The following is a 104059-nucleotide window of genomic DNA, read 5'->3' on the forward strand; positions in this document are numbered from 1 at the left end:
TATTTATTTGTCGTTTAGGACATGGGTAGGCAAACTAAGGCCTGGTGGCCGGATCCAGCCCAATCACCTTCTAAATCCGGCCCGTGGACGGTCTGGAAATCAGTGTGTTTTTGTTAAATTCCTGCTCCATGATTGCAGTCATGGGATTGTTGTCTTTCACATGACGGTATATGTTTTGATTCCACAAAGTGGGAAGTGATGGAGACAGGATGTTTGTGTTACTGTGTTCCCTGAAGTGGGACTATTGTCCTTTGTTCTTTTTCTCTTTGCTGTCTGATGCTAGAGAGAGAGGGAACCATGTTGCAGTGCTCCATGTGTGTTTATATGTAAATAAAGTAGATTAGCCAAAATGCTGAGTTGCTGAGGTCAGTCATGCAAGTTGTGAAGACTCTGCGGATCCCTAAGTGTGCCGGTGCCTGTTGGCATCGGTTGCTGTGATGTTCAGGCTGAAGAAAGCTTTTGAAGCTCCCAAAGGATCAACCAGGGGGGAGAGAACATGCCAGTCACACATGTGTCTGTGCCAGGGTCCTACTCAAGTGTAGGCTGAGCTCCTAACAGTTTTCACATGAGTAGAATGTGTCCTTTTATTTAAAATGCATCTCTGGGTTATTTGTGGGGCACAAGAATTCATTCTTTTTTCTCTTTCAAAATATAGTCCTGCCCCTCACAAGGTCTGAGGGACAGTGGACTGACCCCCTGCTGAAAAAGTTTGCTGACCCCTGGTTTAGGAGAATGCACCACCAGCTCCACACACACACACATACACCCATAGCCAAAAATACCCTCTCAGTTTACAAACCTAAATGCAATGCACCACACAATCATGAGAAAGGGAGGGCAAGCGAGCACGAAAGCAAGACTAAGACACACAAAGCGAAGCTGTTCACCTCTACTCCATACATTCTGAGCAAGAGTAACAGCAAAAAGTGGGGAAACCTGCTTATTCCCCCCTCTTTCTGGAACGTGTCACTTCCTTTAACCCCTAAGGAGAACCAAGACTGCAACCACACATTTACAACTAGGTTTCTTTGGATGTAAATCCCTGTCCCCCAGTGAGAAGGTCTTACTTCTACATCAGTGTGTGCAGCCAAACCTGGAAGGAAAACTCACTTTCTAAATAAATTCATACAGCACGATTAGCCCTCAGGAACTGCTTAGCCCCACTTCTCTAGCCCATTTGCAAAGAGCGCTGCTTTGTTTTCCTGGCAGCGGCAGAGGTGGTGTATGTGTGTGATGGGGCAGAGAACTGGAGAAGAAACATAAAGGGCAGCCCAAGTGGAATCTCTGCAGCACTCCTCCAAGGTACTGTGGAAAATTAAGAATGTTGCCTCATAGCTGCCTACTCCTGCCATTAGGGAAGAGAGGCAGAACCAAGGGCACTTTGTCAAGGGCTCTCTCAGACCTGGAGCCAGCCCTGACTAGGCCTCAAAAACATCCTCTAGTGCAGCATGAGTAGCTACTTTCCAAGGAACAAAGGTGAGAAAGCCAGTGTGTGCACGCATTCACTTGTGTGAGCCTAAATGGGGTCTTTGGACTGGAGCCACAGAGTGCCAGTCAGGAATGCTTTTAACGTAACGTTGTAAGCATATGAAAAGTTTTGGAATTCTAACCTAAGCAGTCAGTGAAGTCTCTGAACAGAAGATAATAGGAAGCTTTTAAAAGGCAAACAGGATTCGAGGACTGACTAAACAGAGATAAATTGATCTGATCTTAACAAATAATTTAAGCTTTTCATCCTTCTTCTTTTTGCTATTATATTTTGCTTCCTAGAAAACAACTTCTATGGCACCAAGAGATCCTCTAAAGTACTTATTTCTGAAGAATCAAAACAAAGCTAGAACATAGAAAATGGAGTTTTAAAAAGTACACTTGAGGTTGGGATATACAAACCAATGCGCAAATGTTTCTTACTAGTGAACATTGGGATAGGGTTGTTCATACATAAGTAACATATATTTGCGATCAGTGTTATGTCCTATATTTCACATGAGCAGCACACAGCATAATTAGGAAAGACCTGTCAAATTTTTGATTTATTGATCTTGCTGTCAGCTGCATGACAACCATTCCTTACTCCTGATCACATATTAAATTGGTGAATAAACGAAACACTAAGGCTGCAATCTTTTGCTCACTTACATGGAAGTAAGTTGTGTTTAATTTAGGGGGATGTACTTCTGTGTAAACATGCTTAGGATTGTGCTGTAAGCTTTACTCAGTTTGCTGCTTCCAGAATGTACCTTCTTTTCCCCAAATTTTGAAATAAAATATGTTTAGATTTGCTTTTTAATGTTTTACAGTCTTTTTGATGGGTTTAACAACTATAACCAACCATCTTTCAGTCAGGGATGGGAGTGAGAATATAGAATTACACTTGCTCTATTGGGGGGGGGGGAATCCAAAAATCTCTTTCAAAGTGACACCTCATTATAAAGAAAAGTATAACTATTCAGCCTAATCCTCAGCATCATTACTCAGAAGGAAATCCCAATGAGTTAAATGACATTTGCTCTGCAGTAAGTGTGCTTATGATTGCAGCCTTACCTAAAAATGACTCCAAAAAATCCACTAGTTCAGGAGCCTCTTTAATTTGCCAAAATGAATAAATCAGGGTGTGTGTTTGTTTTTGACAGAATCCGATCTCTGCCAATCACCATAAAAACACAAACTGGAGGATTTCTAAAAAAAAATTCAGTAATGAACAATTCTTCAACCTTTATATACACTGCCTTGTCAAAGCCAAATTACTATGTTAAGTAAGCAAATATATACCCATGTAATATTTTATAGTTTATTAATATCCCATGGTCTCTAGTGCACCTTTGGTCGTATCTGGAGGAAGATGGGTTTGAAATGAAAGGAAATAAAAAATATCCAAATGGAAATACTGTTGCTCCTCAGAACGAACATTTAAATAACAATTTATGCCATGTGCAGGAGTTGTAAACCGTCTCTCATTTCTCCCCACCTCTCCCCATAAACAAGAAGCTGGAAAATCTCTTCTCCCAATTCCCTTCTCTAAGTCCTAAGCTACTCAAATTGGGCATTTGTGACTACCTTCTAAGAAGATTATCAAGCCAGATGACCTCAAACAGCAGTGGCACCAATTAGCCACCATTCAATATTAATAAACAGTATGATGATAACAAATAAAAAGATTGATTCTTCAGATGCAGGAATCATTTTAATTAATTTAATCCTTGCTGAAAGATCAGCTGTGCACAGTGCTGCTTGCCAGCGGGCGCCATTTGTCCCTACCTCTCCCCATCACCTAAAGCCAGCGAATATGATCAGTAGCCAGCACTTAGGGAACAATAAGAAACAGATTGTACTGTCAGGCTTCATTAAAGATCATCATTAGTATTCCAATTTGGAAACAGTCAATCTATCCCAACCTTTTAGCCATTCTTTGGGGTTGCTTTTGTGGAGTTTGGTTCAGCTGCTGAACGTAAAAGGTGGCGGGGGCGGGGAATACCACCAGCCCGAGATTTAGAGAGAAGGATGGATCTCCTTGATGCCTGTCAGTCAAAAGCTTAAAGGTAAAACTCTGGGGATAGAAATATTATGCAAGTGTTTTTTAAACGATATCATGTGCAGCTGCTTGTCACTGTGAGAGATTGTACGGGCAATGAAATTTTTCTTAAACAAATCCTTTAATGATTACGTGTGGGAATGGAATTGACATGGGCGATGCTTTCTTTTATTCCACTGCTGAGTTCTTTCAGGGCTGGAGAGCCTGAGGTAGGCTGTGTGTATTTCATTTTGGTCTCCCAGCAATTGGCATTTTGAGCAAACTGTGAGAGGGAAAGAGAGAGAGCACAACTTGTGGTCAGAGGCAGTGCATGAAAAATGGGATGGCAAATCCTGATCCAATCAAAAATCTGTGGAGGAAGCTGAAGGTTCGAGTAGCTACATATCAGCCTCGAAATCTTACTGACTTGGAGAGGATCTGCAAAGAGGAGTGGGACAAAATACCTCCTGAGATGTGTGCAAACCTGGTGGCCACCTACAAGAAACGTCTGACCTCTGTAATTGCCAACAGGGGTTTTGCCACCAAGCACTAAGTCATCTTTTGCAAAGGGATCAAATACTTCTTTCACTCATTATAATGCACATCAATCGTTGACTTTTCTCTTCTGGGTTTCTGGGGGTTTTCCTGTTGTTATTCTGTCTCTCACAGCTACAATAAACCTACCATTAAAATTATGGACTGGTCATTTCTTCATCAGAGGGCAAACGGGCAAATTTAGCAGGGGATCAAATACTTTCCCCCCTCACTGTAACTATTTTCAAGGACAACAATAAATATTAGATGAAAGGTAAATACTGGAAGCAAAGATGGTATTTTACTGCAATCCTGAGCTGTGTGCACCCCAAATATCTAAATTAAGGTAGCAATGCTAAACATACTTACTTTGAACACAGACTTCTGAGTAAACATCTCTAAGATTGTGCTGTAAGGGTAACACTCTGGGAAGCGAATGAAGGTTTGTTTCCTCCATGATTCACAAATTAGACCAGGGCAAGGTGAAGAAAATGTGTTGGATACAAATGGGACAAGTTAGTTATACTTAGATCCCATTGATTTCACTGAAAATTTAGTGCAGCTATCTTAACCTTGATCCAACCCAATAATAGGCATAAACCCACTTTTTATTCTTAAAAAAGAGAAATGTATATGTATTGGTGAGACTCAGAGAAATACCAGTGGAATAAATTCTGGTGGAAGCACTATTCTGTGAACTGTTATAGAAGATCTATTGAAAGACTTAGTGCAAGTGTGCATCACAATATGTTTTGTGAGAGATTGTGCAAGGCCTTGTACTACGGTAACAGAAGACCATCACTGGATTTTCATTTTCTTCCCTCAAACAAGGAACCTGCAGTAATTCAGCAAGAGTCTTTCTGCTCATGGAATATATGTTCCGCTTACAGGACAGATCCGGAGTCAACCCATATGTAAACACCTGTAAACACACACACAAGTATGCAAAAGATACTTGTCATTACCACTTTACATTTTGATTTTAATATTTTCACTGTTGTGCTAACATTATTGTAAGTCGTCTTGGAATTGTTAACATAATGCATTTTAAATAATAATAATAATCATCATCATCATCATCATCATATCGATATTACAAAGTATATAAGCAGTTTAAGCAGCTTTCTTAATTTTTTTAATTTTTTGCCATTTGCATTGATAACTGACTTTGAATATAAGGAGATCATTATTTAGTTTAAAGGCACTTGTGATGAAAATTAACCTGAGTTGGAAAAGTTGTTCTGTATTTGAATTCTGAAAGGAGCTCCAGCTGATGATAGCCAGCTGTAAGACCAAGGCTGGATAAGGCCCCACTGAAATCTACAATGATGTCATCTGCAGTAGAAGTAATCTCTCTCTCTGGCTCAATTAAGGAGGTGCATGTCAACACAAATCTGGATTTTGCCTGGCTGCATACCCTTTAGACCATTACTGTTGGGGAGACACAAGGGTAGGACCTTCTACTTGCTCAACAATGCCAAGCTCTTCTTGATACAGTGGTACCTTAGTTTATGAACTTAATCTATTCCAGAAGTCCATTCTTAAACCAAAGCGTTCTTAAACCAAGGCGTGCTTTACCATAGCAGCGGGGGACTCAATTTGCACTCAACAGGAAGCGGAACATGTTCTGCTTCCAAGGCAAAGTTCACAAACCAAAACACCTACTTCTGGGTTTGCAGCATTCTTAATCCAAGTTGTTCATAAACTAAGCTGTTCTTAAACCAAGGTACCACTGTATTTTAATTTTTCTTCGATTTTCTGACGTGGATGGGAATATGTCTGGGTGGTAAGCTCACTGGCTTAACAGTGTCAACAATGTGAAGTTTTAATTGCTTTTTTTAAAAAAGCTTTTCAATTCCTTGACACATTTTCCTTCATGAGTTTAGAGGGTTTGAGTCATCTGTCAACAGTCTGCTTAGGCCAGAGCATTCTGGAATCCTGGTCTGGATAAAGGAATGGATCTGCCATACACATTAGAACAGGGCTGCTCAGCTACAAAAGAGGACTGATTTTCTTCCATTGGCTTCTGTGAAAAACACACTTGTTTGCAAATAAACACAACTGGGATCAGACTATGCGGCTAATAAACACAATTAGCCACATTGCCTTGAATCTAGGTATGTTTATTGCAATTCTTTCTTCTTTCTTTGGCTATCACTCCTAGCCGAGTAAGATTGTCTTCCATAAACATGGTTTTAACAATGAGTCCATGACTGTGGAGGCCAATTCTGGACCCACACGTCCTTCCACAGTGGGGACATTGGTTCCTGGGTAGGAGTTGATCATGGTGTGGATTTACCAAGCGTGCCTTCCTCTTAGCACGTTTCTCCCTTGCATTCTGAGTTTGAGTGTCTTCAAAGTCCATGACACCTTTGGTAAAGGCTGTTCTCCAACTGGAGCGCTCAGCCAGTGGTTCCCAGTTGTCGTTTATACTACTTTTTTTTTTTAGATTTGCCTTGAGACAGTCTTTAAACCTCTTTTGTTGACCACCAGCATTACACTTTCCATTTTTAAGTTCGGAATAGAGTAGTTGCTTTGGAAGACAATAATCAGGCATCCACACAACATGGCCAGTCCAACGAAGTTGATATTGAAGAATCATTGCTTCAACACTGATGATCTTTGCTTCTTCCAGTACACTATTAGTTTGCCTGTCTGCCCAAGTGATGTGTAAGATTTTTTTCGGAGACACTGTTGATGGAATCTTTTGAGAAGTTATTGCAATTAGCCCCACTGGCTTCAATGGTACTTAAGCTGCAGTCCTATGCACACTTACCTGGGATGCACATAAGCTCCACTGAAGACTCTCTTCCAAGTAAACATGCATAGAATTGCACTGTTACTTCTTAATATGTTCACATAACTTTGAAGTCAAACTCAGACTACTTCTTCCTTACTTGCTGTATGAAAAGGGTTCCATTAGGAGGCAGGAATTCTGCACAGCTACTCAGAAAGTTCATTTAAGTAAAAAAAAAGGGGGGGCAAAAATATAAATTTTCCTGTGTGTGAAATTGTGCTTTTCTGCTAAGAGACGTTTTAAATTTTTGTTTTTGTAAAAAGCAGCAGGGATGCATTGGGAAGATCAGACAAAAGATCAGCAGAACATTACTGAGCTGAAAAGACAATGTAAAGTTTCAAGTCAGTAATTTCAAGACACCTTATACGCAATACTTTTTTCTCTTTAGAAAATCTTTGTCAGTTTCACTCATTGTAACTAAGACTGATGCACTAATCCTAAATATGTTTACTCAGAAGTAAGTACCATTGGTTCGATGGGACTTACTTTTGAGTTGGAGCAACGAAGGCTGTATTCTGAGACTTTTCTGAGAAAGAGTCCTTCCAGTCATAGTGGGAAATATATTTTCTCAGGTTAGAACCGCACTGCCCTCTTGTGCTTCTAATTGGAAATTACAGGCAAACAATACTAAAGTGGGGTGCTACCGTTTAAGAAGCGCAGGACTGCATCTGACTAAATTCTACTCAGAGCTCAGCAGACCCATTAAAATTCAGTAAGTTATGTCCAATAATTTTAGTTGGACTACTGTGAGTATGCCTAACGTTGGACACAACCCATGGCTTTGGAGCAGAGGGTGGTTCAAGACTGAAGTTCATTGTTGAATCTGTGCTGCTCAGGCAAGCATGTTTCTCATGGCATGCACATGATGACATCATCATCAAAACGTCAGCTTGTATTTTTTTTTTAACATCTAAATATGCAATAAGTAAAAATAATCAATGGCACTTCCACAATCACTGCTGGTGAGGAAGCTGGTTTTTGGCCATTTTTTGGCCATGGATGCTTTAGTTGAGATTCCTGCATTGCAGGGAGTTGGGCTAGATGACCCTCAGGGTCCCTTCCAACTCTAGAATTCTATGATTCTATGGTGGGCAGTTTGTCATGTATTTAGTAATGTTTTGGTGGGTGGTCTCTATTACTAAACCCCTACCTGCATTTGCTCCTCACCTGAGCAGAAGATGGCCGTTTCCCCCTCCTGGCAGCTCAAGAAATATGAGCATATCTATTTCCACCAATTCCTGCATGCTGAAGGCATATCAGAATCTCAGCAACCCAGTTTGGAAGAACTGCGCTCTCAAGATTTCCCCACAGTACATGCAAGAGATTACCTTGAAGGTGGTAATTACAGTACGTAGATCAATATTTTTTTTTAAAAAAAATTAATAATTAGGAAACTTGTGCAAGACCTTTTTATTACTCTTGTGCAAGTCTTATACAAGTAAATATTCCTATTGCACAAGAATTCAGTTTTCAAAAAATAAAAATAGATTTGGATATGTGCATGCATGCCCAGAATGGAAATAGAGAGAGGGAAGGAAGAATGGCCGAGGAAAAGGACAAAAGAACATAATACAGATACTTTTCATCAAGTTCTGCCCACTGGTGTTTACAGCAAGCAGTAGAAGATCAACAACTATCTATGACTGAACAAAAAAAAGGGGGATGGGGAGAAGCTAATGTGCCAAATGTGCACACAGAAAAATCAGAGCAGAATGACCCATTTGTGTTTTTAGGCCCCCATCTGGAAGCACCCACACAATGCTAAGTTTCTAAGTAGAGAGGTGCTGCGGCTGAAGCCATGCCAGGAATCCTAAATATGATGAAACAGGCTGTGGCACAGGCTTAGATTCTATTCCAGCTACTCATCTCTAGAGTTGAAACAATTCTGGATTTAAGTCCCAGGTTCCTGAACACTGGAACAAATTAAGTCTTTGGGATATCCATCCTTGTAACAGGATCACAATCTTTGGAAAGCAATCTATTTCTATTTGGTCGGGTTTTTGTGGTTGCTGGATGAATCATTCCTAAGTTTCAGAGAACTAAAAAGGACCTTCCTCTTAAATCATGAGCAAGACTCTACAAGAAAAGTATTAGGATCCAAGTAATTCAAGAGCTTTATAGGTTATTTGCAACACCTTGAATTCAGACTGGAAGCACATTGGAAGCCAGTACAGTGGTACTTCGGTTTACGAACTTAATCTGTTCCGGAACTCCGTTCTTAAACCAAAACAGTTCTTAGACCAAGGCACGCTTTCCCTAATTGAGGCCTCCCGCCTCTGGTGCCCTTCCACTGTTCAGCTTCTGTTCTTAGGTCAAGGTAAAGTTTGCTAACTGGAACATTACTTCTGGTTTTGTGGAGTTCTTAAACCGACTATTTCGTAAACAGGGCTGTTCTTAAACCGAGGTACCACTGTACAGTTCTTTCAGAGCAGGTTTAGTATGGTACCAACCAGTGACTCCTCTCAAGGACAGAGTAAGGATGGGGAAGAAGTTCGATACACAGGCATTGTCCTGGCCATCCCACTCAGAATGTCTGCCTCTGAAGGATCCCAGCAGCCCTTATTGGAAAAGGTGACACAAGGGGGGAGGAGGTAGAGAAGCTGCTGCTAGTGCTGACACTGCTAATGCGATAGTGAGGCACATGGCCAATGGAGCTCATTTCGTTGAGAGAGCTGAGGTGGTTTCAATCCAGCGCCTCATGGGCCTGGACCTGATGCAGCTTGTTCCTTTCTCCGCTTTTCAACATCACAATGTATCACTATATTGTGGTGTTTGGCTGGTGATACATTGCGATGTTGAAAAACTGGTATTTCCCAGCCCTAGTAAAGGTAAAGGTGACCCCTGACCATTAGGTCCAGTCATGACCGACTCTGGGGTTGCGGCGCTCATCTCGCTTTATTGGCCGAGGGAGCCGGCGTACAGCTTCCAGGTCATGTGGCCAGCATGACTAAGACGCTTCTGGCGAACCAAAGCAGTGCACAGAAACGCTGTTTACTTTCCCGCCAGAGCGGTACCTATTTATCTACTTGCACTTTGACGTGCTTTCAAGCTGCTAGGTTGGCAGGAGCAGGGACCGAGCAACGGGAGCTCACCCCGTCACAGGGATTCGAACCACCGACCTTCTGATCAGCAAGTCCTAGGTTCTGTGGTTTAACCCACAGCGCCACCCGTGTCCCCTTTTCCCAGCCCTAGTCCTTTTCGAAATATTATATGACTGTGATCCTATGGACACTAATTTGGATCTTAAGCTGCTTCTGTGTGGTGACTAGAATTGGGGGCAACTTCCACTACGTATCTTATGTCAAATTCCCAACAAAATGGAGCTGGGTGTCATCTGCATAACAGTGGCACTATGTTACAAAAACAAGTTCAGGTATCTTAGTTTCTTATTTTCCCCAACACAAACACAACTTTTCTGTTAGAGCAATTTTTTAAATGTGAAATCAACATATTAACTTTATTTGACCTAATTATACCTATTGCTGTCCATGGAATGCAGGTCAGTTCTGTGTCCAGGGCAGCTGTTTACCAGCTCCACTTGCTACGCTGGCTGAGACCCTACCTGCCCACAGATTGTCTCGCCAGAGTGGTGCATGCTCTGGTTATCTCCTGCTTGGACAACTGCAGTGTGCTCTATGTGGGGCTACCTTAGAAGGTGACCCGGAAACTGCAACTAATCCAGAATGAGGCAGCTAGAATGGTGACTGGGAGTGGCCGCCTGGACCATATAACACTGGTCCTAAAGGATATTCATTGGTTCCTAGTGTGTTTTCAAGCACAATTCAAAGTGCTGGTGCTGACCATTAAAGCCCTAAATGACCTCAGTTCAGTATACCTGAAGGAACATCTCCACCACCATCACTCAGCCCAGACACTGAGCTCCTCCAAGGGTCTTCTGTTGGTTCCCTCACTGCAATAAGCGAAGTAACAGGAAACCAAGCAGAGGGCCTTCTCGGTAGTGGCACCCTCCCTGTGGAATACCCTCCCTTCAGATGTCAAGGAGATAAAGAATTACACAACTTTTAGAAGACATCGGAAGGCAGCCCTGTATTGGGAAGTTTTTAATGTTTGATGCTTTATTATGTTTTATATATTCTGTAAGCCACCCAAAGTGGCTTAGGACACCCAGCCAGATGGGTGGGCTAGAAATAATAAAATTGTTGTTGTTGTTGTTGTTGCTGCTGCTGCTGCTGGTGGTGGTGGTTGGCTTGAAAACCAGTTGTGCCTTGTGCAGCTCTAACTGCTTTGCATTTAACATGTGCCTCAGAGCACAAGGAAGCAGGTGGAAAGAATGGAAAGAGCTGTGCTGTGCAGGGACTGGCCACAAATTGCAGGGAAGTGTGCCTAAAAGAAGCTGCCAGTGGATAAGCTGCATCTCTACTAGGAGTACTCATAGCACTGGGTAGATACCCATGTTCCCATAAGACCACAGACTTGAAAAAAGATTATTTAGGCTGCAATTCAAACCTCCCGCTACCCACTGCTAGTGGGGCTTTGTGGAATAGAGGGGTCACCACCACATCTGCAGTCCTGCTGTGAACAGTGGCCAGGGAAGAAAGTTGAGTGCAGTAAGACTGTAGCACCAACCAGGCCTAATGCTGTCACACAACAGCAGTGACACCCGCTTGAGATCCAAAGGACCATGGGCTCACCCAGCCCTGCCTCCAGAATGCCCCGTGTTTGGGATTTCCACTGTCTACCAAGAAGCTCAGTGGGTGGAAACAGGAGTGCCACACTGATGAGAAGCCAGCCTAGCAGAGAGAGCTGTGTGGAAGGGCATCTCCACCCAGTTCAACCCCCCTCCAGTCCAGGACAAGGGGGTTTGGATTTTTCTACCTGGCTGCAATCCAAGACTCACTTGTTTCAGAGAAAGCCCCAATGAAGTCAATGGGAGTTACTTCTGAGCAGACATGTACAGGATTGCACCACTGGCACAAGTATCTGGCCTAATCTAGTTTTGGATTATATCCTGTTTGGTTATACAGCTTCCTGTTACAATGTACATGAGCTCAGGTTTTATGCACTGCTCAACTTTGCCTTAGTGTTTCTCCTTCTAACATTGAAAAAGAACTACGGTAGTAGCCAGGTAATTTGCTGCCCCTGAAAACTGTCCTGAAGTAAGCAACATATGAAATTGCCTCATACTACCCAGCTCATCATGTTTCTGAAAGGTTTTGGACCCTTCCAACCCACTCCAAACCCTACCTGGAGACCTTTTGTTATCAGAGCATGTGCTCCACCACTGAGCTATGGACCACCCCTGGCCATTGATGATGCCGTCATTCTAAATCTCTTTTTTTAACATAATTTACCCTGTGACATTGAAGAGTTCTGGAGTAATCTCTCATGTTCACCTTGTTCCGTTTATTGGTTTGTGCATTGGTTAAGTATAGCCAATATTTGAATATAGTTGATGTTTGAGTTCACTGTTTCTAACTATGTATTTTTTACACCTGCACATATAAAACTTGTTTTCAAAATGAATCTATAGTATAACAGACTTGCCATTTGCATTAATGGTAAGGATCATTTTGATGCTTCAGACCCCTTTAAGATAAATATGGAACTTTTCTCCTATTAGAAAGCCTTGCAGATAGAATCCTACTGTGCTGGCACTTGAAAAGACGGCGAGTTTGTATCTTTAACAGCAACAATAACAAAAGCCCTCCTTGCATTTGTTAAATCTTTGCTCCCATATCATGATATTCTATCTTCAAAGAAGTTACTTTTTCTGGTGCTCATCGGCAAAATGCAGCAATAAAGGGCAGTCTACCTTTCGTATTTGAAGCTTTCCTTTCCAGCTACAATGATCTGGGCATCGCATGGTGAGGAAAGAGAACAGAGGAAATAAACCAGCAGAAATTTAGCATCTTAAAAGAACAAATGTTTATAATCAGTTTGAGTGCTCAGTGGATTTGTGAAATTGTTTGGGATTAACAGGCTATTGATAGCTCATAAAACAATATTTAGCTTTGTCTGGGGAACAGCAGTGGAGAAAGGTGTGGGCACCTTGTCAAACGGGACCCATTGAGGAAGGATGATGGGTTAAGTGTGGGGGTCGACGTGGCAGCGTGGGTGCCCATTCTTCAAGGAGAGCTTGTCAGTTGTTAGTAAGACTAATGAAAAGAAGGACGCCAGCATCTGATGGCTGGGGTAGTATTGATGCAAGTTAGCTGACTAATCAGATTGAAAAAGTCCCATGGTATTTATGTCACTTTAATTTGCCTCAAACAATTGAAGACGACAGCACTCTATTAAGGAAAGCTTGATCCAGAACTAAAGCTAAATAAATTAGGGTCTCAGTTTAATCAAATTATCCTTTTACTGGCCTTGGATTAACCCAGAAAGACAGCGTCGGTCTAGGGACTTTTGATTGGCTGGCTAATTTTTAAGAAGCCAATATGAAGAATGAGAGATTTTACACACAACTGCTACATATAATACTTCAAACAGTCCCCTCCTTTTTCTTTTAAAAACTGGAAATAATGCATGTGTAAAGAGAATTAGTATTTTTGTAAGGAAGAGAGAGGCTTCAGCTTTTTCTAAAGTATAATTTGCTTGAATTAATTCAATTTAGTTGAATTAAATAAGCTTAAGCTATAGCTTTCCCCACTTTTTGTAAGGAGCTGTTGCTTTCCCATTAAGGCAACAGGAATTCATCAAAGCAATATAAAATGTATCTAGACTGCCACAATCCCAAGACTGTAACAAAAGTCTGGTGAAACTTTCTCTTCTCTTTACAGAAGGCTCTTTTACATTTAAAATGTAGTATGATTAAGAAAACAAAAAGTAACCACAAGAGATCGAAACTAAATGTTGTCAGTGTTTTCATAGTTCCTTTTACTGTAAGTTTTGCTTTAAGATGATCAATTCATTCTGGGTTTTAAGAGCCATGCTTGCTAGATACTACAGTGACAGTGCAATCCTATACATCTCTAGTCAGAACTACGCTCCACTGAGATCCATGGGTCTTACACTCATTTAAATTTATATAGGGTTGCAGTTCAATCCATCATTTATATACAGTTCTCTATCTGAGATATTCTTTCTATGCCCATATGCCTATATAACACACTACAATATTCAGGAGATTGGGAAGAAAAGTCTCAAAGTAGCAATTAAATGTTAGATGTAAATTGCTCCACAGTCAACCCCAGGGCAATGGATAGCACCTATAATTAGACATTAAAACTAACTCAAAATGCTAAAACAAGTTAATAATTGCACACCTCCAAACATATATTACACCATGAATATGAATTTGGAATAATATAGCAAACAACAAAACATTTGGCACAACTAATCAACTGCAAAAGAAAACCCAATCAATCTACACAAATCAACAGGCAGATAATTAACACTTGTCTTCCCAGCACTACAGGACCAGTATCCACTAGGAACTTGATTATCACTGTTGTAACTACTGCTGCACTCCCACCCCAGCAAGTAATGGAAGAAAAATTATTGGCTAGCAGGGGTGAGTGACATTTCAGAATAGGATCCAGGCACCTTCTCCATTCTTCCTTCAACCTCTCCCTTCCCAAAGAGATGGGAGTGCAACGTACTCAAATGCACAGAACTATCATGATTCTCCCATTTCCTCTCTGTGATTAATATGAACTCTGTGCTGGTTTGAAATGTAGGTAAATTCCTAGAATGTAATTGTGTATGGGGTGTTAGGGGAGGGGTAGTACGTCTAGCAGGGGACATGTCATGCTCCTTCTGAGGTAGTTTGTCCACCTTTGGTCCCCACCCTGCACTCAGCTCTCACCTGTGACTCCTAGAATCTGTCAGCATGCAACAGCGGCCACCCTGAGAACAGCTTTGACTGGTCAGTTAAACCAGGTGAAAGTAGGCAATGGGTCTCAAACCCTTGGTGTGTTAGGGACTTCCCCTGCATGTGAAGACAGGCTCCAGAGGATTGAGAGGATGAGACCAATAGTGGACCCAACAGTCAAGAAGGCGGTTTCTGCACATGCTGTAGAGAGGGAAGTGAGGGGCAGATGGGACTCGTCAACCTGGGAAGGTAGCCCATCTAAGAGAAGGAAAACTCTGATCCTATACCTCTGTTGCTTTCTGGGATATCTTTGAGAGAAGAAAAGGCTACAGAGTAAACCCTACAAAAATCTGGAGTGGACTCCCTAAGATGGTTGGATGGCGTATTGAACACCTCCTTTCTACAACTCCTGAAGCCTAGCTGGTGCCAAACATATTGCTCTGCTTTCCTTTGGACCATACCAGCAAGGTTGAGAGTGGGATCTTAGCAGCCCAGAACCTCCACACCCACTGCCCAGGCTTGCACCCAGGGAGGTGACTTCAGTACTGCTAACACAGTGGTTTGGCTTCACCCCTGGAGATGTACTCCATTGTCTCTTAAGAAATAAGGATACCATCAACGACAAACCCTGTGATGACAATGGCACAATAATCACATTCTTGCATACTTGCAACACAATCCTCAACTGGACAGGCCACCACTGTGGCAGGAAAGTTTATTTTCTAACACAGACATCCGAACCACTAACACCACTATTAAAAACCTAGTTACAGGAACCATCTGTAAGTACTATCCCTGTTTCCTTTGTCTCTCCACAGACAAGCAGATAGGCATTCAATAAACACAGGAGAAAAGATTCTTTCTGCCCACCACCAACGGAGCCTACATAAATACCAAATCAACACATTAACAATAGTGTTATAGAAATCTACAGCTGTTACTTCACTGTATGTCATGCAGCTTTCCCAATCACACCCAGAACAAGAAAGTTGCCTACTCCATTCCTTTGTGTTTTCAAAATTCATTCCACTACTGCAGCATCTTTATAAATGTTGATAATTTCACCTGTCTTTTTGTTCTAATTAAGATTTAACACAAATGACCCCTGCTTCTCACCTGTAACTCACCTCAGAAGTCTTTACAATGGGCACTCCAAAGGGATGGACCTCACCGCAGCACATTAAACTAGGGTTAAGAATCTGCATCTTTTCCACAGTTGTACCTCTGGAGCTCTAACAAATAAAAAGGAAAGATACAGGAGTGTGTTCTAAGCCACATTCTCATTTCATGTGGGGGTAACAATGTGGTCCAGCACTAATTCAGGCTCTACATCCTGGAACTTGACACAACATTTTCTAGAGTTTCATACATCCTATATTTTAAAGCACTTTTGAAGCACATTGTTTCCTCAAAGAATTATGGGCACTGCAGTTAGTTATGGGTTCCTGGGAACTGTAACTCCGTAATCACAGTACCTGGAATTCTTTGAAGGGGGGATATGCTTTAAAGGAATCTTTGGCAGACAACACATGTGCAAAACAATTTTGAAACCCTGACCAACAGAATTTCCAAACTTCAGTCAGTAAATCTGAGAGGCCAAACAGGTAAGTGGACCAAGCCTCAGAAAGGTCAAATGCATGCCGTCTTACAGACTGCAAGAAAAAGATACAGTACCTATTCTCATACATACAAACACAAATGACCCTGGGTTTGGGGTTCATTTCTACTTGGTTCCGAGTTATCCAAACTGTGCTTGCTACACTGTGTTGTCTCATCTACTTTATATTCTTTCTGTACTATGGTATTTGTTACCAGAATCTATATGTCATAGATTCATATCCATCATCTTTGTCTTTCTCAGTAGCTTTTTGCTTCGCATGTTGGCTAGATTTTTAACACTTTCTAGTCTTATCAGTAGTGTTTGTCACTTCCATCATATTTGCTTCTTTCCAGGTCCTGCACGCCTTCATTTTTTTGTTTCTATTTTCTTTTGCAAAGGCCCTGAAATAAAAAAAACAAAATGTGTTTTAATAGTGTACACTTGTGAAAAAGCTAATGGAAAGGCTTGATCCAAATTTAATTTAGAATTAATTCAGCGTGTTTGCTGTTTTCTCAGATTGGAAACGACCCCAACACTTCTTTTGAAAGTGATGCCAAGTTATAACAGAATTGTCTTGAGTTTAAAACTGAGAAGTTAAGATTTATCCCAAAGAATTGGGTGTGGACTATAGGTTAAGGGGACCAGTGTATTAAAAGGCTAGTAGCATCTGCATTGCTGTCACATACATGAAAAATGTCACATACATGAAAAGTCTTTTCTGTTCCTTTGGAATGTCAGTACCTACAATTCCTAATAAAAGGCTTCTGGGTTTGTTTGTTTTTACAAAAGTTATTTTAAACATTTTCTTTCAATTCATTATGTTTCTAGTTTTGCTGTGCGCCACAAACCAATCATAAAGCACCAAACAAGACACAGAACCAGCACTGCCGACTAACACTGATTTATTAACCATAGCTGTCAACGTTTCTCTTTTTTAAAGGGAAATTCCCTTATTCCCAATAGGATTCCTCGCAAGAAAAGGGAAAAGTTGATAGCTATGTTATTAACAGCAACAGAAAACCCTAAGATATTTGTTTCTGCCAACCAGTTTTAAAATGAAGTCGTAGTCTTTTTCTATAGAGTATATAAGGGATTTTTTTTTTGTCATGTTTACCAAAAGAAAAGCCGACGTCGTTCATTGGACGAGCTCTTTCAAGCCGCTGTTTGCGGTTCAGTGTTATTTAGCCGCAAGCTAGTTAAAGGCTTGGAGCGGGGAAATCGTTTATTAAACCGCTAGATTTTAGCAATTTATGCGTAAGATTGGGCGCCTCAGGCTTTCCTTTCAACGGTCATCTCTTTCGTCGTGGATTTAAACCATGGAAACAGCCCCCTCCGCTGCCCGTCTGACTTCATAATCCCCAAGAGTTAGGGATGTAGGGCAGTTTATCCGGGCCTCCCTTCAAATCCCACCGCGGGTACAAAAACAAAGCAAACACTCGCGCACTTATCAAGTTTGGCTCACTAGGCCCGCCGTAGACTCCTCCTTTCCTCCCCCCCTTCGCACACGCCCCGCCTTCTAGCTGCCGGAAGCGCCAACCCGGAAGTTTGGATGCTCTCTGTAGCCGCACGTGCTCCAGTCCGCCTCGCGGGGAAGGGGGGCGGAGTTCCAAGGACCCTCCCGGCCGGCCATGAGCTCCCGGGCAGCAGTGGTGATTGGTAGGTTCCTTCTTTCCTCCGTCCGAAGGTTCCGGCGGGGCTGAACCTCCAAGCCCCGCGGCTCATCCCTCCTCTCGTTTCCTCGCAGGCGAGATGCAGGCAGGGGATGGTCCGGACAGGGAGCCTTGCTCGTCTGACGACGGCGGCAGCGACGGCGCCTGGGAGGAAGACGACGAGTCGAAGGCGCCCGCGGTGGCCTCGTGCCTCTTCTGCGACAGGTTCGGTTCCGTTTGCCTTGTGCCTCCGGGTCGGAGGGGAGTCTCCACCCGGACAAGCCTCTCAGCTCTTGTTTTGATCTCAGCAGCGGCTCCAGCAGCTCCAGTCGCCTAGTATATCTGCATCTTTTTCTCATTCCCTTCCTCTGCATTAGTGGAGTCACCCCGCCCGCCCGCAGCAACTTCCAACAACAGTAATTATATAGGATACGGAGCAAACTGCCCTTACACCGACTCGGACCATTGGCCCATCCAGCTTTGTCCGCACTGGCAGCAGCTCTCCAGGGTTTCGTGCAGGAGTCGTTCCCCCAGCGCTGCCTGGAGATCCATTGGGTGGAATCCGGGATGTTGTGCATGCAAAGCAGGTGCTCTGCCACGGAGCGACATCCCTTGCAAATCCGAATGAATACCTGTAGTTGTTAAACTTGCAAGGAGGAAGTCTTATCAAAGCAAGACGTCGTCTTACAAAACGCCTTCAGCTCCCGGAGATATAATAGATGTCAAAGCATCCTGTTGTATTTTTTAAGCCCCCCCCCCCTTTTAGTAGAGAGGTGCTGGTGCTGTCTAAGTTCAGTGACTGAACTGGAGGCCCCTCGACTGACTTCAGGTCCAGTGTTGGACCATTTCGATCGGATACTCCCTACTGATGTGGATAGATTCCTCCAAGTTGGTAGACCCACCACCTGCCTCCTTGATCCGTGCCCGTCTTGGCTGATTAGGGAGTGTCCAGATGTTGCGCGGACCGCCCTGGTTGAAATTATCAATTCGTCCCTTGACACGGGGACATTCCCAGGGGAACTGAAGGAAGCAGTGGTGTGTCCACTCTTAAAGAAAACTTCATTAGTTCCCTTAGACCTATCCAATTACCGCCCAGTTTCAAATCTTCCATACCTGGGTAAGGTAATTGAGAGAGCGGTTGCTGAACAGCTTGGTAGGTTTCTGGAGGAAACATCGGCATTAGATCCATTTCAGTCCGGTTTCCGTCCTGGTTTTGGGACAGAGACGGCTCTGGTTGCCCAAACAGATGATCTCCGTAGACAACTGGATCGAGGCGGGTCAGGACTGCTGATCCTTTTAGATTTGTCAGCAGCCTTTGACATGGTCGATCATTATCTTCTGGACCACCGCCTCGCAGACGTGGGGATACAGGGCATAGCCCGTAACTGGCTGTGCTCTTTTATCTCTGGTCGGGGACAGAGGGTGGCACTAGGGAGGGAAATGTCGTCGCACCACTCCTTGGTGTGTGGAGTGCCGCAGGGCGCAATTCTCTCCCTGATGGTTTTTAAGATCTTTATGCGCCCCCTTGCCCAGATTATCCGGAGCTTTGGGCTGGGCTGTCACCAATATGCTGATGACAGTCAGCTCTATCTGCTGATGGATGGCCACACTGACTCGGCCCCGAACACACTGACCAGATGCTTGGAAGCTGTGGCTGGATGGTTTCGTGGGAGCCGATTGAAACTAAATCCTTCGAAGACAGAGGCCCTATGGCTGGGTCGGGATGGCATGGGGATGAGGGACCAACTCCCTTCTCTTGCGGTGGCCCAATTAGTGCCATTGCCTTCTGTTAAGAGTTTGGGTGTAATCCTTGATGCCTCCCTTTCCATGGAGGCGCAAGTTACAGCAACAGCCAAGGCGACATTTTTCCGCCTTCGCTGCATCAAGCAGATGGTCCCTTACCTTTCCCACCCCAACCTGGCCACAGTGATCCATGCAACGGTCATCTCCAGGCTTGACTACTATAATTCGCTCTACGCGGGGATGCCCTTAAAGCTGACCCAGAAACTCCAGAGGGTGCAGAATGCTGCAGCGAGGCTCCTCACGGGGGGGGGGGGGTCTCTGCCATGGGAGCATATTCACCCAGTGCTTTTTAAGCTGCACTGGCTCCCGGTGGAGTACAGGGTCAGTTTTAAGGTGCTGCTTTTGACCTTTAAAGCCCTTCACGGCCTAGGACCCTCGTACCTACGGGACCGCCTCTCCTGGTATGCCCCACGGAGGGCCTCAAGGTCCATAAATAACAACACCCTAGTGGTCCCAGGCCCTAAGGAAGTTAGATTGGCCTCAACCAGAGCCAGGGCCTTTTCAACTCTGGCTCCGGCCTGGTGGAATGCTCTGCCTCATGAGACCAGGGCCCTGCAGGATCTGATTTCTTTCCGCAGGGCCTGTAAGACAGAGTTGTTCCGCCTGGCCTTTGGCTTGGAGCCAATTTGATTCCCTCCCTCCCTCTCTTTCTTTTTTCTTTTCCTTCCATTATTTTAATGTTGTATTTTATTTTTGTTTTTAAGTTGTAATCATTCATCTTGTTTTTATTATTGCTTGTAAGCCGCTCTGAGCCCGGCCTTGGATGGGGAGGGCGGGGTATAAATAAAAAAATATTATTATTATTAAGTCAATACAAAAGAATCCAAGGAGTGCAAAGATCTAAGTTTTATACTTGTTGCTATAATGTAGATGGGGGGCTGAAGTTGTTGGGGATGATGGGAGTTACACTGCAGTAACATCTGAAGGGGCACAGGTACCTCCATCCCTGATGTAAAGGCAAACTGGTCAGCTTCTCTGTTCACCTTCGTGGTAACTGCCAACATTATAACTCTAATGACTTCCACAAAGTTGGATGGGTTTGTGCAGGGGAATAGCTGTTTAACAGTAAAAATGGGAATAATGATTACTCTGGGAAGGGTTTGTCAAGCAAGAAAGGAGCACAGGCAGCAGCCACCTGCTGAACTGTTTCGTTCTTAAATGCCACTAGTTTCCATCCATCTCTCCTTGCTTTTATCTTGTTAATTTTTGAAGTTTTTACTGCAATACAATAATATGTTTCCAGTTTCTATTCAGCATTTATTATTCACTTTTATACTCCTGGGCTCAATCTACTGATAATTGTCCAAACCACTACGCAGCTAGATTTTCCCCCACTTTTCGGGAGCTTGTAGTTTGTTTTCTATTGCTGTCAAAATTGTATTTAAAAAGCTTAACATAACATTTGGACAATTTCTACAACATTTGAACTGTGTTTTCCAAGATTTTTCAGTTCAGCTGAAGATACTTTTTGCCATTGTACATCAGATCATGGGTTCAATATTGGAAATCTGGCTCATAAACACAGTAAGTTTATTTTGTGTTTTGCTGCAAGTTTACATTTTACAAATTGATGAATGGGTCTTAACCTGTGAAATAAAACCCAGATTTCAGAGCACTGGGAAACGATTTTACGTATACAGTGGTACCTCAGGTTAAGTACTTAATTCATTCCTGAGGTCCGTACTTAACCTGAAACTGTTCTTAACCTGATGCACCACTTTAGCTAATGAGGCTTCCTGCTGTTGCCGCGCTGCCGGAGCACGATTTCTGTTCTCATCCTGAAGCAAAATTCTTAACCTGAAGCACTATTTCTGGGTTAGCGGAGTCTGTAACCTGAAGCGTATGTAACCCGAGGTACCACTGTACTTTAAGTGTCCTTAGTTAAACTGTTTTAAGTGCTTGAATGAATATCTTACTGTTTTCTGTTTCAGTATGATTGAAATAATTCTATCCAGTGAAGCAGAAAGAGAGAATAAGGGAAGCTGAATAGCATTATTTGAAGCATCTTAATCTAAATAAAAGATTGGTTCATTAGCACTACAGTATAAGTTGCCAAACACAGAAACATGCAAAATCTACCATGTTGGGTGTGACAAGCAAGATTGTTGGTGTTAGACATTCAACAGATCTTGGAGGCTAAAGATGAGCAGTCTCCAGTTCCATGTACACAAATGGGTTTGTCATCAAGTCTATGTGGATTAGCTCTGCATACATATTGGAACTTTTGAGCCTGAGAGAGATGTCTGGATCTGGACTACAAGAAAATTGCTTAATATTATTGTAAATGGTATCTGTGAGCTATGAAATACCTTTTGTGTGGTGGCAAACTGCCTGCTATTACAACGGAAAACACTCAAATGTATTGTAAGTGTGAGCCAGTAAGAGAGACTTGGCAGTCTTCTATAGGGTGATATTTAAAAAAGTCTAGAGGTCATAATATGGAATAAAATAGTTCAGCAGAAAGAAACAACTATGTTTGAATTCCAGTGGTAAATAGATTAAAATGTTGACCGACTTTTCAGCTTGACCAAACACCCTACTTCTGTTTTCCTCTCTCTTTTCTAGGACTCGATTTCTATGGTTACATCAAGCTAGTGAACTTTATTAGGCTGGAAGTAAGTTACCGAGTATTATCTGACTAAAGTTAAGTTATACTATGCTATGTCTCTTCAAGGGGACGCGGGTGGCACTGTGGGTTAAACCACAGAGCCTAGGACTTGCCGATCAGAAGGTCGGTGGTTCGAATCCCCGCGACTGGGTGAGCTCCCGTTGCTTGGTCCCTGCTCCTGCCAACCTAGCAGCTTGAAAGCACGTCAAAGTGCAAATAGATAAAAAAGTACCGCTCCGGCGGGAAGGTAAATGGTGTTTCCTTGCACTGCTCTGGTTCGCCAGAAGCGGCTTAGTCATGCTGGCCACGTGACCCGGAAGCTGTACGCCGGCTCCCTCGGCCAATAAAGCGAGATGAGCGCCGCAACCCCATGACTAGACCTAATGGTCGGGGGTCCCTTTACCTTTATGTCTCTTCAAAGCCATGCTAGTCAGCATTGGTTTAAAGTTTAGTAATAGGTTTATGAGGAAACGGTGCACTTTTTTCTAAACATGCAATTACTATCCATTGTTTCCTTTTTTACAATTTGTCTAGATAAATTTGTATATGTAAAATATATTAAGGCTCCAGATTTGGGTATGGTAAGATGTGCTGTGGGAAGAGAGAAAGGGTCTGTTAAGCTGTGAGAATGTACGGCAAATGTGTATCATATATACTGTTTTTTGTCATTTTATGCTACTGGTAGGGCTTGAATACAGTTTTAAGAACCCTCAGGGACAGCAGATTCTGATATCAATTTCCACAAATCCCCTTATTCCTGCTGTAGTTCTTCCCTCACCAAAATGGGGGGCACCATTTTGGGATCCACCTCAGGTGGGTGCCAAAATGGATTGGGCTGGTCTAGCGTACAAATAGCAAGAAAGATTCAGCATTTTGGAACACTACAGTTACTTGCCCAAGCTTTCAGTTAATACTTGTTAGAGTTAAGGTTTGATACCAGACTTTTTCATTATTTTCCTTCTGCGGTGACTATAAGGATATTTTTACAACATTAAGTATAGTTTAAACATGTTAAGAACGTTATACAGAATATTCATTTTTTATTTCAGAAACCAACTGTAGAGTATTTTAGTTCTATCAATACCCCATTTCCTTGGGAGGAAGAAAAATATCTGAAGCCTGTCCTGGAAGATGACCTCTTGCTCCAGTTTGGTAGGATTCTTTTTAATTTTAAATGTGTATACTTATAGATGATGAAAATGTGCAACTTTATATACTGATGGTTTAAAGAGCGGATATATTCTAGGCCAAGAAAAACCTCTCATATCTTCAGATGAACACAGATGGCATTCTATGTTTAGATTGAGCACCTTAGAGGAAAGATGGAATATAAATAGACTTACAAAATGTAGTAATAAATATAGCCTTATTGGCGTACAGAACAAGCCATGCAGTTATTTGGATCCCAAACACTCAGTAACTCTTAATATTTGCCCACTGTGTGATAAATTCTCTTGGTTCATTTCCAGATATAGAAGATCTCCTTGACTCCACTGACATCTTTTGTTCTAATGGACTAACTGAGACTTCGTCTCCCATTGAGCGTTTGAAACATGCAGAGCACAAAGCAGAGCTGGCAGAAGCAGCATTGGCCAGAGCCCAAGAAGATCTTCAAAAAATGAGGTATTGGCCAGAGAGCCTTTTACTCTAGTATCTATTAGACTGAAGCATCTTTTAGCGCTTAGGCCACTAGAAGCTCAGCAGGATGATGCTTCATCTGAATGGATTAGAAAGAGGTTAGTACGTTCCTTATGAAATTCGGATATATGTGTTGACAGAGAGACCGAGTCTCCGGCTAAGTTGTTGGGAAGCAGGATTCTGCAAACAAATAATACAGCTGCCATTCCTATTCCACAGTGTAGGGATGTCACAGACATGGCAGTTCCTGCAGTACTCTTTCTATTTTGAAAGTTAAAAATTCTTATAAATGGGGGATTTGAAAGTAACGTTTGGCGCTTGCTGTTAGAGAAGAAGAAGAAGGCGAGTGAAAGCGCTTGCGTGAAATTAAAAATAAAATATAAATAAATAAATGAGGGATTTACACATCATGTTTCCTGAGGTGTTATGTGGAGGGGAAAGATGCATTTTACTTTATTTTTAGTTTTTAAAAGATCTACCTCTCTTGTTTATCCAAGGAGAGCCAAGGCAGCTAAGATAAAGTAGAAGAAATGGAGCAACAGGTATAATCGCTAAAAGCCGATTCAGCAAAATTAGCACAAGTAGGGAAATACCTTTTTTGTAGAAAAAGACCAGGCCTTCACCTGCTGCCTGAAGCAGTATAGTGATGGGGCCTGATAGATTTTCTTGGCAAGGTGTTCCATAGGGTAGGAGCCACAACAGTCCCTACCTTTAGCTGGCCTACCAGCCTTGTCTTCCAAGTTTGAGGGATTTGCAGCAGGACCCCAGATGACAATTGGAACATGCGGGAAAGAACATACAGAAGAAGGCAGTTCCCAAGTTGTTACGGGGTTTAAATATTTAGACCAGTGCTTTTAACTAAGCCTATAGAAATGGCATGATAGAATCAAAACACCTAACTCATGCCAGCATTTTGACTTTTGTGATTTTGCAGTAATTGAGGTGTCCAAACGCTTTTTCAAGAGTAGCCCCGCCGCATAGACTGTCAGAGTTACATGTGTCTAAGCTGCTGGTCACTAGAGCATGAATGAAGGCAAAGCCTGTTTTGTCTGGAAGCACTGTACCTGGCACAGCAGCCAAAGCTTGAAAAAGGACACCCTTAGTAACCAACACCACATATAACAAATGTGAGATCTGGATTGACGAATACCTCCCTATCTTCCAACTATGCATACCTGGTCATTCAGAGAAAAAACTTCATGCAGAATTGGCTGTGAACTCAGTCCTGAGTCACACAGTCAACCTACAAATAGTTCTGTTTTGTCTGCATTAAGTTTCAGCTTTTTTGCAGCCTATCCAGTCCTTCAGAGTTACAGCACAATTCAGCCTTTCAGCTCCTTCCCTAGGATCAGATGAAAATGAGAGGGCGAGTTGCGTGTATGCTGAGGACTTTGCAACTCAAATCTCTGGATTTGTAACACCAGGCCCGCCAGACAGATTCCTTACTCTACTGGCAAACTGGAGTCCAAGTCAAAATGGATCTGAACAATTTTATCTGCAAAGTTCTTCACAAACAGATCACAGTGGGCTTCCATGGCTTCTTGTAACTTTCTGAGGACCTTGATGTGAAAGGCTCTGCTAGATGGCACTGAGGAAGATCATCCAGGCACCATAAACATAGCTCGTCAGTAAGCCAAAGGAACTTTTGGGAATCATTCGTAGGGGGGAAAGGTCTTAGGAGCGCCTGCGTCAATCTGTGGAGCACAGAAGTGATCAGGCCATCAGCAGAATGGCCAGCTATGTGAGTTAGAAAATCCCTCAGAGGCATCAGAAATCCCTTTCAATCCATCAGTCTCTAGGGGTTGACCATTTTAATTGGCCTCCCACCTCTGTGGTTAACCACATTCTAAACCAGCATGTCTGCTTTACACCACAGGAGGAAGCTGTTTTAAAATGTTCTACTTGAAACTCCAAAATTAAGTGTTTTGATGAGGTATTTCCTAGTTAAAGGTGTAGTTGCTGTTCCTACAGTCCATGGTTTCAATTCATAATGCACTGATCACAGCTGCTCTAGTCTCTTCTTCAACTTATTGCCCCCTTCTCTTTCAAAAAACCTGGAACTTAATGGAGAAATTAATTCTACAAAGTAATTATATTCACCAACACAGAGGAATTGTTGGAGATTTTGAGCTCCACTGGCAGACTTTATACACATATATAGGGAATATCTGATCATTTAGAAGACATCCCAGAATCTAATCGGGAAAAGTAGTAGATATTTATTATTTCCAGAACCTAAAAAAGTGCTGTTTAAAACCTTTCATTTTAGGCATTGATTTGGAAGTGGTAGCAGATCTTCTCACTGCTTTCAGATTTGTTCAGCAAATAAATTAGGGGGCAAGGGGAGTATCGCTTCATCAGGGTCAGAATGGCTTTCCAGAATCTGGACTGCTGTAGTAATGTCTAAATTAACATATTATAGAAAAATGAGCAATGAAAAACCAAATAAGCATTTGGAGTGATGCACTGTCCATCCCTAAAGTGTGGACCTTCTCTCTCTCTACAGAGAGGGAGGTCCATGGATGGTGAATGAGATTCACTTTTACATGCCTTCACGTGATGGGCATGGAAATGGCTACCATACTGTCATTAGAGCTCCAGTGGTTGTGACATCAAAAAGGTGTTTTGGAGTAGATCAGGGGGGCATTGGGGACGCCAAGCCCTCCTGTGTTCTTTGGATCCATTCTCTTGGGGTGGGGGGTATGCCAGTCCAGCCCCCTTGCCAACATCTGCCGTAGCTGCATAAAACCAGCAGGGCTTTGAATTTGGCACTTTTTCTGCCGCAGATCCTTTGTCCCCTGCTGCTGTAGGATTACGCTGTTAAAGTGAGTGAGCTGTTCTTCCAGCTGCATACTACAGTCGCTTTGAAAACATGGTACTTTTTATGGCTGCCTTTTCTTTTCCCATAGCCGATTGCTTGTCCTTGAAAGATCATTTTCTGTTTTATTGCTAATTATTTTCAATTATACGTAATAAGGACATCTTGTACTATACCATTTGGGTAATTGGGGGATCTGTATCCCTGGCTTCTCCACTTGTTTGCCTGCCTTTTAAGAACACCTTCAAAAGTGTGTCCTCCTTGGTATAGTTGTGGCTTTTAAGGTTAACAATAGCATCTACTTTAAATGGCTTGATGTGGAAGGCTTTTTATCTTGAAGGTATCTTGTGAAAATAGCAAGTCAGGATTCCAAATCATGAGTTCTAGGGAATCTGAAATGTGGAAAAATACTGAGGCTAGCATGCAAAGAGAATACAAATTTTGTACGTTGCAGCGTCCTGCACAGCAGCCAGCAGGGGGAGCTTCAGCATGCTTCAGATCCACGATAGCCCCGTGAAACTTGCATGCTTTCTCTCTTCACACACCCTCCCCGCATTCCTTTTTATGGTCTCCTTAACGTGTCTCAAGGGTCTGTTCCAAATTGATTACAGACAATTTGCCCAGGATTTCGTGATGAACACAGAAGTCAGAAGTGGCGCCATTGCGGACCTAAAAGAGGATGAGGAAGATGGTTACTTCAGCTCATATGGCCACTACGGGATCCATGAAGAGATGATAAAGGTCAGCAAACCAATAGAAGCATGTCTTTCTCGCCATAAAGATGGAAGCCATGGGGGTTTGTCCATAAGTACACTGCAGCACAGCTAGCTGCATTTTTAACCCTGACTGTACTTCCTGGTTGTTGCTCTTTTCAAAGCAAAGGTAAAAAATAAAATAAAAAACCCACAATAAAAGCACGAAGGGGGAAACACTACAGAAGAATAAGCACCCAGGCTCAATATGCAAAGGGGCAGGCACAGTCTAGTCTTCCTTTACACTGTCCAGAAAGCCAGTCGTAAAGGTTTGTGGATTCCCTGCAGAGGGATGCAGCACAGCCCCAAAACAATTTGGCCAGGAATGAAAACGGTCAACTCTGTTTATCTCCATAATGGAAGATACTTTGGATATAATTACTTTCGGCTCATTTGGATATGGTAGATCCTGGTGGCTATAAAAGTAGATTGGTGAAACGGAAAGATGAAAGTACTGATGGCCTGAAATGTACTTTGTTCATGAGAACAATCCATAACTTTATCAGAAATGTTTTTGTTCAAGAGATAAAAAAAACAACCTGTGTGTGTGTTATGCTATCCCGTTATCAGAATTTTATTTCGTGAGGGTTTTACAGTAAGATACAACAACATATCTATTCTATATAATTGTAATATAGAAAAATCCATGTAGGATTAGGCAGCAGGTGAAACTTGTGGGACGTAATCCCCTGAGACCAGTCAAGTACAACATTCCTTGTTTTCCTAGAATGGACATGCAAGGGAATTTTTGGTCCAGCCAGTCAAAATTTCCTGTTCCTCCTGGCCTGGAACATCCTTCTTTGCATGTGACTAGTGGGTAGCCGTGACCTTTCCAGACCGGGTAAAAGGCCAAGGCATGCTGCCAGTCTCTCGCCTCTTTTCCATCTTCCTTTTGTCCTGCAAACTTCCTGGACTGCTAACTGCAGTCATTAGGTCAACCTACATATGGGGTAAACCTCTTTGTATATGCTTGTAACTTTAAGCCTTAAGCCTGCCTTTAGGGATCACACTGTGCTCTGCCTGATCGTGAGTAAACTTTCTTTTTATTGCTTATGAACAGGACTGTGGTGTCTTTATTCTTTTAGGAGGGATTCAAGGGGTCTTACCAGGAAATTAGAACACAATTCAATCGGGACAAGCCAGATTGAATTGCGTATTGTCTTAAGAAACTTACGCGAGTTTGCAACTAGTTTTCTGCTCTTTAAAGGGTACACTCTGCTGAGTAAAGGAACTTGCTAGTGCAAGTTAGGAAGGATATTAATAAACAATATATCCTCTCCTGCAACCCTGAAGATTCCCACAAAACTGAAAGCCCTTAACATGCTAGGTTCTGTTAAGTCACTGGAACTCTACATTCTGATCTATGTTATTCTTTGCTCTTATACTACTCAGTTGTTATAATGGAAAATATTCCACCTCTTCCTTCTGGGTCTTGTAGATCCCTGCTTACACAATTCATTTATGTGCAGGGCCTATTGTAGGTTTAGATCTTCAATATATACGAAAAAGATTGGGGGAGTGGAACCTGTCACTCACTAAGTGCTGTTGAACTCAATCTTCCATCACTCCCAGTCAACATTGCCCGTGGTCAGGGGTGATGAGGAGTGCAGAGCAGCAACATCTGGAGGACCCAGGTTCCCGGCTTATTATTATTGTAGATCAGGGAATGCTTGAAGGCAAGTTAGCATAGGAGCAACATTCCAGAAGTCTGAGCTGAGGTTGTCATCTGTATGTGGATGACATGCAGCTCTATTGCATTTGTCAGTTCCAAGACAGTGGAAGAAGCCCTGATCAGATGTTTTGGGCACCTTGGAGATAGATGGTGATAAACAAATGTACAAGACAAAGACATCGTGGGTCAAGAAATCTGCTGATCTGGGTGGTAGAACAGAAGTGATCCTGGACAGGCGTGCGGTCCTCCTAAAGGGCTAACTTACATAACCTGGAAGGCTATTGGATAGACCACCTACACTCACATACCTGCCCAAGCCTTAAGGCTGGCATCAGAGGCCCCAATATCAGATCCATCGGCGAGAGCTGCTAGGCTGGCCCTGCAACTCTGGAATATCCTTCCTGAGAAACATGTTCAGTACCCTTACTTGAAAGTCTTTGGAAGAGCTCTGAAGTCCTACAGTGGTACCTCTGGTTAAGAACTTAATTCATTCCGGAGATCCGTTCTTAACCTTAAACTGTTCTTAACCTGAGGTACCACTTTAGCTAATGGGGCCTCCTGCCGCGCTGCCGCAGTGCGATTTCTGTTCTCATCCTGAAGCAAAGTTCTTAACCTGAGGTACTAATTCTGGGTTAGCAGAGTCTGTAACCTGAAGTGTCTGTAACCTGAGATACCACTGTATTTATAACAGTCAGCATATAGATAACTTTATGTTACCATCTTTTAAAAACTGTTCTGTTTGGTGTTGAAGTATTAATCTGTTGGTTTATCTGATGGTTATTTTTGCTACTTCTGTTTTGTTTATTATGTTTTAGTGTTTTGTAATCTTACTGGATTTTTTAAAAAATTGACTATATATAATACCTCAAGAACCGCCTCTCCCCATATAAACCTGCCTAGGCTCTGTGTTCATCCTCTGAGGCCGTTCTTCATGTGCCTCCTCCACGTGAGGTCCAATAACACGGGAACTGGCCTTTTCTACAGTGCTCCCCATTTTTGGAATGCTGTTCCCAGGGAGGTTCACCTGGTGCTTTCATTATATGTCGTTATGTGCCAGGCGAAAACGTTCCTCCTCAACCAGGCCTTTGGCTGATTAATATTCTACAGTCTTTTTACATGTGTGTGGGAAGGGGAAGTTATTGTTTTTGTTTTAATTACTTGTGTTTTTGTCTTGTGAACAACCCTGAAATCTTTTGATAAAATGCAGTATATAAATCTAATAAATAATATGTAAACTGCCTTACGAAGATGACTTAGCCTGAAAGGCGATTCAAAATATCCATTCTATATAGCCCTTTATATAGCTTCTGAGGACTGAACATAAGACCTTTTTCATGCAAAGCATGTGGTCTGCCATTGAGCTACAGCCTTTCATGTGCAATTAAGGGGTGATTAAGCTCCACATGGTCTCAGATGTGTTAATTTAGATGTGTTAACTCAGTGTTAATTTTTTATATATATCTTGGAGGGGAAAGCAGGATTAAATGTTTATACATGCCTTTTCCATTGTTGGGGAGGGCGGACTTGTTAACACTGGATTTGTCAGACTATCGTTTATATGGTTGAAATGGAAAATATTGCGTATGTTTTAAGCACTTCCCTATTTGTTCTGCACAAGGACCCAGGTTTGCCAGTTTTTTTGCTGCTGCAGCATTGCAAATAGTCTGTTTTTCTACTTGAATTTGGGCTTTAACATATATAATGGATTCCCTATCTTTCCCCGTCCTCCTTTTTACCATGTAGGAATAATATTCCTACACAGAAGCAGAGGGGGCAGTGGTTGATGGAGGGGGGAAAGAGGAGGTAACAGTGCCCCAAAATAAATGACTAGAGGTTTTCTGAGCAGCCGTGCATGTAGTGAAGACAGCAGTTGGAAATCTATTGATTAAGTTCAGGTAGCAAAAAGTAGTGAGGGTGGAAGTCTGAGAGATTCACAGTTGACTGCTCTTGTGACAGACAAAGAGAATTTTAATCTTAGGCAGTCTCACGTAATAGAGTGTCAAAGTAGTGGACGCAAATAAATAAATAGCTCCTAATCCTCAAAAATGAGCATTAAAAGAGACCCAAATGAATCACTTCATTTCAGATGTTTGCAGTAAGCAATACTGAAATGCTCTATTTTATTTTATTTTGTTTGATTTTATTTATAACTTGCACCTTCCACCCAAGTTGAATCTTCAAGATGTCTTGCAATCAGCGATGCGAAACAATAATTAAACAACAATCTGAAATTGGCAAGGACCATAACTAAGTGGTATAGCTTAATTATGGGACTGTTTGCACATAGTACCTGGCTTCTGCAGGTCGGACTGGGGAAATGTCTTACCCAGTCCTTGGGGAGCTGCTACCCAGGCAGCATAGACTCTTGAACTAGATTGCCTTATACCAGGTCAGGCAACTGGTCAGTTTTCCAGCAATAGTATAAAGTAAATAGCATCAAGAACACCACAAAGTGCTATAAAATGCACATTCAGCCAAGGTTCTTTTTACTTGCTATCTGCATATGCCCAGTGGGATAGATATCATAAACCTCGCACTGCTGATGGGAAGGACCAGTCCCACGTTTCCATTCTCTGCATCTCACATGGCACAGAGATGCATAGCATGGCCTTTCCTGATGGCTGCAGCTCTTGACAACCCCTGGGTTCATGCAAGAGGTGGTCCTTTTAGATATCTAAAGCCCTGTATAGGGTTTTGGGAACCTGTGGCTCTCCAGATGTTGCGGAACTACAACTTCCATGAGCTCTAGCAACCCTGGCCAATAGTCAGTGATGATGGGAGTTGTAGTTCAGCAACTTTTGGAAGGACAAGAGTTCTCCACACCTGCCATAGAAGATTTGGAACCTAAAGGTTGCTTGTTTTTTCAATATGTTAAAATCTTTATAAACAACCATTTCATGTTGCATTCTCAAATTCTTATTTATAAATTTACAGAAGCTTACAGATATGGTAGTCTAGCTCTAGTTGTTATTTTGCTTTTACAAATTCAAGCTCTGGAATATTGGTTGCTGCAGAGAATTGTACTTTCAGCGTTTTAGCATTGCATCCAGTGCTGCAGTGTCCAATTTGTATGCAAGCAAAGGTTCTTGCCTTTTTTTAGCTGTTCGCTGCGCACTTCATACTCCCTTCTCTTCTTTTTTTGACCGCTGTCATAAGGAGCTAAAAATAAAAACCTTTGCTTGGCTGATTGGTTCTCTAGCCATTTGCAGGGATAGTAAAGCATATGGCTTGCTGGCAGTCTTTCTCCCTGCCTACGCATATTAAAAGGAGTGATGTTAGTTGGTTGCAGAGACAAGCTACATAGCCAGATCACGTACTGATGTACTACATCAATTCAGGTGCGCGAACTGGAAAAACACCAGTATATCTCTAGTCACGCTGAGTGGGCACTGGAGGCTTTTTCTGAGCTTGGCATTTTGTAGAGTGACTTGCACAGCTTCTGGGATTCACTTGGCTATATACCTTTCTTGGTTTATATGCATTTGCTGAAAATAAGATTTCTCCTAGAACAGCATGCTTTGCTACCTAGAGCTGACCAGTGGCCTTATTTACAAATAGAAGCAGTATATTACTTTTCTCGTTTAATATGACTTCAATCATTCATACCCCAGGTACTAATATTCAATAAGATTTGTGTTGGACTGCACTCAAGAAGCAATGTGCTTGATTCCTGGTACGGTGCTTTAAAAACAGGGGGAAGATATATATGAACCATACATTAAATATTTCCTTATGAGTAAAAGGGACGGGTTATATCTTGGAACAACAAAACTTCAGTATTTCATTTATACCCACTAACTTTGCCAATGTTGCCATAACAGGCTAGACATGAATTTGCTACTTCCTGATTATTATTTTTTTTAAAAGGACCGTTAAACATGTCTCTGCTTAGAAAATTCCAAAACTTGGTTTGTTTGTTTTTAAAAAATGGAATACGGTAGGGAACATTGGAAAGGTGACAAAAGCATTTTATTCCACTGTAGTAAACTGTAAGTGTGCTCTGAACACATCTTTTTTATTTTAAACAGGATAAAGTACGCACAGAAAGCTATCGTGACTTCATATATCAAAACGCCCACATCTTTAGAGATAAGGTAAGTGGGCCAGCTTTAAAGCTCTTAATGTTCTTGCGGTATGGGACTCTCTGCGGTAATAAAAGCCTCTTGGATTGTATTCTTTCTAGAATTGGGAGACTGATGCTTTGACAGGGCTTTGATTCAATGTACTTGGGTTCTATTACACAGAGAGTATTATTATACTGCTGGAGGGTGCAGAGCACTGATAAGAGAAATTGCTGATCAGCATTGTCATTGTTCAGTGTGCTGTCTTTGAGTGTTCATTAATTATGATGGCATCGTTTTGTTAAACCTTTCCTCGTCTACTGTTCTTTAAGTGGCATCTGAAATAGGCCACATATACACTTATTTACAGTAATTCAAGGTAATTTCTAACCTGTATCTTGCATGATAAAGGCGTCATGGCCATCCCTAAGGAATTGGGTTCTGGAAATAGTTCAGATTCCATTGTTTTCTTGTGACTGATACCCACATAAATTAGGCTTTCCTGGGCAGTGTATAAAAATCCATTGTTGCTGTTATCTGTCTTTGCTGGGGACTGTATTCTGCTGCTTTATGGTGCTACCAAGGAACAAGGATAAGTGCATGAAAGAGAAGAATGCTCTAAATACGTGGCACAATCTGTTCCCCCTAAACACATACAGCAGGGACCCACTGCTGGGCCTTTTCCATTGTCTCCTTCATTGGCCCTTGGCAGAGCATATATAATGTCAGTGCATTGTGACGTGCCCTCAATGAAAGGCCTGTCCATATATTCCATACAGATACATGTTCGCACTACACTTCTATGCCCTGGTTAAAATACGTTAAAGAACAGATTCCTGATTCCCCCCCCCCCATAATGCAAGTTAATTCACAGTTTTTGCCTGGCCTTGTTAAGCAACCAGAGTCCTTGAATGGGGAGCAGTGTGTTGTCCCCAGTCTTGTGCTTTGCCTCTTTGAGAAGTCCACTCCTGTCCTCTGCCTTGGAGCTGGAGAGGGAGCAAGGTTCATGCCCATAGTTGTGTGAATTTCTAGGGACTATCTGTGTTTCCTTCTCCAACTACAAGCATTTTACTTTTGCCAATGTTGGAAAATTGGCAGAAGGAAGCAAGCAGACCAGTTCCAGCAGCCACCCATTCTACTTTATCTGCCACTTCCATAGTTAAAAAAATATACTGAGTAAGTTTGAATACATCAGGTGAATTAAGAAACATAGAAGTAGCAGTGCCAGCTATCTTGGGGCTGACCAAAGGTGTGAAGAACAGCTTGCCTACCCATTGGTTTAAGGACTGTCCTTTTTTTTTTTTTTGGGTTGAGAGAGGTTTTTTTGATACCTATCAGAACAAAAACCTGGAACACCAGTTTCTCTGTCAAGACCCTGTTGATGTTTTGTCACTGACCCTACGTAAATAATGATTAACATTACCATATTTGAGGGTAGCCTTGCATTCAGAAATGTGAGGCTAAATATTCAGGGATTTCATGCATTTAATAGGATGAAATTGAATGTAATTTTGAACCTTTCAACAACAGTCTCCCTTTATTCTCCACAAAGCCAGTCTTTATATACTTGACTGACAGATGACAAGGTGAAATGGGTTGCTTTACCTTTTACATGGTGATGCATCCAGCTGCAGTATCATTCTCAGGATTCTTGATGCAGTGTATCATCAGCTACCATTAGCTGTTGTAAAAAAACAAACATAAAGGATTGAATGAGATACCGTGCTATGCAGTGGTACCTCAGGGTAAGAACTTAATTCGTTCCGGAGGTCCATTCTTAACCTGAAACTGTTCTTAAACTGAAGCACCACTTTAGCTAATGGGACCTCCCGCTGCCGCCAGAGCACGTTTTCTGTTCTCATCCTGAAGCAAAGTTCTTAACCCGAGGTACTATTTCTGGGTTAGTGGAGTCTGTAACCTGAAGCGTATGTAACCTGAGGTACCACTGTATTTATATTTATAATGGAGTGTGTAAAGAACAAAGCAGTATATAAGCAGGAAGATAAACTAGCCAGACAGTTAAGAGTGCTGCGGTCATAATGCCTAACCTAAATATCTAGGTACTTCTTCAGATCTTTAATCTACACTTGGAAGTTCACTTCTGTAAGCAAACTGCTGCTTTATTCCTAAGCCATATGATCTTCCTCTCTGATTTTTTGTGATTATTTAAAAAAACAAAAACAAAACACCTCATCATAGTGTTTGCTATTCAGCTTGGAAATCTCTCTGGTGAAAAATCACTGAAGGGTCTATAATGAAAAAGAGCTGACAGGCCTTTAATTACAGACCTGTAAATGGCACCACTGGAATACAGTCAGAGCCCTCCATCAGATGTTGGCAGTCTGAATAATTATCTGGTGGCTGAACACTTGTGTGTCCAGTTATCTGGGCATCTGTCTTGTATCCCCCCCCCCATGCTCACCAGCTCAGCTTATTTTCAAATGAATATAGGTGGGTGTTCTGTGGGAGGAATTCAGTGATGCACTCTTCTAATCGTTTCATCAGCGCAAGCATTTCTCTTTTGCCAGGCAGAACAATCCTCCCTCTCCTACATGTTATTCTGGGGGTTCTTCTGGCTCTCCAGAGCATATTTGGGGGAGGCACATGGGAGGGAGTAAACCCCATTGCACTAGCAGGAGCCCTTACATTGGTTTCTCCTAATGTGCCAGGTTAGTTGAATTTAGGCCTGTGTGTGCACATGCACATATGTATGATACACAGACATGTTAACTCAGTATTGGACTACATATTCTACATAGATGGCTTGAATTTATCATAGGAATGATATGCTTTATTGTACTGTCCCAGTATGTTGGACAAGTAACATTCTTACCTAGCTGCACTGTGGTGCTGGTATTGCTGATTTTGAATGTTTTGGAATTGCAACGAGATTTCAGAGGCACCATAAGTATATTATTTGCCTGGGGGTTGTGTGGGTTCAACCTGTGAGACATTGAGATGTGTTTTTTGAGTATTGTTTTATGCCAAGTTGTTCAGATTTCTCAGTATAGCTTGCGACACTCTGCAAAAATTGTTTCAATAGCTGCATGCGACCTGTGTGGCAGGAAGTGAAGAACCTGTAGATGTCTGAATGTTGCTACACTAAAATTCCCATTATCCCTGACTGCTGCCCATGCTGGTTGGGGCTGATGGGAGCTGGGAGTCCACTTGGAGGAGGACAGCTTCTCTAGCTCTGCTATGAGGTGCACAGTGGATGCTCGGGTTGCGAATGTAATCCGGGCGGGAGGCACATTCGCAACCTGGAGCGCATGTCTACGTATGCACGGGTCGCAATTTGACGTTTCTGCACATGCTCAAAGGGCAATTTAGCGCTTCTGCGTGAGCGCCAAAACCCAGAAGTAACCCATTCTGGTACTTCCAGGTTCAGCGCGGTGCGCAACCCAAAAACACACAACCTAGAGCATCTGTAATCCAAGGTATGACTGTATACTTTGCTCTCCTGAGAATTTAATCCATTGTGTTTCTTACTTACTTTTTACTGGAAACTTGCAAACTTTCACAAATAGGTTTTGCGGCTACATTATAATGGCTTTGTAGCATTGCCACACTAATTCTTTCTTTCTTTTTTCTGTTAGATTGTCCTGGATGTTGGTTGTGGAACTGGAATCCTTTCCATGTTTGCTGCCAAAGCGGGTGCAAAGAAGGTGATAGGAGTAGACCAGTCTGAAATTATCTATCAAGCTATGGACATCATTAGGTAAGAGAATTTTAGAAACTTGAATTCCCTGCGTTAATATTCTTCACTATGTACGCACCCATTTTTGGGTGCCCATCTGCATTTAAGAGTGTGGCACTTTATATTTTTAAGTAACAGTAGTTGTCCCCTGTACATTGCCTGGCTTACTGGCAAGGGATGCTGTTGCATAGTTCACTTTCTGTACTGTCAGCAAAGCCTTTATTTAAATTCACCACAAAGTCATGGGCAGCAAATTATGGGATCCAGGGACATGGCCCAATGTTTAGGAGCCTCTAGCGCTCACTGTTAATGAGGACAGGAAAACAATATTTGCACCTAAAGTGGCAAAACAGCTGCCTTTCACAACATTGCAATTAGATTTCAACCCTGTTTTTTATATTGCTTGTATTCTATACCCACTTTGGGATATTGTAAAGACCTTGGTAAATAAACTCATATATGGACATCTGATTTGGTGTATTTCTAGCTCTTAAGGTGCAAGATGTAGAAAGTACTACCATTGCAGTTAAGGTAATTAATTTTTTCAGATCCTGCTCAAATTGGCGGGTTTGAGCACGTTACATGATGTGTGCAATACCTCTATCATGGAACTGCAGTTTCTACAAAGCGCAGTTATCTAGGCTTATCCTTTTTCTGAAGTGCTGCAGGCAGCTGTTGCATTAAGAAACTGCCATTTGGACTAATTTTTTATTCCTTCATTACGGAGTACAGGAAGACCTTGCTACACTTTGTATCTGAGATAATTATGAAAATACCTGTCAGCGCGACAGTTTTGGAGTTGTTTGATTTGCATGCCATGGTAGGGGCAAAAGTGGGTTTAAAAGAACTAATCTTATGACAGTGATGAATGATTTCTAGGAGTACCCAGTGAACAGTTGCTCTGAGGTTACATCTGCTGATCGTAAAATTGTTTCATTTGTCTCTAATTCACATTAAAACAATTTGTAAGAGTCTTGTTACAGACTTTCAGAGTAGCTGTCACAACCACCCATTTTGAATACATAGTATGCATTCAGACGATCTTATCTTGGCTTAAGTTGAGATATATGAGTGCACCTTCCATGCCCCCATTGAATCACCACACTTTCCCTATTGTGTTCGTGAGTGAACAAGCCCACATAGTTTCCCAATCTTTAGTAGGAAACTATGATTAATGGCTTCAGAGCAAGCCACAATATGAAGCCATTGTTAAATTATTTTCATATCCTGGCTTGTTCCAGGGCTGTTGGCCATGATTTTCTTGTTCAAACTGAGGATTTCCTGGAATGTCTGCCTATGCTGAGAAGTGATTGGCAGTGAAGGTTGGTCAATCCCCATTGATCAGTAATCGTCACCAGAGGCCAAAGTGTCTTGAGTGCCGCCATGAATGTACTTTAATTTACATGGCGGGCAGAGACTGGGTTCATAGTTCTGCATGTACAGTCCCCCTAGGTGCTGTATCATTGTTCACTTCTGCGATGCCCTATGTCATTGGCTATGTGTAAAATAAATCATTTTGATATCTCACGTAGTAAAAAGTCCATTGCTAAATTCCTGAGCATCATCACTGCCATTTTCCCCCCTCATCATTCTTTTGTGGGTCTGTTAGGGTAATGCTATTGTTGGAGCACTTGTGAATCTTGACTAGAAGGCGTGTAACATTCTTGACATTGTGCTTGCAGACTCAATGGACTGGGAGATACTATTTCTTTGATCAAAGGAAGAATTGAAGAAGTTGATTTGCCCGTTGACAAAGTGGATGTTGTCATATCCGAGTGGATGGTGAGTACACAAATATGTTCTCTTAGATTTTATCAGCAATACTTGATCTGATTTTAGTGAACTTTGTCACTGTGTGTTTAAATTATATATATTGTCAGATGTTTTGGCATTATGTGTGGGTATGCCAAGGGGAAGGCATTACTGTGGAAGCAGTAATGCTTCTGAATGCCAGGAGGCAAGAGTACTCTTCTGCTCTTTTCCTGCCTGGTCACTGTGAAAATAGGATGCTGGACCAGATAAGCCACTGGCTTCATGCAGCAAAATAGTCTCATGTTCTTAATGAACAGCCAATATTTTAATTGTCTGTTCATATGTGTTCAGCTTCTACTTATACAAATTAGCCTGAGAAACTGATGCAAATTATGCGTGATTTTTGTGTGTGTAAACAATCCAGGAAGTGTGGCTAGAGCTTTCTATTAACATGACATGATAGTGTATCTTTCAAAATGCCGCATTTCCATAACACAACGGGTAATGCGGTATAAAAGGAATACTAGAAACCAGGACAGAAGCGCTGTGATTGGGGTGGGTTGGATACCAAATTGCATCATAGTTGTTCCATATAACTTTCTTGTTTGAACAGCCAGGTAATTATAATTGTGATGGCATATACATCTGGAAAAACTTCTCAGAAATAGAAATAGTTGGTGAGTGTTAGAAAAGAAGTCCTGCTATTTTTATACATATATTTGGGCATCAGATCAGCTTCTCTAATGGTATTGCAGCATGGACATTTGAGACTTGCATAAAGCCAAATATCCTTGGGAAAATAGAGAAGACTTGTGGTAGCAGGCAATGTTCTGATCCATTTATTTGAGGAAGATGTTCCTTCAAAACAGTGGAATGAAGTGGTGCATCATAATGAAAAGGTCAGAAGTATTTTTTTGTGGGGGTGTGTGGAGAAGATCTACTTGCTGCCTTCTTCAAACTTAAAAGTGAATGAATGAATAGTCACTGCCAGCAAATGTATTTATGTTTCTTGGATGGCTAGCAGCCCCGTGATGATAAATATTGTAGGCTGATTCCATTTTTCATACCATACATAATTTATGGAAGTCTAATAAAAACGTACGTGACCTACTTTAAAACCTAACATCTTTTGAAGAAACTGTTGATATACTCCAGTAGAGCTTTCCTGCAGAAATTTAGGGAATAAGGCTGCTTTATGAACATAAGATTCTGTGTTGTAACAACATTAGACTGGAATAGACACCTGCTTATGTATTTGATTATTAACTGTTTGACTTCTGTGCTATTCTAGCTCTTCTGTTTTACTTAAATACTCCCGTTGCACACTTGTACTTGAATATACATCCTTTGTTTGCTGGCAAGATCTCAGTGATTGTGTTCAGATGTACTGCTAAATGTTGGTTTAGCGCTATCCTCCTCTCTAGTTCATGCACTCTCTCTACCCTCAGGGCCGAGAGGAGAAGTTTGGAAGCTTTTGCTATTTTAGCTAACTACAGCCTGTTACCTCCAAACCAGAAAATGTTTAACACTGTGATTGGTCTCATAACCCATGGTTTGAAGCAGGCTTCTTCAGAAATTGACCACAGTTGGTTTTGAACTTTGTTTTCTGGTTTGAAGGAAGCAACAAGCCATAGCTAAGCAAAATCTGAACTTTTCCGAACCGAACTGGCAAGAGTTCAGGAACCTTGAAAGGAGGAAAGACTTACATAGCACTAAACTATGGTATAGATTTTTTTTTTCTATCTTGGTGCTAACAGAGGTACTTTAAATATCTTAAGTTACTTGTACTGTATGTGAGAATCTATACAACATGAACCTTGTTGGATGAAATCCTTTCCACAATTATTTGAGAATTAAAGGTAAAGAGACCCCTGACCATTGGGTCCAGTCGTGGCCAACTCTGGGGTGGCGGCACTCATCTTGCTTTATTGGCCAAGGGAGCCGGTGTACCACTTCCTGGTCATGTGGCCAGCATGACTAAGCTGCTTCTGGTGAACCAGAGCAGCACACGGAAACACCGTTTACCTTCCCGCAGGAGCGGTACCTATTTATCTACTTGCACTTTGACGTGCTTTCGAACTGCTAGGTTGGCAGGAGCAGGGACCGAGCAACGGGAGTTCACCCCGTCGCGGGGATTCAAACCGCCGACCTTCTGATCAGCAAGCCCTAGGCTCTGTGGTTTAACCCACAGCGCCACCGGCGTAATCCTATTTGGGAATTAGTCCTGTTGGAAATAGGACTTTTTACATGCAAAGGATTGTACTGTTAAGCAGCCATGTTAGCAAATGAAGAATAATGTTAAAAATCTGCTGCTTTTAGAACACACTGCAACAATACTGTTAGGAAGACAGATATGAAATAATTGGGGCTAATATTGTAGCAGTAGTTTCAAAGGCTTTACTCGTGCACTAGAATGGCATTTAGAAGCGCTTAGAAGCATGTGTCAGTGTTTACACACAATGCGTATATTTTTGTGCTAGTTGGAAGCTAAGAAATGTGTCTTGGGTATCGTTCATATTGCAGGAGCAGTGGACTATATATCTTAGGTGAGCAGGCTTTGTGAACAAGGCTGCTTTGTATGCAGTCAGAATTGTGCTTCTGTTCCCTCGAGGTACAGAATTTTAAGAGGTAATGCTGTTTTACAGTAATTAGGGTAATTCTACATTCAGTAGTTAACTGAAATGAGAACGGCTGTGCAATATGCTGGTGCTAGTTTTTCTGAACATTCATTTTATCAGTTGAGGGGGATGATTCCATGTGTATGTACACCTAGGAGGAAGCTTTTCAGCACAGGCTTCACATTTCACCCCATGTTTAGTTTCCTTAAATGTTCCTACTGGAAATAATGAGTGCAGATAGCAGAACAAGCAGAATGCCTTAGGGTTATGGGCTGATTCCCCCCCCCCCAAATTATCATGCTAGTCTGGAAAGGGGAGACTTTACCTTTGGAAGCATGTTGTAGAATCTAGGACAGTTTGCACCTATGTTTGATGCATCTCTCAGGAGGGCATAGAGCTGGCAGTGTCCAGGACTATTGTCATATTTGTGGTAGACCTCCTCAAGCAAGTTTTCCAGTGGCAAAGGGGTAGGCAGTGCCAGGCAGCAACAGCGATGGGCAGTGGCACTTCTCCATCCTCTTGGTACACCTTCAGTCCACCCTGACAACGAGAACTACTGTACAAGACATTAGAACAAAACCAAAGACCTGCTGGATCAGATGAAACGATAGCTACCCAGCATCCTATTTCCCACAATGTCCAAACAGATGCCAGTGGGAAGCCCACAAGGAGAAGGGCAAATAGGGCTCTACCACTGTTACTCCCAGCAACCAAGCATTCAAAAACTTGATACCTCTGGTCCTGGAGGTCCAAATAGCCATCAACTGCATCTTTGTTTCCTCAGGGTATATGTGGCCTTTGAGGCAGTTGCTGTCTTTTAAGATGGAGATGACTAACGTAGCCCTTCAGCGAATAGCCAGGGAAGATGGGAATTAGTTCAACATCATCTGGATGGGCGCAGGATGACCACCCTTGCTTTAAGAGTGGCATATGTTTCCCTCGTGGCTTTTGTTATCACTGCAGCATTGTTTGAACTAGGATGGAGGTGGGGAACCTAAAGTTGTTGGACTCCAACTCCCATCAGCCCCAACCCAGTATATCAGTGGTCAGGAATTGAGGGAGTTGGTTTCCAGCAACTATCTAGAGGGCCATGGGTCCCCCATCCCTAAACTCGGAACAGATAAGTAGGAGAAGTAGGTTAAAACTAATTGAAACTGATTTGAACTAAACAGTCCTTGGAATGTGGATTTCTTATATAGACAGTGTTAAAATGATGACCTTCAATATATTTCAGCTTCTGAAAATGTAGGGTGTAACCAGCTTCTTTTGAGAGATGCAATTTCTCGCTCTGCAACTTCTAACCTGGAATTGTAATGGACTAAATATCCCCAGAAAAAGGAAAAATATATTTCATGCCTTAAGGAAAGACCAATTGGACTTGATTTGTTTACAAGAGACGCACGTGACAAGAGCACATAGAAAATTATTGATAAACAAAAGATTGGGACAAGAATTTATATCTTCAGATAGAGTAAAAAAGAGAGGAGTGGTGATCTATGCAAAGGAAAGATTGCAACCGAAACAAATTTTTAAAGATGATCAAGGAAGATATTTGGCAATTGAAATTCAATTTCAAGGAGAAAAGTTTTTGATAGTGGGAATCTATGCACCAAATGAGGGGAAAGCTGAGTTTTTTAAGAAGTTGCATGAGACTTTGATGGACTACATGGATTACAACTTAATTATGATGGGAGACATGAATGGAGTAGTTTCAACAAATATGGACAAATCACAAAGACAGGTAGTTACAAAAGACGGAAGACTACCAAAAACTTTCTTTGAAATGACTGACAATATGGACTTGATTGACATTTGGAGAACAAAACACCCATTAGAAAGAGAGGGAACCTTCTTTTCTGAAGCCAAAATGACATGGACAAGGATTGACCAAATTTGGGTGACTAGCGGTATGGCATCGAGTATAAAGAAAGTGGAAATCTGCCCAAAAACCTTCTCCGACCATAACGCAGTAAAGATGGTGATGAAGCAAACAACAACTGGTTCCTTCAGATGGAGAATGAATGACACCTTACTTGGAGATGAAGAGATCTGTAAGAGGGCCCAAAAAACTTTGAAAGATTACTTTGAAATCAATTTGAGGACTAAAGTAGAAAAAAGAATAATATGGGACGCAAGTAAAGCCGTGATGAGAGGATTTTTGATACAACAAAATACACTAAAGAAAAGAAGTCAAAATGAGAGGAAAGAGAAAATCTTGGAAAAGATAAAAGAAGGGGAAAGGAAACTAAGATCGAAACCAAAATCGCAAGAGATTTTAAGAGAAATTAAATTATACCAAACACAATTTATGGAATTGATGAATCAAGAAATAGAATGGAAAATTAAACAAATGAGACAAAAGACTTTTGAATCTGCAGATAAATGTGGCAAGTTACTGGCTTGGCAAATAAAGAAGAGACAAAAACTCAACACGGTAACAAACTTAGAAGTGAATGGAAAGAACATATTCAACCCAGCTGAGATTAGGAACTGTTTTCAGAGCTACTTTAGACAATTGTATACACAAGGGCCGCAGAAAGAAATGGATATACAACATTTTCTCGACAAAAATGGGCTGAAAAAGATCTCTCAGGAAAGTAAGACAATTTTGAATCAGGAAATATCAGCACAAGAAATAGAAGGTGCCATCCAAAGTATGACGCTGGGCAAATCTCCCGGACCGGACGGATTGACTTCCAAATATTACAAAGTTTTGAAGGAAGGGTTATTACAACCCCTGAAGGAAGTCTGTAATGAGATTATGGAGGGGAGAAGGGCACCCGACACGTGGAGGGAGGCCTACATCACACTTATACCAAAGACAGAGACTGAAAAGACCCAACTTAAGAACTACCGACCCATCTCGCTACTAAATGTGGATTATAAAATCTTTGCTGATATTTTAGCAAAGAGACTGAAAAGAGTTTTGATGGAGGAGATTCACGGAGACCAAGCGGGCTTTCTCCCGAAAAGGCACTTGTCGGACAACGTAAGGAATATAATTGACATTTTGGAAAAGTTGGAAGTGAATATAAATACTAAGGCAGTTTTGATATTTGTGGACGCCGAGAAAGCCTTTGACAATATATCTTGGAGTTTTATGCTGAAGAACCTCCGGGGGATGGGGGTAGGCCAAGGGTTTGAAAATGGTATAGGTGCAATATATTCTGATCAGAAAGCAAAATTAATTGTAAATAATGTGGTTACAGAAGAGTTCAAGATTGAAAAAGGGACACGTCAGGGGTGCCCTATCTCCCCACTACTCTTTATATCGGTCCTGGAGGTTTTGCTAAATATGATTAGGAAGGACCAGTTGGTTAAAGGGGTTCAGGTCGGAGCTAAACAATATAAATTGAGAGCATTTGCAGATGACCTGGTACTTACATTACAAGAGCCAGAAGCTAGCACGAAAAGAGTTTTGGAAATAATTCAAGAGTTTGGTCAAGTGGCAGGATTTAAATTGAATAAGTCAAAGACTAAGGTATTGGAGAAAAATCTAACACAGTTTGAAAAAGAAAGGTTTCAGAATGTGACAGGGTTGACTGTGGTTAAAAAAGTGAAATATTTGGGGATAAATATGACAGCTAAGAATGTGAATTTATTTAAAGATAACTATGAAAAAACTTGGATAGAAGTGAAAAAAGATTTGGAGATTTGGTCAAATTTGAAGCTTTCCTTGTTAGGTCGAATTGCAGTTATAAAAATGAATGTATTGCCAAGAATGTTGTTTTTGTTCCAAGCATTGCAAATAATGGATAAGACGGATTGTTTCAAGAAGTGGCAAAAAGATATATCTAAATTTGTCTGGCAGGGCAAGAAGCCCAGAATAAAATTTAAGATATTAACGGATGCAAAGGAAAGAGGGGGATTCGCCCTGCCAGACTTTAAACTGTACTGTGAAGCGGCAGCTTTCTGCTGGTTAAGAGATTGGCTACTTCTTGAAAATACAGATATTTTGGATTTAGAAGGTTTTAATAACATCTTTGGGTGGCATGCATATTTGTGGTATGACAAGGTTAAAGCACACAAAGGCTTTAAAAACCATATTGTCAGAAAAGCACTACTAAATGTCTGGACTAGATATAAAGATTTGTTGGAAAACAAAACCCCAAGGTGGCTGTCGCCAATGGAAGCTAAGGCAATTAAAAAGTTAAATATGGAGTCTAAATGGCCAAGATATTGGGAAATTCTGGAAAAGGAAGGGGGCAGATTGAGATTGCAGAGTTTTGAGAAACTAAAAGGGAAAGTGAGAGATTGGTTGCATTATCATCAAATAAATGAAGTGTTTAAAATGGACAGTAAAATAGGCTTCCAGGTGGAAAAATCAAAATTGGAGACTGAATTGTTAGAATCCAGCACTAGAAATTTGTCAAAAATGTATAATTTGCTGCTGAAATGGAATACACAGGATGAAACGGTTAAATCAAGTATGATTAAATGGGCTCAGGACATTGGTCATAACATTATGTTTGCTGACTGGGAGAAGTTGTGGACCACCGGGATGAAATTTACGGCATGTAATGCCTTAAGAGAAAATATTATGAAGATGATCTATAGGTGGTACATAACCCCAGTCAAGCTCGCAAAGATTTACCATTTGCCTGACAATAAATGTTGGAAATGTAAGGAAAAGGAAGGCACATTCTTTCACCTCTGGTGGACGTGCCCGAAGATTAAGGCATTCTGGGAAATGATCTATAATGAACTGAAAAAGGTATTTAAATATACCTTCCCTAAGAAACCAGAGGCCTTTCTCTTGGGTATTGTCGGCCAAGGGGTGTTAAAGACGGATATAACTTTTTTTTATGTATGCTATAACAGCAGCAAGAATACTCATTGCGAAGTACTGGAAGACACAAGAGCTACCCACTCTGGAAGAATGGCAGATGAAGGTGATTGACTACATGGGCCTGGCAGAAATGACGAGCAGAATCCGAAACCAGGGAAGAGAAGCAGCGGAAGAAGAATGGAAAAAATTTAAGGACTATTTAAAGAAATATTACAAAATTAATGAAAGTTAGAATGATGTTGGACTAGAAAATAAATGGTTACTATTAGTAATGGATAAGATAAGGAGAATAAGGAAGATTAAACTAAATTAAAATAAGGGAAGATTTGCTGAATAATTGATTAGAAATTGGAATACAGAAAAGGGAGGCATGAGGAAGTCGGAGAAGAAAGGTATAAGAAAATAAGATCTGAAATTGTACTTGTTTTTGTTTTTGTTTGTTTGTTTGTTGTGTTTATTGTATTGTATTGTTATGTTTTTGTGGTTATAAAAAATTCTTTAATAAAAATTATATTGAAAAAAGAGAGATGCAATTTCTTGTAAATTGTTATAGCCTACTTCAATTTTGCCTATTGTGTCTTTTATGACACAAGCTTTCATTTGAAGCAAGAGACTTTCCTTCCTTGACAAAAAGCCCCCCCCCCCCCAATTCTATTTAAAAGTCAAATTGGGCACAGTAACCTTTTTTTCCACCAGCCAGGACAGTCTAATTTGATTTAAATTTTCCTGCTTCTTGACGTAGAACAATGTATAACTACAGGAATACGCCTCAAACAATCCTTTTTATTGCTTACAATAGTGTGCTTCTATAAAGAGAAAATGATTTCCTCCTTTTAGTTCATCTGATTGGATGATATTCTGCTAAGTCATACTTCATAACTTACATCCATAGATTTCATTGGCTCTATTGGAATAGGAATGAGTTGAATATCACCCAGAGTGAACATGTCAATTGCATGCCATGGTTTTGCTGCTCACCTAAGTCATTAATATTCTGCTCACATATCTGTGCAGTACAGAACCCTTTGCTGTAATTAATTTTGAAGGTGCTAATGCGAGGTTTTTATTTTTTAAAAAATCCTGAACCTTGTCAGTGTAGAAGCAGGAGACTCCCTGAGTATCATAGGAGAAAATGTCAGGTATAATTCTCTTTCCAGATGGCACCCCTACAGGTGAGGCAGCAGCCTGTGAAATTACATTCTAAATTATACCAGAGATGAGCACCACACATACAGCAATGCATTCAGAGATTAGTAATAAATGACTTGATTCAATATGAGGGATAGTTTGTTAGTGAGATGCAAGGATGTGATATTTCATGAGAAGTAAAACTTGCAGGACCAAATGCCAGTGAGAGAACACAATGTTTATTGAAAACCAGCATAGCAGTAGTTTGACTCACCTTTTCATACAGCACATGACAGCATAAAAACATTGGGTTGCAGCCAGTAGTGGTTTTAGGCTAGTGGGTAAAGAAGATCAGTAGGTGATCTGAGAGGCCAAAAATATATGTGGTGGGAGAGATGGCGGTTCATTACTCCTGCCATAGATTATAACAATAAAAGTCAGAATCAATTAAAAAAACAAAAAAACAAAACAAATGAGCAACAAAAGATCTCTCAATGCAATAGCCATAAAACCTCAGTCATTTAACCAATTAAAGATCATTTGCGCTTGTGTACATTCTTGCTGGGTTGGATAAAGTGATGCACATTTGGTCAAAAATCCTAATTTTGCATATATGCTCACATAGTGTGAACTGATGGTGACTGACCAGGAATGAGACCTTGGAAATGAAGAGGATGTAGATCTGGATCATTAGGAAATTCAATCATTAGGGATTGAAAATAAAATAGCCAAGACCAATGCCATTACACAAACCTATGGTGTAAATAAGTTCTGATCACCGCACCTGAAAATCATAGAATAATAGAGTTGGCAGGGATCCAGGGGGTCATCTAGTCCAACTCCCTGCAATGCTGGAATCTCAACATGCCGTCTCCCATCCAATATAATACCATACCAACCCCTGCTTAGCTTTGCCAATGTGCAAGCAGTTTTATTGCTGCACCGAGTGAGTACTGTAGAGCTGAAAAGGGCAACGAAAATGATCAAGAAGAGGTTTGAATAACTCCCCTACAACATTCGGGGCTCTTTCGTTTAAAGAAAAATTGTTTTTTGTGGGGGAACACAGGAAACATGATCAGAGGGATTTAAGATGATGCCTGGCATGTAGATAGGGATAACTTTTTCTTTCACTCCCATGATCCTGGAACTCTGGGACATTCAATGATGCTGATTATCTGAATATTCAGTGTGCAGTTAAACTATGGAATTTGCTTCCACGAGAGGCAGTGGTTGCCCAATGGCTTTAAAAGAGGATTAGATAAATTCATTCCTACTGATGGCTGTGTTCTATCTCCACTTTTAGAGCCGCTATGCCTCTGAATGCTAGCTCAGTTGTCGGGAAGAGCACCGTTGCACACAGGTCCTGCTTCCAGGCTTCCCACAGGCGATCTGGTTGGCCACTGTAAGAACAGAATGCTGGACTAGATGAGCCTTTGGTCTCATCCAGCAGGGCTGTTCTTACACTAGCTGAGGGCTAGTGTTGGCTCTATGCAGCAAGTAATTCTTTCTGACAGCATAAACATCGTGCACACTCACAGTCCTCTGACCTGCCACTTTGAAGGGAACAAGAGGGAACATATACTGAGCCTCTGTTCTGCAAAGGCAGGGATCTCTTCAGAGACCTACAATTTTACTGCAATTTGGATTGTGGATGGGGAAACCTACACTAATGGCAATAGTAGTGGGAATTTATTTCACAACACTGCGTATTTCACAGCACTAACTGTTAAAGTGCTTGTGGAAGTAATTGTTAAATTACAGCAGGCATCTGCAGTAGAGAGAGAACAGAATAACTTTCAAAGGATCCTCCAGTACTTGTGCTTTGAAAAACAAATTTTAAACTGAAAAATGTATTCAAACATGGAACCTGATTAAATTGATATGTAGCACTGTCTCCTTTTCATTGTGGTGCTTTTTTCTCTCCTTCCTCTCATTTTCCCAGGGTTATTTCCTTCTCTTTGAGTCAATGCTGGATTCTGTCATTTATGCAAGGGACAAGTACCTGGCAAAAGGAGGCTCAGGTTAGTTCTAGAATTCTAATAAATAATCAAGCTCTGGGGAAACCTAAAAGATTTAGATTCTGCTATGCATGACTAAGAAAGTTCTTACCTGCGATGAAAAATGTTTCCATTAGCGGAAGCTCCAAGGCATTCATTTCATAGTATGGGTAATACAAAAGCATTAATGGGGTACTTGGGCCTTAAACGAAATAGCATTTTCAAGAGCACTTTGACTTCTTCAAGATATTGAAGTATAAACCTTGAAAGTTTATTTTTAAAAATCAGTAAATAGCACGGCAATAAGGTAATCAGAAACTGAGCATTGAAATAGCTGCATTTATCTAACTCAGCTGGGTAGCTAACCTGGCTAATTTCTAAAGGTTCATTAATATACTGGCTATTCTGAGCATGTAATGTTAAACCCTGGTTTAGCACTCCTCCCATACATTTGGGAGGAGGAGTTTGGCAGTGTTTGTTTCACTTTTACTGAAGCTTGGCTTGTGATTGTCTGAACCAGTATACCTCTGAATACCAGTTGTGGGTAGGGAGAGCTCTGTTGCACAAAGTGCTGGACTAGAAGAAACTTTGGCCTGATCCAGCCTGGTTTTATTTCTAAAACCAACTCTAGTAATTTCAAACCATGGTTTATGAAGCTGCCATGTTAAATTTGCCAGAGTTCATTCTAAACTAGGATCCCTGGTTCAAGCATAACAAGTGAAACTAAACTCATACAAAGCCTAATCTTCTGAACACGTGAGAGAGAGTGTCAGGAGTATAATGTATGCAATCTCTATACTTAGGTTTTGCTCATAGCAGCTCATCCACAGGACACTAAACTGTGCTTTTGGCATTGCATGTAGATGCAGCTACTGTATGACTACAGAAGCCCACTTTGCCTTTGAAAGGATGACACCATTTACCATGTTGACTAGTTGCCTGGGTTAAGAAAGAATTAGAGGAGTACTAGAGATCTCATGCTTGGTAATCTGCTTTGGTTATCTTTTCCATTCATAAAACAGTCTTGTGTGCCTTAAAAGTGCCACATAATACTCTTGTTGCTCTTGCTGTGAGAGGCTAACACTGTGACCCCTCTGGAAGTTCACTTGTTTGAATAAAGACCCGATTTTCCTTCTGTGGTGTATTCAAGGAAGTGGGAACCAGAGATGATTGTATGGTGTGGTGTTGCTGTTTTATGTATCTCTTTAATTCTGGGTTTGTGTTTACCTTTTTATGCCACCCTGGAAATGGAAAGATGAATTAATACATACATATGCAGGGTTTTTGTTCTAAATTGCACATTGCTACAGAATCACCTGCCATAGTCATATAATAAATTTGATAAATTATAGAAACCTAGGCATGCCATTCTGTAGCAATGGTAATCTATGGGTGTTCTAATATATTTCTTCCCTTCTAGTTTTTAGAGTCCCATGCATTCATCACATTTTATTTTACACTAGTCTTTTTTTCATTGCCTAATATGCAGGCTTTTATGAAATTGAAATCTGAGTATATTTTAGATTTTGTTCTTTTTTCCTGTACACTTCTCCAGAACTCCAAAAAACTGTTTCTTAGAAAACCAGTCTCTGTAGCAATGATAAAAAGTGATCAACATTGGCAGTGCTTGTTTCATGCTGCAAAACCACTGGCTAGCTTTCTCTTCCTAGTTTATCTATAGAAACTGTTCTAAACAAGCTGAAATTCTGACCTGTGAGTTTCTCCTTTGAAATACCTACATTCTTTACTGCTGTTTCAACTGTTCTTCTCCATGACTAGGTCAAGGACTCAGGCAGAATTTTATGTCCTTTCAAGTTGGAGCAAACACCTGTTTGAGTTGTTTCTTGGTGGGAAATTGGTTTCGTATTAGAGACCTGATAAGCACTTAGATGAGACGCGGGTGGCGCTGTGGGTTAAACCACAGAGCCTAGGACTTGCTAATCAGAAAGTCGGCGGTTCGAATCCCCGCGACGGGGTGAGCTGCCGTTGCTGTACCTGCTCCTGCCAACCTAGCAGTTCGAAAGCACGTCAAAGTGCAAGTAGATAAATAGGTACCGCTCCGGCGGGAAGGTAAACGGCGTTTCCGTGCGCTGCTCTGGTTCGCCAGAAGCGGCTTAGTCCTGCTGGCCACATGACCCGGAAGCTCCCTCAGCCAGTAAAGCGAGATGAGCGCCACAACCCCAGAGTCGGCCATGACTGGACCTAATGGTCAGGGGTCCCTTTACCTTTTTAAGCACTTGGATATAGTTTGGCCCAAACCAAAACCCGCTCCATATGTATTTTCATTCCTTCTTCCTGCTTATAGAGTTAGATTGTGGAACATCTAATTCTGACTTTCTGCAATAGGAATTGTTGAGTCATCTGTGCTCACTGATCCACCTACTAGCAATGTGCACAGCTGGATGGCTTAATTAAAAATAGTGCTTAGCCGGGGGAAATATTTTCAAGGCAGACTGCAGCATTTAAAGCATCCTGGGAATTTGGACCTTTGCCCATCTTGTAGTATTACAAAGCTGCCAAATATTGCTGCTTCATGTTTTATATTTGGCATGTCTCTGTCCAAAATAATAAGAGAGTTGCTCTTTTACTCTACTGTCAAACCATGGGAAATATTAGTGGGGAAAGCACTGTGTCTGTAACTAAGCGCAGAGGGGAAATAGTAATTTGAGTTGCTTGAGAGAAACATGGATGGTACAACAGGTTGAGGTTCAATAAAATTGAATTATTTTCTACAGCCTGCTTGCTTTTCCTCTTGGGTGAATATATAGTTTGAATATATAGTTTCGCAGAACCTGAAGAAAACAATCCTTACTCGAGTTGCAAATGGTACAGCTGTGCATTTTTAAGTTTTTCCACCTCCAGTTCTTAGCACTAAGCACTAAGCCAGTGCAGCCAGCAAATTATCATATTGTCTAAGACAGGATTAGGCAACTGGCAGCTTAAGAAGCAAATCTGGCATTTTGTAGTGGTGGTGTCATTTCACAGCCCCAATGGGTTGTTCCTGTTTGTCTGTCAGTGGAGCTGTAGGAGGAGGAGGTGGTAGACATCAAGTTGCATTCACAGAGGACTTAGATTGAGTGTGTGCTGCTGTTCTGTGTCCTCTCTCTCTTCTTCTACTTTTCAAGCAGGCAAGTGATGAGCATAGCTGTAGGGAGGGGAATGTTGCTGGCCCAGCATAATGAAGGTTATCTCTGTCCCCTTCTTCGTAGTTAGCTGCCAATGCAGTGTAGAATGATGTAAATTGGTTGGTAAGAACTATGTTCCCTCTTCTAGTGAGCTGAAAAACTGTTCGTTTTTCTGTTCAGTAGAAATCTAAGAATAGTGGAATGGATGAGAATTCACTACCATGGATTCACTTGACACAGGAGCTGTCTCTTTTGAGTATAGTCTGGGTATTACTGATTGTCTGGCAGGATATTTGTGAGCTGTTATTGATATAGGTTAATTAGAAATGATATTGCCAATGTCTCTGTATTTGATGCAACAAATTTTATGACTGCATTTTTGGATTATACAAATGCTTGTGATGCATAGTGCGATATGAGTCAACAGAATTTCTATACAGGGAATTAATAGATTTAATAGAATTTGTTAGAGATGTCAAAAAACAGGAAAGAAGGCCTGTTGGTTTATAGTAAAGCAGGACTTCCAAGAAATCCATTATCCTAAGTTACTAAGAAAGCGGTTGACTGGTTTTAGGAAGTCACTTGAGTTGAAGTAGTTTCCTGTAGCGAAGAGGGAAATGATAGCAAATCTTTGGGAAAGGATAAGTAAATACACTATGGATTGATAATGTAATAGATGCGTAATATCCCATTACTTTTGAACCAGTGGCTTGTACTGAATACTAACGTTGACATAAAAAAAATCAAATGACGTTCAGGTATGGCTAGAAAACAGTTCTTCGCTGCCAGACCTTCAATTTTATTATGAGGCGGTTTGTTTGTGTTGGCTAAGGGAATGGATTGTATTGAAAAATGGTCACATTTTAGATTTGGAAGGCCATGATATTAAATTCAGCTGGCATGCATGTCTTTGGCATGGGAAAGCTAAAATCTATAAGAGTTATGTGAACCATATTATTAGGAGGAATTTGTACAGAGTGGGGAAAATATTAAAACCTTTTAGAAGGAAAAACACTCCTATGGTTATTGCCAACTGCAGCAATTACAATCAAGAGCATCAACATGGATAGACAGTGGGCATCCTATAGATACTTGCTAGATTTCACAGGGAATGAACCCAGATTGAAACCTATGGAAGATCTAAGGAGCCATGTTACTGATTGGTTACAGTATTATCAACTTTATATGTTTAAATTAGATAAGAAAAAAAATTTTAGACCAAAGCTCACAATATGAAAGAGTTATTGCAGAATAAGGAAAAACTATTGTCTAAAATGTACAAACTTTTATTGGAATGGGAAACAAAAGACGAGCTGGTTAAAGCCTCAATGACCCACTGGGCAATTGATATAGGGTATAATATAGAACTAAACCTCTGGGAGAATCTTTGGCAGAAAGAGTTGAAATTCACAGCATGCTACATGTTGGAAGAGAACTACAAGAAAATGATTCATAGATGGTATCCAACCACAAGTAGACTAGCTAATATGTATAAATTGGAATCGGATGTGTGTTGGAAATGTAAAGAAATAGAAGGAACTTTTTTCATATGTGGTGGGCATGCAAAATAGTTAAAGAATATTGGGAAATGATATATAATGAGATCGGGGAAAATGTTTAAAACAAGGTTCCCCCCAAAACCAGAGGCATTCTTGTTAGGAATGGTGCAGACAGAGGTGCCCAGGTCTCAGAAAAACTTAGTTATGTATGCAACAATGGCGGCTCAGATCTTGTTAGAACCAAAATGGAAGGTGAGGGAGGTGCCTAGTAAGAAAGATTGGCAACTTAAGATGTTAGAATATGTAGAGTTATCAAGTCTAACAAGTGAAATAAGAGAGCAAGAAGAACAGATATTTAAAGAGTGGAAATTTTTTCTGAGTATGTAGAAAATACGTACACAGTTGAAAACGTTCACAGTATTATGGTAAATTCAACAGTATAATATATTGCAGTGGGAGATAAGATTGGAGAACTTAATTAGATGGATATACAATATATGCAGGAAAGGTGGTAAATTAAAAGAACCTTGGAAGGGGAGAGAGGGAAGTCATTGAATGTATGGTTATGATGAAAGATTTTCATTTTGAAATGCATAATCTGAAAATGTAATAAAAATTATTTTAGAAAGAAAACAGTTCTTCACTTTGGGGACAGAAAAGATTGATGAGTGAAAATAGATGTTAAGGGCTTAATATTTATACTCCTTTCTCACTCCCAATGCAATACATTAGCCTGATAGTCCAGTTCATTTAGCAGTATTTTAAACAGAGCTCTTACACCTTCAGGCACTTGTATCTGATGCTCTAATGCCAACTAGTTTAGAAGGTTAATGGAGGCTTTATAGATGGTTTCATTTGTTCCTCTATAAATCAGCCAGCAGGTGGGGTTGAAACTGCAGAACGTCCTCAGTAGATGCAATTTACTTTTGCATCATGTGTAGCAACAGACCGATAATTCTGTCAGACACCATTGAGATAAAAATATGCTACATTAATTTTAGGGTGGAACTTTTTCAAGAGTTAGACTAGAGGTCCAGTAACCTCCTTGCCTGATGGAAGGAAAGATGGAGATTTATAAGGAATATGCTTTGATATAGTCTAGTGCAGGTTATTATAATCCATGGGATTTGACACGACAACAGTGTATGTGTGTGTGTAACCTGATTAATGGGAGTGGTACTGGCATGGCTTCTTTTTATTTTTGTTATTGTTAGTCATTAATGGCCTTCCATATATCTGGGGCATGTACAAAATATAATAAAAACTAAAAGCAAGTAAAACACAAAAAGGTGTATCACTTTAAAAAAATAAAAAGCTTTTCTTCATTGCCCTTTAATTTCTGTATCTCATTTCTGTTCTCCAAGACATAAGCATAGGCTGCCTTCAAACTGAAAAGAAAGGAAGAAATGCCTAGAAACTTCTCAAATGGTCAATGTGGCCAAAATGGTGAAAGTTCTACCAAAACAGAATATGTTGGGGCTGGGGAACATGATACTCAAAATTACCTAGCTGTCAGATATACATGCATTTATCAACTTTCCTTGTTCAATACAATGCCACTAGCTTAACTCATTTAGCTCATTTAAATAGGACACTTCCTCCTTTGGGCAGTTGTAGCTCGTGAGCTATTTTGCCAACTAGTTTAAAACAGTTGTTCACAGTACCTTTCATCATAGCGTTTCATATATTCCAGAGAAGTTAAAAGTTTACATTGCACCTTTGGGGTAAAATAGATACTGCAACCTTTAGTGTACAAGCTGTGCTGGCTGAAGAATATTTAGGTTTCATTTATGCTTGGAAGGTACAGCAGATGTGTGCAACTTTATTAAGACTCCAGAACAAAGAAAAGTATCAGTACTTCCCACCTGTGTTTCTGTGATCATCTTTTCGTTACCGCTTTAACTTAGCCAAGTGCTAATCATTTATTCCAGCCATAGTTTCATTTGACTTAACTTTGTTGTCACAGTGTGGGCTAATGGTTGGTTGCTGTGTCATCTTCTACCTCAAGCTTTCCAAAAGTCTGATCCCTAAAATAGGGGGTTTTCAGGCTGGAGCTAAAAGTATTATATGAGAAAGGTGATTTGTTATATTTGCTTTTCCACCTTCAAATGATAATCATTTACAGATATGCCTCTAGCCCTGCAGTTACTACGATTGTACCCTTTTAATGTCCTTACATTTGTGAGGCATTGCTGAGGGATAAAAGATTTCCCATCTTGCTTTGCTCCCCGTGTGAGCTGTTACTAATGACAAATGATTTGGGGGCAGTGAGTCGAGAAGGACACAGATGACAAACCTATGAATTTCTAAAGTGCGCTTCTCTAAGAGATGTCTGATCAGCAGTTTAATATTATGTGTGGTGAGAAATAATTCAATCAGATTAAAAACTAAGTAATGGAATATGTATGAAATAAAAGGTTCTTGCATGGAAGTGGTTTTACTTTCGTAAGTAGCATGGGGTTTAAAGAAACCAAAAGGACCCATCACGGAAGTGGATTATTCAAAATATGTTGGCTCCCTTTCCTATTGTGATTTTAGATGGGTAAGATAAATAATAATTTTAATACTTCTTGGGTTGGATCTTTTCTTCCAAAGACAATTTTTTAAAAAGCAAGGTTTTCATGGAAGCATTGTAAAATCGTACTGATCATCTAAATAATGGCCCGAATGCCATAAGCCACAAGCAGAGAAAGCTGAATGCCTACTGCTGAACTGAATTCTGAAAGTTGGCTGTCAAGCAAGATGTGAGTTGATGAATGGGTGGACCTAGTGGTAGTGTTAAAGCAGGATCACCAACCTCTTAGGAAATGGGGCATACTGGGCTGCACTTAAAAGGGTGGAATGGGGAAAAGGTGAAATATCGCCCATGTTTTGCTAATAGAACTGCCTCAGCTCACATAAATAAATGGGAAAATCTACAGTTTCTATTGGATGATAATTACATAGTGTTATGTTTTTCTTCACTTTATGCTTGCAAAGTACTTACTTTAAAAGAGTATTCTTGGATTTAATTTAATAAGCTTCACAATTCAAAACAAGAAGTGCTGATGTAAGTTTTCTGTGGCTAATGTGTTTCTTGGTCAGGAGCGTTAAGGGCACAGGCCAGATCACAGCTTCTGAGCATGCTTATTGTGGTCTGATTCGTACCCTTAACGCTCTGTTTGGTTTTGTGACCCAGGGACGCGTTGGCCGCAGTGGGCATGTATTGGGGCAGAGTTTGGTTGCTTTACTTTTGAACAACTGCTATTTAAGTAGCCTTGCATCTGAATAAAATTGTTTAGTGTAGCTGCTGAACAAGAAACACAAAGAAATTCTGGCGCATATGTTTAATTGGTGCTTGCATACCTTTTGGTCCACTCCACTTGCCTGTTGCATTTTAATTTTTGTAACTAGCCTTCAGTTTCATGTCTCTTTTAAAAGCTGGATATACAAAGAACAACAGAATTAAACTCATCCTAGTTCAGGTTTTTACACATACAAAGCAGCACATCATCTGATAGGCCTCATTTGTTTGGTCATTATGTTATCTAAAATATGAATGTTATAAAAGGGTGGTATATTTGTTAGACATTGCCCTGCTTTTTGGAATTTTTCATTGCTAGGAGGCTTACAATATAAATCAGATAAAATGCATCACTCCATTACCTTCCTCTGCTAATGTGGTGAGACATTTCTGGTGCTACTTAGCGAGTTTTCCTGCGTTCCCCTGCTTACCAAATACAGCACTGTCATTTTGGAAAGAGATTGTTGACTTAACAGTGCTTTGTCTACTGTAGCACAGAGATACTGCTGGTAGTCCAGGAACAAGCCTAATATATAGCAAGGGAAGACCTAAAAAAAACCACAACCAGCAATATTGACTGAAACAGCAGTCCGTATACTCCGTATGCCCATTTGTGTGTCAGCTGTCATGTATGCAGAGCCATTGATCTGTCTCAGGTTCTGCTTATCACCACTTCTCCCAGTTGTTGCCATGCCGTTGTTTCTACCAAGACAACGAATCCTATGAAATGGATTTTTTAAAAATAGGTTTTTCCTCAAAACAGTAGATTTGTCTGTTTCTGCTTGTGGTAAATTTCCTTGTATATTTCAAATTAAAGTCAATGCTAAGATAAAAGGGAACGTGTACCATTGTTTGTTGTCAATAAATTATTTGCAACATCTCTTTGCAGTGTATCCTGACATCTGCACCATCAGCCTGGTGGCTGTCAGTGACCTCAAGAAGCATGCAGACAGGTTAGCTTTCTGGGATGATGTGTATGGCTTCAACATGTCCTGCATGAAGAAGGCTGTCATTCCAGAAGCTGTTGTGGAAGTGTTAGATCCAGGCACGCTTATATCTGAAGCTTGTGTCATCAAGGTACTGTACCAAATAATGTAAATTTCTAGAAAAGAATGTATAATTGTTAACACAGTGCAAGCTGTTCTTACATATAATATGTTTTGTTTCCTCCTAGCCATTCAGTGTTAATAAATTATGGAGTCCGTGATACTAATATTTTGGAATTTGTGCACATCTTTATGGATTTTGCAGCCTTCTCGTGGTAGTTTTTCTCTCTTCTTTCCCACCACAAAACTAATAAAGAGAGAAATAAAATAAGGAGGTGTAATGGCTACCTGCCCATTGTTCATTCAACATCTATACGTCAAAAGTGATGTGCAGTTCTCTGTTGGTTCCATCTGGAACCTGTTAAATATCTCAAGAGGCTGTCTTTAAAACTTAACTCCAATTTCTGCTTGTCTCCCCATCTTTTATTTTCTCCACCTGGTCATGCTCTGTCTCTGGTATGCTTAATTGTAGGCTTTGGAACTGCATTAATTATATTGTAATTAATTATGCTATAATTATTAGTTATATTGTTTGCTAAAATCCTTGAATATTTGCATATTCAGTGTTATGAACGAAGTATGAGTGCTAAAGAGTATTTTCTTTTCATTTATTACACCTTTCCTCAAAGGACTTCAGAGTGACATACATAATTTTTCCTCACAATACCCTGAGAGTTGGACTGGGCTTAGAGGCAATGACTGACTGATCTGAACCCTGGTCTTCAGGTCCTAGTGCAACACTAACAAGTACACTACACCATTAATGGTAGAAGAAACGAGATGATTGGTTAAGAAGTATATTGCTTTCCATGTAAACATATATTGTAGCACCTCTGTAGATAAATATTAGAGAAAATCACACAAATATTGCTGCATGTACCACTTAGGTGTGCTTAAGTGAAGCAATTGGGGGAAAGTTCCTTTCTAATCCCCTCCCCTTTCTAACTATTATCTGAAAAGGCAATCTTATATTTTCATAAGAACAGCATTGTTGCTGTGTGAAATCGAATGCATTCAATTCTCTGATAATGTACAACCCTAGACTAACTGCCTCAAGTTTCCCCCTCCCATCTAGAGCACAATAGGCTACATTCCTCTTAAAAATAGAGAATATTTATTACACAAAATTATTCAACCACAATTTTAATTTGTAACACCTCCCTCTAAATGTTGTACAGTGGTAGCTTGGTTCTCAAACTTAATCCATTCTGGAAGTCCATTCCAAAACCAAGGTGCACTTTCCCACAGAAAGTAATGCAAAATGGATTAATCCGTTCCAGACTTTTAAAAACAACCCCTAAAACAGCAATTTAACATGAATTTTGCTATCTAACGACACAATTGATCCATAAAATGAAAGCAGTAAACAATGTACTGCAGTCACACAATCAATCAATCAATCAATCAATCAGTAGCTGAATTGGGTTCCACACGGTCACAAAAACGAAACAAAAAAGCTGCAAAAACAAAAATGCGAAATAATTAGGAAAAACAGACAGCATAATACTCAAAACCTCAGCGTAATACTCAAAACGGAAGTGTGGCACTCAAAACAGAGCACATTCAGCTTCTGAAAAAAGTTCGCAAACCGGAACACTTACTTCCGGGTTTGCAGTGTTTGGGTTCCAAGTTGTTTGAGTACCAAGGTGTTTGAGAACCAATGTACCACTGTATAGTAGCCCTCATTGCCTTAAATTTGTTCCTGGAGAAAAATAGGGATCCTGTAGTTCAGGCTCCCTGTGCATCTTTAACAGATTTAAAAGAGTGACAAGCCTGTTTTGGTTATGACTACTTTGAGATGCTGTTGTTGCTTAACAACCTACTTTTACATTGCAGGCTGGAAAATAATTGCTTGAGTGGAATTGATAGATAAAACTTCCAAATAAGACTTTAAATGTTGACTATCCATTTTTCTGTATAACATGTAGTAAAATTAATGAATTCACCAAGAATGTCATCCTGAGTAAACAACCAAAATCAATAATTGTTCCATAATGCTGATGATTTTCAGATATTGAGGAAATTATAAAAATGTACCTAGTTAATCATATGATGACTAAGAATGTATATGTTTCACCTCTGAATCTGGCATTTATTACCCTGAGTAATGGTTTTGTCATACTCCACTCAGCCTCATGAAAATCTGACAGCTTCTGTGTCAGATTTTGACTTTTGTGTATTTTAAAGGGATTTCTTTTCTGTAAGATGAGCAGTTACTAATAGTCCTATTCAGTAACCTCTTTGTTTAGAAAAATCACATCCCAGTTTCAAGAATTTCTCATAAGGCATCAAAAATAATATAAAGTTGAGCAAACATATAGCAGTAATGTATTAAATGTTCCAGAGTAACACAGAAAATCATGCAAAATAGTCATAGATGTAATAGTGTGAACCAGCAACTGATAAAACATACAGCTAGCCCAAAATTACTGAGGTAGTCAATAGTAGGAAACAAGCCCATATATGAGCCTTTCTTTTAAAAAATATGCAAGCCTTCAGACATTTCCAAGAACTCTGTATTGTTGTGACCTGACAGTCCAGTTGGCAATGAATTCCATAGCCGTGGGGCTGCCACGGAGAATGCTCTCAGCTTTGTAGCCACTGGATTTCACTACTCCTGATGGTGGACAAACAAGAATGGCTGAGCAACAGAAGGTGTTTAAATGTCCCTCATTGGCTGACATGATTATGACACCATAGCTCTGCAGTATTCCTTTGTTTGCCATTTCCAAGGTTAGTAAAATGATGGAGTTGCCTTTCATATCCCTACCATTATCCAGGATATTGAACATACATTATATTTGCATATTATTCAGTTGGCCAAGAAGGGTGACAAATGTACCAATTTTGATTTTTAACAAAAGAAGGTGTGTGTGTGTGTGTGAGAGAGAGAGAGAGAGAGAGAGAGAGAGCGATGTCCAGTCATAAAAGGACTTGTGAGTCCTGCTGGGAGCCCAGTTGCTGTTCACGAGTCTTTTTCAAATAAAACAAGTATCCAAATAAAAGAATGGGTATCCAACAAATAGGGGACGAAGGTGGCGCTGTGGGTTAAACCACAGAGCCTAGGACTTGCTGATCAGAAGGTCGGTGGTTCAAATCCCCGCGATGGGGTGAGCTGCCGTTGCTCGGTCCCTGCTCCTGTCATCCTAGCAGTTCGAAAGCACATCAAAGTGCAAGTAGATAAATAGGTACCGCTCTGGTGGGAAGGTAAATGGCGTTTCCATGCGCTGCTCTGGTTCGCCAGAAGCGGCTTAGTCATGCTGGCCACATGACCCGGAAGCTGTATGGCGGCTCCCTCGGCCAATAAAGTGAGATGAGCACCACAACCCCAGAGTCGGCCACAACTGGACCTAATGGTCAGGGGTCCCTTTACCTTTACCTACCCAGCAAATATGTGTGAAAACACTATGTGGGAATTTGTAGGGATTAAAGCTAGACTGCTGTAGTAAATCTGAGGATTGTGCCTCACCTTGATTTGATTTTCATGTGCCCTATTATTAGGACTCTGATGATGCCATATATAAGACTCATCAAGCCATGAAATATGCTAATCCACCTTCAGCTTAGAATTGGTTTACATGTGATATATCTTCAATAAATATCAGTTTTATCTAGGAACTTGTATGTACTTGACATAGAGAGCTCATTTTTCTGCCGCTTCACATATAAGCCCATTTTTTTCTGAATGGAAGCATTATCCCTATGAGAAACATATCTGTAAAAGAAAGCATCCTGACAATTTTAACTTTCTGGTCGTAGGCTGAAGAACATAGAGTCTAACTGCATCCCAGTGAGACTTCAGAGTCCTACCCCCAGTTCATCTTCTGCAAACAGCATTGCAAGCAACTTTTGAACCTTAAGAGTTTCATTTATCATGTGCTTTTAGAAGACTGCAGTTATAAAGCCAGTGAGAGTCCTGAGCTTGCACTTAGAGGCTAAACTTTCCAGTTTTTTGCCATATACACCTGGTAGGCAACTAGTTTCCATGTAGGTTGCTTTTGAGAATAAGCTTTATTTCAGGTCTATTATGCAGAGATGATTAAAACAGTCTCCATAGATTCCACTCAGATACTAGGATCCTGCTTTGTTCTCACACAAGACTTTGCGCTTTCTTGCAGCGGATAGATTGCCATGTTGCATCGGTTTCAGAACTGAATTTTTCATCAGACTTCACTCTGAGAGTAACAAAGACTTCAGTGTGTACGGTAAATATTTTATTTCAGCATTTCTTGGGGTTTGATTGCCGTGTTTTTGAAACCTTCGGTCGAAGCCTTCATTTGCAAACTAGCTAGCTATCGACCATGGCTACGGGATTAAATGTTGGCATTACCTGGTAGCCATTGGTGTGTTACAATCTTGTCAAGCTGTATAATGTGTTCCTTACCAGCAGCTATGCCATTCCTCTTAAGTCCTCTCTCTTCGGGGCCAGCCATGTAGAACGTTATTCCCCCTTTATTCCTGATGTAGATCTTCACTCAACCCTTCTGCGCTGGCAGAAGAGGGGCACCAATTTGTGGTCGCCTCAGGTACCAAAGTGTCTTGGGTTGTCCCTGTTTCTCTTTCATCTTCCTTATTTTTTTTACATTCTAATACTTTTTTACTCTTTTCCTGTGTAAGCTTGTTTCACCATTCCTTCCTTTCCACTTGTCACAAGCTTATCTGCTATCTCCTTTTAACAATTTATCCTCCACCCACCTTCTGAACTCTTTGTGACCCTTTTCATATGGAGTTTCTCCCTTTCTCACTATGAATTGTAATTTTTGCACCCACTTTTCCAGTAAAGCGGTTTCTGCATATTGCCTTCACATATATCATTGCTTGTGTCTTCCTGTTTATTTGTGTGGGTTTGGGGTACGGGTTGTAACTTCATTTTCGAACCAAAGCATGTATTTGTTGCTTTTTATATACATTCTCCAGCCTTAAAAATATAGTGATACAGGTGAAATGTTTGGTTTGGAAGTTTCTAGTTTTGGATCAGAGATTTGTGGTGTTGCGCAAAAAAAACAAAACACTTTGTCAAGTATTGCGTACTTCATCATGTAAGATTATTGACATCTTATGACCAGAATTTCCACTCCTTTTGTGATGGAGTATAGCAGTTTAGTTAGAGGCTGACAGTCCATCCATCACATCAGGCTGCCTAACCTTGCAGTAAATGAACAATAAATCCATTATATGTATTGGAGATTTTGAAGATGCTTTAAAAGTGTATTTCTTCAGCTGGACAAATATTCACCCTTGATTTTCTGTATGTAGAATTTTAGTTTGGGTTAAGATACAAGAATAAAGGTTTAATGTCATAACATTTTTGGTCTTAAAACTAATGTGGCTGTTTTTCCCCTTTGAAGAAAGATGGTTTAGAGTCTCAGTTCAGAGTCAAACTACATCAACAGAAGTATAGTGTCCAGATCAAGCGAAGTAATAGTTCCACTCTATTATGCCTTGCTCAGTCCACACTTGGAATACTGTGTCTAGTTACTGACACCACAATATGTGTTTTCTATTTGATTTAGTCCAGAAACTTAAGGGAAGAGGAAGTTGAGCGTTGTTCTTCAAGGCAATATTTCTATTTTTAGAACCATTTGGGGAGAGTTCCAATCAATCCATGTTGCAACTATAAATTCCTTAGCTTTACATCGGGATATTTATGGGTCAGGCACAGTCTACAACATTGGAAAGTAGACTTTGGCATATATCTAGAGATTCATGTTCAGCCACTCTTAGAACTTTAATATACAGTCACTGACCCAGGTTTGCAGGTCACTGTGAAATTCCTACCCATCTTGGAACAGGCAGCTATTAACATTTTAACACTCCCTCTGCCTGTTCTCCTCTACCCCCTGCTTTCTCATGACCCAAACACCTGCCATGTGCAATGGAGCTCTAGGCCGCCATTATTGCGGGCCTGATCCTCTGTGCCATTCCCCAATCCTTATATGTCAACTTCCCATCTCTGTCATAGATACAAGCAAAGTGTAAGGTGTGTGTTTAGGCAAAGTGGGTTGTGAAGCCTGTGAACAATTTTACTCAAAATAACCATTTCAGATTTCCGTAAATAATTGTATTTTGGCTGTTCGAGCCATACAACCATTTTATTCTTTAGTGTCTTTTTGGCAGTTCATTTCGGACCAAGCTGACCATGTGTTTGCATGTTCTCACCATAGGCCAATTTGAAATTTCACATATATAAGGAAATGTGCAGCCCATCCCATTTCACCACCTGAGGTGAAACGGGAATGTGCCTCTCCCTGCCCCCCTGCCACACCACGCCTCACATGAGAGGAGGAGCATTCCTCAATGCTTTAATACTCATCTTCTTTGCCCCGGGGCAGAGAAGATGAGCGGCACTGTCATGCGCTGGAATGCTCCTGGCAAGAGGGAGCATTCTGCAAGCGGTTGAACAGGCAGGGTACCGCCTCTTGTGCTTCCACCACTTTACCCAACCTCATGGGCTCTGTAAGCAAAGAGCAGAAATACAAGCACATCATGTGCATGGATATCTGGTCCCCCCCCCCAATAGGTACTCTTAAAATGTCTGATAATCAGCTTTAATATATTGCTACATTCACAGAGCTTTTGGGATTAAGCAGGCTAAAAAACTAAATTAAATTGCCCAAGTTTACTTGATTGAAATCACAGTATACATACTAAAATTAATGCACTTGATAGATGGTTTCCTCCCTAGCACAAAACAGGTATTGTGAGAAGCTTTTAGTTAATATCAGTTATTAAGTTCAGTTAGGGACGCGGGTGGCGCTGTGGGTAAAACCTCAGCACCTAGGACTTGCCGATCATCAGGTCGGCGGTTTGAATCCCTGCGGCGGGGTGCGCTCCCGTCGTTCGGTCCCAACGCCTGCCAACCTAGCAGTTCGAAAGCACCCCCGGGTGCAAGTAGATAAATAGGGACCGCTTACTAGCGGGAAGGTAAACACCGTTTCCGTGTGCTGTGCTGGCTCGTCAGATGCAGCTTGTCACGCTGGCCACGTGACCCGGAAGTGTCTTCGGACAGCGCTGGCCCCCGGCCTCTTAAGTGAGATGGGCGCACAACCCCAGAGTCGGACACGACTGGCCCGTACGGGCAGGGGTACCTTTACCTTTACCTTTATTAAGTTCAGTATCAATTGCTGTTGATAGGTGCTTGGTGGTGTTAGCGGTGATCTAAAATGTTACTTATTAAGATTACTTATTAAGACCTTAAACTTTACTATGAATCAGCAGCATTTTGCTGGTTGAAAGAATGGCTGCTTCTTGAGAACACAGACATTTTGGATTTAGAAGTTTTTAATAATGTTTTTGGGTGGCATGCATATTTGTGGTATGACAAGGTTAAAGCACATAAAGCATTTAAAAACCATATTGTCAGAAGAGCACTGCTCAATGTCTGGACAAGTTATAAAGACTTACTTGAAAATAAAACACCAAGGTGGTTATCACCAATGGAAGCGAAGGCTCAGAAAAAGCTCAATATGGAGGCCAAATGGCCAAAATATTGGGAGATTTTGGAACAGGAGGGTGACAAACTGAAACTGCAGAGTTTTGAGAAACTAAAAGATGAAGTGCGAGATTGGCTTCATTATTATCAAATAAGGGAGGTTTATAACTTGGACAAAAAAATTGGCTTCCAGGTGGAAAAATCAAAATTGGAAACAGAACTGTTAGATCCCAAAACCAAGACATTATCAAGAATGTATAACTTGTTGTTGAAATGGAATACTCAGGATGAAACGGTTAAATCTGCTATGATAAAATGGGCACAAGATGTTGGACATAACATAATGTTTGCTGACTGGGAACAGTTGTGGACCACAGGTATGAAATTTACGGCATGTAATGCCTTAAGAGAGAATATTATGAAAATGATATACAGGTGGTACATGACACCAGTCAAGCTTGCTAAAATATACCATTTGCCCGATAATAAGTGTTGGAAGTGTAAAGAAAACGAAGGTACATTCTTTCACCTTTGGTGGACGTGCCCAAAGATTAAGGCTTTCTGGGAAATGATCTATAATGAAATGAAAAGGGTATTTAAATATACCTTCCTGAAGAAGCCAGAGGCCTTTCTCCTGGGCATGGTCGGCCAATTGGTGCCAAAGAAGGACAGAACTTTCTTTATGTATGCAACAACAGCAGCAAGAATACTTATCGCGAAGTATTGGAAGACACAAGATCTACCCACCTTGGAAGAATGGCAGATGAAAGTGATAGACTATATGGAATTGGCGGAAATGACTGGCAGAATCCGAGACCAGGGAGAAGAGTTGGTGGAAGAGGATTGGAAGAAATTTAAAGATTATTTGCAGAAACATTGCAAAATTAATGAATGTTAAAATGATGTAGGAATGAAATGAGATGGTTTTAGTAATAAGGTTAAAAGAATATCTAAAAAAGGATTGATAATTAGATGGAAATATAAAATAATATGTTAAGATATATAATTAAGATACAAAGTGGGTAAGGATTTGCTGAATTAACTATGTGAATTGGAATACAAAAAAGGGAGGTGTGAGGAGGTCAGGAAACAAGTAATTGAAATATAAGATGTGAAAAGATTGATTTGTTTTTAATTCTGTTTTTTTTTCATGTATTTTGTATTTTTCTTGGTATTTTTGTATTTCTTTTCTCTTTTTCTTTTTCTTTTTTTATTCTGTAATTTTTATTGTCTGTAAAATTTCAATAAATATCTTTTTTTTAAAAATGTTACTTATTAAGTTTTGCTATATGGCTAAGACTTCAGTCCTCCACCCACTTACCTGGCAGTAAGCCTTGTTGAATATGATGAGACTATGAGTGGACATGGTGGGTTCGCCCTAAAAGCATGGAATCTGCCTTTGAGGGCCCTTCAAAGACTGCTGAGAGTTCTGCCACATGATTGACTGGTTTCGGGGTTGGGAGCAGTAAGAATAGGCAATGCAAATTTTAACCCTGCTTTCCCCCTTCTGATTCATACTCGGGTGGTTCCACACATAACTTCTGGCTCACCCACAGAGGAGGTGGTAGATTGGATAACTCCCCATATATGCAGGAACTTATTTGCTTGTGATTTTAAAAGCTAAGGACTGCCATACTCATTGCTGTCTTGGATGCATTAAATGTTGTTGTGTTAGCTAGAGGGAAACGGTGGTGGTGGTGTGAAGAAAACAGGATTAAGCATATATTGACCTCGTTCACCCCCTGACAACTTAACATTATCCTGGGGGTGGAGTGTTGGCATCAGGGGACGCATGGCACATACTTATGCTGACCCAATTTTGCACCCAAATTCTCATATACTCTCCAATGCGAGGAAAAATACCCTCCTACCTCCATCTGTATTGTTGAAATTGTGCGAGCCAGGCAGCTACTAATAGACCCAAAACTCAGGTATCACCACTATAGGTCAATTAAAGGTAAAGGGACCCCTGACCATTAGGTCCAGTCGTGGCCGACTCTGGGGTTGCGGTGCTCATCTCGCTTTATTGGCCGAGGGAGCCGGCATACAGCTTCCAGGTCATGTGGCCAGCATGACTAAGCCGCTTCTGGCGAACCAGAGCAGCGCACAGAAACGCAGTTTACCTTCCCACTGGAGCGGTACCTATTTATCTACTTGCACTTTGACGCGCTTTCGAACTGCTAGGTGGGCAGGAGCAGGGACCGAGCAATGGGAGCTCGCCCCATTGCAGGGATGCGAACCGCCAACCTTCTGATTGGCAAGTCCTAGGTTCTGAGGTTTAACCCACAGCGTTACCCGTGTCCCTATAGGTCAATTAGGTTATAGCAATAGACTGCTGAGATTTAGAGCTAGGTGAGCAGGAATCTATTATCTGGCTGCAAAGTTCAGCAATTTACTACTATACTAGGGTGGAGAGAATTTCTCCGCCATTTATTTCCCCTCCATGATCTTTGCAGACCCCAACTTGGAAGTGATGAATGAAAGAGGAACTGCTTTCATCAAGGAATAAAAAGCTAACTCTTTGCGATATGAGAAGCAGTTTTACAAGGCTGAAGATGATTTAATTTTCAGACAGTATCAAACTTTGAATAGTATGGTACAAAGACTACTTGAATAATACCTAATGTGCTCAGTTATTCTACTTTTGAGATGGAATGAGGCTTTGTACAGGGTGCAATAAACGAAGTAAATTTTCTTCAGAACCCCCCTCCCCCTTTGAAGAGTAAGGATCATTCAGTAATCTTGAGGTACTGAGTTGTTTTCATTTAAGAAATATCATTTTAAAAACAAAAGTGGTATTTCTGCACCAAGAACATAGTGATTGTCTGTCTCCCTCTCCCTCTGCTTCATGGCTTACAAGCATTTCATCTCCATGCTTGGATAAACTCCATCAAAAGCACATTATCCTCCTACTTCTGTGGCCAGCTGCCTAATTGTATCTGCTCTAGCTGCATGCTGTTGGAACACGATACTGACGAGGAACAAAAATGATAAATTACTCCCTGCAGCTGATAGCGATGATGGTAACTTTTAATTTCCTCTCTCCTAAGTGAATTGGTCAAATTGCTTTTAACTGGTTTCACAGGGGTTTGTATAAATCAGACAGGGATTTACAATTGGGAACAGAAGTGTTTTCCTAGAGAAGCGGCACAGGTAAATGAAGAAGCAGATTTGAGATTTGCTCAAATCTGCGCTTTGCTCTGTTCTTAAAAAAATAAAAATGAGCCTGAAATACAGGATAACGAATGAGTAAACTGTGGGTGTTTCAACAGACACTGATTTTTTTTAGAGAGAGACTGCTTATTTTGTGGTTTCTGTGAATAAAATTGTGCCCCGCTGTGGCAACAGAACAAATAATTAAAGCACAAAGCTGCAATATATTTGATTTCTGTGAGAAACCATGCACACACACACAGAGACACACCTTGTACTTGCAGTTCCCAGATTGGTTACATTATGGCTACTGATGTATGATTATTTACATGTTCCCAGTAATATATTTGGGAGAATTTCTACATTAAGGCAAACTAGCCTGGCTTATATTTCAATGTCAGCTTGGTCTGTGAATTGATTTCACAGGTCTGCATACATGCTTAATGATCACATTTGCAGCTCTGGTGCTCCTCCTTTTCCCCTCTGCATAGCTGACTTGGTTTATGAGCAGGAGAAATTTGGTGTGGGGGTTTTTTTGGTGAATTTCTACATCTCATTAACCTCCTTGCTCTTTTTTGCTTGCCTACTTTTCAAAACAACCGCCTTCCCCTCAACATGCAGAGCGGTTCTGTCTGTTGATGGGATGTTGAGAACAGAAGGCAGAATAATTACTCTACTGCGGTGTATCTTTAACAAAAAGCATCCTTTCGCAGTGCTCAATAGGCCAGATCTTCAGTTATATACGACCAATCCCATTGTGTTTGCTTTCAATTTCCTACTGGTTACTGTTCAGAGAATAGTGTTTGAATGACTCTAGTGGAGATGCTGGAGTCTATTGTGATTATTTCTCTGGGGGCCTATATATCTGTTGTCAGACGAAGTGCTGTGGTGGGGAAGGAGGTAAAAGCAAGTATAAGTCACTTGCATGTAAAACAAAATAATACCTGAAGTAACTGTTTCTAAGAGCCAACACCATTTTCAGTTTTATTGCAGTTTTTATCTTTATATTCTATTTTCTACGCTGACCTTTCTGCTTTAACTTAAAAAATATATTTTGTATCTTGTCTCAAAGCTGTTCGTATAATGTTGGATAAAAGGTCAAATAAATAAAAATGATTGCTCCGCTAAATTACGAAGCTATCTAATCTCTCAAATGTATATAGCAAGTCTCAGTTAGAATGGTTCTGCAGAAGATGAACTGTGAGGAAGTACACTGGTCTTTCGTTCGACAGCCAGTCTGTAATATTAAGAGATAAAAGATATATGCAACTTTAAAGAAGGAAGACAGAAAACTAAAGTGGCAGGAATGGCGTAACATTAGTTGTTCAAGCAAGCCTTCCCCTTTAATAAAAAACCCCCGAAAAATATTTGTGTCTCCGACTGTGGCTTTGACATACATCAGACAGTTCCACAACTGGGAAAGAAAAAGAATATAAAATATCATATAATCCAGCAATTTGCACAGAAAGGGGAAACATGAATAGCAGACATTCAACCAAGTTTTACTCAGAGTAGACCTGTTGAAATTAGTGGGCCTAACTTAGTCATGTTCATTAATTTCAGTGCGTCTACTCTAAGTAAAATATAGTTGAATAACAATGTGTTTTAAAATTGCCCACTCATGTGGTAGGAAAATTAAAACACAGGAGTGTATGCAGCGTTTCATGAACAGAAGACAGCTTGCACAATGTATATTTTCCCCTAGAGTCCCCTCCCAGCCTTTCCAGAGACTTGGGAAGACCTAACAGACATTGTGGCTGGTGATGTGAAAAGTGCAAGACCTCTGTGCCAGATTTGGGGGAATTCCCTTGCCCCCTGCAGCCCTGTGGAACACAGCCCACAATGTGGGGTGACTCTCTGGAGAGGCTTTTTAGGGGTGGTGGGGAGAGGGAAAGATCTGTTGCATGACTTGATATAAGGCAGCTTCCCAGCTTCCTGTATGACAGTAGAGAGCACTTTGCTAATAATGCAAAGGAGGGGAATGCATTTGTTCCATTGCCTGGGGTGATGAGGAAAGAAACCCAAATAGTTAAAAAACATAATTTGCTTATTCAGTATTTCTCCACTCAGACGATGCCCCTGCTGGATGGAGAAAAGGGAGGAGTCTGCAGCCCTCTGAAAAACTGCAGTGCAAGGCTGAGGAACCCTCCAGGGCCATGAGATGGGTGGGGTAGGGAGATGGAAAGGGAAGGGGAAAACAGGTGAAAATTGTCTCCCCACCCTTTCTTCAGTGGGAGGCTCTGCTGAATCTGGGCCTCTTTCACTTCATGGGAATCCGGCCTGTGGAATATAGAAGCACTGCAGTTGCTTCGTTAGGATTTAGCATTCTGTTAGGTAAGGTACTGGCTAAAGTCGAATAGAATCTAAAGGGCAGGTTTTCGTCCCCTTGTGCTCTGAAATGGATGCATCATCCATTTGGATTGGGTAGTGCTAGAACATGACTGACACACTAGAACCATTCCAGATGGTTGTATTCAGTTATTGATGTATTCTTGAAGGACCTTGTCGCCGTTTGGTGCTTATCAATACCAATTGCAATTTTAAACTTCCCAGTTATTGAGGAAAACTCGTGAACGATGCTTCATTCTTGGTGGCGGTGGGGTGTTTGACAGATGTCCTTCATGAGCGGCATTTCATCCATGTTCTTGTACAGAGAATGCTGCCCACATGCAGATGCAGATTTCTGTTTGAAAGTTGCATCAGTCAGCAGCAGACAGTGGGGAAAGGAACCATGTGGTGCTCACTAGCCATGGTTACTTGAGGGAACATTTTAGAGTTTGTATCTATTGAATCCATGCTTATTGGCTGGGGTGGGATTGAGAGCATAATTGGGCTTTGTGGGTGTTTAGCAATATGTAGGCCACTTTCCATTGTTCTTGCAACTGGAAGATTGTCTTAACTGGACTTGTATGTAGCATTTAGCTTCTTATGGTTTAGGCATGTAGCAAAAACTAGGGAGTGTGCTGTCACAAGAGGTAGTGAGGCTTTTAGAAGAGGATTAGACCAATTCATGGAAGATAAGGCCATCAGTGACTACTAACCCTGATGGCTGTGTTCCACTTCCACTGTTGAAGGCAGTATGCCTCTGAAAGCCAGTTGCTGGGATCACAAGTGAGGAGATCTCTGTTGCACTCAGGTTCTGCCATGGGCATCTGGTTGTTGGACTAGAAGGGCCTTTGGCCTGATCTTATCCAGAAGCTCTTCTTACTTCCTTCTGATGATCTGATGCATTTTCTGCAACACAGTTTGATGCACCAGAGGCAAGAGCCCTCTTAAAGTAACCAGACAAATGAATGCATGCTTTGGACAGTTTTGGTTGGCTTTGGTAGTCTTTTCATTTGTACTTTGATTCTGAGCAGTGTATTTGCAGTAGCTCCCCATTCTCCATACCCTGGAAACACAACAATATTGCTTCTATTACAGTAATGAAAATGGAAGGACAAACCTTAACTGAATAAAGGCCACAGCTTTAACCCTTCATACTTGCTGGCCTTAAACAACATGTTAAGGAGCCATTGTATTTGCTGAATGACATCAAGGTGGTTGAGTTTTCAGTTTCTTTTGAATGCCCATGCCCAAGCAAGAACTTGGTATTACTCAATATATTATTTCCAGCAATTATATTGATGATATCAAGAAACACTTCAAGGATAATGAATGTGAAGATTGCTGATGTTTGTTTATTTCTAAATTGCAGGCAGTTGCTGGATATTTTGATATATATTTTGAGAAGAATTGCAGTAAAACAGTGAGTACATGTTCAAAATTAATGTAAAGATATATATTTTGTCAGCTTTTTGCCTTAAGGTGTTTTGGAATAAGTCTGTTTTGCTGTTTCAAGCATTTAATGTATGTGTGCTAGATTAATGTAGCATGATATTAAGTCTTGTATGTCATCACAGATTTTTGAACTCTGTCACTGCAGGTATTGTTCTCAACTAGTCCCTGCTGTACCAAAACACACTGGAAGCAAACAGCATTTTTTTTGGAGAACCCAATTTCTGTGGTAGAAGGTACAGTATTTTTTTCTTAGCTAAATATAATTTCTATAATACTAGATTCTTCTTGACACGCTTTCAGATTTGTTTCAAAAGCTGAAAGTAAACACTTGGGAATTTTCTGCACAACATCCAATAATAATTTCCCTCCTGCCTTATACTATATGTGAAAGTTCTTGCTTTTAGTTCACCAAAATAATGTGACTAGAGGCTTACAAGGACTTTGCCTCATGCAGTATTGCATTATGAATGCTCTTTCACTAGATAGATGAATACACATACTCTGCACATAGGCAAGTAGAACAAAAGAAAGAGGACTAGGTAAAAATATTTCTCCCCCATATACTAGCTTTCTACATGCAGGGACTTTTTACATGACAGCAATCAAAACTGCAACCCCTGTCATCTAGCCAGGAGTTGTAAGAGTCCAAGAAAGACTTTGGTACCTTATTTCCCCAGTGAGTAGTGATGTTTACATACCATGTCATAATGACTTGTTCGCACTACATGTGCAGAGCAAGTCACTGTTTGCTTAAATCAAATTTTACCAGCATATTACTTAACGTGTTTCTAGGTTGAGCATACACTTCATGTACAAGTAGTGTATATTTACAGTATCTACCCGCATTCATATGCAGGGAAGAGTATGTTGGGCCATAACTTCCCAAGGGAGAGAAGGAAAATGCATTCATATGCAGTGGCTTCAGGGGTGGTGAAATACACAATATGCACACACAGTTGTTCTCCATGTGTAGCTTCTGCAGTGGAACTGTGCTTCTGGCCACGCCCCTGATGGTACTGGTTGCGTGGCTGGGAAAGCAGCGTAGGAGCAGCTGTTCATATGTAGACTGTCTGATTTTATTAAATTTCCCCTCCCTTCCTGCAGAGAGCACTGCAACCAAATGTGGCATGACCAGTGCAGTATTCAGGGTCAGGAGCAGGGCCAGCGGTAGACATCCACTGCCCACTTGTCCACATGTAGAAGCCGTGCATGAAGAAAGAATTAATAAGGCCACTGTAGCCTCTTAGTGAAGCAGGCCTTAGTTGCTTTTGATCTATGTGTAGTCCAGGGGTAGACAACATGGTACCCTCCAGATGCTCCTGGATCACAGTTCCCATGATGCCTGACCATAAATCATGCTGGTTGGGGCAAATGGGAATTGGAATCCAACGACACCTGGAGGGTACCTGATCTAACCTGAAGAATACAAGACTCCCTTTGAATGTAGTCTCTTGGGCTGCTGAAATGGAGTAAACAGTCCAGGAAGATGCACTTTCATGTATTGAGGCAGGCATACATGAAACTTTCTTTGCCCAGTGTCTCAACTCCAAATGTGTGTGCTTGAGTTGGATTTGACGGTCTTAGGCTTCTAATCAACCTTTTTCCACAGGTCATTTTAGCTGACGTTTCTTGCTTGTTCTACATTAATAAATGTGCAGTGGCATTTGTCAGAACACGCTTAACATTAAAAAATAGGTGTCTGTCTAATCTACTATAAGAACTCTGTTAACTAAGGTCCAGTGACTTTAAGAACAATCTTAGACCCTGAGCATATGGACCTAATAAGTGCATGATCTTTCTATACCAGTGATCACAGTAAATCTGGTTATCAGTATTTCCTTGTCACGTGTTCCAGAATCCATACATAATTTACTCTCCACAAGAACTTCTGCTTTTGTTTAACCCTTCAGGGTGGAGTTGAAAAGGGAGTGAAGGGGAAAATGGGGGCACAAAGAGGGTTGCAAAAAAAGTGGGTGTAGGAGAAAGGGATTGAAGATGAAAGCAGCCATTTCCTCAAAGTCTAATTTCTTCTGATTTTCACATAAAAACATTCCCAAAAACTCACTAGCCAAACTTCCCTGATAACCTCCCCTTTTCCTTCTGCAAACAAGCAACTTCATTCATTTTTGCACTGTGATACCACTTTCACTCTTCAACCCAATGTCCTTACCCAATTAACCCAAAGCCTTTCTTTTTCACTGACCAACGTCCTAGTTTTCCTGTTGGTTCCTAGGAATGCTTCTAAGAACAATTTGTGTACTGGTTTTAGTGTTCCTAAGCTCAAACTGGTATTAGTGTGCTGTTTATAGATTTTCAGTAAACGTGCTAATTTCCTTTTGAGACAGTAAGCTAGTTTCAAATATTATAAAAAATTAATTCTGATTTATCTCTCTGATTTATCTCTCTGGTCCCTCTTGGGGTGCCAAACATGGGGATATGTCCAAATCTCAATGTCAAAAGCTCCCTCATATTGCAGGCTTGCATGTAAGCAGCACACTTCATTACCAGCCCATTCATCAGTAAAGTGTATATGTCTTTAAAATTTAAAAACAGTGGATGGCATTCATTAATTTCAGTGGGTCTACTCAGAGTAGGACTTAGTTGAACACAACCCATAGGGAAGAAGAGTGTCAAGGCTAATTCACATATGACTTTTGCAGTAGTTGCCCATTTGACAGAATAAATCACGTGACATATACATTAAAAATGTCCATCGGTGTGTACATATTTTCTCCTACCTAGAATATTAAACTACCAAGGCTGAACTGGTCTTCAGAAAAGTGTTTTCCTCTGACGAGTTTTGGCTGCACTGCTCTGCTGTGTACAACCTTTTAAATTGCTGTGGAAAACAACAAACATTTTATTTTCACTGCAAGGCATTATCAAGAACATAAAATGCAACCATGTGCTGTTTTATTGCTAATGGGTTTTGTGTGGTTTTCCCCCCTCTTTTTTTGGTTCAAGTTAATGGTTTTTCTCCCGTTCAGAGTAAGTCAGTACAAAATCTTTTTTTTTAAGATTTCAAGAAAAGTTATATTAAACATTAGGTTGAGATCGCAGCCTGGTAAGTCAGAGATGCTCTCAAGCATATCCTTTCTATTTTGGCGAGAAATAAAAAACTTTTAAGAGCTGGAAGACTTCTAATTTGTGGTAGGCTTCAAAGCTAAAGACAGTTCTTGCATAAAAACACCATTGAGCATTCATGAGGTAGCCTTGTGAAATCTATGGGGCATATCTATGTCAGTCAAGAATGTACTTCAAAAAATGCCCTTCAAAGTGGATAGCTCCCCTTGTCTATAACATATTAAGGCTGCCCTTTCTTCTGTCATTTAGCTATGCAGCAAGGTATTACGAACAAATGGAGCATGGTGACAGCATTCTGTTGTACCTCACTGTGAATCGCCATCATATTCTGGAACATCACTCATTCATATCAGTTCCTACCACTCTAGTTAGAAAAATCTTCCTTTGCAAATCTTCCTTTGCACTATGCAGACCAAATCTTGGCTGCTTTAATGAAGTTCAGTGGGACTTGCATCCTTTCTGGACAAAACTCCTCCCCCCTTTATGGTCATGGCCTCCGTAATGTGCAAGAGATGCCTTTTTAATTTAACACACACACCCCAGCAAAGATAATACGCAATATACAATACTAGAAGCTTCTCCTTTGCTTGTCAGCTCCCCTACCATTCCTCCATTAACCCCCTTCCCACCCCATGCCACCAGCTTTCCCAAACCCATTTCTGGAGCCACTTCTGTCTTCTGTTCTGCAGCCCCCCTTTGCACCCATTTTCACCTTCATCCTCATGTCCTTGCCACTGCCTCCCCCACCTTTTGTGCCACCCCACCCCACCTTACTTACTAACCACCCCCTGGTAACCTCCTGTATCCTCTTCCTTCTCCTCCTGCACATTGCACCTAGTAAGCATACTTTTCACCTCCTATTTTGGGGTGAGACAACCATTTTGTTTATTTTTCTGGTCCTCATATATTTTGAAGTTCAAATCGGTTATAGTTTGTTTTTTGCAGTATTTGGATGTGCCTTTTTTCATTTGATTCTGCTTCACTGATAAGCTCCTTTGAAGATTTCTATAGCAGCTGTACTTAGAAGGGACGCGGGTGGCGCTGTGGGTTAAACCACAGAGCCTAGGGCTTGCTGATCAGAAGGTCGGCGGTTCGAATCCCCGCGACTGGGTGAGCTCCTGTTGCTCGGTCCCTGCACCCGCCAACCTAGCCGTTCGAAAGCACGTCAAAGTGCAAGTAGATAAATAAGTACCGCTCCGGCGGGAAGGTAAACTGCGTTTCCGTGCGCTGCTCTGGTTCGCAGAAGTGGCTTAGTCATGCTGGCCCCATGACCCGGAAGCTGTATGTCGGCTCCCTCGGCCACTAAAGCGAGATGAGCGCCGCCACCCCAGAGTTGGCCACGACTGGACCTAATGGTCAGGGGTCCCTTTACCTTTACCTTACTGTTGTCCCATTGGTTTTTTGCTACTGTGTGCTTCACGTTGGGGCCGTTTCCATGATCCCTTGGATTTCACAGGCCATAACATTTGAAAAGGCGACTATAACCAATCTTTTCTGCTCAAGGCAGAGGAGCTCCTCTGGATCCCCAATGGCATTTTCTAGCCTTTTATTGTTGGGTACAGTGAAATGTAGTCATTCCAATCTATTTTCTCCATTTGAGCACTGTTTCTGTACTTGCATGATAATCCCACAAACTTTCTGTCTTGTCTGAGAGCTATAATTGAGTCCTAATTGTTGTAATTGGAGCTGGTCTTCTCTTTTCCCCCTTTGTTTGCACTGGGAATGGTTGAATCATCTTGTGCATCCCCAGAGAGTCTGTTAATTAGGTGTCTAATAAATATTATAAACAAATAATATCACATCATATGAATAGTTTGTCCCATAAGTATGTTGTAGTGTCACTGAGTAGCCCTTCGGTTTAAGCAAGAGGCTCAATGATACATGAGCAGAAATGCTAAAACATACTCAGCCATAGAGCAGTGCCTTTTTAAGAGGGAAAAACCCTACTAATTTTGTATGCTGCAGAAACAGCACACTTCTTGTTCCGTTCCTGTTTGCTGTACTTTTTACTATGCAAAGCCAACTTAAGTGTTCTCCAAGGGAAGAATGACAGTACTGCAGTAGAAAGATAATGCATTCAGTCTTGATCAAACCATGACATGACTTGTGCCTTCCTTGCATCTTATTGAGCATAGGTGATGCAGCTCAGTCTCTGGAAGCGTTTTCTGCAGGGCATAAGAGCAGTAGAGCTGTTGAAAGCACATCAGTCATTTTATATCTATATGGCATTGATTAATTGGTCTGATCTTCCTCTCTGTTATGATTACACAGCCATTGCTTTAGTTTAGCAACGGAAATGGCTGGGCACAAAAGATTTAACGTGGCCTGTTGGGGCGAGGAAAAGGAGAAGATCTTCCTCATGACAATGAATTAAACTGATTGGGTTGCTTAATACAATTAACATGGTTATAAATAACTGGGGGCTGCCTTTAATGAAAGCTGTGGTAGGTTGTTATAGAAATGTTGCCTCTTACAGCTTGCCTCAAGGTATGCATCACTAGAGCTGCTTAAATAGCAAATTTAATTCATTTTTATGCAATTAAACTTAGACTGTGTGTTCTGATAAAACCCCCCAGGGGGTAGAATTATAACAGTAGGATCTGGTTGTCCACCTTTTTAGGGACATTTTGGCTGGCTTTTGTCTGCTGCTGTCAGACATAGGATATTTTTGTGAGCAGATTGGTGCATCTTGGGCATATTAATCAATTCTATACATGTGTGTGTGTGTTTTGGACCAGCCTCTTTTATGTATACGCCAAATGATTGTGAAATCTTGTCTATACTGTCAAAATTATTTTGAGTTAGATTTTGCATCATTCAAATTAATTTTTTATGAACTAGTACACCTTCAGTTCTCAGCTATCATTAGTTTTCTGCTGCCTTTGGGGTGTGGGGGATAGAAAGGGTTGGTTTTTTTAGGGCCTCAATTCTTCTGCTGCTCTTTTCTTTTGGTATTTTTTTTTTAAAAGGCCTCAGTTCTTCACTGTTGCATAACTGGTCATACACAACAATGAATAAGATTAATCCCATCAGCTCAATGGGTTCAGATGTGCCTTGCATTCCGACGCATGTATGGTCTTGCTGTTCTTGAATGCTTATGATGACTTCACAAAAGGCCCCTGTCAGCAATATTAACTAGCACAGAGATTTAATTCTGTATTTATGCAGTTGTTGAATGTGCTTCTCAGACAAAGGAAACAATGGTGCTCCATAGAGCTAAAAGGGTCAGATTAGTTATATTCTTGAATTTATGAAGACTCCAAGTACAAAGAGTGTCTGCTACTCAAGATAATACTATAATAAAGCAATCCTGCAACTTTAAAGGCAATTATTTTAAAAGGCGGGGGAGGGGGGCTGGAAAACATCACATGTGGTACCAAATAGGCTTTTCCCCTTCTTCTTACTTTTTCTCATCAAACCAATCTCTAGTGCTGTTCACATGACATTAATAGAAGATTCTTACTTAGGAGCTGATATTTTAATACATGAAAGAGTCACCCGGTTCCAGAACAGGGATAGCTCTTCTAAGGAGATACTCCCACCCATTACATGTATGCATATTTTTGTTTTGCACTAACAATTGAGATCAAATCATGATTTACGTAGGCTTTCTCCAGCCACTCAAAAATGTAGAACACATACCGTATGTTTTTATGCCAAATGTACATTACCTGTTTTCATAACAAATTACTGGACTATTTGTGAACAGAATTAAAAAATCAAACCATGTCTGCTGCGTTAGTTAATCTGGCATAAATTATGAAACTATTGATTATACTTTGCCAACATGCTGATTTTTTTCATGCATCTGTCCCTTATGAAGACGCATGAGGCATCTGGATGGGATATTTTAAGGTCTGTTTATTTAAAATAGCCATCAGTAATCATTCCCCCTGCAGTGATTTTAGTAAAGCTTCACCTTTCCTAAGGATTCATGCAGTTTTGAACTACATACAAATAGCAATGTTATAAAGGTAACAGAGTATGTATGAATGTATTCACTAAATCTCCAGGCTCAATTTGCAAAATTATGTTTTGTGACATAAGGAGACACAAAGATTCATTTCTCTACCTGCTCTCTCAGAAGATGGAAAGAGTTATGAGAAAGGGTTGGATTGGCTGCAGAAGGAAAAGACAGGATTTCCTGTGGACCAAATGTTTTGGAGTAAAAGTTCTAGAATACGTTCTTTTATTGCATTTATATTTCAAATTTAAAAATGCAATTAAAAAAAAGATACAAGGAGGGGTGTTGCTTTATATAAAGGGAACAGATCGAACTGCTACACTGTTAGAAGAAAAATAAATAGGACAAATAAATTAGTCATTGCTAACAGACTTCAGTGCCTGAGCACAGATAAGACTTTACTAATTTTTCTATACAAGGAGAGGCATAAAATATGCAGGAAGTTGCACTTCCTGGTTTGAAGAGTGAATAGGAAAACCACTTTGGGGGAAAGCCAATATGTGCCTTAATTCAGGCTGCTTTAAGCTTAGTGCCACCATTCCACAGAATATATCTATACAATCCCATACATAGGTCATTTCAGAATTAATTTCTACTGAGTTGAATGGCACTTACTCCAAGTTAAGTTACAGCTCAAGGCTTCAAAATTCTCTTAATGCTATCATGTTCATCAGATAAAACCTTTCATTTCCTTGCTCATCTAGACTTCTGTCATACATGTTGGAGAATTAATGTGTTTGGTTATAAAAACAAATTTCCCTCATCCCTTGAAGGTACAGTGGCTCTCCATTTTGTACAGTCTGCTATAGTTCCTCTAACGCCAAGTAAACACTTGCTCTTACATAAAATGTGCTGGTGCTGTCTTCAAAATTTATACCAAACTTCTTCTCTTTCTTTTTTATACTAGCAGCTTTATGTTCATCCCTTAAATTAATAAAACAATTGAAAACCTCTATAAAGATACATAAAAGGTGGTAATGATGATTTTGCTCGCTGCTGAAGCACATTTGTCTCTTGGGTGGAATATAAGCAACTGCTTAATAGCAAATTAAACACACTTCGAAGGATTGGGACAAACAAATTCGGCTGAAACATCTAGGGATAATATTTAAATAAGCAGGATCTTTTTGGTACATTGCCAAAATATCTGCACTAAACACCTACAGAAAGAGCTGGCAAATCTTAAACAAAAACAGTCAGCAATTTACTTTGTAATATAAAATAAATGGGACGCGGGTGGCGCTGTGGGTTAAAGCTTCAGCGCCTAGGACTTGCTGATCGAAAGGTCGGCGGTTCGAATCCCCGCGGCGGGGTGCGCTCCCGTCGCTCGGTCCCAGTGCCTGCCAGCCTAGCAGTTCGAAAGCACCCTCGGGTGCAAGTAGATAAATAGGGACCGCTTACTAGCGGGAAGGTAAACAGCGTTCCGTGTGCTGCGCTGGCTCGTCAGATGCAGCTTGTCACACTGGCCACGTGACCCGGAAGTGTCTCCGGACAGCGCTGGCTCCCGGCCTCTAGAGTGAGATGAGCGTACAACCCTAGAGTCTGTCAAGACTGGCCCGTACGGGCAGGGGTACCTTTACCTTTTTATAAAATAAATACATTTGGTTCTTTCTTAAATACAGGCAGTTCTTCAAAATACCCTTTAGCCAAATCCTTTAAAGTCCATTTCCAAGTACTCATGCAATTACAAAGCATAGGACAGACTACTGCAAACAGACGGATTTACCTATCTAATGCTGTGATGTTTTGGCTGTGGTTTTTTTTTTTTTAAAAAAGCATGGTCGTTAAAACCTTCAGTTTGTTAAAGTACCTGTGCCTCCATCTCCCATTAGATAACCTGACAGAGACTTCACAGAAGGTTATCAAGCGTGATTGCTTTTTGTCTCCTTGACAAAGGTTTTAGGATGGTTGCTAGGTGCCAATTTGGATATCATGCGTTTATGTTTTAAAGGTCAAAGGCAGCATAAAAGTATGTAGCCACTTAGCTGCCTTCCTACCTGCCGTCTCTGCCCATCCCTTAGCCCTGTCTCTGTTTTAAAATCATTAGAAAGCTGTCAAACAACATATGTCATAGTTTCCAACAACTGAAGGGATATCAAAGCAATGGTGTTGCATTAAGTAGATTCCCTAAACCTATCTCTGAGCAGGAGAGAACCAACTTTATGGTTTTATGTGAGTGTGTGCAGAATTCTCATTAGGGAAATCTTTTGGAAGTGGTGGGTTTCAGTCTGGTAAACAAAAGGCAGAAGGACTTTTCCAGAGTCACTGGGGGCAGAATTCAGTGCTCTAGTGTTTTAAGGGTGACACTTTTCTTCCTACTGTTGCATTAATAGGATGGTGAAGTTTTCAAAAATATGCCACCCAGATATTCAAAAACATGCCACCCAAATGTGATCTCAATTGTCATGACTTTTTACCATATTACAACAGGTGCCTTCAATGAAGCAGGTGCCACTGTGCATGCAAATTTAGTAACACTGTGTGTAACCATTTCCTTGGTAAACTAATAAAGTTGCTTCATTTGTGCATTGTTTTGTAGGTGAAGAACTGAAAGGAAAGATTACAGTCCACAAAAACAGAAAAGATCCACGTTCCCTCATCATAACACTTTCACTGAAAAATGTGAAGCAGACATACAGTCTTCAGTGAGGACTACTCCACAGCTGGCTTTGAAATGTATAAAATGAATAAAAACAATGGTTGTTTGGATCAACAACTTCGAAATACGTTTTTCTGGAAATGATAGTGCTAGAAAGTGTGTTCCCATAGACTGTTGGTTCTTCTCTGCAGGCCATTTCATACAATCCAAAGCAGTTAGTAGAAGAAACCACGAGGGAATTAAGTTTATTGCAAGTCTGCTATCGTGGACGTGAGCAGCGCAATTTTTAAAAAATACTTTTGACCTGTTAATGAAATCATACTAAGTTGTACTCAGAGTAGATTCAATGAAATAAATGAATTGAAGATATGCATGACTAAGTCAGTTGATTTCAATGGGTCTACTCTGAACATGGCATTGTTGGATACCGTTCTTGGATAGTTAAGTATTTAGAAAAATAGCCAAGGTTCTTGACAAGGAATCTTCTGGGATTTACTTATTGCAATTCCCCCCCCCCCCCAAGTTTTGGCCTCCTTTAGATGGGCAAAACATTATTTTTCCTCAAGTATTTTTATATTAAAACTCAAAAAATAAAGTTTTTTGTATTGACACTATAAATTTATTATGTGTCTTGACTATGAGATTTTTGTATTGAGCCACCTGTTGAGACTTTGAGGTATCAGTATTGTCAATTCTTTGTTTTGCTAACTTGTCACACTTGATATTATATGCCCTTCTACATACAGAATAATATCCCATCACCCATTAAGATTGTCATACTTTAAACCTGGAAACTATAACAAGACATGCACAATACATCATGACATACTATTGCCTATCTGCTGACACTCCAACTGATTCAGAATACGGCAATTGCCATTTGTAATCAGTGCTGCTGCTTACAGTACATTGATTTGAGTTAAAGACCAATCTGGTTTTAACATGCACCTGGATTCTTTGGCTACCTGAAATAAAGAATAGCAAAAATGGGCACATCGTTTTTTTTAAAAAGTCATGTGCAATCTGAAGCAATACCATGAAAGATAGGTGAGCATTCTGCAACTCTTTAGAAAAATACTCTTTTCCCCATTGCTACTAGATGTTTGAGGCTATGTGCGTGTCTTTACAACAAATGGTACAGAGGGCAAGATGGCAGCATGAAACAGTAGGCACCGAAATAGGTTTATTGTGAATTTATCTAATGCATTTCCTGCCCTCCAGCATGCAGTCAGAAGGAGTGACTGCCCCTAGCCTTTTGGTAATTATCCTTGTCACCTCAAGGACACTCAGCTATCCATTTAGTCACTTTCTCCTTCATTCTCTAGGTATTGCAGAGAATTCAAGTGAGGTACTTGAGTGTGTTTTGAGATGAACTTTAGAGCAGGCTGGAGGTTCTGCCTATTTCAAAGATCTGCATGTGACCTGCCCTCCACCTTGACATGTACACAGAACTGGGGAGTGGGGAGCAGGGAAATGCTAGTCGTAGCCAAAGGGGTAAAGGTACCCCTGACCATTAGGTCCAGTCATGGACGACTCGGGTTGCGGCACTCATCTCACTTTATTGGCTGAGGGAGCTGGTGTACAGCTTCTGGGTCATGTGGCCAGCATGACTAAGCCGCTTCTGGCGAACCAGAGCAGCGCACGGAAACGCCGTTTACATTCCCACCGGAGCGGTACCTGTTTATCTACTTGCACTTTGAGGTGCTTTTGAACTGCTAGGTTGGCAGGAGCAGGGACCGAGCAACGGGAGCTCACCCCGCCACAGGGATTCAAACTGACAGCCTTCTGATCGGCAAGCCCTAGGCTCTGTGGTTAAATCCACGGCGCCACCCCTGTTCTAGCCAAAGGGGTACACACCCTCATTTAAAGTGTTCTTGTCTGTGATGGAGGGAACTGCAAAGGTCATCTTATTTAGCAGAAAATCCACTGCTGCAGCACACCTAACAGGAAAAAATCCACTGCTGCAGCACACCCAACAGAGTCTGCTGCATGCCCACTTAGAAATGAGAGACCACCACTGCCATCTTCAGAGATAGTCTTCTCCACTGTCAACACAGCCAGTGCAGTTGGGAACATTCTTACTAATGTTTAATCTAAATCATTTTCTGTTTTAATGTGAATCCGTTGGTTTAGATCCTACCCTCTGGAGCAAAAGAAAACCAGTTTTGCCCATTTATGTAATAGCCCTTCAAATATTGGAAGAAAACTGTCATGTTGCCTTTTAAATATGGTAATCTCTTCTCCAGGCTAAACAGCTCCAGCTCTTCACATCCTTGTTCTCTATCCCCAAACCATCTGTGTTGTCATCCTCTAAATATATTCCAGTTTGCGGATCATCTCTATGCATTTGCAGTCATTGGCTGGAAATATGAAAGGTGGCTAAATTTGTTTTCAACGAACAGCTGTATAGAACACTTCTTTTCCTCCTGTCTCCATACGGCTATGGCCCAGGCCATATTGGGAATGAACATTGCAAACTGATTCTGCATTAAGTTTCAGTCACCAGGGATAATTTCGTGATGTTCCACCAAGAGTGCTTAACTGCCCTTTCATTTCCCCCAAAGATGGTTCTGTCAAGGGTGTGGGCCCAATACATTTTTGGCTAACAAATTGTCACTAACTCTCCCATTTTTAGAACTTGCTTTTGCATCCAAAATCTTTGCCCCTTAATTTACCAACCTCTTTCCCATCAGTGCATTACTAAAGAAAATGGTTCTTTTAATAAATTCTTACAAGTGGTGCTAATACTTAAAAATAAGATCTCAAATTAATCACATCACTAAATAGTTTATTAATGATGCAAAGCCACATGGGCTATTAAAGCTAAGAGGTTTGTCATTAGCTGATGTAACTACAGTTTGTGCAGACTGTTTTTATATTTAATGATTCCTTTAACTATTTAAGGCAATGATATGACTAGCCATTTAAGATGGAACGTTTGCTATATATAGGCACCAGGTCTGGTAATCATGAAGAGTGCTATAGGGTAAACTCCTGTAGCTAATAATTTAAAGTTACTCAGAATGGGCAAATGCTCCTGTATAATCATCATAAATCCCATTATTATTTGCATCTACTACCATTTTGCAATGGGCTATACGAAAATAATTTTCAAAGCTGCTTTTGGAGACATTTTCCAAAAGCTAGCTATGTTACACTGGGGAGAACACAGGAGCCCTATCACAGATAAGAAGCAAGAAAAAACTCTTGGACTGTGAGGTAAGCTATTACTCATCAGATGCCTTTTTAGTTGTTGTTCCTGGATAAATTAGAATCAATTGTATACATGTGGAGTTTCCAGAAATTCAGAAGTATGATCCAGAACAGTTTGATCCAACCTTTCCTGGTTATTTTTGCTAAAGTATAAAATAGGTTTTATCTCTGGGTGTCAAGTGTATATAAAGAAATAAAACACTCTTCTATGGAACTGGAAAACAGTATTATCCCCACAAGGGAACTTTTCCATTTATAATACGCCACTAGATTATTTTGGAGTGTGTCAGCAACTGAGCTGCAAAACTGAGCATAGCTTTGTCATTGGACAAGGGAAAGCCATTAATATGGCGGCTGCTCTGGGTCTTAAGAAATGAGCCACCTATTGGGGCCTTTAATAGATTTGGGGTTTTCCCCCCATCTCACACTTTCTTGGTTGTCCTTTGTTTTTAATTTTCTAGGACATAGTGTGTTTACTTTAATGAGATGCAGGGCCTGTGATCCAGCAGGAAGAGTGCTTAATCTTAAACTCGACAATGTTCTAATGGGTAAAGGAATGCAGAGAAGCATGACAGATCATTTCATACAATCGCTGCAGCCGCCTGATTCAGGTCCTTTAAAAAGAGAGGGTTCTCCTTATTCCCAGACGATGTCAAAGTGGCATAATTATATAAGAGTGCTTACTGATGGAGAAGTTGGACTGCATGGTGGTGGGGGGCATTCTGAAGAACACAAGGCTACCTGGGCAATCCTAAAATGTGGGGAGAGGGGAAATCTCACAGCTGAAGAACTTCCTAATCATTGCTGCCTCACTCTGGCTAGCATGGAAGGTGATGGAATTTTCTTGTTTGCTCTGTCCACCACCCCTGATTTATTTATTTCTGTTGCTAATGTTCCCTTTGATATTAACATAATGGATAGAAAATCACTACACTCTTTCCAGGACTGGTGTAGGATTCTGCCCCCCTATTCAGAATTGTTTCATGGGAACAAGGGTTTGGGATCCCGCGGATTGAAGGTGTTTGCCACATCCACCCTTTCTTAACACTGTGAAAAACTGATGATGGTACAATTACACCTGATGATCTTTCTGGGGCCTCCTTAAGAGCACAAGTGCTGCCTCCACCTCTCCCAATACATATTCCTTAGGCAGACTTTGACCTGCTTTAGAAGTGCAGCCTCTAGTATCATTCATAAACAAGGGACACTTGAAATACATAGAGCCTACAGATGCTACCAAATGAGAAAATTGGGATCAAGTGTGAGAAGTCATGTCGGCCTACTTTCCTTGCTACAGGAGGTATCGAGCAAAACAGGGAAGCAGAAAAGGAAGTTGATAAACTCCCATGGGCCAGTCAGTGTCTTGGACTAGGTCAAATCCCAGCAAAAGCAATAGTCACCAAACATTGTCCTTCGCTCACATGTGAGTACTGCAAGGCTGCCTCTGCAAATAGGCAGAGTGATCAGCTGCTTCAGGCAGCAAACCCTACTTTGTGTGTGCTGCTGCTTCCTGTCATTCTTCCTGAGCACCCTAGTTTGCATTGCACCACTTGAGCTGAAATGCTGATGTCACAGAATCATAGAACTGTAGAGTTGGAAGGGGCCACAAGGGTCTAGCCCAACCCCTTGCAATGCAGGAATCTTTTTGCCCAACCTGGTGCTCAAACCAACAGCCCTGAGATTAAGAGTCTCATGCGCTACCAATTGAGCTATTGTCTTCTGTCAGTTTTGAAGCAAGAGGCAACTTCTACCCCAGTCTGCTTCTGTATGTGAAATAGAAGACAAACCAACTTGCCCTTCATCTTGGGCAACAAAGGGTTGTATCCAATGTAGTGCTAAGCTGAAATCACTTAGCAATATACTTTTTCTGATAGCAAAACATTTTGCACCATCAGGACATTGTTGCACAAAAGAATGCATAGGCAAGTAGCTGCTAACTATGTTGCACAATAGATTGTGCAATCTGTTACACAATTCATTTCTGCTAGCAGAAATGTTGTGTTGGATTCCTTGGTTGTGCAACATTAAAGAACCTTTGCACTAGCAGAGAACATTGGATGCGGCCCAAAATGTCCTCAGCTGGTCCTAGGGAAAATAGCAATAAATTAAGTTCCAGATTTGGGGACTTTATTCAAGATAATCTGCACCATGGGTTGGAAAACCTAATGGCATTCTGCCATGCTAAGATAAACTTGCCTAAGCAGCTGGGAAAAGTGAAGGAGATGCTGTTAAGGTTTTTACTAAACACTTCCAACCATCTCAGATAGGTGCTGGTAACAGTGGCAGCACATGAAATGATCCATTATAGCAACTAAATGCAAGTACCATGGAATGAGCTCAGTGCTGCTTTTGACTTTCCACTGCTGCTGTTCCTACGGCTGTTGGCAGTGGGTAACCAAAGCAAAACACACACAAAAAACCCAAGCCACTTAATGGGGCCCATACAAATTAAAGAGGAATAAAAATTACTCAACAAGTTAATTTGATTTTCCACTTGGGTACGACTCAAACTCCCATGGAAATGTGTATAATGTAGTGGAATAAAGCTCTAGAGAACAAAATGGGGTTGGTGCACCCAGATAGTTGTCTAATATATCCAAAAATGGTTTCCATTATGTTTTATAGTAGCGTCACCAATATTCAGACACTGACATTTGCATTAAGATGCTTTACACTGATCATTTTTATATGGTTGGTGCAACTCAGCATTAAGGATACTGTTCTGTCAGCACAAGCATTTCTGCATGTCTGGTGGAATGATCTCCACGATTCTCCCATCCGACTAGAGCAGATTTGAGAAGGGGCAGGAGGTGTGAAAAGGGGAAGTCCCATTGCACTGATTTCCTCTAGCTCAACTATCTAGAAGAAATTGGCCAATTATTGAAATATAAATTTGTTAAAAAACCAGAAGCTTTCCTACCAGGTATTGTAGGTACGGACATTAATAGACAAGATAAAAAGTTATTTTTGTAACGCCTGCAATAATATTGTTGGCACAGAAATGGAAACAAGAAGAATTGCTGACAAAGGAGGACTGGCAGATAAAACTGATGGACTATGCAGAATTGGATAAGGTGACAGGAAGGATTCGTAACCAGCAGGACCAGAAGTTCTTGAAAGACTGGAGTAAATATGCGAAATATTTGAAAGACAATTGTAGTAATTCGACTACGCCTGTAGGACTACAAGAAGTTGTGTAAGGAGAATAATACAAAATATTACAAAAAAGGATTTAGGAAATAGCTTTTATTGAAGATTTGAACTGTTAAAGTAATATGGACAATAACAAAATGAAGAATTAAGACGTAAAGTTTGAAAATCATTGGTTGTGGTTGATGGAAGTAGTAGGCTAAAACATAGCCAAATGGACATACAAATTGAGAAGACATGTTGTGTTTTTATCTTTTGTTTGTTTATGTAAAAATCAATAAAAATATTAAAAAAGAAAAAAGAAATTGGCCAATTGTATTTTTTACTAAGGATTACACCTATAGTAAACTCACAACATGGCTACTAAATTGTAAAGGTGTTCAAAAAACTGAAGAGCTGGCAACCAGGAGAGGGGGTAGAAAGAAAGGTTAAGTCTACTGGTTCTTGGGTTAACAATGATCTTTCACTCTGCATTTAAATGGATTTTTCCCTGTTGCTGCCCCCAGAAAGACTGGCAATTTGGAAGCACACTCACTCTGAAATGCCAAACCAAATTTCTTAACTTCTTCTCCATCCCGGCTTTCTGATGTTCTGTGGCAGTGATTCTCTTTAGGAGAGGGGGTGGACAGGCTCACATGCTAGATACATGGACCGTAAGATATGATCATATGGGGCAGGCCAATTATGGGTCTCTCCTGGCATCTGGGAATAACGGGGGGAAGGCTAATGTTGCATCATGGTTATTGAACTTAACAAAGTTCAGTTGTATATACAATTGAGCTTTTATTGAACCTCTCAATGAAGTGTGCAATGAACTAGTAATGAGCAACTTAGGTGGGGGAGGATCTCTTAATAGCATTGACCTTTGTCACATTACTGGATAGCCTTAACCCACTGTCCATTCAGCTGGAAAATTGGATTGGGGGAGTGCATGTGGTGGAACTTCTCCGCTATTCAGGAACTGTAGTAAAGCTATGCTTTCCCCATGTGAGTGAATTGATTCCTGCATTGGAAACAGAAACATAAGGAAACTACTAGTGGTGGTTCACTCCTTTTGTCTGTAAGCCACCTAACCAAAACTTTAAAAGAGAGATTTTCTAAGGTATTCATACCTCCAAATTTTTCCAAAACAACTGTAAAACCTCAGATTCATTACCTTATAAGATGAGCTTTCCTCAATCAGCAGTGAGGAACTGATCTGGAGCAACCAATGTCCCCTTCCCCAGTGAAACAAGTTGTGGGTTAAGCATCCACCATCCCTATTCCCTTGCTCCCCATCATCCCTTATGATGCTGCTTTTCAAACATAAATCAATTCAAACCAGTTAAGTGCCTTTAAAAAGGCAAAGGACCCCTGACAGTTAAGTCTAGTCGCAAACGACTCTGGGGTTGTGGCGCTCAACTCGCTTTACTGGCCAAGGGAGCTGACGTTTGTCCGCAGACAGTTTTTCCAGGTCATGTGGCCAGCATGACTACGCCACTTCTGGCACAACAGAACACCGAAACCAGAGCAGTGCATGGATATGGCGTTTACCTTCCCGCCGGAGCGGTACCTATTTATCTACTTGCACTTTTTTTGGCATGCTTTTGAACTGTTAGGTTGGCAGGAGCAGGGACCAAGCAATGGGAGCTCACCCCATCATGGGGATTCAAACCACCAACCTTCTGATCAACAAGCCCTAGGCTCAGTGGTTTAGACCACAGTGCTACCCGCCATCAATATATATGTGGGATATGTGCAAAAAGGAATAAATATATGACCTTTAAGAATATTTCATAATCAATTATCAAATTGGAATCAAAGGTGATGGAATTGATTATTTCATCAGTAGACTATTAAAATATGGTGTTGTTTTTCTCAGTGTTCTTCAGTGATACTCTTGCTAGGCAAAAATTCTTAGACAGCACAATTCTTACAGCACAATTCTAACCATTTCTAACCATGTGGAATTCAGTAGGACTTAATTCCACATAAGTGGGGTTGGGATTGCAGCCTTGATCATATAAATCAGATGCTTACTTAGAAAATCCAAATCTGCTGGTTGGAACCACCTTATTCCCAGTGGCATAGTGTGGGTTGCCAGTGCCCAGGGCAAGGCAAGTATCCTTGGCACTGTCCACCGATAGGCTAGAATGAAGGGGCAATAGCTCAGCAACCTACCCGAGTGGCAACTGCAGTGCTCCATGAGCGGCGAGTACAGCAGAGAGTGGGATGGGGGATTGATCAGGAGTGGGTATCTTTCTAAAGCCCTCCAGAGGGTGCCCTAGCAACCAGCCATCTCCCAAATCCACTCCGCAATCCACCCAGACAAATATTGGGAGATTTTCTGTGTGAGGGAGAGGCTGTGCTATTTTTAAAATTTATTATTACTACTTTATTCTTTTTTCTTTTGAAATTTTGCGCCCCTAAGAATTTTGCCCCCAGGGCAACTGGCCCTGGGGGCCCCCCAAACTACGCCAATGCTTCTTCCTGTTCCCCCATATTTTAAACTCCAGATTTTAAGCTGGCATTCATATGGCCCTGTTGTTACGTTCCATTATTTAGAAATGCTTTCCATTATTATACCACAACGTCAGTTTTCCAGGGTAAGCAGAGACATAAGGCTAATTTACCTTATTTTCTGCTTCTGAATCAAGCTGCTAGCACTTTTCTCCCTGCTATCGCTATTTGATAAAGGTTGCCCTGATCACCTCTTGAAGTTCAAATTTTAAAAGCCTTGGTGTGGCAGGCTGTTTTCTTTCAGCATTTCAAATCACTAAAATGTGATACAATTCAACAGTTAATATTAAACCTGCCTGAGTGAAGGTTGTTTTAGAAGTCTTTCTGAGCAGATCCAGCACTTTCGGAAGGGCAGAGGACAGTATCCCTTGCATCTGGCTGCCCAAACATCAATCCTGCTATTGCTGCTGAAATGATTCTCTGCTACTGCCCGATTGTACAGGCATGAATCAATGGACAGACAAGAAGATAGTCTTGCCAGACAGACTGTATCTAGGATTGGTAGCAGATACACAGGACTGTCTCAGGTAAATCCAGATGTGTGGAGAGCGAGCATGCTCATGAAATAATCTTGTTGGCTTTTTTATATTTAAGGGGGTTAAAGCAAGCATCTAGATAACCGAAAAGGATATGTGCTATTGTAGCCAATGATCTCTTAATCAATTTCACCATCATTGCAATCCTGTGAACCATCTGCCCCTTGGGAATCTGCCAGCATATTAAGCATTATGTCAGACTGACTTATCTGGATGGCCAAGCAGTAGAAGAGCAGAATGAGAGAACCAAGATAAGAGGCTTTAACAGCCTATGTATTGTAGATGCAATGGAGGAGAAATATTCTGTTTTCTTTCACTAGGCCTGTGCTGTGCTGTTTGCATCTCTAGAGGGGAGAATAACTGAAGAGCATGTGTCCAGATTTTTTCCTGCATTTTCTCTACCTTTGCAAGTAGCTTCCATATTTTAAGAAGGTTCCCCCCGCTTATGGTTTACACTTCCGCTTTTGTACTAAGATGCATGGAAATTAATTTAGCCAAGGACATGGGAGTGCAAGTCCAGGTATATCTCACTAGATAGCCTTCATCAAGAGATACCTAAATGTCAGAACATACACACAGAAATATATAATTAACATTCTGATTAATTAACATTTTATTGTTTTAACCATAGTATGTTATTTGATCAGTATCTTGAATGTTGGGCTACTGAGGTATCTGCACAATAGATAAAGAAGTTGGTTTTAATATTTATAATTCTGATATACCGTACTTCCTTTCAAAATGTTGTAGTTTTTGAAAAGTTGTATGATATTTTCCAGGCTTAACTATTTTTTGTCCGCACTTACCCTCCTTATGCTATATTTCTGTATGTATATTCTTCATTTTATATCTCCCATGATAAAGGACATATTTTATATTATGCCTTTTTCCCTGATGGGACTCAAGGTGGCTTACAGATAAAAACAAGAATCAATAAAAACATAGAAAAACAACAACATTAAAAAAACTATTAAACATTGATAGAACTCAACCTCTCTCTCTCTCTCTCTCTCTCTCTCTCTCGTGTGTGTGTGTGTGTGTGTGTGTGTGTGTGTGAAATATCTATTTAAAACCTACAGATAATTACAATAAAAGCAGCCTGGGACCAGCTCCTCCATTAAAAGCAGCTCCCAAAAGCCTGGTTGCAACAAGAGTGTCTTTGTCTGCTGGTGGAAGCACAGGAAGGAGGGAGCCAGTGTAGCTTCTCTAGGGAGGAACCACCAAGAAGGCCCTCTCCCACATCCCCTGTGAGAGTGGTGGGACCAAGAAAAGGTCCTATTTTAACTTGAAAAACATTGCAGTTCAATCAATTACCTCCAAGATTTTGCATTTATTGCTTAACTCTTTGGGCCCATTGTTGATTGGGTGCTGCCCTCTTACTGTGCTTTTTCACATATGTGAGAAGCAACTATTAAGGTGGCAGTCCTGTTCCCACTTACCTGGGTATATATAAGCCCCATTCAACTCAATGGGACTTACTTCTGAGTAGACATGCTTAGGATTGCACATAAATTAACGAGACCCACCGAGAAGTGGCTTCTCTGAATTCATCCCTTGCTCTTTCTTCATCTAAATGCCGCTGTCCTCCTCACTCTTACTTGGAAAATGGTCCATTGTGGAGATATTCCAGAATGATACCTTTAATGTTCTGCTGCTGTCTGAGAAATATGCTAGTGAAGTAGATGGCAGTTGCAGGATTTGTATTCAGTTGCTTTAACTTCAGAATAATGGGTCCTTTGTCCTTTGTGCTCGCTTTTTCAAAAATTGCACTTGCACAATGGAGGAAAAAATCCTGCCCAAAATAAATTTGACAGTAGCCAAAAAGCTCAGCACTACAAATTATTAGCCATTGTTGAGAAATCAAACTCCTTTCTGTTGAAAAATGTGTGTGTGTGTGTGTGTGTGTGTGTGTGTGTGTGTGTGTGTGTCCCCTACTGAATTTCAGTCTTAAGGACTTATTTCTTTCACGTTCCACATACTGAGGAATGAAACCTGTCAGTGTAAAATAGGTCAGCACTTGTTCTGCTGCAAGATAAACCGCACTTCAAAGTGAACCAAGCAAACCATTTTCCTCAGGAGGACCAGGCTGAACTTATTGGTACTTGGAGATAGCTTCGTTCTCAGTAAATTTCTGGGGCACATATTGCTTGTCAAGGCGAATCTGGATTTTAGTAGTCATATAACTGGTCAAGAAAACTGCAGGTGAGGCTTGTTTCCAAGGGTTCACCTTGTTTTACAGCAGCGGTGAGCAATCTTTGGCCCACCAACTGTTGTTGGACTCCATGTCCCATCAGTCTCAGTCAGCACGGCCAATGGTCAGGGATGTTGTGAGTTGCAGTCCAGGAACACCTAAGGGAGAGTTACAGCTCCTGCTGTGGCTGTAGAGACCAATATAGGAGAGACATGTTTTGTTGCGGCTGGGGCAGATGAAGGCGTCTGGTTGTGCTGATGTAGGTGTGTCACGGCATTTATTCTTTCTGCACTTCTCCCAGCGGTCATTCCTCCTCTGGCCACTGCTATGGATGCACAACTGGACTGATTGCCTCCAGGTGCTGCAGGGAATTCCCATACAGTGGGTTGATGTTGCCAGCCTTCATGTCACATAGCCTTCATGTAGGGTTAAAAAAACCCTTGTACAGTGGTACCTCGGGTTAAGAAATTAATTCGTTCTGGAATTCTTAACCTGAAACTGTTCTTAACCTGAGGTACCACTTTAGCTAATGGGGCCTCCCACTGTTGCCGCACCGCCACTGTGCGATTTCTGTTCTCATCCTGAAGCAAAGTTCTTAACCTGAGGTACTATTTCTGGGTTAGCGGAGTCTGTAACCTGAAGTGTTTGTAACCTGAAGCGTCTGTAACCCAGGGAACCACTGTATTCTACTGCCCCACAGTTCAGTGTACCAGTACACCATTATTACTGTTTATTTGTTTATTTAGATAAACCCTTATTCTGAGCTTTTACTTGAACTTAGATTCTGTTTCAGCCTTGAGGGGAGAGGTGGAATAAGGGTTCCGTTTAGTTTGACACCCTGACTGACATTTGTTGCTGAAACTACAGATGTCTATAGGGCGTGTATTCTAGAAATATGATATAGTGGCCAGCAGAAATCCTTGGTGGCATAGAGGGTACATGGTCAGGGGACAATAGATGTTAGCAGCGTGACTGCCTGGCCAGTGATGCAGAAACGTCCTCCAGATGCGTCTGTCCCTCTCACAACCGTGCACCTGATCCCCTTGAGGTCCCAACTTCCAATATTGTTAAATGAAACTTCCCTGACAGAAGCCAAGTCCCCTATTCACAGTCTTCTTACTGTCTAGATTCATAGCTGTGTCAGAATTCAGAATGTGTATTTGAAGATTCCAGCAGCTGCTGTGTAAATAAATGAAAGCAACTGGAGACAAGAACACAAGGCTAGGTGCACATCTTGCTTCCATCGCTTGATGAGTTAACACAAGCTGCCACAGAGAAGCCTAACCACACAAGCAATTAATGCTTTAAAGATTTACCAGACCCTTCATTATCTGGGGATAATTTCAACTGAAATGAGAGAGAAGTTTTATCAGAGAGCTCTTATAAAGGTAATGATTTCACTGTCCAAGAGACTTGGCTCTTTATTAACTGAAAGTACCCATGCTAGGAAATTCTGTGCAGTTACGGAAGAAGGGGGCACTCATATTCAAGCCAGCCAGCCATATTTAAAACCACGATTAGAACACCACCACCAGCAAATCAAAATTAATTTCAACCAATCTAACCCGCAGCTTACTGTGGCAGACAACACAATCATGTGCTATATACTTTATATCACATATAATAAATTGCAGAAAGTCAATTTTAACAGGAAATTGGTAGGTCATAATAATCTGATGTAATTCAGGAAAAAAGATTAAATTAATGGACTTTCATAAGCCAGCGTGCATTATTTCTTAATATGAGCATTACATTAAAAACAGGTTAATGATTTGTTTCCATATCTAAGAAAAGTTCAAAAATATTGCTTTCATTTAAAAAGAGAGAGAGAGCAGGGAAAGTATAAAGAAATGTGTCACCTTTAGCAAAGTCTGTTTTATCTCTCCATGCTTTGATGGCTTTGTTCTGCAGTAAAAGGAGCTACTGAAATTCAAGAAACAGCCTTGCGCGACTGATTGCATGCTAGCCTTATTTCCCTTTTCATAATCCAAATGGTAAAACAAGCCAGTCATTTAAAAAATGCAAGAGGAGGAATGTTCATGCACCTCTGTTTGTTTATTATTTTATTTATTCAATTTATTGCTCATCAGAAGTAGATTTTGCTTAAGATATAATTGGCTGAGATTAGTCCTGAAAATGATCAGCCAGAATGAGAGAGAGAACGCAAGAGATGAGCTGTAACCTCAGCCATGCAATATTTCCTAATTCCTGGGATGTGCAGTATTGAAATCATCTGATGGCCCAGCTGTATGACTGGCAGGTGCCATTGCTGGACCTTGTTCACAGCCGCCATCTGTGGTGCGGCAGCACCTGCCATTGGCATGGCTGGTTCCATTGTCTGTCCTTCACTCCAGTCAAGCTTGTTAAGAGCCATGCAATGACACTTGTGTGGCATTGGAGAGAGATGGCGCCATTGCATTCTGAAGGGCCATTAACAAAACCTTAGGAAAACCACACACTTGGTATTTTCAGGGGGGAATTATGCTGCAGCTGAAGCTATGTGGTCAATGTGGCATGCAGGGCAAAGTGATTCAACTAGCTAGCAACCCATCTTCCTTGAAAATGAAGTTATATGGTAGCAGGCACCGTTTGTGGGCTTTTCTAACTATTCTGGCTCCATTCACAGCAGAACCATGCAAGACCCTGGTGTGTTAAGAGCTGCAGTTCATTCTCTTGCTTGCGCTGAAAAGTTTGATTCTTTAGAACAGGTGTGGGTGGTAATCTGTCATTGGACTCCAACTTCTATCAATCTTAGTGAGCATAGTTGTGGGAATGTTGAGGAAGGCAGGAGAAGATATATTGATTAAATATTATCCCTCCTCACTTATGCTAGTGAGCAAGCAGCAGGGCACATTCCCTTGCAGATTGCTGAAAGCAAGTTGATGATTCGTTAGAATCCTTTAAATTAAGCAATCCAGTCTGGCTTGTCCAGTCTGGATTGTTCCTAGTAAATTTCCCCTTTATTTCCCTCTTAAAGTAAGAATTACACGGCAGTCTTCTTTAAAAGTAAGAGTAAAGTTTACTTACATTCAGTTCACAGCAGTAATCTGAAGGCAGGCTTTATCTTGTGGTCACAGTTACTTTTGTAGAGAAAAGAAGTCTGAGCTATGCCTCAGACTTTCCACCTTGTGGCTTCCATCATCCGTAAGGATGAGCCATGTGCTGGCTAAGAGCAAGAAGAGGAGGTCCAAGAGAGAAGTCCGAAATGAGAAAATGGAAAAAGGGAAGATGGTTGCGTGGCTAGCCCTTTTACATGGTCAGCTAAGGTCATGTCCATCTACCTGGTCACACACAGGGGGAGGAGGCACCAGAATAGGTATGACAGGAAGTCCTCCCTGTCTGGGGCCACATCTCCCTGTGTGTCCACTCTAGGCAACAGGAAAATGTTGTACCTGACTGCTCCAATAGTCCCAATCCCACAATAGTCAATGGCCAAGGGCTATGGGAGTCCCGCAACATCTGAAGGCCCACAGGTTCCCCATCTCTACGCTCGCGCTCTCGTTCTCACTGTAGTCTGCCCTTCGAGAATGCTCAGGAATGAAGAAAATGAGAGCACTAAGAAGAGAGCGAGAGAAAGAAGAGAAAGAACTGTAGAAAATAAGCTAACAAATAATGTTGTGTTTGTTTAATCCAATATCAGATATTTCCGGAAGCAAAGAAAAGCTGCTTTTCAAGAGAAAAGAAAACATTTCCAGGAGAACTTACCTGTTACTGCCCAATGTTTCAGAAATCCTGCCTAATGGGTCACTATCAAAAGCACCTTATGGTGTACATGTGTAGTATGCTAAATACTGACAAAGTGAGTCAGATGGTGGGACCTAAAACAAGCAGTGAGGCACATGGTTTTCACTAAGTAACTGAGGCTGATCAATCTGCACTAGTTTTTGAACACCAGATTTGTAGATCTCAGCATTGTGATAGTTAGGATGCTGCTTCAGCTGCATCTACAAAGGGCGTTTAGGTTTGGGCTATACAAATATTTAAAATGCCCTTATGCATGTTTGACTTGCCATTCTAAATGCACACACACAATTGATGCAGTCAATCCATTAAATCATTTCTGGGTTATTTGATTTAGTACATCATCATCATCATTATTAAAATGTCTATACAGTGGTGCTTCGGGTTACAAACACTGTGTTACAAACTCCTCTAACCCGGAAGTAGTACCTTGGGTTGTGAACTTGCCCCAGGATGAGAACGGAAATTATGCGCCGGCATCCCGCCAGCAGTGGAAGGCCCAAGTTAAGAGCGGTTTCAAGTTAAGAGTGGACCTCTGGAACGAATTACAGTAAGTTCATAACCCAAAGTACCACTGTACTTCTCTTCATCTGAGGATCGCAGGGTAGTATACATTTTAAAAATCTGTTGAAGCTTATGCACATCACTTTTTATACATATGTGTTATTATCAGTGTACATTTTTATATGTCCTCTTAATTTCAGTTGGAGACAGCTATGCATGTACAATCCTTGATCTTATTAGCATTTAAACATGTTTAATTCTGGTTGGATAATGCCCCGTTTTTGCTTCTGCCTTTTCAGCAGTTCTCTCGTATCATCATAAAACTTGAAGGAATCAAAACACCAGCTAGTTTTAGAATTCCATTTTCTACTATTCACTCCCAAATGCCATTCAGTCCAGATTACAGCATGCCAACATCACAGAGCAGGTGTGCTGCCGTACAGCGCCAAAACAGTGAGCAAAGCCAAATGCTAAAGCAGTGAGGGGGAGGAGAATGTGTGGTCCTCCAGGGTGACTTGACTGCATCAGCTCTTGACCATGGGCCTGGGGCTGACAGGAGTTGGAATTGACTGGGACTGACACCAGGAGGGTCAGTTCCCCACCCTTGAGATAAAGTGAAGTTTGTGAGTGTGTGAGTTATAGGGTTACTTTTCACCCTCCCAGTATCTCAAGGCTGTTGATCAATGATTCTCCCTGTTTACCTCCACTCCTGAACTATTAGGCCTCCCCCTGCAGTTTTGCATTTTGAAACCTGAGCTTTCCTTTCCATAACTCCAACATTCATACGATTAGGATTCTTTCCCCCTGCATTTATTTATTTATTTGCTTATCTGCAAGGACTTGGAGTGGGGGGCAAGGTACCGATGGGAGAGGAGGGGGAGATGCGAGCTGATCCAGGACAAGATCAATTACTATTTTTCATCTTTGACAAAGTAATTAAGGCTGTAGTGACTTGTTAATTCAATCCGAATGGCTGCTGTGGTGATAGATGCAGATTTACAATCAGTTCTGCTTCAGCGTAGGGAAATGATTATCCACTGCAAACAGGAGGCCTGAGAGCAGGGAATCACTCCAGGGGGACGTGTTTCCTTTTTTAAAGAGACTGCAGGCTGCGCTACAGAGGCAGAAAAAAGCACATATGAAGGGAGGGGTGAGAGTGAGATTCCCTCATCTTCTCTAACACTCACATTCACATTCACACTTACATGTACAGTGGTTGGAAACCATGTATGCAAAGGATTACTGTGCATATAGCTCTCACAACTGGATCCCTGAAGCCAATATGTGAGGTGATGTGTGTGCAGTGCCCAATGCTGGATTGGGGCCATATGTGCCATGCCAGACAGATGGTCAGCGCTATCAGCTTTGACAGGACTTGTTCCTGTATCCTTTCATCCCCTCCCCATCCCAATCACAGCCAATAGCACTAGCCTTCTGACTGGTGGGGCTCAGTGTGCAGAGATGCAGACATTTCCTTATAGAATGAAAGCTTGATCCATTTACTACAGAGAGCAAATCCATATGGGCAATCTGGCAAGTTGAGGCTTGAGGGCAGATTGAGTTTGTCTGTGCAGCATTCTACCCAAGGGTAAAATGGTGATGTTGTTTGCTGCTTCTTGAACACGACACACATTTAAGCTTTATTCACACTATAAATGTATATTGGCTTTAGATCACTTAATTGTCATGGCTTCCCCAAAGGAACCCTAGGAATCATAGTATGGAAAGGGTGCTGATTACTCTGTTCTCATTCTGATTCCCTAGCCCTGCCCCTTTCATGATACAATTCTCAGGACTGTCTTATAGAAGGAGTGATTTTTCAACCAGGATAAGTTCATAACATATATTCTGAATGTTTAGCTAGATTTGGGGCAGATTTACTTCAGTAACTATTCACCTGTGCCATGAGCTGGAAATATTCTGAACTCACTACAGGTCCAGCAACCTCAATACCACAGAGAGCATGCAAATCCTTCAGAGATCTACTCAGCCTATATGTCAAGCATGTGAATTTACACTGTGACACAAAGTCATGCAAATCTACACAAAGTTTGTCAAATACAAACAGCTGTTTCTTAAAAGGGCATTTTCCCATTACTTCATCAAAAGCATGATAGTATGGGTGCCTGTTTCCAAATTTTACTTCTTACATAATCTCTGTAGAATAAAATAGACCATGGCACCCTGTTTTAATCGCCTTTTGATCAGGCAGCTTTCTATGTACCACACACTTAGGAAAACACAGCAGATTTCTGTGCAACCGGTTTGAGGAACATCAGTGACCGAGTGCACTGCATGGGCTGCCTCAAAGATGGAACTTCTCAAAGCTAACTGATGTCAAGGTAGCCCCAAGGTCAAATTTGTGATGCAATAATAAGAAATGCTTTCATACATTTTTGATGGGAATGTCAGAAGTCTCAGGATTTCTGGTGGGTTGTGTATGCTACATGCTCAAGTATGCTGTGCCAAGAGGCCAACATGGTAACATGGATCCAGCGTTAGCCTTTTAAATCTTTGTTTCGTGGGAGGAATAAGGCCATTTGGTTTGAAACTTTGACAACTCACCTCCTTGTTCCAGCTCTCATGGAAGTTGCACACTTTGGGGGAAGTGACAGGCAGTTTGATAAAGGGAGGCGGTGTGGCAGGATATGGCAGCTATCATTGGCTGACAAATTAACACAGCAATGCAAACTGTCTGGGGGTGAAATTGAGTGGGACACTTATTCTGAAGGCTGGATGCGCCTACATTAATTCTAACCCTAGGGAATCCAGATCCAGCCAGTCTGCCAGCCAGCTCAATGTTCTTTTTGGACAGACACCTTGGTATAGCTGGGAATTTATGCCCTTGGTCAATGTTGAATTGTTTATTCTTTCTGTTTACTTGAAGAAAAAAATGATGTTTGCTTACATGGTAGTCATGGGTCTTTTCTTCTGCAACTGGATGGGATGTGCATGTTTGTGATCTTATTCTTACTGTTGAGGTTGCAATTGTTACTGTCTTTCAATTCAAGAGAAAAAAGGCGTGGAGATGTTCAGGGTGTCAGGAGAGGATATATTGTTTATTAATATCCTTCCTAACTTGCAATAGAAAGTTCCTTTACTTAGCAGAGTTTACATTCTCCTTCTCACATACAGCAGAAAGCTGGTTGCAGGCTCGTTAGAACCTCTTACTATTATGCAATTTAATCTGCCTCAGATTGAATTGTATGTTCCTGGTAAGATCCCCTTTAAAAATCCCTCCTAAAAGAATAAAGACAACACAGTCTTATTCATAAGCAATAAAAAGAAAGTTTACTCATGATCAGGCAGAGCACAGTGTGATCCCTGTAGGCAGGCTTTAGGCTTAAAGATACACATTTATACTAACAGGTTTATCCCATAAGGGAGATGAACTGGGAGACTGCTTGGCTGGCAGCCAGCAGTTCATTCCAGGAAGTTCACAGGATGGAAGGAAGATGGAAAAGAGAGAGAGTGGCAGCATGCCTTGGCCTTTTACCAGGTCTGGAAAAGTCACGGCCACCCACTAGTCACATGCAAGGAAGGATGCTGCAGGCCAGGAGGAACAGGAAGTTTCGACTGGCTGGACCAAACATTCCCTTGCATGTCCACTCTAGGAAAACAAGGAATGTTGTTTTTGACTGCTCCCAGTGGATTACATCCCACAAAAAGAAGGACCCTTTAGTCTGCAACTGATTTTGCCAGGAAACATGTTTCTGATGGAGTGGGGGAGGGGCTGGCACATGGGCACTCATGTGATTGTTTCCAGGGAGGGCAAAGGAAACAAACAAATATAACTAGCATCAACTAACAAATGTACCACTTATGGGAAATCTGGTGATTCAGTGGTAGAGAGGCCTGGGTAGATCTGGCCTCTGACAAGCTTGCAATCCAGATTCATCCTTCCACTGTTTTGCAATAGGTAGAACTGCTGTATATCTGTGAGTAGCCCTAGCATCCAGACAATATTTAACACTTATTGCATTTATATCCCTTTTTTATTATTCAATGAGTTTAAGATGGTATACGGCACATGGTTCTTCCCTCCCTCATTTAATCCCCACAATCTTGTGACTATTGAAGCCCTCAGTCCATTCTCTGGCATCCTTCATTCCCTCCCCCCTTAATTAATTGCAGATATCTGGAATTTTAACATAAAAACAAAAGGTAGATTCAAAGGAAGGAGTGCTTTCTAACAAGGGTATATGGAAAAGGGTCTTCCTGAATGCTGGAGAAGAATTGTATATTTAACTTTAGGAAGTGTGATGTCTGAGTTCCATGCATTTCAAGTCTCCAGGTCAAATTCTTACTCTTATTTCAAATATGTTCTCTTAAATAGGCCTCCCAGTGTGATTTACCATCCAGGTATATTATCAGATTCACCCAGTTTCAGGAAGGCTGCAGCATCAAGGTTCCAATTCTGGCCCAAATTCTGGGAATTCTAAGGGCACAAAGAAAACATTGAAAACATTGAACATCAGCCAAATAGACATTGAAGGCAGGGATTGATTTTTTATTTTATTTTTTTGCTGCCTCTTTTCTTCTAAAGAGGATCTGACCCTCTTCATGTCATCAAAACAGAAGAAGCTCCCATCTCTTCCAGCAACCTGCTGCCCATGGTGGCCAACTTTCAGCCAGAATTTCTATCAGCAGTCTGTACAGGGTTGCCTTCACAGCACAAAGCCACTGCTGCTTCGTTGGCCAACTTCCCATGCTCTTTCTAGCTCCCTGTTAACAAAGAGGAAAGAAATGCCAGCAGTGTTGGTGCAGATCTGCCATAAGTGTATGGAGGGATTTTTTTTCAGTGACGTTGACTATGTGGAGAGGTAGTCCACCCGCTCCCCACTCGTTTCCAGGCCAGAACCCTTTCAAGTTGGCACAGTGATCTATCTAGCCCTGCAATAAAAAAGGAAAACCGTCCATCCCACGAGGGTTAAAAAAAAATAGCCCCCCTCCACCTCTTTCCCCCTTTTCTTCCTAATGTCTCAACAAATGAAACTGATTTGTAAAAATGTTACATGGAAAAAAAATACGAGAGAGAGACATTGCACACACTTCTGTAAATCAAGAAAATATTTAATAAAAAAGAAAGGTGGAAATTGACACTTTGTAGCTGGGACGCAGAGTTTACTAGAAATTAGCCCTCTAGCCGCCGTCTCCCCTTTCCCACTTCTACCCGCCTCTACGGCACCAAAGAGCATGTGCAGATTGCTCTCTCCTCTTCGAGGTGCAACTGCGGCTGTGGCGAGGGGTGCAAGGGGAAAGGCTCCAGTCCTGGTTTTGCTGCTCCCCTGTCTATCGGATGGGGTCGTGCAGACCTAGACGCCTCCTTCGGTGGTAGCAAAACAGCACGACTTTGACTCGCTTTTGTTTGCAGGAATTTACGCCGTGCGCTTCAAACTTCAAGTGCTTCGGTTTAAATCCGCAGGATTCTGAGTCACTGATGCGCCAGTCCCTAAATCTCTGCTGCTGCTCCTCCTCCTCCTCTAACTCCCGTTGCGGACAGTCCCGCTCGTGAACTTGACTGGAAAGAGGCAAATCCCAGATAGGCAGCCCTCTTCGCTCTGCAGCAACGCGGAAACAAAAGGCTCCCTGGACGCAGGAGGCGCTTTGAGCACAGACCAAGCGCTGAGAGTCCTTCTTGCCGCGGTCTTTGCTCTGAAACTCCTCTCTGCAGCGGCTGGGATGACGCGAGTTCCAGGCCCCCCTCGGCAACGCAGTTGCCCGCCCTTCTTGCCCTCAAAAGGAAGAAAGGTTTAAATAAAGAGGGAGGGGGAAGCTGATGAGCAACGGGCAAAGGTTGTGGAGAGTTAAAGAAGGGGAAGGAGCGCTTACCAGGTTTAGCTATTTGTAACATCCCTTCAAATCAAGAAGATCAATGAGTACGAAATTGTTGGCGCCTGATGTCCGCTTTATTAAATATGACGCCAGTAGACGCGCATTGGACCACCTTAGAGAGTGCGGAGAAAGGGGCTTGGGCTACTCCCCGTTAACTCTTCCTCGTGTAGAAAATAATCTGATGAATAATACACTGGATGTCTCCGCACAAATGAAAGCTAATT

At 41.1% G+C, this 104059-nt stretch overlaps 1 protein-coding gene across 2 annotated transcripts; it reads left to right on the forward strand.

Moving 5' to 3' along the window:
- Positions 1-17746: 17746 nt before the first annotated feature.
- On the forward strand, positions 17747-83157 carry PRMT3 (protein arginine methyltransferase 3). Of its 2 annotated transcripts, XM_053389104.1 has the most exons (16): positions 17747-17875; positions 17964-18093; positions 21113-21195; positions 22237-22286; positions 23329-23431; positions 23749-23902; positions 27347-27476; positions 33188-33253; positions 36817-36938; positions 38600-38699; positions 49147-49225; positions 57998-58185; positions 62273-62359; positions 72437-72487; positions 72665-72752; positions 82107-83157. In XM_053389104.1, exons 1-16 carry the CDS (start codon positions 17848-17850, stop codon positions 82214-82216), a joined length of 1569 nt encoding a protein of 522 aa, XP_053245079.1. In that variant the 5' UTR covers positions 17747-17847; the 3' UTR covers positions 82217-83157. The 2 variants fall into 2 exon arrangements, with proteins under 2 accessions (XP_053245079.1, XP_053245090.1); XM_053389115.1 differs by lacking the exon at positions 62273-62359.
- The last annotated feature ends 20902 nt before the right edge of the window (positions 83158-104059 follow it).

Source organism: Podarcis raffonei, chromosome 1, assembly GCF_027172205.1.
Source record: "Podarcis raffonei isolate rPodRaf1 chromosome 1, rPodRaf1.pri, whole genome shotgun sequence".
NCBI classification, from domain to species: domain Eukaryota; kingdom Metazoa; phylum Chordata; class Lepidosauria; order Squamata; family Lacertidae; genus Podarcis; species Podarcis raffonei.

Coding starts and splice junctions, on each gene's coding strand:
- PRMT3 (XM_053389104.1), top strand. CDS start 17,848: ATGAGCTCCCGGGCAGCAGTGGTGATTG. Junction 17,876..17,963: donor CCGGGCAGCAGTGGTGATTG/GTAGGTTCCTTC, acceptor GTTTCCTCGCAG/GCGAGATGCAGGCAGGGGAT. Junction 72,488..72,664: donor AGAAGAATTGCAGTAAAACA/GTGAGTACATGT, acceptor CTGTCACTGCAG/GTATTGTTCTCAACTAGTCC.